The sequence below is a fragment of the Vicia villosa genome, linkage group LG6, assembly GCF_029867415.1.
Source record: "Vicia villosa cultivar HV-30 ecotype Madison, WI linkage group LG6, Vvil1.0, whole genome shotgun sequence".
NCBI lineage: Eukaryota > Viridiplantae > Streptophyta > Magnoliopsida > Fabales > Fabaceae > Vicia > Vicia villosa.
In genome coordinates this window covers 152,133,415-152,277,593 of record NC_081185.1, presented here as the reverse complement: position 1 = coordinate 152,277,593, position 144,179 = coordinate 152,133,415, and the positions used below count along the sequence as shown (strand labels likewise).

The following is a 144,179-nucleotide window of genomic DNA, read 5'->3' as shown; positions in this document are numbered from 1 at the left end:
GTCATTAACATAACTCATGCATTCATATCATTTGTATTAATCAGAGACTAGCAAGGGATAGCTTTTATAGCAGAGAATCTCTTACCAAATGTGTGAATCTGAGGTGTAATCATGTGGCTCTTTGTTCATTGAAGCCCCCCTGGGTTGGGGCCCTCTCATTCTCAACTCAAGGCATTGTTTGAAAAGTGCAAGCTTGATGTTCATCTGATTATCCTGAATTAGGTTTCTTGACCAAAGTCAACGCAGTTGACTTTTTGGTCAAATACATTGATCAAGAGTCGATTTTATGGAGAGAAGTGGCACGATGCTTGTGTGGAAGTGTTCAGTTGATTTCTATGGGTCAGAAGCGGATTAATCGGGAATTTCATTAAAATCGGAGGAAAATCAGAACAGTTGACTTTTGGGTCAAAATCGGGTCAATCACTCAAATACCGACTTTTGGTGAAAAATCGGTCAAGAAAAGTCAAGGAATAGATAAAATCGGGAGTTTGACAAAAATTACCAAAAATAGAAAATACCAAAAATGATAAGTTCTAACACTTAGAAAAAATATTGAGTTTTTGGCATGGTTGATCAGCTCACTTCACAACCATTTTACATGTACTTCTGGGCCTCGATTCAAAAAAGTTACAACATAAAAAATGTTCACCTCATGGAATACTACAAGTTTGCAGTTGGGGTCATCTTCAAAAAATGCTTGAATCAAAAGTTGTTGAGGTTTGAAGTTGAACATTATCATTGAGACACAAGTCAAGATGCTAAGAAGATTCCTGGGCAGCGTGACACAATTCGTCGAACACGTGGTGTGTTGAATTTGAGCTTGATTATAGAGAAATATAGATGGCCACAAGAGGCAAACTTGGTATCATTCTCTTCCCCTCCATGTTCTCTATACAATTAACCAAGAATCAAATAAATTGAGTGGATATTGAATGATCTATGAAACTCCAAAGTCTCATCTTCATAAAGTCAAAGTTACGCGTCTGGCTGGGCATAGAATTCAGGTCACGTGAGGCATTCAATCAAACACATGGCGTGCCACTTTCAAAGCCAATTTCAGAGACGTGTTAGCATTCTATTGACTCTAATTTGGTATCAAAATAATCTCATCCATTCCTTCTACCCTAAGGTCAAAGAATTATACCATTTGGTTACTTAATCGTCGAGATATGAAGCGTTGAAGTGAGCTATTGGTAATTTGTAATGTGACCGGCTAAGGTTGAACTGTGCACGCGCGTCCAAGGCATTTGTTCCCACCAGGTTTCATACAATCTTTCTTACACCTCCATCCATCATTTCAAGGTATCTCCAACGTCAATGTTGTTGTATTCCATGTCCTCTTCACATTGATCTTTAGACTGAGGTAAATGGTTGACCATGTCTAAAGCTACAAGCACATAAAGTGAGCATGTTGAACATATTGGCTTAGCAAGAGATACTAAACCTGTAGCTGGCATTTGCGCGGAATAGCAGCCATGTGTTGCAATTTTTACCATAAGCACCAAGCCACAGGAAGCATCACGTGAGTTGTTGATAAACCTAACAAAAAGGCTGCATGCATGAAAACTTGATAGAAGCTTACTACAAACAAGAAACTATTCACTACATCAAAGCCACACCATATTCTCATACACTCTCACTCCATTATAAATATCAAGCCCTTCACGATTCACACGGACACACATTTCTCTCATTTTTCAAAACTCACAACTCTCATCACTCTCTTCACTCTCTCCCTCCTCTCACCTTCTCTCTCTCTCTCGATTCTCTCCCTCTCTTCATTACAGAAACAGAAAGTTTGTTACGCTTCTAACAAACTTCAAACCACCATAACTACCACCTCCAACCTCCATAACTAACTCTTCAACCACCACTCTCCTCCGCTTCTCCTTCTCCATAACCGAACCTCTATCTTCAACACAAAGCTCCCAACCTTCATTGGCCTTCATCATCCATCACCTCACCTCTTGCGATTGCAGCATCATCATCATCAACCGCTCCTTCCGCTGACTCAGCATCTTCTTCATCACTGGCTATCTCGAAGATTTGTGGATCTACACCTTAGCTGCAAGATTCGTTATCTTCAAACCACACGAGTTTGTCTCTCTGCCGTCAATACACATTGAAGATTCACAACAAGTGTAAGCATCATCATTAGGAGCTCAGATCCACGAGGTTCCCCACTGCTTTTGCTCCAAGAATCTGAACAAGTAAGTATTTCGAACTCCCTGAGCATATTAATACTACTATGTGAGATGGATGATTGTTGCCTTGCATAGCTTTGGATTCTTGAGTGTTGATTTCGATTTGCTTCGAATATGTTGTTATCTGAATGTTAAACTGTTTGTTTGAGTTCTACAAGTGATTATGAACACGTTAGCATGCTTAGAGTGAGTTTTGATGAAGGTTCTTTACGTTAGGGTTTTAGGTTTGATCACGGTTTGGATGTTAGAGAAAGAGTTAATAAAATCTAAAGCCAGATTCGTGCTCAGCACGAAAATCCGAAGGGAGTAGTGTGTCGTTCCCTTATCTCTGGGCGAATCGCAGTATAGTTCCGGCGGGGTTGATCGGAGAAGATGACCGGAGGTGGCTCTCCGGCATCTATTTTGTTGTTCACGTTTTCAACCCTCTTCGCTTACGTGGCACGCCCTAATTGGATTCTGGTCCCCATTTAATTGCAGTTTTGTCCATATTCATATGATTGGGTGATGAAGTGTAACGTGGTGATTGGCTTAGACATTGTTTTTGTCATATAGTGACTTAAGTGATAGTGTGCCTGATTGATTTTTTTTCACATGCTTAAAATCACGTTACATTTCTTTTCCCACATACTGAATAATGTAAGTGAAATAATAAAATAAAATGGAATAAAAATGAGGTGGATTAGAGTGTTGAAGGTGATGGACCGAAACCACTTCGTTTTGGGCCTGAGAGTAAATTCTTGGAATTACACTCCGCATTTGCTAATGCACCACACTCCAACGAATTTGGGCCTACGCGCCCATGCTTTCTCCACCCCCTGTTTCTGGCCCAGAATGCATTTAACCTGGTTTTAGCTCATTTGGAAATTACTTCAGCACCCCTGGTAGTTTAGAATTTTTCTTTTAAATTTTGTTTTCTTTTAACCTTTTAATTCACTATTCCAATTTTTAACTCTAATAAAAACCTATAAAAATTTGTTTTAGATATTTTAGGGTGTGTAAATAATTGTCACGATTTTTGTTATATTTTTTAGTTGTTTTAGTATTTTTTTTTTAACAAACCTTTCTCTTTGCAATATGGTTTGAATTTTCTTTTGTTTTAATACTTCCTTGTAAATAATCTTGTTAGTAGATTTAGGAATTAATTTTAGTCCCGATTTTTTATAGACTTAATTGATGTATGTGTGATTGTGAATACCATTTACTTGTTATAGTTCTCAAACTTTATTTGTCATATATTGATTTCCTTTACCTATTTCATGTATAGTTTTTTGTTGTTAATGAATTGCATAGTTTTTCATTTTAAATCCCTTGTATAGACAACTTAGACTAGATTTAGAAATAGTTCCCTTCTTTCATTCTTTTCCCCTTCGACTTTTAAAATACGTAATAAATATCGATGAAGATCATACCGTCACTATATTTCATAGTAGGAAAGAAATGATTGGGGTGTAGGCCCCGATGTATGTTCTTTCCTACTTAGCAGAGAAGAAATGATTGAAGTGTGAAGCTTCGATGTATTTCTTAACCGTTGTTTAGAGAAACGATCGTGGTGTAGGCCTCGATGTGCATTCTCTAAATATTCACAAAAAACTCTTTTTGTATCTCCTTTACTTAACGGAGAAGAAATGATTGAGGTGTGAAACCTCGATGTATTTCTTAACCGTTATTTAGAGAAACGATTGTGGCGTAGGCCTCGATGTGCGTTCTCTAAATATGCAAAACAAAACTCCTTTTGGTATGATCTGAGTCACAAACAAATTCCCTTAAAAAACACCAACCAAAAACACATAAAACACTAATAAATGGTCAAGATTTAAAACAAAGTAAGGAAGTGGTGCGAAGCCTTGTAGTAGGTTCTCGTCATCATGGAATTACCCTAAAAGACACAAACCAATCTCTTTTTCTTTTCTTAAGGGCAAGTTATCTCCGCTCCATTGCATCCTAGGCGATCCCTTATGCAAGAGCGTGAGCGTTAACGCCGCCCAACTAAAAAACACAAAAACAAACAGAAAATCTTTAGCCGAGCTACGGTAACTCTGATTCCTGAAAAGGATACGTAGGCAGCGGGGTAGGGCCCGTGCGAGTACAATTCTTTATTTTCCCTACATTCTGCATTCATTTCGCATTTAGACATAGACATAGTTAGACACCCTTTAGATAGAAATAAACATAGGTGGATACCATCGAGTACGATGGGCGCGAGGGGTGCTAATACCTTCCCCTTGCGTAACCGACTCCCGTACCTTGATTCTCTGGTCGCAAGACCCTGTTCCTTCCTTTGTTAGGTTTCCTGGTATTCCTTTCCCTTATGGGATAAATATATTGGTGGCGACTCTATTCATTTTTCGCGAGCGTGTGACAGCTGGCGACTCTGCTGGGGATGTTGCTAGACCTGTTGCTGGTCCATCCTTAGTGAGTCGATCCTAGCCTGCGTTTGTTTGTTTATTTACTGGGTGTTTATTTGTTTTTATGTCTATACCTTGTATATATGTTTGCATGTTTACTTTTCTGCCTGCATATCATGTTTATTTCTGTTTGCACATCATGCATATGGATTATATTCTGTGTTCCTTGGGGTCTTCTGTTCTGTTTTGCAGGTTGGGTGGGATTGTTCTATGAGGTAAAAGGCCCAATACCCAGGCCATGAGTGATACCTTAGGAACTAGGAATAGAGTGGCCATGACGGACAGAAGACGTATGTCTGATTGATCCGATCATGTATCCACGGGCAGAGCTTGGTTGAAAGAGGCAATATCGTATGATTACGCCTACTTTCAATCCTCTGTTGGCTTTTTTTGACCTACCTTGACCTAGACTACACCCGTGAGTGGGGAGGGATATACATGACAGGTACCGTTGGTGACCGTTCTGTTCTGCTGATGACTTGTGTTCTCATGGTTTCATTGTGCCTATGCCGGACCTTTGATCCTGCAACGTCCGATCTTATCCAGAGGCAACACACACTTCTCCTATGTGGGGAAACTTCCATTGCATCATTTACATCATGGCATATTTACCTTCCAAAAAAAGAGAAAAGAAAAGAAAGAAAAGATGTAGTAAAAAAAAAAAGAAAAAAAGAAAAGAAGAAGAGTAGTATTATTTCTCATATGCATGCCATTTTTCAGGGTATCCGAGGTTATTACGTTTCATCCAGGATGGCTAACAACGTGACCGCTACCAGAGAAGCTACAAGGCGTACTCACACTTACAGTTTCCATCGCGAAGGTTTGGTTCAGTTGGGGCAATTGGGTGGATTGATCACTGGTCATAATAAAACTGTGTTCACTGAGAATTATGGAAACATCTTGACTCTTTTGGACTCACACGTCGACGAATGGGGTTTATCTACTCTTCTCCAGTTCTATGATCCTGACTTGCGTTGTTTCACCTTCTCAGGCTATCAGTTGGCTCCCACTCTCGAGGAGTACTCTCACTTTCTCAATATCAAGATTCAACACAAGGTTCCTTTCGTGTGTGCCCCAGAGAAACCAGATTTGAACAACATTGCCAACGCTCTTTATTTGAGCATAGAAGACGTTCTTGGGAATTGGAAGAAGAATGGTAACACCCATGGTTTCTATATGAGTTTCTTGGTTGAGAAGGCTCAAGAGTTGGCTAACAAAAAGATGTGGGAGGCTTTCAACGCCCTTCTGGCCGCTTTGATCTATGGGATCGTGATGTTCCCTAACATTCACAAGTTCGTTGATCTGGCCGCTATATGTCTTTTTGTGGATAAGAATCCGGTCCCTACTTTGCTAGCCGATACGTACTATTCTGTTCACTCTCGATATGGGAAAGGAGGAGCCATAAGGAATTGTTTGCCGTTGTTATACACCTGGTTTAAGTCCCACCTACCTACAAGTGGTCCTTTCGTTACTTCTACTCAGAAATGGCATCAAAGGATCATGGGGCTTACTGGAAATGACATTGTCTGGTGTCCTACTGGGATGGACGTAGAGGAGGTTATAACTAGTTGTGGTGCTTTTGACAATGTTCCCCTCATAGGAACAAAAGGTGTTATCAATTATAATCCTAAGCTAGCGCTGCGTCAATTGGGTTTTGCACTTGAAAACAAGCCTTTGGACAAAGAGATATTTGAATCCGTTTGCTTTGAGAAGGGAACCGATCTAAAAGGTTTAGAAAAAGTGGTGAGTGCCTGGAATGACATCCATACGAGTGATCAGATTTCTCTAGGTGAAAAGAATGCTGTTGCCAAACAAGCCTACACGGATTGGGTTGAGGATAGAGTTAAAGATCGTCTGTTGCCTTTCCCGAAGGTTAATCCATTGTACAAGCAACCACCTAAGGTTCCAATTGCCATTATGCCTGCTGAGAATTGCATCCCGGTAGATATGGAATGCACCCAATTGCACGAAAAGAAGTCGGATGCGCAACCGAAACATTGTCTTGTGGACCAGAAAAGAGTTGAGTTGACGCACGAAGCCAAAATGCTGAAGGGAGGATCTTCCAGAGTTCAAAAGAGGGCTAGAACGGAAAAAGGTGAAAGAGATACTACTGTTATTGTCGAGGATCACCAGAAGATCCTAAAAAGGGCCATGAAAGAAGCAGAAGAGAAACTCAAGCAAGAGTACCGAGAAGACTTGAAAGCTTATAAGCTCAAGATAGAAAGGGATGCTAGAGTTGAAGTGAAGAATCTGAAAAAGAAACTGGAAGAAGAGACCACTCGAAGAATGGCAGTTGAGACTCAACTGAAAGGAAGTCACCTCCGTAATACTCGACTAACAGAAGAAAATGCCAAGCTCAGAGATCGAATGATGGAGGACATATCTGAGAAGGATTATCTCCCAGAATGCAAAGGATGTGACGAACTCAGGGAGTGCTGCAAGAAGCTGGATGGGCATTTGTTTCGCAAAGATGAGGTGATCCAAAGCCTTCTTAAAGGAAGAGATCGAGAAGCAACCAAGAAGCTGTTTGATGAAACTAAGAAGTGGAGCGATGAGCACTTCAGACAAGGAGGACCTCTGTTTTATATTCAGATGGATTGATGTTTGAGTCTGTATGTTTCGACCACCACCAGACTTGTTGGATGGGGTCTTTTATTTCCATTGTTGAACTATCTTGTTGATGTATGGCTTGCCCAAGTTTAAATTTCTTGTTATGAATAAAAAGAACTAGTTTCTCTTGACACTTATCTTTTGTCACATTGTTAGCTATTCTGGATCAATATTAAATCTTGGATACTCTGAAAATGGCACATCACGTCATACGCACACATGCACTCATACATTCACATTATCACATTGCATTTTTCAGGTTATTGTACAAGAAACTAATTGGGGTCCCTTTCAGCAGCAAATTTCTTTTCCGACGACGAAGCTGACTTTCTTACATCCTTACCGTACCCGGAGCAACGAGAGAATCATGGAACAATTTGAACAGAATCAAGCTGCCCTCCGTAGGGATATGGATGTTATGGGGGAAAGAATGGCCCAACTTATGGAGACTCTCCATGCCGTTGTTCAAGGACAGGATGAACTCAGAAAGAGTGTCGCTAGTTTGGTCAAAGATACTCCTACCAATTCTGCTGACGGAGGGGTGAAAACTAAAGAGACTCCTATTAATGAGACACTTAAAGTGGTGGACGACCACCATGAGGTTATTGATCTTGAACATGATCTCACTGCTGAGTTGACCGAGACTGCTAAGATGTACCAAGCTCTTGAAGAACGCCTTAAGGCCGTTGAGGTTGCTAAAACTTCGAGTTTTAACACTGCTGCTATGTGCTTGGTACCTGGGATTGTTATTCCCCCGAAGTTCAAGGTGCCAGATTTTGATAAGTACAAGGGAGTTACCTGCCCAGAGACTCACATTCGTTCCTACTGCCGTAAGATGGCCGCTCACGCTGAGAACGAACCTCTGCTTATGCACTTCTTCCAGGATAGTCTCACTGGAGCCCCGTTGGAGTGGTATATGAAACTCGAGAGGTCTAATGTCAGTACTTGGGGAGAACTTGTTGATGCCTTCCTGAAACAATACCACTACAATACTGCTATGGCTCCTAGCCGTGCCCAACTGCAGAATATGTCACAGAAATCTGAAGAGTCCTTTAAAGAATACGCCCAGAGATGGCGTGAACTTGCTGCTCGAGTCCAACCTCCTTTATTGGACCGAGAGTTGATTGATCTGTTTATGGGGACTCTGAAAGGGCCGTATCTTCAGCACATGGTTAGTAATACTTCTCCTTCTTTTTCGGATGTGGTCATCATTGGTGAGAGGGTTGAGAACTGTGTCAAAGCTGGTACCATTCAAGGTGTTACTAATCCTAGCAACTCAAGTGGTAATGGTAAGAAGCCGTATTCTGGGTTTGTGAAGAAGAAGGAAGGTGAGACTAGCACCGCTTCTGTTGACCAAGGCCGAGCTCCTGCATATTCTGCTGTTCCACCTCCTTATTATCCGATGCCTTATGCTGTTCCTGGTCCATATGTCCCTCAAGCATACGCTGCCGCTCTTCCACAACCATGGATGGCACCCCAACAGCCTTTCGTACCACAACAACAAGCTGCTGCTCCTCAGAATCGTCAACAGAACCCTAGGCCTCAAGGTCAAAGGGGCCCGCAAAGAACAAGATTCCAAGATAGGCGTATCGATCCGGTTCCGATGTCATATGCTCAGCTTCTCCCTCAGTTGCTTGCTGGTCAATTGGTACAACTCCGTGAACTTGGACCTCCACCTAGTCCTCTCCCTCCCGGTTATGATGTTAATGCTCGATGTGAATTTCATTCAGGGGCTCCAGGCCATACTATTGAAAAGTGTAGAGCATTCAAATTGAAGGTCCAAGACCTCCTTGACGACAAGCTTATCTCGTTCGCTCCTACTGGTCCTAATGTGCAGAATAATCCTATGCCTCCTCATGCTGGTACGACCAATGCTATTGAGTTATGTGATGATCAGATCCTGGTGAATGATGTTAACGAGGTCAGGATGCCGCTAGCAGTTGTCAGAGAGTATCTTATGCAACAAAAGGTTTTGTGTGAACTACATGACTACTGTTTGCAATGTTCTTCTAATCCTGAGGAGTGCACTAGGTTGAGAGAAGAAATCCAGGAATTAATGGATGAAGGTGTTCTTAGAGTGGAAAGGGTCGTTCCTGTCAAAGATGTGGCTACTTTAGAGATCCCTTACTACCCTGCTGAGATATCAAAGACTCAGGACACTTCTTTGGTCATTCATGCTCCGAGTACTCCTTTGGTCATTCAGGCTCCGAGGACTACGTTGGTTATTCAGGTTCCAAATGTTCCTTCGACTCCTTCAACCTCGTCTCTTGTTCCCTCTCCTGTGAATGATTCTAAGGCTGTTCCTTGGAATTATAATGCCGTGTACATTCGAGGGAAGAAGTTTGACTGTCCTCCAGTGGGTACTTCGAGTATCACAAATATTACTGGCACTAGTGGCATTACCCGTAGTGGTCGGATCTTTGCTGCCCCTCCTCCGCCTCCTAAAGAGACCAACAAAGAGGCTAGTACACAAGCAAAAGGAAAGCAAGTTGCTGTTGATCCTCCTGTAACACGTAATGCCCAAGATGCCGAGCAACTCTTGAAAATCATTAAGAAAAGTGATTACAAAGTGATTGACCAACTTGATCAGACCCAAGCCAAGATCTCCATCTTGTCTCTCTTGGTACATTCGGAAGCTCATCGTGATGCTCTGATGAAAGTTCTGGCTTCCGCTCACGTGACTCAAGACATTACCGTGCCTCAGTTTGAAGGGGTTGTGACCAACATTGCTGCTGGTAATTGTTTGGGTTTTTCTGATGATGAACTTCCACCTGAGGGTAGAGCACACAACAAAGCATTGCATATCTCCGTCAAGTGTCTGGACGCTGTATTGTCTCGAGTTCTGATTGATACAGGTTCTTCTCTTAATGTGATGCCCAAGGCCACTTTGTTTAAGCTGAGTATGGATGGGATTATGATGAGACCATGCACTATGAGTGTTAGAGCATTTGATGGTTCTAGAAGGTCCGTAGAAGGAGAAATTGATCTGCCTGTCTTGATTGGTCCTCACATGTTCTACATTGCCTTCTACGTTATGGATATAAACCCTTCATACACTTGCCTCTTGGGTCGTCCTTGGATTCATGCTGCTGGAGCTGTGACATCTACTCTCCACCAGTGTTTGAAATTTGTTGTGAATGACAAGATTGTTGTGATCACTGGTGAAGAGGATTTGATAGTCAATAATCTGGCATCATACCGTTATGTTGAAGTGGAGGGAGAGATACAAGAGACACCTTTTCAAGCCTTAGAGATTGTGTCAGTTGACAAGCTCCCTGTGGTCGAGAATAAGAAGGAACTCGGAGCGCCCCTCTCGTCTTTAAATGATGCTAAGGCTTTCTTAGAAGCTGGTACTCCCCATAGTGCCTGGGGCAAGCTGATTGATGTTCATGAGAAGCGAGACAAGTATGGCCTTGGGTATCAGCCATCTTCCTCTACTCAGCTCAGCATAACTCCTGGAAAGAAGGTGATTCCCCCCATTTCTCAAGTGTTCGTCAGTGCAAGCACCAGTTCTGGAAGTCAGGTTCTCGCCGTGGATGATGATGATGAAGAAGATCTCTCCAGATTCATTTGCAATGCTGCGCCTGGACAGGAACTCAACAATTGGACTATCTTGGACATCCCCAAAGTCACTTTTATGGAGATGTAATTTTCTTGTTTCAATAAGTCATATGCTTCGCCCTAAGCATTTTTGACCTCTTGTATAAAGAAGGGCCCCCCATGTGTTTCAATTTGTTTAATATTGAATGAAAATCATATCTTCGCATGCAATTACTGTTCCATTTCTTTCATTTTTGTTTTTTTACTTTAAAAACTTTTTCAAAAATGGCAAAGCTTTTTCCTTTTTTCCTTTTTATGTGTGGCATTCTAAGGCATAAATCATCCATCGTGCAGATCCGGCTCGAATTCCATCAAAAATGATAATGTTACAGTTCCACGTCTTAATATCCTTGAGAATCCAATTGACCAAGCTGATGAGGATAATGGGGAAGATTGTGAAGTCCCTGAAGAATTGGCAAGACTTTTGAGACAAGAGGAGAAATCTATTCAGCCGCATCAAGAAGCCATAGAAATCATCAACCTCGGTTCAGAAGAAGCAAAGAGAGAAGTCAAGATAGGGGCCGCTTTACAAAATGATGTAAAGAGAAGGTTGATTGAGCTGCTTCGTGAGTATGTTGACATCTTCGCCTGGTCATACGAAGACATGCCTGGTTTAGACACAGATATAGTTATGCACAGGTTACCGCTCAAACCAGAATGTCCGTCGGTAAAGCAGAAACCACGAAGAACTCGACCTGATATGGCTTTGAAAATCAAGGAAGAGGTTGAAAAACAGTTGAAGGCTGGTTTCTTATCTGTGTGTGAGTATCCTCCTTGGATTGCAAACATAGTACCTGTTCCTAAGAAGGACGGAAAGGTACGCATGTGTGTTGACTACCGAGATTTGAATAAGGCAAGTCCGAAGGATGATTTCCCTCTGCCTCATATTGATGTGCTAGTCGACAACACTGCTCAGTATTCGGTGTTCTCCTTCATGGATGGTTTTTCTGGCTATAATCAAATAAAAATGGCTCCTGAAGATATGACCAAGACTACCTTTACTACTCCGTGGGGTACGTACTGTTACAAGGTGATGCCTTTTGGTCTTAAGAATGCTGGTGCAACATATCAACGAGCGATGGTGACTCTCTTCCATGACATGATCCATAAAGAGATTGAGGTGTACGTCGACGATATGATTGCAAAATCCCAAACTGAGGAGGAACACTTGGTATATCTTGAGAAACTGTTTGCTCGGTTGCGTAAATTCAAGTTGAGGCTTAATCCAAACAAGTGCACTTTTGGAGTGCGATCTGGTAAATTACTTGGTTTCATCGTGAGCCAACGAGGGATTGAGGTCGACCCTGATAAAGTGAGAGCAATACAGAATATGCCAGCACCAAAGAATGAAAAAGAAGTTCGAGGGTTCCTTGGGAGATTGAATTACATAGCCAGGTTCATTTCTCACCTCACTGATACTTGTGAACCTATCTTCAAACTGCTGCGCAAAAATCAAGATATCCGTTGGGATGATCGTTGTCAGGAAGCCTTCGAAAAGATTAAGCAGTATCTCCAAGAGCCACCAATTCTCATGCCCCCCGTTCCTGGGAGGCCGCTTCTTATGTACTTAACTGTGCTTGAAGGATCTATGGGGTGTGTGCTGGGCCAACATGACGAGTCTGGTCGAAAAGAGTGCGCCATTTATTACCTGAGCAAAAAGTTTACCGATTGTGAATCCCGCTACTCACTACTCGAGAAAACTTGCTGTGCTTTGGTATGGGCTGCTCGCCGACTGAGACAGTATATGCTGACCCACACCACTCTATTGATCTCCAAAATGGACCCGATAAAGTACATCTTTGAAAAACCGGCCCTTACAGGAAGACTAGCCCGATGGCAAATGCTTTTATCAGAATACGATATCCAGTATGTCACACAGAAGGCCATCAAAGGAAGTGTCCTTGCAGATCATCTTGCTCATCAGCCATTAGAAGAGTATCAGTCAATGAAGTTTGACTTTCCTGATGAAGATATCATGAAGCTAGATGATAATGAAGGACCCGAACCAGGAGAGCGTTGGACTCTCACGTTCGATGGTGCATCAAATGCTATGGGCCATGGTATTGGGGCAGTTTTGACTTCTCCTCGTCAAACTCACATCCCTTTCACAGCTAGAATATGCTTTGATTGCACGAACAATGTCGCAGAATACGAAGCTTGCATAATGGGTCTCGAAGCAGCCATTGATATGAGGATCAAGATCCTTGAGGTATATGGGGATTCTGCTTTGGTTATACATCAAGTGAGAGGTGATTGGGAGACACGACATCCCAATTTAGTTCCTTACAAGGACTATATTTTGGAGTTGTTGCCCGCTTTTGAGGAAATCACTTTCAATCACATCCCCCGAGAGGAGAATCAATTGGCAGATGCTTTGGCTACTTTGACGGCTATGTTCAGGGTTAGCTCCCCTAAAGAAGTGCCAGACATAACGATCCTCCGTTACAAAGAGCCTGCCCATGTGTTCCCTGCTCATTGTCTCACCACTGAAGATGTGTATGATGAAAAGCCATGGTATTACGACATCAAGAGGTATGTTGAGAAGCAAGAGTATCCCGAAGATGCTACGATTGGTGATAAGCGAACGCTTCGAAGGTTAGCATCCAAATTCTTCTTGTCAGGAGACGTCCTGTACAAAAGAAACTATGATTGAGTTTTGCTCAGATGCGTGGATAGACACGAAGCAGAATTGATCATGCGGGAAATTCATGAAGGATCTTTTGGAACTCATTCCAGTGGACATTCTATGGCCAAAAAGATCTTGCGAGCAGGATATTATTGGATGACGATTGAAAGTGATTGTTATGTGTATGTGAAGAAATGTCACAAATGCCAAGTGTATGCTGACAGAATTCATGTTCCTCCGACTCCTTTGAATGTCCTAACATCGCCTTGGCCCTTTGCTATGTGGGGCATAGACATGATTGGACGGATAGAGCCACAAGCTTCAAATGGACACAGATTTATTCTTGTTGCTATCGACTACTTCACCAAATGGGTTGAAGCTGCTTCTTACAAGAACGTAACCAAGCAAGTCGTTACTCGCTTCATCAAGAAAGAGATCATATGCCGATACGGGGTTCCAAACAAGATCATCACTGACAATGGGTCTAATCTTAATAACAAGATGATGGCAGAGTTGTGTGAAGAGTTCAAGATTGAACACCACAATTCATCACCCTATCGGCCAAAGATGAACGGCGCAGTCGAAGCCGCTAACAAGAATATAAAGAAGATTGTCCAGAAGATGGTTAGAACGTATAAAGATTGGCATGAGATGTTGCCATTTGCTTTGCATGGCTATAGAACTTCGGTTCGTACTTCAACTGGGGCAACTCCCTTCTCTCTTGTCTACGGTATGGAGGCCGTACTACCTGTCGAAGTGGAAATCCCTTCGTTGAGAGTCTTGATGGACGCCAAACTCGATGAAACTGAATGGGTTCAAACGAGGCTTGATCATCTCAATCTAATTGAGGAGAAACGCTTATCTGCTATCTGCCATGGCCAGTTGTATCAAAAGAGGATCAAGAAAGCGTATGACAAGAAAATTCGGCCTCGAGAATTCCACACAGGTGACCTAGTCGTAAGGAAGATCTTGCCAATTCACACCGATCCAAGGGGCAAATGGACTCCCAACTATGAGGGACCATACATTGTGAAGAAAGCATTTTCAGGTGGGGCTTTAATCTTGACAAAGATGGATGGGGAAGACGTTCCGCTTCCAGTCAATTCAGACTCAGTCAAAAAATACTACGCATAAAAGACCCGCTAGGTCGACGTACCTAGGCAAAAATAAGGGCATCCCGGCAAACCAAAAGGGTTTGGGCAAAAATTAGGGATAGAACAAAAAGAATAACCCGCTAAGTTGAAAACCCGAAAGGGCGACTTAGGCAAAAAGGGGCATCCCGCTGGATTGAAAACCCGAAAGGGCGATCCAGGCAAAAGTTAGGGATCAAAAGCGAGAGGCTGCAGTCTGAATATCTTTCACAAAGACCCCTATACGCCCTTGGCAGAACGGACAGATCAATCCAACCATTACCCTTCTGAAGCAAAGCATTGAGAGGATCGAGGATAGGGGAATTGTAGCAATATCAGTTTTAATGGAAACTCGAGCATTTCTCTTTGCCATTTTGCTTTTTGCATTTTATTTTCCTTTCGCGACTACCTCATTTAGGAGTTGCTTCCTTGTACAGAAGCCTATTCATAGGCGTTCCATCAATAAAATGATCTTTTGATAAGAAGTGTTCTTTCCTGCTTTTCATTTTTTCGCATGCAAGGTGTGATTTAATTCGTTATCAAACATTGCATTGAAAACATGGGGAATAATAATCACAAAATCAAAACGAAACATGATGTTACATAAACATAAAAGTGCTCTAAGGGGCACCATTTGCATCCAAACGTTGTTTTCTGTGCAGGTTGCAGGTTCTAGCCACCATCTTGGCTTATGATGTGTCACATAAGTCATCATCATCCCGCGTGAAAGTTCAAGCGTATAATTCATCAGTACTGGTAAGCACAAGACACCGGAAGAAATCCATGTCTCTCCCCTACACGGCAGACAAATAAGTGTCCATCAGAACCCACGTTTCCCCAAGCAGTATAGGATGTAAGGAAGGTCGAGCAAAGTCACTTCCTCCCCAACAGAGTTATGTTCTAATCCTCCATACAGTTGCCAATCATCTTTGGCACTATGAGGTTTTTCAGCGCCCACCCACAATGGCGTCTCAAGATCACAAGCAACAGACCCCAATGATCCTACTCTTCTGTCCCACCAAGGGCCTTTATTTGGCACTCTCTGCATATAGAATCCATTGCATATAGCATTGCATCCTCGAAAGCGTAGCATATCCATTACAATGGATCATTACGCCATGCATCAAAATTCAAACATGCACACAAAGCATAAGCCAGATAATACAAATCATCACTCAATCAAGACAATAATACTTCCCCACGTAAAAAGTTGTCCTTACAAATCCCGATTGATATCTGCTACTACATTTCAAATCTCTTCCAACCGCGGTGCCGATGCGAGGTATCTTCAATCTCTGATGAATGTCTGACACAATGTCTTCTTTCGTCCCTCGATGTCGAGCCGATGTTGAGTCATAGATCGCCACGAGATCTTATTCCTTTCCAAAGTGTGGAAAATCGCACGAGATTTTCTTTCGATGTTGAGTCATAAGATCGCCACGAGATCTTATTCCTTTCCAAAGTGTGGAAAATCGCACGAGATTTTCTTTCGATGTTGAGTCATAAGATCGCCACGAGATCTTATCCCCTTTTCTTCTGTCGATGAGTTGATCGCCACGAGATCTTCTTTCGATGTTGAGTCATAAGATCGCCACGAGATCTTATTCCTTTCCAAAGTGTGGAAAATCGCACGAGATTTTCTTTCGATGTTGAGTCATAAGATCGCCACGAGATCTTATTCCTTTCCAAAGTGTGGAAAATCGCACGAGATTTTCTTTCGATGTTGAGTCATAAGATCGTCACGAGATCTTATCCCCTTTTCTCCTGTTGACGAGTTGATCGCCACGAGATCTTCTTTCGATGTTGAGTCATAAGATCGCCACGAGATCTTATTCCCTTTTCTTCTGTTGATGAGTTGACCGCCACGAGATCTTCTTTCGATGTTGAGTCATAGATCGCCACGAGATCTTATTCCTTTCAGTCCTGACGTTGAGTCGTAAATCGCACGAGGTCTTTTTCTTTCGATCATTGTTTCATACAACCATTCTCTTTGAAAACCCTGTGTCGGCACCGTTACCACGTTACAAGCTATCACCATTCAACCATTACTCACCGTAAACTTTTCCACCAGAAAAAGAAAAACATTCCTCTTTCCCCAGCAGATATCAAACAAAAAATATAATAAAGATAACACTGACACCATCTTTTCTTCAGGACAAATTTCAGGTCTTGGTATTTAATCTTCTTCTACCTCGAATGTTCGAAAGGCTAACGCCAATCTCACCTTCAGGTGTAAGATGATTAAATAGGGGCAGCTGTCATACCCCAAATTTGTCCTACCCTTGATTTCCAACTGGCTTAGACTTCTCATCTCATGTACATATCTCCCATTAAGTCATTAACATAACTCATGCATTCATATCATTTGTATTAATCAGAGACTAGCAAGGGATAGCTTTTATAGCAGAGAATCTCTTACCAAATGTGTGGATCTGAGGTGTAATCATGTGGCTCTTTGTTCATTGAAGCCCCCCTGGGTTGGGGCCCTCTCATTCTCAACTCAAGGCATTGTTTGAAAAGTGCAAGCTTGATGTTCATCTGATTATCCTGAATTAGGTTTCTTGACCAAAGTCAACGCAGTTGACTTTTTGGTCAAATACATTGATCAAGAGTCGATTTTATGGAGAGAAGTGGCACGATGCTTGTGTGGAAGTGTTCAGTTGATTTCTATGGGTCAGAAGCGGATTAATCGGGAATTTCATTAAAATCGGAGGAAAATCAGAACAGTTGACTTTTGGGTCAAAATCGGGTCAATCACTCAAATACCGACTTTTGGTGAAAAATCGGTCAAGAAAAGTCAAGGAATAGATAAAATCGGGAGTTTGACAAAAATTACCAAAAATAGAAAATACCAAAAATGATAAGTTCTAACACTTAGAAAAAATATTGAGTTTTTGGCATGGTTGATCAGCTCACTTCACAACCATTTTACATGTACTTCTGGGCCTCGATTCAAAAAAGTTACAACATAAAAAATGTTCACCTCATGGAATACTACAAGTTTGCAGTTGGGGTCATCTTCAAAAAATGCTTGAATCAAAAGTTGTTGAGGTTTGAAGTTGAACATTATCATTGAGACACAAGTCAAGATGCTAAGAAGATTCCTGGGCAGCGTGACACAATTCGTCGAACACGTGGTGTGTTGAATTTGAGCTTGATTATAGAGAAATATAGATGGCCACAAGAGGCAAACTTGGTATCATTCTCTTCCCCTCCATGTTCTCTATACAATTAACCAAGAATCAAATAAATTGAGTGGATATTGAATGATCTATGAAACTCCAAAGTCTCATCTTCATAAAGTCAAAGTTACGCGTCTGGCTGGGCATAGAATTCAGGTCACGTGAGGCATTCAATCAAACACATGGCGTGCCACTTTCAAAGCCAATTTCAGAGACGTGTTAGCATTCTATTGACTCTAATTTGGTATCAAAATAATCTCATCCATTCCTTCTACCCTAAGGTCAAAGAATTATACCATTTGGTTACTTAATCGTCGAGATATGAAGCGTTGAAGTGAGCTATTGGTAATTTGTAATGTGACCGGCTAAGGTTGAACTGTGCACGCGCGTCCAAGGCATTTGTTCCCATCAGGTTTCATACAATCTTTCTTACACCTCCATCCATCATTTCAAGGTATCTCCAACGTCAATGTTGTTGTATTCCATGTCCTCTTCACATTGATCTTTAGACTGAGGTAAATGGTTGACCATGTCTAAAGCTACAAGCACATAAAGTGAGCATGTTGAACATATTGGCTTAGCAAGAGATACTAAACCTGTAGCTGGCATTTGCGCGGAATAGCAGCCATGTGTTGCAATTTTTACCATAAGCACCAAGCCACAGGAAGCATCACGTGAGTTGTTGATAAACCTAACAAAAAGGCTGCATGCATGAAAACTTGATAGAAGCTTACTACAAACAAGAAACTATTCACTACATCAAAGCCACACCATATTCTCATACACTCTCACTCCATTATAAATATCAAGCCCTTCACGATTCACACGGACACACATTTCTCTCATTTTTCAAAACTCACAACTCTCATCACTCTCTTCACTCTCTCCCTCCTCTCACCTTCTTCTCTCTCTCGATTCTCTCCCTCTCTTCATTACAGAAACAGAAAGTTTGTTACGCTTCTAACAAACTTCAAACCACCATAACTACCACCTCCAACCTCCATAACTAACTCTTCAACCACCACTCTCCTCCGCTTCTCCTTCTCCATAACCGAACCTCTATCTTCAACACAAAGCTCCCAACCTTCATTGGCCTTCATCATCCATCACCTCACCTCTTGCGATTGCAGCATCATCATCATCAACCGCTCCTTCCGCTGACTCAGCATCTTCTTCATCACTGGCTATCTCGAAGATTTGTGGATCTACACCTTAGCTGCAAGATTCGTTATCTTCAAACCACACGAGTTTGTCTCTCTGCCGTCAATACACATTGAAGATTCACAACAAGTGTAAGCATCATCATTAGGAGCTCAGATCCACGAGGTTCCCCACTGCTTTTGCTCCAAGAATCTGAACAAGTAAGTATTTCGAACTCCCTGAGCATATTAATACTACTATGTGAGATGGATGATTGTTGCCTTGCATAGCTTTGGATTCTTGAGTGTTGATTTCGATTTGCTTCGAATATGTTGTTATCTGAATGTTAAACTGTTTGTTTGAGTTCTACAAGTGATTATGAACACGTTAGCATGCTTAGAGTGAGTTTTGATGAAGGTTCTTTACGTTAGGGTTTTAGGTTTGATCACGGTTTGGATGTTAGAGAAAGAGTTAATAAAATCTAAAGCCAGATTCGTGCTCAGCACGAAAATCCGAAGGGAGTAGTGTGTCGTTCCCTTATCTCTGGGCGAATCGCATTATAGTTCCGGCGGGGTTGATCGGAGAAGATGACCGGAGGTGGCTCTCCGGCATCTATTTTGTTGTTCACGTTTTCAACCCTCTTCGCTTACGTGGCACGCCCTAATTGGATTCTGGTCCCCATTTAATTGCAGTTTTGTCCATATTCATATGATTGGGTGATGAAGTGTAACGTGGTGATTGGCTTAGACATTGTTTTTGTCATATAGTGACTTAAGTGATAGTGTGCCTGATTGATTTTTTTTCACATGCTTAAAATCACGTTACATTTCTTTTCCCACATACTGAATAATGTAAGTGAAATAATAAAATAAAATGGAATAAAAATGAGGTGGATTAGAGTGTTGAAGGTGATGGACCGAAACCACTTCGTTTTGGGCCTGAGAGTAAATTCTTGGAATTACACTCCGCATTTGCTAATGCACCACACTCCAACGAATTTGGGCCTACGCGCCCATGCTTTCTCCACCCCCTGTTTCTGGCCCAGAATGCATTTAACCTGGTTTTAGCTCATTTGGAAATTACTTCAGCACCCCTGGTAGTTTAGAATTTTTCTTTTAAATTTTGTTTTCTTTTAACCTTTTAATTCACTATTCCAATTTTTAACTCTAATAAAAACCTATAAAAATTTGTTTTAGATATTTTAGGGTGTGTAAATAATTGTCACGATTTTTGTTATATTTTTTAGTTGTTTTAGTATTTTTTTTTTAACAAACCTTTCTCTTTGCAATATGGTTTGAATTTTCTTTTGTTTTAATACTTCCTTGTAAATAATCTTGTTAGTAGATTTAGGAATTAATTTTAGTCCCGATTTTTTATAGACTTAATTGATGTATGTGTGATTGTGAATACCATTTACTTGTTATAGTTCTCAAACTTTATTTGTCATATATTGATTTCCTTTACCTATTTCATGTATAGTTTTTTGTTGTTAATGAATTGCATAGTTTTTCATTTTAAATCCCTTGTATAGACAACTTAGACTAGATTTAGAAATAGTTCCCTTCTTTCATTCTTTTCCCTTTCGACTTTTAAAATACGTAATAAATATCGATGAAGATCATACCGTCACTATATTTCATAGTAGGAAAGAAATGATTGGGGTGTAGGCCCCGATGTATGTTCTTTCCTACTTAGCGGAGAAGAAATGATTGAAGTGTGAAGCTTCGATGTATTTCTTAACCGTTGTTTAGAGAAACGATCGTGGTGTAGGCCTCGATGTGCATTCTCTAAATATTCACAAAAAACTCTTTTTGTATCTCCTTTACTTAACGGAGAAGAAATGATTGAGGTGTGAAACCTCGATGTATTTCTTAACCGTTATTTAGAGAAACGATTGTGGCGTAGGCCTCGATGTGCGTTCTCTAAATATGCAAAACAAAACTCCTTTTGGTATGATCTGAGTCACAAACAAATTCCCTTAAAAAACACCAACCAAAAACACATAAAACACTAATAAATGGTCAAGATTTAAAACAAAGTAAGGAAGTGGTGCGAAGCCTTGTAGTAGGTTCTCGTCATCATGGAATTACCCTAAAAGACACAAACCAATCTCTTTTTCTTTTCTTAAGGGCAAGTTATCTCCGCTCCATTGCATCCTAGGCGATCCCTTATGCAAGAGCGTGAGCGTTAACGCCGCCCAACTAAAAAACACAAAAACAAACAGAAAATCTTTAGCCGAGCTACGGTAACTCTGATTCCTGAAAAGGATACGTAGGCAGCGGGGTAGGGCCCGTGCGAGTACAATTCTTTATTTTCCCTACATTCTGCATTCATTTCGCATTTAGACATAGACATAGTTAGACACCCTTTAGATAGAAATAAACATAGGTGGATACCATCGCGTACGATGGGCGCGAGGGGTGCTAATACCTTCCCCTTGCGTAACCGACTCCCGTACCTTGATTCTCTGGTCGCAAGACCCTGTTCCTTCCTTTGTTAGGTTTCCTGGTATTCCTTTCCCTTATGGGATAAATATATTGGTGGCGACTCTATTCATTTTTCGCGAGCGTGCGACAGTGTTTTATAAAATTATTGAATTGCTAGTTCATAAATATAAAATTCTGAAAACAAACCATGCTACTTCTTTTTGTCATGCATTAATCTTGCATTCGTTGTTTCTAATACTAGAAAATAAAAAATGTCAAAAACAAATAGCATAATGTTGATTAAGGATCTTCAATAAATATTTAAATTTTTTCAATAATTATTTTAGTTAAGAATCTTCTCAGTTAACTCAAACTAGTTTTTAAGTAGAGTAATAATGAAAATTTTATGACAAGTTAACTTATAGTGTAATGTTAAGGAAGCTCCTTCCTTTATAAAGTGGTTCTAGCTTCTTTCCCTTATGGCTTATAAAGTGGAACCATCCTTAAATGGTCCTATGGTAATTTGAAATAATACTCTTTCCTCTCATATAAAGGGTTATACTTGCAATACCTGGTTCTTAAGACAATGATCAAATATGTTAATTTTAATAATGAAACTTATTAGAATATTCTTATTAATTATAGTTAATAGAATAATTAAATAAATTGAAATTTAATAAATAAAAATATAATAGGAGAAAATAATAATAAATATTACATTATATTGTAAAAGAATAATTATTTTGAGACAAACAAAAAATTGTAAAGGAGACATTTTTTTATGAAATGTATCACAAAAAGTTGGATCACATTTAAGGAGTCTAACGGTAACTTGTGATGCTTACTTACAATTTAGTTTCAACTTACTTTTTCCTCTGTCCCATCCCAACCATTTTTCTTACGGATGAGCCATAAAAACTTTCTTTTAAAGTTATTTGGGTTTCTTTGACACAAAGACACTGTTATTTTAAGACAAAAATAAATACAAAGAGAGAGGATCAATATGGATTTTAACCATCTAAAAGCTAATAAAAAGGATAATAGAAGACACCAAGTTTGTTTTTATTGAATCATTCATAGCAGATTCAAATACTTCATTCCACGTAATGGTTAAACCAAATGGAAGTCAATTTTTGTTGATTCTTTTTTTTAAAAAAATAAATATGAGAAATAAAAAAAAACAGCTTGACACTATTTGGACCAAGCCCTTTGAGATTTATTTCAAGAGGAATGATAGGGTTACACTAAAGTGTACACCGACGTCGTATTTTCATACGGTTGAAACCATGTTTGATTTATTTTTTTATTTTTTATGCTTTGAGACTTGTGCCATAGACCAAAAAAAAAATTTAAAAACTACGGTGTATCATATATAGTGTATGATTTTAGTGTATAGATAGTATACCTCTTATTTCAAATATCAATGAAATAGATGGCAATGATGCATTTTAAAAGAGAACTAGTCGGAGACCCGTGCTGTCGCACGGGTGCATTTTTTTGGTGGGGTAGTATAATATCAACGATACGAAAAATGCTCAGTAAGGAAGTTTACCCTAAATGCAATAGAAAAAGCTTAGAAAAATACACATATTAAAAAAGTCATTGTTTCATAAGAAATTTATTAATTACTATTTAGTAAAATAGGTTTATTTTTTAAAGTATGGTCCACCAATAAAAAAGATAATGGGCCCAAATAGAAAAAGATGGTAATTGACATGGCCCAAATCAAGATAGGTCTATTTTCAATTATAAAAGGGGTATTGTAGATGCTGCAAACGATGATTCCGTTAGAAGTTTCTTCATGATAGCAGTTGCAAATAGCTATTTGTTAGCCATTCCCTTAGAAGTTGTTTGACGATCTTTCAATGGAAGCCTTTGTGGAGCCACCTTCAGATGATTCGTCCGAGTTCAGGTAAGTTATTCAGATTATTAGGAATTGAAAATTGTTTTTTGACCTAATGTTCAATGACTCATAGCTTCGATAAATTGAACTATATGTGGGGAAGAATTTCACTGTTCTGAAAATCATCACAGACGCTATGAAGTTTAGAATGTTATGCCATTTAGAAATTTTCTAAGTTGCTCACGATATGGTGCAATTGATGAATTGTGAGAAAGTGATATACTGCAACTGACAGATTGCTGAAGGAATTGTATTTACAAAATTCATACGATTATAAATGTTTTGCGTCTCTCATTTATTTTCGTGTGCAGTGATAAGGTTGATATGTGTATGAATTAGTTAATTGCCGATTGTTATTTCCCTTGTATGATCAGCATAAATGCCCATGCGGATGTGTTGAAATTGTTTCCTCATAGTAATCCATGATGTGTAAAATTTGAAAAGGTTGTCATTGATTATCGTAACTGTTGTGTAGTTCTGGAAGCATGGATTCAAATTTGAGTTTTTCCGACGGAGACGATACAATTTCGTGGACAAAAACAATTGCATCAGGTCGAAATGCTCGGCGTAATGTACTTGTAAGAGTTACTTTGCACAATAATGAGTAACAAAACAACTTCCCGGATACTTAATGATGATGTGACGAATTTACTTTTTGTTCAGGTGTTTCCGCGGGAAGTTTGCAGGTTCTTAACTGCCTTTCCCACGCAAATAGATATTTTCGATGCAGATATGGGGATTGTGTACCAAGCAGAGCTACGATGCAGGCCGAGAAATACAGAGGAGAATGCGTACATAGGGGTTGGATGGTATGAGTATGCCAGACAGAGAAGGCTGAAGAGAGGAGACAAGTTGTCCTTGAGGATAAACAGGGAGGCACACACATTGGTCGTTTGGCTGTTGAACCGTTGAGGGAGGGAGTGTAATCGCTTTTGATGGGATTTATGTTGTACTGGTTGTCCATTTAATGGATTTTAAACTTGGGTGATTCCACTTAGTTTTCCCAAGTTAATTATCATATGTTTCTCGATGTATTTATATCTCGTTCCTTGTTAGAGGATATTTAGTGCAATGTTTTAAAAAACAACTTTATGATCAGTTGTATTGTTAGAATTGTTTATATTCCGTTTCTAATTTGTTTATAACAGAATGCTTAAAATTGTTTATAACTTATGATGGTGAACCTGGGTGTGGCTAAGATGAAATTGCTTATGGTTAGTTACTTCAAATTTTCCAAATTATTGCAGTAACTTGTGTGCCATTGTTATCCAAAATGTATTACAACTTTATTTAATTAGAACTATATTTAAATATAGGGATCAATAAAAAAACTCGCCAGTATCCTTGTGCGCCCTTAATAGCAATTTAGAAAGCTATTCAAATACAGCACCCAGTTGCCAAGTAGGTATCAAAAACTTTCCTTGGGATGTGAATTAAATGTGTTCAAAAACCACTGCTAGGAAAATACATGTTTGTTGTAACAGGAACAAAACACAAGTTAGGAAAATAATAATGCAGTAACTTGTGTGCCATTGTTATCCAAAATGTTGTAATGCTTTATTTAATTAGAACTATATTTAAATATAGTAATCAAAAAAAATACTCGCCAGGTATCCTTGTGTGCCATGAATAGCAATTTAGAAACCTATTCTAATACAGCACCCAGTTGGCAAGTAGGTATCAAAAACTTGCCTTGGCGTGTGAATTAAATGTGTTCAAAAATCACTGCTAGGAAAATACATGTTTGTTGTAACAGGAACAAAATACATGTTAGGAAAATAACAACCTTGTCAGTAAATAAAATGTTGTTTAAATATGATTTAACAAATCTTTGTTGACATTGAATAAACCAATATTTGTTAAAGCAACCAACTTCAAAACCAGCACCATAAGCTTCAATTGTTTTCCTGCAATGAGAATTGGTATCCCGAATCATAACTTTGCAATAAAAGGAATTCTTGTATGAGCTTGAATTATAAAGTAAATTGCAAGTATAATTTCACATTGGGGAAGCAGAGAGGATACCTAATTAATGTTCTGGAATACTTCCTTGAACACAACATTGGTGGTAATAGTCAAAGCTTCTTTATCTTTGTCATGAATAAGAATCCTAAGACCCTTTTTTGATTTAACTCTAGAGATAGCCACTTACAATTGACCATGGCTAAATACTTCTTTAGGTAAATATAACCCAACATGGTCAAGAGATTGTCCTTGAGACTTATTTATTGTCATTGCAAATGAGACAATAATTGGAAATTGTCTCCTTACCAATTTAAATGGCCATGGTGATTGGGAAGGAGACAAAGAAATTCTTGGAATATAAATGACGTTACCAACATTTTTACCTGAAATGATTTTAGCTTCAATGACATGGTTGGCAAGCCTAGTCACTGTCAGTTGTGTGAGTTGCCTAAAATATCTTTTATTTTTGTAGACATATTTCTAGAAATGTATTTTTTTTTTATATTTGCGCCAAACTATTCCTCTCCCATATTCTTCAGTTTTCACAAACTCCTCAAACTCTCCAAACCTCCAAACCTCAAATATCAAACTTCACAAAACTTATTTTTTTCTCTTGAGTTCGGCCGATAACGTCAACATCAACTATCATCATATTTCAACAACTTTCAAACTCAATTTAATCGGGTAAGTATTCGAATTTTTGAGTTATTTCAGAATTTTTGTAATAGAGTTTGAATTCAATCTTTTGGTATAGAAATGATTGGGTAATTTTATAAATATAGTTTAGAGACAATGTAAGTAGTGTTTGATGTGTAAAACCGACGATCAAACCACCAAAATGGGGTTTTTACTTGACATACTTATCGAATATCGCATGTGTCCATGAGTACAACTGGGGAATGGCTACACTGGTGTACACCTACCACAGACTTGAAGAGGGATGCCTGTGGAAGGCAAGGACTGTGGTTGACAGCTCTACCATCCTAGTGGTAACAATCTTATATCCTTCTATATTTTCTCAAAGTTTATTATATATTTGTGATAGTATGTTTGATCACCGTATTTTTTTCAGGGTTGGATACTACAACACTTCTCTGACATTATTGGTTGGGGAGAGGTGTCGGGTTACACTGAGGCCAGACCGCGTGCTAGAGCCTTCGCCCCTTCAGAGGGAACCATGTGTCAGATCCTTACAGGCGCTGTCTTGACCGCATAGCTGTTGAGGATGTCCGATACGACTCTTACGCTGATCACTGTGAGACAGTTCCATTTGATGAGATCGCGCTATATTCTAGATGGTTGGCTTCCAGCTCGACCATCATTGTTCGTTATCTTCCGGAGTGCATCATGCGGAAGTTCGGCTACCAGTAGACGATACCTCGCCACCCTTCTGACTCTGTTCCTATCGCCATGACCTGTCGGCAACTAGATACAATCTTTGCATATTGGGAGCACCACATGGTTCCTGCTGAGGCTCGGGCGACCACATGAGAGAGGGATTGGAGCTGTGTTGACGGGTACATCACTTGGTACTAACAGAGTGTCACACTCATACATGATTCCCACTACAACTGGATCACCACCCAGAGCAGTCCATGAGGAGATTTTGTAGAATCATCTGGCTCAGATGGACCATACTAACGATGTTCTTCCTTAGTGTCGTGAGATAGCTGACATGGAGCAGGTAAGCATTGCCGATGGTTTATTCCCTGAAGGGTCTGCTAGCATGCGTCTAGTGGAGGTTATCATTAGCAGTGTATTAAAAACCGGACCGATAATTAAACCGGTGAGGGTACTGGGTCATTGGTTGAACCACTGGGTTAGTGTTCGAACCACATGACTAAATCAGATTAAACCGGATAACTCGATTGAATAAAGTCGTATGTATTGCACTACTATATATTTATTAAATCTGTCGAATCAGATGACTCAGTCTCTAAAAAATATCAAAACACCTACAAAATTTCAAAATATCACAATTTCACATGTTTATTCTTTACATTTAAATTCTAAATATAATCATCAATCACAACAAAATAATACAAAATATAAATGTAAATAAATTTTAAACTAGCTCTAATTCCAAACAGAGGAAAAGTTGTTCCAAATAAGGTTGGAATAAAGTCTAATATATTTTTATTTTAAAAAAAATATGAAAACGGCGTCGTTTTGTGCGAAAAGAGCATGCATTTGAACCGCCGGTTTTTTAAAACCGCCAGTTCACCGGTTTTTTTCTGGTTTTGGCCGGTTCTCACCGGTTCAATGGCATACATGGTCCTGCAATCAGACCAGACCGGTGATCCCTTTGGTTCCCGGTCCGGTCCGACCGACCGGTTCAACCGATTGGACTGTTAACCGGAGATGAATCCGGTTGGGTCAACCTTTCAAAATCGGTAGTGGGTCAAAATCAGAGTAAAACCATAAAAACCGGATTGAATCGTCCAAAAGTCAAAATCGGTAGTCTGATTAAAAAAATGCATCAAATTGACCATTTTTTTGAAAAAATTTAATGTGTAAATTTCATAAGTTAACATACATTCTCCAATCACAAAAAATAATTTTGTGTTTTTATCACAAACATACAAATTTTTAAGTTTTGTCACTCTTTTATAGTTTTTCTTTCAACCACACTCCATCATAAGTTTGTCGTAGTTCTACTCGAATTTGCTTTTTATTATTTAATTAAGTGGATTGTATTGTTTATATTTTGTATTTTATCTTTTAATTATGGTATTCTTTATTTTAATTATTATGTTCTATTAATTTATTTTTGATTTGAATTAGTTTAACTTATTTTATTGTAATTTTATAATTTGTTCAAATTATTCTTAAATGAAGTTTACAATAAAGTGTACAATTATGTTGTGTTATTATATGTACAATTGATATTGTTGTATTAAATTTATAATTAATTTTTAAAATATTTATTTTTGTTAAGTTGTGAATATATGATTATGTGATATATATATATATATATATATATATATATATATATATATATATATATATATATATATATATATATATATATATATATATATATATATATATATATATATTAAAAATTAGTTTTATATTATTAAGTTATTTGGCAAACGGTTCAACTATAGGTTTAACCGATTAAACCTTAAACCAAAAGCTTTACTGATTCGATATCCGGTCCGATTTTTAACAAACACTTGGCAAGCACTACAAATCAAACGGGAACCAAAGCTTTTGAATTTATCCATCCATAATCTTCTTCCAGAAGAGCGCAATCTTGTCCAACAAAATTCAACAGTTTTCTTGTTCTAATGCAGGCCCGGCCCTGTGCCTGTGCAACATGAGCCACAACACAGAGCCTCACATTGCTAGGGGCCTCTAAATATTTATACATGTTGAATAAAATATACTGCATGATATGTGCAAATGGTATTTATGTTTAGTGCAAATGGTCTCCCCCTTTACTAAGCGTGTAAGCCACTTATTTTTATTAACTTAATGTAGTATTATCTTATTACGTTTTTTTGTATTAATTTAGCACGTAAATGTATCACCTTCTAATAAAATTTATATGTATTTTTTTAAAGAAATATTTAATGTTTTGTAGTAAAAAAAAGGTGAACACTCCGTTACTCTAGAATTTAGTTACGTACTGGTACTCTCAACCAATCAAATACTATGATTCATTGATATGTCAAATTTTTATTTTATTTTACTTTAAATTAAATTAAAATTTTAATATAATTTACACTAAAGGTACCAGTATCCAACTTAACTTCATTAATACTAAATAATTTATCTTAAAAAATATATATTAGTAGATCAAAAATTTAAAATTTACCATGTAAAGTGTAATCAATTGGTTTCATACTTGTATGACTTAGTAACAATTCTAAAAAATAGAGAAAATTTACTGATAGATAAAGTACAAAAGTTATAGTTACATTTGTCAAAATATTTTTAAATAATTTTTTAAATTTTTATGTTATTAATAATTTAAATAATTTTTTATACTTTAATTTATTATGGACCCTATTGTTAAAATAGAACATGGCCACTAAACAATTTGGGCCGGCCCGGTTCTAATGTATAGCATATTCACATTCAGGTAGCAATAAGAAAAAGTAACAACTCACCTTCATATTCATGATGCTTATTGCTGAAATTGCACATGATTCTAAATCTTTCACTGTTTGGCGTCTTCTACAGAACAAGCTGGCTACGGATGATCAATTGTCGCGTAGGAGTTTCGCCTTCACTTCTAGGTGCAGTCTCTGTTCAAAAGCTGAGGAAAACGCTCTGCATCTTTTTTTTCGATTGCGAGTATGCGGCCATTTTGTGGGGCTGGCTGGCAGCGGCCCTGAATATGAACGTTAGTTTTTCCAACTGGGAGGACATTTAGAATGGAGCTAAGAAGCAATGGAATTCCCAATGTAAGATTGTTTATAAAGTTGCTGTTATTTTTTTGCTCAATTCTATTTGGTTTGCGCGTAATTCTGTTAGATTCAAAGAGACTCGGATTGCTCCAACTTCCTCTATTGCGGCTATAGTCTCGGCTTGTGGTGTGGCTGGTAACAATTTCAGGTCTCCGGCATACACTAATATGCTGGATTTTGTGATTCTGAAAAATTTTCGAGTTACTATACAGCCTCCTTTTGCTCAAAAGATTGTGGAAGTCATCTGGAAGCCCCCTCCGTGGGGTTGGATTAAATTTAGCTGTGATGGTGCTTCCCTTGGCAACCCGGGTCCTTCGGCATGTGGAGGCATAGCTAGAGATCATGAGGGTAGGTTTCTCGGCGCCTTTGCCAGCTTCCTGGGTATTACCAACTCTCTCATTGTCGAACTCTCAAGTGCTATGTTAGTGATCGAGTTCGCCCATGAGAAGGGTTGGAGGCACATTTGGTTAGAATCTGATTCTTTAGCGGTAATTCGTGCTTTTTCCACGCATATCTTGGTTCCTTGGCAAATCCGTACAAGATGGATGAACTGTATTAATATCATTGGTAGTATTTCTTTTGTGGCCTCTCACATTTTCAGAGAAGGTAATAGCTGTGCGGATTCACTGGCAAATATAGGGCTAACGGTTACTGATTACACTAACTATAATAGTATTCCTAATTTTTTGAGGGCAGATTTTGTAAAGAATAGGCTAGGTTTGCCTTTCTTTAGGTTCGTTGTTTCTTGAGAGGGTTTTGGTTTGGTCCCCCTCTCTTTGTTCTGTTTTTTTTTGTTATATGATAATCTTATTAAAAAAAAATAGCTCTAAAAAATATAAAACATTTTATTTTAATTTAGAGAGTGACCAGTGACCACTAATTATGGAAACTATGAAATTAAACGTCCCATTTGTATACGGTAATGGCAATTATTGAAATTAACGGCAGATGTAAGACTAGTTTCACAAAATGAGATCTATATAAGAACCCAAACCACCACATATTGAAACTCAACACAAACAAATAAAAAAAAAAAACAGAAACTCAAAACGATGTCGTTGGTAACCGAAGAAATCAAGTCGAAATCAGAGGTATTCCATGGCGACCAAATCTGTCAACAAATATGCAAAGACTTTCTTGTAGAATTTGCTCTCCCCAATGGCCTGTTACCATTGAAAGACATCACTGAAGTTGGTCGCCACAGAGAAACGGGTTTCGTTTGGGTGAAACAGAAGAAAAGCATAACACACAGATTTGAAAAGATTGGGAAAGTTACATCTTATGCTACTGAGGTTACTGCTCGTGTTGTAAAAGGTAGGATTAAGAAAATGACCGGTGTGAAAACCAAAGAGCTTTTCATTTGGATTACACTTAGTGATGTTTATATTGATGATCCGCCAACTGGTAAAATCACTTTCCAAACTCCTGCTGGACTTTCTAGAACCTTCCCAGTTTCTGCTTTTGAAGTTGATGAGAAACCAAGTGGTGTTAAACAGGTTTAGTTTTGGATCTCTCTATTGGTTCATGTAATGTGTTGCTGATAAATCATCCTCTATTGTTATTATTTTGAAATATCCACCGATTAGATGACATTATAGTGGAGAATTTGAATTCGAATCTAGTTCTTCTTAAGTTCGGTTCGGATGGTGCATGTTAAGTTGGCAACTTATCCACTAGCATATTTAATTTGTAATGTTTTAATGAATATTTGAATTTGTTGATATAATTATTTAATTAACAATCTTCTCATTAATTCAAACAATTTTTTAGTTGAGTAATGAATTTTATGACAAGTTAACTTAGAGTTTAAATGTTGAGGTATACTTAGGGGTGTTAACTGATTCGGATAAATTCAAACCAAATTAGAAATTGAATCAAATTATAATTTTTAAGTTTGACATTTTTTCAGCTCGGACAAGAATCAAACCGAATCAATGAAATCTAATAACAATTCGTTTGGACATCGAACTTTTAGTATTTTACTTGCAAACTCAATCCGAACCAATCATAATTAATTATCAATGAAAATTACAATCAATAGTTCAACTTTAAGAAGAAAAATGTAAAATGTCGTTGTGGACAAATTATGCTATTTTAATTTATTATTTGAAAATTGTTAGTGTATTGTGGTAACTGAGGATAGAACTATGAAACACATTCATTATCATCATAATTCAAGTAACTAATTGTATATTCAAAAGTCTTTATGTTAAATATTTGTCTTGTTAGATATTTTTGAATCTATTAATAAAAAATTGTTAGTCTAGTATTTACAATTTGACACTATTAATACTATATTTTTTTATATTATTATGAAAAAATAATTTCTATAAATAAGTTACTTTTTTCAAGTATATTTGTATTTTTTTTATCTATCTGATCAATCCAACTCAAATCAATCTGTTGTTTCTCGGTTCGGTTCGATTTGGGCTTTATTCCAAAAATTTGCATATCCAATCCAAACCAATTCAAATAATTTTAATCGGTTTGAATATCGAATTCTCTCAAAATCGAACCAAGCTGGCCCACGAACACCCCTTATACAGAGAGAGATTTCGTTGCCTTAAAATACTGTTTTATTTTTAGATTTTTTGAAATTTCATGAGTTTTTATTAGATTTTTGGAGATATTAATGAGTTTTTATCGGATTTTGGGGGGATTTTATTAACTTTTAATGAATTTTTTTAAAATTTTTCGAATTTGAAATATCGAAGTTTTTAAATACATTATCAGATTTTTCAAAACCCTATTATTGAATTTTTCAAAAATCTATGAGTGTTTACAAGATTTTTCAGAAAAACTACGGGTTTTTACAAGATTTTAAAAAAAACTACGAGTTTTTACGAGATTTTTCAAAAAATCTATGAATTTTTCAAATACATTATTGAATTTCTTAAAAATCTATGAATTTCTATTGGATTTTTTGAAAGATTTGGTATTTTATCGAATTTTTCAAAAAATTTAGTATTTTATTGTTTTCCGTAAAATGGTAGTGTTAATTTTAATTTTTTTCTGTAAAAAATGAACTGAATTTTTCAAAAAAATCGGAAAATTTTAAAATATCCCATATTATCAAATAATCTGGAATATTAAATTCATTTTTCTAAAAATCGATAAAGATACATACGAGACTTTTGAAAATACACTATTGATTTTTTTTATCCACACCAAAATTTTCAATTATACTATCAGATTTTTCATTCGCTCTTTTTTAGTTAAATTTTAACAAGCGTATTTTCGTTAGTATTTAAATATGTGGGTGTAAGATCAAATTAGAGAGATGTCAAAATATAATCTCGAGTATTAAAGGTACTTTTATCCGATTATAAGAATCGAAAAAGTTCAGAATAAGAAAAAATTCCAACTAATAACTTAAACAATACAACATAGAGCAGCCATACAAAATTTGTGAAAATTGCGGTTGGAATAAAGAATATTTTCTCTGATCTCATATATAAACAATTTTAAAAAAAAAAAATCACCCTTAAAGAAAAATGTCCAAATTATTTAAGTTTTATACTTTTTTTATTTTGGAAATCGTTAAAAACCAAGAAATGTGAAAATAAAAATTATATTTAAAATAATGATATTGAATCTAATAATTATAGATGAATTTTGTTTATATTTAAAACAAAAGAAAATTTTTGTTTGTTTATATTCGAGTCCGGAGAGAATATTTTTTATAAAAGACCATCTTCACACTGTTAATTTTATAGACCAGATCAAACTTAAAACTATACAATCATTGAACAAAATTTCGTTCCTGAGATTCCTCACACAAAGAATTGCCGACCATACTACTCCTTCCTTCACTTTAATTTTTTTCCTGTTCAAAATGGAACTGTCCTTAAATGGGTCCTATGGTAATTTGAAATGATAATAAAAGATAACTGAGGTTTAATGAAAGATCACAAAAAGTGGGTAGATCACATTTAAGGAGTCTAACTGTAGCTTGTGATGTTTGTTTACTTACAATTTAGTTTCAACTTACTTTTTGTCTGCCCCCATCCCAACCATTTTTCTTACGGATGAGCCATAAAAACTTTCTTTTTAAGTGATAAGATATTTAGATTTCTTTGACGCAAAGACATTGTTTTTTAAGGCAAAATTAAGTATAGAGAGAGAGCATATGGACTTTAACCCTCTAAAAAGCTAATAAAACCGATAATAGAATTTGTTGATTTATTGAGTCATAACCGACACTAAATGTAGAATTGGTTCTAAAGTAAGGAAACTGGCGAGGAGAATAGGGAAATCAATGGGCCGGGGATCCCCGCAGTTCATGCGGAAATCCATAAACATGATTTTATTTATTTATTATTTTAAATCAAATTAATAGTAAAAACTTCAAAAATTAACCACACAAAATTTAGAAATTATTCCTTTATGATAAATATATTGTTTTAACAATATTTAATCTATAATATTTAGTGTCAAGATCACCAAAATTTTAAATTAAAAAAATTGAAATAATCATTTAGATCTCACTCTTTTATAAATAATTCATATATATTTTAAATTTGTGTATAAGATTAATTATATGAAATAAAAAATAAACTTACACAATAATTTAAAATTATACATAAATTCAGGATATTATGCTATTTTAGGCGGGACGTGGACTCCACGGGGCGAGGAATATTTACGTCACCCCCGTCCCCGAAGTGTTTTCAGGGAGACTTTGTTCCCCATCACCGTCCACATGGAGAGAAATTCTCCGTCTTTGGCACCCCAAACGGGGAATCCCCACGGAAATTCCCGCTAACGAAGGCAAGTTAACATCCCTAGAGGAGAATTGATTCTGAGTTATAAAAATTTGTAAAATTGATCTAATTAAAATTGAATTAGATATAAAATAATTTATATTTGAATATATTTATATAAATTGATTTGAACAAATTTTAATATAAAAATTACATTTAAATTTAAAAGTTACAAATTAAAAATTAATTATAGAAGCAAAATCAATTATACTTTAAAAAATTAAACACCTTAAAATTATTTCAGAATCAATTCTACATCATTAAAATTATTTTTTACTATTTCAAAAATTAAATCAAACATACATAATATAATATAGACTTTATTCCGCTGAATGATTAGACCTAATAAAGTCAATTTTGTCTACAATTTTTTTTTTTAAATATGAGAAATTAAAAAAATACATCCATCGTGTCATAAATTACAACAAAACCATCTATTTCTAAATGTTATTTTAGAGTTAGTTTCCAACCACATAAATCTCCAACCTTTTTCAATGACAATTTCAATATCTCTCATTGCTCTAAGTGATTCGGCATGTAAAGCAAATTTGTTAACCAAATTTTCGGAAAAACAACCTTTTGAGGAACCATCACTTGATTTAGAAATGTTACCACATGAAACTGGACCATAGGACCTTGACGTGACACCATATGTGTTACATTTAGTCCAACATGTGAGAAGAGGTTTCAAAAACCCTTCTTTTATGGAATCCCGATAGGTGTTCATATGGTTGAAACCACTAGCGATTCCATTATTTATAATGACTCTAATTTTGAGAAAGATAGCTCATTGATTATTAGATTGATACAGATCCTAGCAAAATCTCTTAAGAATTTTTTTTCTTGAAAATTAATTTAAACTTGGATAATCGACTATGAATCGTTTTTCGGTTCATAGTCGATTATGAAATGTGTTTTGCCGAGTAATCAATTATGGCTATTGCATAATCGATTATGGTGCATGTAATAGAAAATGTTTCATTAAATTCTTTTGAATAATTGAATATGGGCATATATCATAATTGATTACGTATCATATGTGTAGGCAAGATGATTTCAAATAATTCTTTAAATAAATCTCCATCTTTCAATGGTGAAGAATATCCTTACTTGAAAGAGAAAAGTACATATTTATTGAAGGGATGTAATGACATTCTGTCACATTATATTTTTAGTAGTTAATTTCTCTATTTTTAAGTATTTTTAATTTTAATGCATTTCTTTTCATTTTGTAGGTTTTAATAAAGATTCTAAAAATTTATAAAAAATATTGTAGAAGTGACTTCAAATACAAGATGTGTGAGAGGTGAATTGTATGTGTTTGAAAAATAATGTCCAACTAAAAAATATTTAATAAAATTAGAGTTTAAAACAAATTTGTAAAACAAACAAGGAATAAGCAGCAAAATAAGGAAAATCAGAGTAGAAAGAAAGAAATATAGCGGAAGTAAATAAATAACTAAAAAGTAAAGAGATAAGGCAAGATAAAGATGCACTAGGGATTTTATAGAGGTTAGGCCTAACCACTTAGTCCACTCCTCTGCCCAAAAATTTATTCTTGAGAGTTTTTAGTAGGATGTTAGCTTTTTACAGGTTTTTCACACAAACCTCGTTGCAAATATACTGGAGTTTTACAATGGCCATCCTCCAAACTAAATAGGAGTTTAACCACAGATACCTCCCAACCAAACACGCGATTTTAACATTAGGACTATCTCGAATCAAACGAGAGCTTTTAACATCGAGTTAAGCTCACGAAATCAAACACATGATTTTAACAAGTTAATCTTGGGAGCCAAACAGATGTTTTACAATGTTCACCTCAACAACCAAACAAGAGCTTTTCAATTGGTTTAGCTCAACCAAAAACAACCTTCTCACAAGAGAAATATTAGTACAATGGGCCACACCAGAACTAATGAGAAAAAAAAATTCAAAATACACTTTCTAGTTTGCATGAAATGAGAAATGAGCCATTTATTTATAGTGCAAAGCGTGGCTCAAAAATAGAAACAATCCATGGAATTTTTAATGCTCATAAATAATTTTGCGTACCACATATTTGATTATGAAATTTAAATATAGAATGTTTTTAAATGGCATCAGAATCAGAGAGGGTTTTTTATCATTCAAAAGTGTGTGTATGATTTTCCCAAGTAATTCAATAGTTAATCTTATACCTCTACAGACATCGATCACTCAACACAGACAAGGCAAACTTTCACATTTCTTGTCTTTCATAACTCTGAAGATCCAAGATCTCCTTCTTGATACACCAAAGATTTTATCATCTGAGACTTGATTTCTTCTATCTTATGAGGCTTAATAAAGCTTCTTGGAAAATTCCATCATTAGAGAGATTGCTTGACTGAGATCATTAGGGATTCCATCAAACGCCACTTGACATTAGGTGTTGTCTTCTAGAGATAAGCTTTGACATCTTGATCTCCAAGTACCACAACTTGATTATTACATAAGATGAATACTTCATCTCATAATGTTGTCATCAAAACCAAATAGCTGAATACATTGTAGCATTCATTATACTTACAAGCACATAAATCCAGAAAAAATACCAAAACAACTTGAAATCATCCTAATTAGATAAATTTTATGGTATTTTACTGTGAAAGTTATGATGATAAATTAATGGGGGGACTAGCACACAAAGAACAGAAAGAAAACAAAGAGAAATTGCATAAAGCAACAAATAGCGACGCACCCATACATCATAGTGGCATTATTCAACTACAAATGGCCAAAGATACAGTTTAAAAATAACTATTATGTGATTGAAACATTCTTCCATAGAATTAACAAATTTCCAAAACAGAGCAATCAAACAAAAGTGGGGTGGTTCGGTCTAAGCGCATCGCAATTTGATGTTTTTAGAATTTTTTTCTATAAATTGTAAAATGAGTTTAGTCATTAGATTGTAATATTTAGAGAAAAAACATATTTGATACCCATGATCAAGAGAAATGATAACTACCATTAAGGAATTATCTATAGTCATTGTATATTTCAATTCTTGCTTTCTTACTTGTAATGGCCATGAATTCCTTAAAGATGAGTGTTTAGTTCTCTTAGATTAGGCTCCCCTTGGGTGATTTTTTTTCTTACAATATGAAACAATATATTTTTTCATAATTTTCGCTGTAATGAACCTCAATTTGATAGATTATATGATATTATTTAAGTTTAACGCTTTCTCTTATTTGTTGAATTGAGAATTGATTTAGATGAAAATTGAGACCTAATCAGAGATTTGCACATCCTATTATTATTATTATTATTATTATTATTATTATTATTATTATTATTATTATTATTATAGGTGTGTTATTATTGCTAGGAATAATCCATAAATAATATAGGCTATTAGTCTAATTTAACGTGTTATAAAACCTTCATGACTTAAAATTGTACTCCCCTAGATCTCCAAGGGGCCGCTTGAGACAAAGAGGGTTACTTTGCAATCAATTTTTTTATGTAATCATGTTTTATAAAATACTTTTCCTATTTGTTGTAGCTATATTCCCCTAGGATCTCGAGGGGGGGGGGGGGGGCTGCTTTAGACAAAATGGGTTTGTGATCAATTCAATGAGTAACAGTATTTTGTTAAGGTCATAATTTAAACAGATTCATTTTAGATTTAGTCACGAGTTTCTCACAAATGGTAGATGATACGAATGGGTAACTTAATTAATTTTGTTATCATATTCATTAACTATTACTCAAGCTCATTATTTTAATAATGAGTAAAAATCCAATCAATAACGCTTTGTGCACCCCCTCGTTAGGATTAAAACTTTAGCATTTTAATCGAAAGTAAAATCATCTTATCCTTGTACGAAGTTCACACAATCTTCGTGGATACGATAATTTACTCACCACATTAGAGTTTTTGTTGGTTCAACTATTGCATCTTAGAGAATGGCAACGACGATGACGAAGACAACAACAACGACAATAATGACAATGACAACAAAGACAACAACAACAACGACAATGATGACGACAACGACAACAATAACGATAATAACAACGACAATAATGATGCATATATTATTCCTACAAATTAATTATTCATACATATATATTGGATCAATTGCAAAAGAATATATTTTATAACTCAAATATAAAAATAAGAAAGATACATTATTCATTAATACTCTTTTGAAAAATTAATTAAATTTAAATGAAAATAATAATTATAAGAAAGCGCGTAGGGATCATTCTTATCTGATTATTGGGCTCTCTAATTAATATATACAAGTAAGTGGATCCAAAAATAATAATAGACTTTAAAATTCTGGAATTTCAAAATATATTTACATTTTATGAACAAGAATCCAACTGACACATTTATATACAAATGGTTAATCTTGAGGAAGAAGAGATATAATTAAATACATAATGTTGTCGTCGTCGTTGTCGTTCTCTAAGATGCAATATTTCTCTAATGGGGAGGGTATATTTAGAGACCTCTAGGGCCTAGGTGTTTTTTGGAGAGGGTCATCACCGACTCAATTAATAATGGACCGTTGAATCCTTATTTTCAAAGGAAATGTAGGTCAATTAAGGACCTGTTAATATATAAAATTAAAGTCTTTGTATTCCGATTGTCAACCAAATTATATGCATGAGATTGATGGATGTCGACGGAATTTGAGTTGGTGCGATAGATACTATGGTGCTTTCGAAGGCTTCAATTTCAACAATGGGCATATGTTACTCCCTCTGTTTCTTTTTAAGTGTTATTTTAGCAAAAAGCTCTTCAACCAAGATAGTAGATTGTTAGAGTTATTTTTCCTTTTATACCCTCATTTATTTTCTCTTTCTAAATAAATTCAATCATACATTATCTCTTTTTCCAATAACTAATTGAGAAAATAATTAATTTTATGAAAAATGTGAAGTGAAGTTATTGAGAAAGTAATGTATAATTGATAAATTATAACATTAAACTATAAAATGACACTTAAATAGAAACAAAAAATTTCTTCTAAAATGACACTTAAAAAGAAACAGAGGAAGTATAATATATTCAAGAAGGCATTTGGAAAGACATTCGAAGAAGTCATGCAAAGAGTCAAATATTGACATATTGCATTGATCAAGCAAACAACTCCTACAAAGAAGTTATCAGAAGTTATTATAAGTAGTTATCTAAAGGGACATGTGTCAATTTTAGACTAATGAAATTATTAAATAAGACACTTGTCAAAATATTAGATGTAAGAAGTTACTTCCTTTTTTCTATACATAGTTGTAATTACTATGTATTTAGGGGTTGGATCCTATTTTATGAATACCTTGTAACATCTACGCCGCGGGGGCAAACGAGTTCAGGGGTGGACAGAGATGGATTCCGACCATCCTTTACATTTTCAACCAATTTAAGATCGTTTTGTTTATTTTCCTTTTTCTCTTGCAATTCTACATTTCTTTTCATTTTCTTTATTTTTCTTTCTTTTGAATGCTCATTCGAGTGTTATTTCTTTTAAATTGTCATGAGACAACTTGTTTTATAAAAGTTATTGGAATCAATTCTAACATTAATAAGAACATGATTTTGTTCTTAAAGAATGCATGAAGTGATATCATAAATCACAAGACTTGAACGAATATCGTAAAAGGACTTTTATCCAGTCCTAAAGTGTTGATGAATAATGATTGTTTATATTACCAAAAATCGGTGTAAACAAGACCCTAACTTCTTTCTACCAAAAAAATGCTTTATCCCACGTTTCTCACAACTAAACATTAAGAAAGCTAAGGGAGACATTCCACCATTGCCTCTTTTTGGGCTGTCTAAAGGCCACACACTAGGCGGACCTTTCATGATTATAACATTACATTGGTGGAGTTATAATGTTTAACTAACTTTTAGTAAGAGAATAACTAACTTCATGGTCACAACATGTATAAATGTAAATCTTTGGTCATTTAAAATGGAATGAACACATATTATCAGAGAAAGAATATCTTATTCAATCTCTATGGCTCTGTTTGGTAAGCCATGTTTTTGAGCTTATAGCTTATGTCTTATGTCTTATAAACTCATATGATAATTTAGACCCGTTTGGTAACGGTCTTTTCATCACGAGCTTATAGCTTATTTTACTAGCTTATAGCTTATTTTCCAGACGCTATTTCAAATAGCATTTTAGCTTATGTCTTATAGCTTATCATTTTTTCTTCCTTTTTTATCCTTATTATTTTAATTAAAATCCATTTTTAACCCTTATAATTTATTTTAATTTAAAATAAAATAAATATATATTCAATATCTTTTATGTCATTTTACATTTATAAGTTAATTGAACCGCTAATTTTACCAAACACTTTAATTAGCTTATAAGCTATCAGTCTCAACCATCCGCTATAAGTTATAAGTCATCAGTCATCAGCCATCAGTCATAAGCTATAAGCTATCAGCTAGCTTATCAGTCAACCACTATTTTTACCAAACAGACCCTATATCTCTAAAATGTAAATCTTGAGCAATTTAAAATGGAATGAACACATATTATTTAAAGAAAGAATATCTTGCTCGATCTCTCTCTCATTGTTTTAAAAATCAGACCGAACTGTCCGTTCGAACTAGAAACTGGAGGGGTCACCGGTCTGGTCTAATTGTTGGACCGAATATGCTATTGAACCGGTGAGAACCGGTCAAAACTGGAAAAAAACCAGTGAACCAATGGTTTTAGAAAACCAGCGGTTCAAAGACATGCTTTTTTCCGTACAAAACAATGTTGTTTTCATGATTTTTATAATTAAAAATAATATATAATTATACTTTATTTGGAACAACTTTTCCCCTGTTTGCAATTAAACCTGATTTAAAATTTATTTAAATTTATTTTTTGTATTATTTTTTTTGCGAGTGATGATTATATTTAGAATTTGAATGTAAAGAATAAACATGTAAAATTATGATATTTTAAAATTTTGTAGGTGTTTTGATATTTTTTTAGAGACTGAGTCATCCAGTTCGATCGACTTAATAAATATATAGTATTGCAATAGAGACCGTTTATTCAATCGAGTTATTCAATTCAATCTGATTTAGTCATGCGATTCGACCAGTAACTCGATGGTTCAATCAATGAACCAGTGACCCAGTACCCTTACCGATTTGATGACCAGTCCAATTTTCAAAACATTGTTTTCTCTCTCATGCATTCTTGTTCATTCAATACTACGTAAAATGTTACGTAAAATGTTAGAGTTGTTAAAAAAAGATTTTAAATGAGAATTTGATACATATTTTACAATAAGATAGAATTTTAAAGATGTGTTAATGGTTTTTGTTATTTATTCTTATGGAAACATTAAAAAAAATAGTGACAAAATAAAAGTGACAGTTGTTTGAAATAAAGATTGTGAATGAATGAGATCATATAGAAAGCTTCTCAATAAAAAGACATTAAGAAAAACCAAATTGACAGTTCTTTATATATATATATATATATATATATATATATATATATATATATATATATATATATATATATATATATATATATATATATATATATATATATATATAGATAAACCAAATTGACAGTTCTTTATATATGTAGATAAACCAAATTGACATTATATATTAATTTTGATTAGTTAATATATAATGTTCAACGTTAAGAGAAAAAAAATTTGATTAAGAAAAAAATATCAAATTAAATTCTCAATAAAAGCTAAAGAATAAATAAATAAAATTTCTTCATTTGTACTATATACAACCCTCTTGTCAAGACACAATATTATGAAAATATAATTACAATTAATTTATCAATAGTATATTCCTTTTAAAATTATACTTCAATTATTAAAAAAAATAAATAGTTAGTTATTTGATTTTCTTATTCTAGTGTGAGACATTTTTGTGTAAAATTAGTTATACATTTTTGAAATTTGAAAAAGTGTATCATAAAGGTGGAAAACCGTTATACACATATAAAATTGAAAATTTATTTAATGCCTTTTATTTATTTTTTTATAAATTGAGCGCGCAACTGCAGAGACTAATCTCTCGAGCCGATATGACCATATAGGCAGTAAAGCTCTCCCTCATCCCTCGAGCCGGATAAGACCATATAGATACCTCTGATTAAGTTGGAAGAGATCCTTACCATCTTACCCAAGTGCTCTTAGATAATGCCTTCCATTTTTTTTTGATAAGTATACCTTTCAATTTACTTTAAAGGGATAGTACTTTAATACATATTGACTAAATAATTATTGACATTTTTTTATAATACATTAAACAATTTAATTATTATGTAATTTCACATATTTATCTTTTAGAATAAACATTTTAATATATATATATATATATATATATATATATATATATATATATATATATATATATATATATATATATATATATATATATATATATATATATATATATATGACAAAGTAACAAATAATATTTTATCAAATTTAAAAAATAATAAATAAAAATTATTAGTTTTTATAAAGTGACGAGTAAAAAATAGAGATTATTTTCATCTAAAAACTTTTTAACATATTCAATCATATCGTGTTAAGTAAATATTTGTAAATAAAATTTTAAAATCAAATTGAAATTGACATTATATATTAATTTTGATTAGTTAAATATATAAAAAAAAATTATACTACCAATATATAAAAGTAAAATATTCTAAAAAGAAGTTACTTACATATTATAAAAAGAAATAATAAATAAGTAAAATAAAATATATTGTTTTGGTTCTGTAAGAACTTATTAAACTTTATACTTTTCTTAATATAAAAAGATTTGATTGGGTGAGATGTATAAACAATTGCATTAAAAAAATAAACATTTATATTTTATAACTCTCTCATAATTCTATTTAAAAAAAAATATATTCTTTTATAAATGCAACCATACCAGAAAATAGGGGTGCTCAAAACCAAACCAACCCAATAGAAAACCGCAAACCAAACCAAACCAAACCGAAACCGCAAAAAACCGCATTTAGTTCGGATTAGTTTGGGTCATCTTTTAATAAAACCGCACGGTTCGGTTCGGTTTGCGGTTTGTATTTTGTAAACCGAACCAAACCGAATCAAACCGCATTATGTTACAACCTAACTTTTACTTAACTCACATCCAACCCAAACTTAAATGTATTATACCTTAGCCTTATGATTAAGAACAATTTTCTCGTCCTTACACATATGATTTTAGTCCCGATCTTCTCAAATCTCTAATAGTATTATCGCGCCTTCTTTGCCACATACATCTTCCCTCTTTTTCTATAATCTCTACTCTCTTATATTCTTTCTTTTTTACCTTCTTATTTTTATGCAAATGTTCCCTATTTCAGTTTCATTTTTATCGCACATCTTCTTCTCTAATCTCTCAACTCTTTTGTTTTTTCTTTTTCACCTTCACTAATCTCTCATCTCTTCTATTTTTTTGTTTCATTTCTAATAATTTTTATATTGTTTTATACTATTATTTTATGTTTATTATTTAACTTTTGTCTAATTTAATTTTTACATATTAAATAGAAAGTTGTTGTCAAAACATGACGAGTTTTGTTGTTATTTGATAGTGTATAAATGTCTAAATACAAAGTTATATTGTCATCTATATGTATATATTGTTCAATAAAATATTTGTAAAAAACCGAACCAACCGAACCGAACCAAACCGCATTAGTTTGGTTTGGTTTGGTTCGGATTTTTTTTAAAAGCCAACCGAACCAAACCAAACCGCACGATTTTTTCTCTTGCGGTTCGGATGATTTTTTTCGTCAAAACCGCCCAAACCGCACCGCGATCACCCCTACCAGAAAACACAAAGAAACATTTCAATAAATAAAATTAAATATCATTAATACTATTTTTGCAAAATAAATAAATCATTAATATTTTAGATATATTGTCTGTTTAATAAGACATTTTTAAAGTACTATATAAGAACCCAACACAAGCTAATGAAACCACACAACAGAAGAAAACAAAACAATGTCGTTGGTAACAGAAGAAATCAAGTCCAAGTCAGAGGTATACCATGGAGACGAACTAGGGCGAGTGAAATCCAAAGAGCTTCTTGCTGAAATCTGTCTCCCCAATGGTTTGTTACCATTGAAAGACATCATTGAAGTTGGTTACAACAGAGAAACAGGTTTTGTTTGGTTGAAACAGAAGAATAGCATAACACACAAGTTTGAAAAGATTGGGAAGCCTGTTATTTATGCTACTGAAGTTACTGCTTGTGTTGAGAAAGGTAAGATTAAGAAACTGACTGGTGTTAAAACCAAAGAGCTTATGATTTGGGTTACACTATGTGATATTTATGTTGATGATCCACCAACTGGGAAAATCACTTTCAAAACGCCTTCTGGACTTTCTAGAAGTTTTCCTGTTTCTGCTTTTGAAATTGAAGATACTGTCAAAGAGGTTTAGTTTAGTTTAGTTTCATCTGGTTGGGTTCATTGGTAGAAAATTTCAATTAATAAGTTACGTTACTTTTAATTTGGACACTTGCAAAGCATAGTAGCAGTGTTGTTGAAGTTGAGTAATAAATATCGTCTTTTGTTATCCTTCCAATAAAAAATGGAATGTAATAAAATTTAGGGTTAATATCTATTTTGTCTCCTGTCATTTGTCATGTAAGCGAAGTTTAAAAAACTCCCGTATAATAAAAATAGTTTTAATTTACCCCTGTCATATTAAAATGTCATGTGATTCTCCATGTAATTGCCCTTGTCAAATTACTGAATTTTGAAAAATCTTCCAACCAAAATTAGTATTTTTGAAAAATCCCGGTAATGTTATGATTAAATTTCTCAAGAGTCCCCCTATATTATAGGAGACAAAATAAATATTAACTCTAAAGTTTATTATCATAGTTATTTAAATTAATTATTGTTAATATTATCATATTTATAAAATGAGAGATGAGAGTAACAAATATATAACAATGAATTAATAAATTTTTTATTAAAATATTAATGTGGAAATAACCCTTTCCCTTCTTTAATCAGGTGTCATATCCCAAATTTTGACCCTAAGATCATACATCATTTGCATCTTAATCATCAATCAAGAGTTTCATCTTAAAGCTCTACATATCAAAGCCTATAAAGCAACATATGAATGGGATCAACCATATCTTACAGTATTGAAAGACACATCGGGTCAAGGAATATTATTCTCATCAAATCCTTCACTTCACATTTCTGCATATTCTGATCTTCTCACCAAAGCTTTGCAAAGGAATTTTTTTCATGATCTTATAGACAAGTTAGAAATCTGCATCATATATCTCCCAAGTTGAGGGGGAGTATAAAAGGATGTTAAAAAATGTAGCCCTAGATGAAACACACAAAACCTCATAGTATTATTATCATTTGCCAGTTACAAGTACAACTTTATTGTGAAAGAAAATAGATTTTGATATTGAGTCAAACAATTTTTTTGGCTAAACAAGCTCCTCCCTTTCCAATCTTTGGCATGTCAATCAATGATCTATCCAGAAGCTCTATGAGGGCAAGGTCGTGTTTTAAGTGATGTCAAAACTTGCAAATTCAAGTATGGACGTGCCTCAAACCAACAAGACAAATTAGGAAGCACTAATAATCTCAAAATTGGTATTTTTGGGTATTCAAGAGGTATAGGTCGACCTATACTAAACTCAGGTCAACTCACAAGCTCAAAAATTGATGTTTTTGGAGATTTGAAGTGTTCAGGTCGACCTACAGATCTTTCAGGTCGACGCATGGAAACTTTGGGAAGTCACGGGTTTGCACAGGTCGACCCTCAGGTCGACTCATCCTGAAATTCTTGTTGGGGCAGCATGCGTCGATGCATGGCCCTGTTTAGGTCGACGTAAGGATTTTTGAATAGACCTCGGGTTTGCTCAGGTCGACCCTTAGGTCGACGCATGAAGGGCTTAGGTCGACGCACACAATGCTTAGGTCGACGCATACCAAGTTTTTCTTTCTCTGCTGAAGCCACGGGTTTGCTCAAGTCGACCCTCTCAGTTGCTCAGGTCGACCTGTCACTAAGAAAAGCTGTTTTTTTACTGTTTTCTACTGCTTTGGCTCCACATGACATATAAATGATTCATTTTGGTTATTTCAAAAACAACAAGAAAAGTGAAAATAGACACAAAGCTCTCATCATCTTCAACCTTTCACTCATCGATTGATAATCACACATAACAATCTTTATCAATCAAGGTGAGGAACGTGCGTTGATAAGGTTCGACGGTAGATTCGGTTCTTGTTCGAGTTAAGAGTTAGTGGGTTTTTCTTGAATAAAATCTTAGGGTTTTATCCTCCAAGATCAAGTGTGATTTGGGGGTTTTTGACGGTTGATTCACTTCACAATTATTCAGTCGTGCTTAAGAGTTTGAGGGATCGGTGATTCGCTCAACAAGCTAGCAACAACCGGAGGGTAGGGAAGGAAGGATCGGGGTCGAGATTCATCAAGATCATCGACAATCACTTGTTTCTACTTGAATCAAGGGAGGAGAAGAGTTTAATTTCAATTTTACTGCATAATTGTAGTTGGTGATTGGTAACTTCTTCTCTTGTGAACAATTTGCATTCAATACAATTTATCCTAATTCTATTTGGAATTAGGGGCAGACGTACCCTACGCGAGGACGACAAGGGGAACAGCCTAAACAAACTCCGTGTTCTTTTTCGTTATCGCAATTCTCTTTCGTTTTTGTGTGTGGCAAAGTTTGTGTTTCGTGAAGAGTTGAAAGTTGGTGACATATTGCTCACCAAGTGTTTGGCAAAATACCAAACACAACATTTGCCACCATTTCTAACAAACAGTATATTGTGAGTAATGACTACTAGTGTGCAACTTCAATAATTGATAATTTCGTCAAACCGTAAAATTCTAATTCATCGATTGTTCATTGGTTTACGCATATCCGGCTTCTAATAACTAAGTTGCTCTAGACGATATTTTCTTTCTGAGGCAATAAAGTTTTTAAACACAAAAAAATTGTTAAAGTTTGAAAACGAGGATCTATTCACCCCCTCTAGATCCACCTTATCGTCTAATAAGCTCTTCCACCTCTTTTGACATGGTTTGTGTCCACTAGCAAGACAAGGAGCCTTGAACTCGGCGTTCAGCCATGCATGGATTATCTCAACACGTGTCTTAGGTGATGTGAAAATGCCAGAAAGAGCAAGAAAGTTTGCATTGTTGATGGATCGAGCATTAACAACTTCCCAAGGATGAAGACAAGTAGCAGCATACACGTTCGTTAATTTGTTCGCAAAAATGGAGACGCCAACACTTGTGCCACAAGCAACTAGGCCTATAATCTGTGGAGAAGTATATGAGGCGGACAAAGAGACAAGGCGTCCGACCTCGGCACCAGCAATATCGTAAGAAGAGAAGAGTCCAAGATCTTCGAACTCGATGTTGAGGGCACGAAGGTGAGGGAGGAGAGCGTCTTTGAGAGGAGTTCCGAAGATATCGGCTACGAGAATTTTGATATGTTTGGTGGAGAGTGCCATAGATAAATGATGATTTCTGCTTCTGATATTAGGACAAGAATGAAGAAGATGAAATAAAACGGTACAATTTATAAAATAAATAAAGACATCTAGATAACGAAACATCAATTCAAAATATATTTAAATATAAATTTAAATAAATAAATAAAATATTTCTTATATAACAAATAGTAAACTTTTGTGCATTTCTTATTTTATTACCTTTAATATTGAAGTAGATTTAATATTAATTAATACACACGATGTGGGACTTATTTAATACTAAGCCACTACCTTAGTCTTCCACACACAGCTTCTTTTTCTTCACAGCTTCTCCAGATCCATATTCAATTGATTTTATAGCTTTCAATTATAACTCTAACATAGACTATTTGTGTTGACAATCCTTTCCTATTAATAAAGTAACTAGTAATGAATGAAATTAATGTGCTCTTCATTATCTTGAATGAAATCATGACATAACATTTCAATAGACACGGTAGAAACAAAAATTAAAGAAAAATAATATCATATGGTGAAATTACTCAATCAAGGATCCATTAAATTGAATGAAATGAAATATAATGAGATAGCAAAGGTGATGGAAATCATCAAAAGTTCAAGCTTTTCAAAATATAGTGTAAAAAGCTAAAATTTCTCTCTTGAATGTTGAAGAAATTTACAAAGAAGGTGATGCAAAGTAACTGACATCTCTGTAATTTCATTTGTTTGAGTCTTAGATTCTAAAGCTTCTTAACTCAAAATCATAGTATTATTATAGTACTATATATGAAACACATGTACAATGTTAGTTTGTGTAATTGGTGACATTTAGATTTTACACAGTTATTAAGACGGAGCTGAAATCTTTCTCTTACAATTATGTTTCCACATTTGAGATTGCAAAATTGTGTTATACTTAGACACAAATTTGAGTTAAATACTCTAACAAATTCAACAGCAACAGAGGTAACAACCCAGTTACATTCTCATTCACTCTTCTTTATTTCTCTATCTGTGTTTTTTTGTATAAAGTTTAAAGACATGGGTAGATAGGTCTTTTTCATCTTTATTTTCAAGGTTGTTTCTCAAGACTTATAATGCTTCGGATGAGTCTTATTTTGCAGCAGTAACAACATGTTCTCATAGTTTTGATGGAATTAATGGCTCCCACATCTTGTGGGTTCTATTTAATTTGACTGTATATATAGCATTTACAAACAATAAGACTATGTACAATGGGGGTGTTGAATTTTTTTTTCAACTGTTGAATTGAATTACTTTGTGTTGAAAGAATTCAACATGTTGAATGAATGAGAGTGGGGGCCACGCCACATACAATATTTTGCAAAATCCTATTGGTTGTTGTGATTATTTGAATTTTCAGTGTGTTGTGAATGGTGGTAAAGTAGGGTGTTGAATTTTATTAAACAAAACTATTGTAGTGAGTAAAAGTTGAATGTGTGTTGAATTATTAGGTGGAAGAGAGAGAAGATGATGTGGAGTATAAAAAGTGAAAAAGTAGGGTGTTGAATTTGGAAACCATTGTAAATAGTCTAAGATAATAAAACTCTAACTTAGAGAGTTGGGCAATTAATTTGATTTTAAAATTAATTCTCAAATAAATTTCTAAAAATCACTTTTTAAGTGAGAGCATTTTCTCTCTCCTCCATCATTAAAATTCTTTCTGTTAATGAATCCAATGATTGATACATAATCTACATTATTCTGTGTCATTCTTTTTCATAATATATCACATTATACTTTTTATACATTTAATAAAATAATATAAATATAAATATAACATTATACCTTTTATAATTTTTGTAATTAAAAATATATCACATTATACTTTTTATAATATGAATATTTAATAAAAATATTCTACCAAAGATGCCCCATCTCATCCTAGGAGCATACAAGACTTCTTTCCAGTTGCATGTAACATTCTAAAGATGCCCCATCTAAGCTATCTTGAAAACCATGCATCATCAATTTGTCATCACGTACATGAGCCGCCATCTTCCTACAGAACATCTTCAAATGATTGTTGGGACAACTCAAACCCTTGTACTTCTTAAAGTTAGGGACTTTGAACTTTGGTGGAATTACCACATCAGGTACAAGGAACATCTCAAGGGCGCTCAGACCAATGGAGTTCTGTCCTTGCATGTTCTTCACTTGTTCAACTAGTTCTCTCCACCTTTTCAGGGCTTCAGATTCATGAGTAGCAACTTGGTTAAATACAAGAACGACTTCAATATGACGTTGTGCTTCATAATCATCTGGTAATTCTTCATCGTCGTGATGATTTGAAATGTTACTAGCTTGGGCATTATGCTTCCCTGGAACATTGTTTCCATCAGTGGTTGCAGGGATATGCACCACTTGGGATTGACAGGGAGTTCCCTCAATCCATGTTTTTAGGTCATGTTGTGTAAATTGGTTGCTCATGAATCTGATTGTGTGCCAAAATTGATATTTTTCTTTACATGAAGTTGATGTTTGGAAATGTCAGCATGTCATTTGATTCGTATGCTTTTGTGATGAACTGAATTTGCATTGAATGCTGTATAATTGTCCGTCGCTCTACACTGTCATTGATTTGCGCTTTGAATCACCCTATTCGGAATTGATATGATTTGTCCATCTGATGCAGGTTTGAAAAAAGAATGAAGATGAAGCCAAGGTCATGGAATCCGAATCATTTGCAACAATTTGAGCCCAAATTTCCTCATGAGGTAACCTTGCTCTCTTCTTGAATGTCCTGTCTTGAAATTAAGGGTCCAACATTTGTGTTATTTTGATATGATAATGCAGCATATTTCTTTGGTTATTATGGCATGTTTGAATTGAACCTCATTTTTTGTATAATGCATTGCAACAACATAGCCTTGGATTAAGTGTCTTTCTGACTTGCTTGTGAACCAATTTTGATCATGCATCTATTGATTGAACTGAAGTTGGATTGTTCTGTTATGGTTTGAATTGCCAAAATGAAAACACCAAGTGTTTGTTCTTTTGAAATTTTACCATGTTTAGACTTGCCTTGTAGATTTGAACTGGATGTCCATAATGCTTATGTTTTAGCAGACTTGGTGCATGACATAACTTTCAAAATGAAACCTTTACTTGGCATTTTTGGATATTTTACTTTGCTTGGCACCACTGTTTTCACAGGTTTGAATTCGTGAGATGCATATCAGGACCGCTTCAAATGGTGACTCCAACAGTGGATGAACATGCAGGATCATGAATGGGAACAGAATTTGAACCTTATGTGCCAAGAAGGAATTTTGAATCAATTTGGAATTGCTTGAACTTGCACCTTTTGATGGTTGGAGTTTAAGAACAAGTGGTAGTAACCGGTGATCGTCCGAACCGTCCTTCATCTAAACCTCAAGACTTGTGGTTTTGCACGAATTGCCATACAAACTGCTCGTAATTTCCGCACTTCTTATTTAAACTTGAGTTTTGTGGTTTAATATTGTAACTCTCTTATTTTTTGTATTATGCAAATTCAACTGTGCAAGACTTATTGTTTGTGTCAATTATTAAAGCATTGCTACTCAAACCGTGAACTTTCTTTCATACCTTTTCTTGGATGAAAACTAAGATCAAATGGATCTCAAGAATTCCAAATCAAATGAATAAACACGTGGTGCCATACTTAAGTTCAAACATGTCAAACAGGTTTCTTTTCTTAGTGAATTTTGTATACTATAACTTGAAGCTCATCATTACAGTCCAGAATTTGCACTGATTTTGAAGGTATAGCTTGGGAATTAAGATATCACTTGAATCTACCTTGTACAAATTAAGATCTTTCCTCTTACTTGTAACCAAACCTAAGGGGCTCCTTCAAACTTGAATCAAATCTCATTCCATAAGTTAAAACTTAAAGACCAAATTTGGTAGTGACTTGAATAAAAAAGCCAATCTTTGCAAATGACTTCTAACTCAGGAGATGATGCATTGTAAATTACAAAAATTTTGAAATTAGATAAAATGATGCAAATGTTATGAATTGGATTGGATGTATGCCATGGATGAACATTAGATGATATCCAAAAAGGAGGGTAAAATTTAGGATATGACAGAAAAAGCAATTAATTAAAAATATAAGTTTTAAAATTTTTGTAATTAAAAATACTATATTAAAAATATATCACATTATATTTTTTATAATATTAATATTTAATAAAAATATTGTATCAAAATACATATATCACCTTACACTTTCAATACTATAAATATAAAAATAAATATAATCAATTTAAATAGTATACTATAAATAAAAATATAGACATAGCATTATATTAATTCACATGCGAGAAGTGGGCCTTCCTTACGCGGGTGACCCCAAGACATGTCTCAAAGATTCAGGAGTGTGAGTCGTAATTTAATAGGGAAAATCCCCAAACTTCTTTCAGATGGAGAAGCGTGAGAGTGTTGGGAAGCAAACTTGTTTTACAATGATGAAAGAAGTATATGAAACATGTGTTAGTGAGATGGATTGTGTTAATTCTAACACAAGAATTGTGTTGAGAAATGGTTGCAACACCACATTTTTACTCGTTTCTTGGTGCGGTCATCCCTTGTGAACCTTATTCAGGATCATTATGCTATCAATTCCAAACCTCTGGATTCTGATTTCTTATATAAAGGTTCTTAGAATTTTCCTATTCATATAACTAACTTAATTCCTAATTTGTTTTTGATGGCTAATCAGGTTACTCTTCCTTTGGATAGCATAGTAGATAGCAGAGTTTGCATTCATTATGGCTCTGATGATTTAACTTTGAAAGATGCATATATCTTCAAGAAAGATATCACTTCTCCTCTTGTGCGGTCCAATCAAATTTGGAATACGAATATTCCCCCTTCTACGGCGTTTATTGTCTGAGGCTCTTCCATAATCGATTGCCTATAGATGATAACCTTTTGTTCCGTGGTTGTCACATACCTTCGATGTGCAATCTTTGTAACTATCAACAGGATTCATTAGAGCATATCTTCTTTTTTCCGTCCTTTTGCTTTGCATCTCTGGCACTGGCTTTTCAATATGATAAAGATTCATGTAGTGTCTAACATTTTAAGTACTATGGATATTTGTGACAACAATTGGAGCCCTCAGTGCAGAGTCATTATTCAAGCTTCCATTGTTCATATTATCAATTATATTTCGATTCCTAGCTCCTCCATTCATGAATTCACTATCATTAAGGATTTCAATGTCAAGTTGCATTCGCATAAGGCTCTGCAAATCATTGAAGTTATTTGGAAGCTCCATACACATGGTTGGTTAAAATGTAACATAGATGGCTCCTACTCCACTGACATGGCTTCGTGTGGCGGTTTGTTCAGAAACTCTTTGGGTGTTTTTGTTTTCGATTTTGCTTTAAAGCTTGCTTGTCCTTCCTCCATTCATGTTGTACTTCTGGGTTATTAAAGTCGTTAGTTATTCCCGTCATTTCGGATGAAATATTCTTTAAATTGAAACAGACTATTCTTTTGTTTTTTTGGCTACCCAGGAGCCTAAGCTCGTCCCTTGAATTATTAGGAACATTTGATTTAATTGTTTAGCTAAAATTAAGCATTTCAGATTTCATGTATCTCATATATACAAAGAAGAAAACTATTGTGCATATTTGTTAGCATTTTTTCCTATGAAATCTATTTCACCACTGTCTTAGAATAAACCTCCGGATGCCCTAATTTATTCATAATAAATTGGGGCTTCCTCATTATCGTTTTGTTTATTTATAGAAGGTTTTGGTCTAATCGCCTTCTTTTGTTTTTCTTTTTTTAATATATTATTTAAAAGAAATTTACTAATTATGAGTTAGTATATATATATATATATATATATATATATATATATATATATATATATATATATATATATATATATATATATATATATATATATATATATATATATATATATATATATATATATATATATATATATATATATATATGCGCGCAGTTTGTGTTATATAATTTTTTTTTTGTATTTATTGCTTTGCATTGAATTTTTTTTGTTAATATATTTTTTGAAGTTATACAAGAATCTTAGCTTCTATCTAAATTATTTTACTTGTTTTTTTGATACAATTTTTATTTTACTTCTTATTTTTTCGAATTATAATATGTTAGACATACATACTTACGTAATTAGTGACTTTATAAAGAAATTAAACCAAATCAATTCAGTTCCAATTTTATATGTTTTAGTGAGTGTACAATTTTATAATTTAAACTGGTGTTTGATCCATTTATAACAAAAAGAAGAAAAAAAATTGATGATTCATAATGTCCTAATATATTATCTTATGTTTTTTTAAATTAAAATATAGAATAAATAGAAATACAAGATTTTAAATATTAGGATTTTATTTATTCATTTGTATATTAGTGTTAGGGACACTCCAAATTTATGTTTTAAATATTAAAAATAAATAATTTTTTAAAAGTCATTAAAACTTCAAAATAAAATTTGAATTGTACAATTTAAACGTTAAAATGTGTCTTATTTTACAAGGAAAAACCTAGAGTTGTAATCGCATTGGTTTGTACTCATTGTTGGTCAAAAAAAGATCCGAATGGATGATATTTCTATTGGTTTAGTTTGGTTTAGTTTATTTTTTAACATTTAAAAAAAAAAAATCCGAAACGGCAATCTTGTTCTTCATACGTAAGGTATTATTCTTCTTCTTTATTCTCTCATTTTCGTGTATGTTGTTGTTATGTTTCAGATGATTTTCATATGATTTTCTTGTTGTTAGATAGTTTATGGTTTTTTTATTGTTGTATGTTGTTGTTGATAAATGTCTATTGACATGATTTTGATATTAATTACTTTGGTTTCTCAAATTATTTAGAGGCCCTATTCTAATATGGAAAATAGGCCTCTAATAAAAATGTAATTATTTTTAAAAAATCAACTTCTATTTAAATCGTAAATAATATATCAAATAGCTTCCTACTGGTGTAAAAATTTAATTTAAACATGTCTAGAAATTGTATCACCCTTTTTTACATCGAAATTTTTCTTGATTTTGATTGTAAAAACAATTGTTTGATTTATTTACAAAATTATCACTATCTTTTTTCATATTTTATATGTTTAAATTATAATTCATCATAGTTATTCTTTAATATTTTCCTTCTAATTTATATAAGTTAATATCTACATTGATGCTGGTTAATATTATCAAAATAATGGAATTGTTAAAATTAATTGAATATTTATTCTATGTTGTAATCATCACAAATATTAGATTATAGATAAAATGGAATCTCACATTGATCAAGACACTATACTTTAGTTTCATTTTTAAATAATGAGAACTCTTTAATTTAAGGTTCACACCCATATCTTTGAGAAGTTTCATATCTTTTGCTTGTGGAAATGGAAGAACGAAATATTTTATAAATATTGGTGTACATTTTCTTATTTATCAAATGCTAGCCATTGACGTCCTCTCTTATTGCCTAAGATAATAACCTATACATGATTTAGCAGAAATGATAACAAGTTGGTGAGTGTAGTCCAACGACTGGGTTATGGTTTCGGTAGCCTCATTGGAACCTTTATAATTGTATATAATATAAAGGTCACTCTTGTTCTTCATACATAAAGGTATTATTCTTTTTCTTTATTCTCCCATTTTCGTGTATGTTATTGTTATGTTTCACATGATTTTCATATGATTTTCTTGTTGTTAGATAGTTTATGGTTCTTTTATTGTTGTATGTTGTTATTGATAAATGTCTGTTGACATGATTTTGATATTAATTACTTTGGTTTCTCATATTTTGTTGTTGTCAGGGCCGTCTCAAATCATTTAGAGGTCCTGTTCTAATATGGAAAATAGGCCTCTAATAAAAATGCAATTATTTAAAAAAAAAAATCAACTTCTACTTAAATTGTATATAATATAACAAATAGCTTCCTCGTAAATAACATAAAGATAATTATCTAAATGAACGACTTCACTTTTAAAAATCGTTTTAATGTTCGATTAAGAAAGAACTGGTGTAAAAATTTAATTTAAACATGTCTAGAAATTGTATCACCCTTTTTTACATCGAATTTTTTCTTGATTTTGATTGTAAAAATAATTGTTTGATTTATTTACAAAATTATCATTATCTTTTTTCATATTTTATATGTTTAAATTATAATTTATCATAGTTGTTCTTTAATATTTTCCTCCTAATTTAAATAAGTTAATATCTACATTGATGCTGGTTAACATTATCAAAATAATGGAATTGTTAAAATGAATTGAATATTTGTTCTATGTTGTAATCATCACAAATATTAGATTATAGATAAAATGGAATCCCACATTGATCAAGACACTATATTTTAATTTCATTTTTAAATAATGAGAACTCTTTAATTTAAGGTTCATATCCATACCATTGAGAAGTTTCATATCTTTTGCTTGTGGAAATGGAAGAACGAGATATTTTATAAATATTGGTGTACATTTTCTTATTCATCAAATGCTAGCGATTGACGTCCTCTCTTAAGTGGAGGAATCCCAATATATGCAAAGTAAGTATTTCAATATAAAAAAAATGAGGCCCCTTAAAATCATGAGGCTCTGTGCTAAAGGTCAGTTTGCACTTGTCTTCAACCGGACATGGTTGTTGTTGACAAATATTTTTCCATATTCTCTCTTCTTCGTGTATGTTGTTGTTATGTTGATCTTATTGTTATACATGTTGATAAATTTTGTTGGATTACAATGTCATGCTAGTTTATAGTAACATGATGTTTTTTTCATGGTGTTTGTAGGATTAAAATTCACATAGTATGATTGTAGTTTACATGATGGTTTGTGGTTCACACAGTATGAAAAAAAATACAAGGATGAAGCTATTCATCCTCTTTGTATTATTTCATAGTAACACAAGTAAATCAACTTTAACTTTATTATGAGACAATCGGTTTTTCAATTAAAAGTATGTGTGTTATTGATAAATGTTGTTTATGTTGTTGTTGTTGATGTTGTTTTGTGTTTTTTATTAATAAATGGTTTTTTATGTGCAACTAGCAAGTGGTTATGGTTCATTACTTATCACTTAAAGCTTCGAGAAACGGTTAATTAGTTATGAAGTTATCGCAATCTATGTTAATTAATTGAAATTTTGGTCGATAAATATTGTTAGTGAGTTTGTTATATCATATGCGATTGTTTGTTTCACTAACCCTTCACTGAATTTGCACTCATTTAAATAGATTTTTAAGATAATAATTAAAAAAATTAAATTATTCTTGAAAACCAACTTAGACGATCTAATATTTCTTCTAATTGCATGCATCTTGTAAATCATAATTTTCCCTTTAGCGTTTAGAATTTCATTCAATGCCACAAACTCTTCAAAACAATATTGATAAATGGATGTCAGTATGCGTCTTTCATTCAAATCTTGATGTTTGAAAAATATACTAGAAAAGAAGAGGAAATCAAATCAAATCCTATAGGCTAAAGAGGAAATCATGATTTACAAGAGGCATGCAATTTGAAAAACAATGGATCGTTTAATTTGTTTTTCAAGAATAATTTAATTTAATTGATTATTATCTCAAAAATCTATTTGAATAGTTGTATATGGTTAATGAGGGGCAGGGAAAAACAAGCAATCCCATATTTTTTAATAAACTCTTACATATACCACAACTGTTAGAACTTATAACACTGGTAAAATATTTTTTTATGTGCTTTAATTTTGTTTGTAACTAGGTATCGAACCCATGACACTATATTTATGACAACGGTTATTTACGTCAACCGTTGTGATAGATAGTGTGCTACATAGTTTATCATAAGGGTCGCACGCTCGTGGTTGAAACAACAAACTTACAACCACATGCTACTTCACAACAGTATGTCACGCGTAATGGTATTCATTTTCCAACCGTTGTGAAATGGATTTTCCGTAGTAATGATTAGACCTTACATTTGATTATACAATCCTTAAGGTTTTCAAGTTATAAATTTTGTATGCCTTAGATATTTCAAAGTATCCTAAAGGGATACACCTTTGTGTTTTGTTATGAATATCTTCAAATAAATACTGGTGTTTGGAATGTGACATGTACATATAAACTGATGAAAATAAGAAATATTAGACATTCTTCCTTTTAACAACTCATAGAAAGTATTGTTTAAGATAGAAAAGATATAGATCTTATTCTAAATATAACATGTTTTATTCGCTGCTTCTGCCTAAAAATTATTTTTCATCCTTTGATACGTTAAACATCTAAAAGATATATATTTTTGTTTACTACATTTCCATTTTGTTGTAGAGTTATGTGACAGAAAAGACTATAGAGTATACCATTAATTTCACAAATTTTTTCAAATGGTTCATTTTCAAATTCTCCACCGTAATCACTTTTATTTTTCAAAATCTTTGTTTATCTTCCATTTTGAATTTGATTGCAAACGCATCCTTACTTCTCATGAATTTCACCCAAATCCTTCTGCTAAAAACGTTACTATAACTAATCTATATTTCTTACCAATGACTATTGTAGTACCAGGGTCAATCCTGGACCCAAGAAAGCAGGTCCACAAGTCAGAGTCTAAAAAAAATGGAGGCCTCATATTTGGGGGTATAGTTAAGAAGTTATTACCTAAGATAATAAATTATATATTATTTAGCAGAAATGATAACAAGTTGGGTTATGGTTTCGAGAGTCTCATTGGAACCTTTATAATTGTATTTTAATTTATTTTAACGATTATTTATATATTTTAATTAAATATTTATAAGGTTATCATACAATTAACTTATTTATTATCAAATATTTATGATGAAATCAAATTTATTATCATTTATTCTTTGATTTATTATTTTTCTGATTATAGAAATAAATTTATCCGCGTTGAAATTTTTTTATTGTTAGAAACACTTTATATTTTTGATCCGGTCTCTAAGATTCTTTTTCATTTTGGAAGCGAATGAAAAATCAATTTTTTGTTAAGAGTCTATTTTTTTGTTTGTCTAATATCTCTAAAAAATCGGGACCGGTCTTATGCAGTATAACAAATTCAAACAAGTCAATGCGAAGAAATTCTAGGATTCTATTCTAGTGGATGAAACAATATTTTGATTTAAAAGAAATTTTTTCCATCTTCCAATTTTGACAAGTTTCCCAAAGATATTTTAATTGGTATTTTAAATCAAGTAGGCCTCTTACAATTTTTAACTTATTATGTTTAGAGATTAACCTCCAACTATCACTTATTGTCTGTCCATCACTAAATAAAAACAATGCTCCAAAGGAACAATTGTATAATGTGAAAAATCAATATGTATTTACATTTATAGGTAAATTTACATATACAATGACACTATGAATCCTATCAAACTCAATATATACAATGACTTACATCCACACACTAAACTAATTAGAATGTACAAGAAAGAGTCTCACACTAAAATGTGTGACTTTGCAACATCACGAGAGCATTTTGTCCTACCACTCTTATTAAGTACACAAACACATGTTTCAAGAATATCAAGATCTTCATCCCAACATAACAATGATGCTACTTCAGGATGCTTCAAAAGCATCTTAGATGCAAGAAACCCGGCTAATGTCCATGTTTGATAAAGTCTAGCTTGTTTTCCAATAAATCTTCCCGTTTTCGTGTCATAGTATTCCGGCCAAGAATCAAACGGAAGCCTTTTCTCCGCCAATCCAACCGCCTTCTCCGCTAGATCAGTTCTTCCCATTTTGATGCATGCTAACGTAAACTAAATCAATCAAAATCATCACATCATTAAAAATATAATGTATTGATTATACTGACATTGCATATCAATTAAATTAACAATTACCTGCCACATCAGGGTAGGCCAAGACCCGCCATTGTGATATGACCAAGGACTGTAAAAGTTATAAACGATATTCGTTAAATTTTTATATATATGGTCTAACTTATCGTTACAAAACAGAAGTAACAAAAGGAGGAATTCATGCATACGTATTCTTAGGGTCGCTGCCGGTGATCAAGCGCCATTCTTCATGTTCCAAGGCAGGATAACATATCTTAAGAGGCATTTCACCAACAAGATCATCCCATTTTGATTCAACAAGATTCAAAATAGATTTGTTCTGTTTTGGTGTACCTAAAGACGAAACGATAGCCCAAAGATTTCCAAGCATGAAAAACCTAAAATCCATGTGAGCAGGTTGTAGATTTCCTATCAAATAACCACCTTCCTCAGGAACCCAATCCATTAACCACATTGGAATTTGGTCTGGATAAATGTTGAACTTGTTAGTTGCATCCAAAGAGTACTCTTCTGTTTTATACCTATATATTTCATTCACCTTTCTCATATCCAACCAGTAATATTCTCTAATGTGAAAAGACAATGCGCTTAGTCTATTGTTGATTTCGCCGATCAGATTACTATGTTCATCGTTTATGATAACCATTTCGCGAGCCGAGCGAAGAGCCGAGTAAAATAATGCTTGGATCTCAAGAGGGTGGCCATGAATGCCCATCCTTCTATCTATCATGCAAGATCCATCAGTTACTAACAGAGAAGGAAACATGTCAAATCCATCTGATAAACACAAGTTAAGGATCATTTGTAAGCCTGTTTGAACTTCTAACTTTTCTTGCAAGGTGTAATCACCAGTGAGTTTTCCATAAGCCCTAAGTAGAATGATCCACCACAATCCTATCAAGGAATCAAACATAGAAACAACATATTATTCAAATGACCCTTTTGTCACATATACATTACTCCCTGTATTCTATATAACCTACGAAGCACAGAGACAGACAGAGACAGACAAGGACACCTGACACAACATCAACATGTCACACCGGTAATAATTTTAAAAATGGAATAAATAGAACGTGACACGCCTTTTATCAGAGATGTTGGTGCTACAAAGATGATAACTCTAGCATTTACAACAATAAATTTGTCCCAAAAAGATTGTCCCTGACCTGAATCGACCGGAGCAACGCGACCAATGGCTGATTCTCCAAAATCGGGATCTAAAACTTCTCCTGTCTTTTCGTCATCGAATTCCATAGTTTTGACTTTAAAACTTGCAGGCATCAAACCCTGTCCTGGGCTATAGCAATCCACTGTTTTCTCCCAACTCTATTGCATTAGAATAGAGGAGGAAATTCAAGCAAAATATTCAACATCAATAAAAACACATGTTATGTTACATTATTTTCTGGCCTGACCAAAATTGCTTGGGAATCGAAGTTAAGGGTGGTTTATATACAATACTCATACACCTGAACCCAATGAGACGCGTTCTCTAAAGGAAAAAGCCGTGAGGGTTCTCACACGCAAAACGGACAATACCTCGTAGGCACAATGGCGCGATTTGAGGTTAACCAAAGAAGATTCTAAAGATATACATTATTATTATTATTATTACCTGAAGTTGCAAGGTGTGAAGGAGAAAGTTCTTGACAATCTCTTTTTCTCCTTTGAGCAAGAAAGCAAGAGCAGAAGGAACAAAATCTCTGATAAAAACCTGATCATAATTCAAAGGCGAGTCTTTATCCGCTTCATTATTAGCGGCAACGGTTCCAACAGGTGTATCACAATATGTAACAAGTGCTTTTTGCAACAATTTCCATGCCTCTTTCTCCACATCCGTTTCTTCCTCATCACAAATCTTCAAACCATCACAATTCTTCTTCTCCTTCAATTCTTCTTCATCTCCTTTACCCTTGGCCTCGACTGAGTTCGAGAATTCACGTGCCTTGAAGGACACTCCATCAATGCAAGAAACTCTTTCTGTCTTGGTTGCTCTTATTCTGATACATGTTCTTGAATGACATAAATTCCAAGAGGGTAACCGTAAAACTTGTTGAAAACCGTTCATTAGGCGTCCAAATTCAAATATGCAAGAAGGGTAGTGCGTGGTTTTGTGATTGAGATTGAGAACAAGAGGTTTATTAGACATTGCAAGAGAATGGTGGTGACATCTTGAGAGAAATGATGATTTCTTTCTACCAATTACGAGAAATCTAGAGGAAGGTTTCATGGTACAGTTACAAATAAGGTTGATAGCGGTCATCACAATATTATTATCCAAGAAAGAATGTGAGTGAGTGGTGGTTGATATCAACCAACGATGTTCAAGAAGAAATGGTGTTTCAAATTTTGGAATGAAAATAGAATGGTCAATAGTTATGTGGGTATTTCTCAATGCATAAGTATAGGAAGAGAAAACATTCTATTTCTCACCGCATAATCCCCTATGTTAAATTTTATTTATTTTTTTTTTTTATTATGTATGGTATGTCTAGAGTGAGGGTTCAATAAAGTCGTCGGTAATGCTAAAATTGTACCATTGGATATAATTTGTTATGCTTTAGAATCGTATAACGATGGGAAAGATTGAATTCACAATGAGTTATGGTAATTCAAGGCTTTTAATGCGGTGGAGTGAGGGATGACACATAAGATTAGTATCTCAACAGTTAAGTTAGTAAAAATGTAAAAGTGAAATTTTGAATGGGAATGATTCATAGTTGGATAGTGGCGCACATTTCTCTTTAAATAGAAAAAATAGTTGATATCTGGATGTGTGTGGCATGCATTCAAATATTGAATTGATTTTGGGAGATTGGCACCGTAACTTCGTGATAGATATTACGCGACGCGGATGGACAGTGGGGTTGCATACCCCTTATGCGATAACCACATATATCATTATCGATCTTTGCTTATTGGGCCTTGCGGTCAGTCAAAATTGATATATATGGAGGCTTTTTTAGTCATTTGAGTTTGTTTCAGACCTAAAATTAGCAGTTTAATATTTTCTACAATTTTTTGTTTTATTTCTATTTTGGATTAAAAGTACATCACGATTTTTTTTTAGGGATTAAAAGTGGATTAGAGTTTCTTTGCTTATGTACTTTAACACTTTTTATGTGAGTCAAAGATCATCTTTTGATACAATAAAATTCAGTATTTTCTTTATCTGGTGGATTTCAGAGTTTATTTGACAGGTTTTGCACATGGAGTCTGTTTTCTCCTGTTTCTTTTTGTAGTTTGAGCAGCCATGAGAGATCAACCATTGACCAGAGCAAACCTTGAGAAAATTACCGCGACTTTTACCATAACTCTAACTGATTTGACTTAATAGATGGGGAATTTAGTAATCCAGGCGAACAATGCCAACAATAATGAGAAGTGGCGAAAAGACATGGGAGGAGAACATGTTAAGATTTAGTAGGGTGGAAACAATCATCATATTATTATGGCTCAAAATTTGAGTTATAAAGAAGAAGAATCTTACGAGGAAGAGGTAGTTGATCATGGGAATCGACATAACCATGATTATTGAGAGAAGATTGATATTCCATTATTCTATGGAACGATAGGAGTGGATGAGTTTCTGGATTGACATATCGACGATGCCATGTTCTTCAATGTTATGAGCGTTCCTGAGAACTAGCAAGTTAAGATGGTGGCGATTAGGCTGAAGAGTATTGTTGTTGTCTGGGTTGATAAACTTTTTGATCAAAGGCACAGGCAAAGGGAGGGGCCAATCAGAACTTGGCGAAGAATGAAATAATTAATGTTGTAGCGGTTTTTACCGGAGGACTATGAACAAACTCTTTATAAGATGTATATTGAGTGTGTTCAGTGCAAGAGAATTGTGAGGTAGGGTAAAGCACCTATTCAGAGGTAGAATAATCTATATGTTAAACCCATTGGTGACACGTGTTATCATTGTAGATCAAACGTTTGTTCAACAAGGAGAGTCGTTGGTGTTTCGAAAGAAATGAAAGAGGAAGAGGAAATAGAAGGACATGCAGTTGAGAACGATGAATAAGAAGGAGTTGAGTTTACAGAGGAAGAATCTAATGAGAAGGTAAATTTGTGCTTTAGAGAATTTTACTAACATCCAAAGATCAGGGGTAGCGTAAGAATTTGTTTAAAACACGTTGTTTTATCAAAAACATGATGTGTAATTTGATTATGGAAAGTGGCAACGTGGAGAATCCGGTGTCGCGAAAATTGGTAGATTATTTGAAGTTGTCCATAGAACCCTATGAGAATCCATACACCCTGGGTTGTGTAAGCAAGGGATCCTAAGTTCGAGTAACACTAACCTGCAGAGTTCCCATCACCATCAAAAAATATTACAGAGAAAAGGTACTTTGTGATGTTCTTGATATCGATGTTTGTCATATTTTACTTGGTAGACCTTGACAATTTGATAATGATATCACTTATCAAGGACGAGATAATGCGATGATATTTACATGGGGTACACATAAAATTGATATGGCTCCTGTTTTGCACTTTGATAAGAATCTAGAAGGAAAGAAGTATAGTTTTTTAGTGATGACACAAAGTGAAAAGGAGCTTGATGAGGCTATTAAATAAACTGAATTTTTCTATTAATTGGTGAGTAAAGGATTGATGGGTGTTTTAAAGAAGGGAACAAAAATTCCAGAAGAAGTGATAGGGATCCTAGAGAATTCCAAGGAATTTACTGCATATGAGCTACCAAACGATTTGCCTCATATGCGAGTTAAACGCTAGAAAGTTAAATCTTTTAATATGGGAGACGATGTGATGGTGTTTGTGCGTGAGGAGAGGTTTCCAATTGATACTTACAATAAGATGAAGTCACACAGGTATGGCCCGTTCACAATGATCTGAAATATCAATGATAATGATTATGTGGTAGCTCTCTCGGATTTTATGAATATATCAATGATAATGACTGGTCTAGAAAGCTTTTTAAGTCATTCGAGTTTGTTTTAGGCCAAAAAACATCATTTTAATATTTCCCGCAATTTTCTATTTTCTTCATAGTTTTGGATTAAAAGTCCATTAGAGTTTCTTTTTTTATATTTTATTTATGTTTTGGATTAAAAGCCCATTATTGTTTCTTTGCTTATGTATTTAAACACTTTTGGCGTAAGTCAAAGATCATCTTTTGATATTATAAAATTCAATATTTTCTTTATCAGATGGATTCCAGAGTTCATCCGACAGGTTTTGCGCTACAACCTTGTGTTCTCATTCTAGGTTTTGCGCTACAACCTTGTGTTCTCATTCTAGGTTTTGCGCTATGTAACACCCTTCTAAACCCCGCGGAAATTAATAAAATAATTCAGAGTAAAACATGAAAACAAGGGTGCCACAATTCCAATTAAAACAAATTCATCATATTTTCATTGTCATGCTTTCACTAAGGAACAATTCACCATAATACATAAAATCTCATGTTTACACAGCGGAAAATTCATCATACGGATAAGCATAACATCATCTATGCAATATCCCACATAATCTAATACAATAACAACAACACGATAGAGTATCATCATAAACTCTAATCTAACGTTCCCCCAGTGTTACAATATCAGAGCATGACACCTGACGCTACACTAAACAAACTGACTCATGAGCTAATCCTCACCGAGCCAAAAGCCGCTACTCGTCAATCTGAAATCATCAAAGTAAGGGTGAGTCTCATCACAGTTAACAAATGTTATAGCATCTTAAATAACAACACATCATAGTTATATTATTCACCCAATTCATCATATTCAGATTATCAGGAACATCCATCATTCACACAAACGTCAACAAAACACATCTTTCGAACAGATAAGCATACTCAATATTATTTAAACAAAAACACACAACCAACACGCCATCAATATTTATAACACTGGAATACTTCCAATCATGTTATAAACGTATGCATATGTATGAACTGACACTATGCATGTGGTACCAAAATTCGTGAATCATATTCACAGGACTTCTCTCTTTGATACTGCCCTCTAGTCGCTCACACCCCACATGGGCACACGACTACTGCTTCATCGCTCACACCCCACATGGGCACACGATGACTTCCCGCTAATCTCCGCACAATGGGAATTAGCCTTCCAATGCAAATGATTTATGAATAATGCACACATGACACATACTTACATCTTCATACATCATCATCATTCCGATGCTTAACATCGCTTAACACCTCTTACCAATAAGGTCACAACAAGTATGTACATGTTTAAGCATCATTCAATCATTCACATACATACACCACATCATCACAATAACATACACATCATAGTAATGTTAATTGCCACCGTAACCAACATATTAATATTAACAGCATATTAATATTCACAATCATCAATCATCACCATCATCATACATCGTTACATCTATCATCATTACACACCATGTAATAATTTGATAAATCAACTCAACAACATAATCACAAAACATGTATTCATTTACGACATGTTATAAACCAACATCACCCAATGAATATCATAATCTCATCACCAATACAAAACATGTATCAATAATCATATATAAATAAGCACATATTTGCTACAATCATCATCATCATCAAGAATAGCAACATATATTTATTATCATTCTAAAATCAATCAAATCATCATCACTTAGATCGTTAAATAAGGTTCAGTTAGCCCAAAACGGCGCATCAAATGAACCAACGGTTAGAAAGTTATGCCTCTTTAAACTTTCATAAAATATCACAAAACATCACAGCACGCGGCGCCATCACACATTCGCGGCGCGGAACGAATCGGAACAACGCCTTCGCGGCGCGGTCACCTGTTCGCGGCGCGTACTGAACTCTACCTTCAGGTTCGCGGCGCCTCCTCTATGTACGCGGCGCGAACCGCGATTCTAAAAACCCCAATCTGCAGAAAAACAGCATTCCATATATCCCCAAACACCCCAACACATACCGGTGCGAACATGGAGAATTAGAATGCACAAACAACACAAAAACCACTTCGTAATACATCAATTACACATCAATTGAGATCACAACACCATAGATATCATGGATTCAAACATAGGGATCAAACATCATACAATCCTATCCCAATCCCTAAATCTATCATACGACCCAATTGACTCAACAACATCCCTAATCAACATCATTATCCAAGAACACAATAATAGATGATAACCGGAGAGTCCCCCCTTACCTTAGCCAAGAGTGCTCAATCTTTGGTCTCTCCATCTTCAGCTCTCCTTCGGTTCTTCGTGTTCCCCAGAACCTCTGTTCTTTCACGTTCTTTCTTCTTTCTTTTCCCCAAATTCCAAAATGTTTTATGAAAATAACATTTTAATTAGTAAAGGGCTTTACCAACATAGCACCCCCCTCTTTACTAACACCACACTTGGCCCAATAGCCCATCTCATAATTCTTTCCAAATAATTCCACCAAAATACCGAATAATTCCAAATAGTAATTTAATTTCCAATTAATTTAAATTTAGAAAATATGGGGTGTTACAACTCTCCCCCACTAAAAGAGTTTTCGTCCTCGAAAACATACCTCAAGTAACCAGCTCGTATAAGAGTCCTTCACCTGACTCTCCAGCTCCCAATTAACAGTACCATCAGTCCATCCTCAAAATCCATCTGACATAACCAACAGGAAGCATGTTTCACACATTCAAATCCCAGTTCTTATGTCACCTTTGACTATCCAAAGTATACCACCCGCTATATCTCCAAAAAGATTAGCACAACAGAACATAGGTACAACCTATACAATACGCTCAACAAACGAGTAATACAATTACACAATTTATAGTATGATCACACTGATCAACACTGCAGTAATGCATTCCATCTACCAAACATACCAACCTTAGACACACCTTTCCATCTAAGTGATAATGTAATACTTACATTTTTCATCAACCACTTCCTTCAAGAACTCAATACTCGTATTCTTATACCATTGAATTCCAATTATCTGACTCCTCTTAAGTCACACCAGTAATTATCCAACACGTTACATTCCGCTTTTTCCGCACTACTCTGACTACTCATCACAATCATCTATACCAAATAGATTTCTGAGTTTCACCCGATTCCGATTCTCTTTACTCATTCGTTTCAAGAGCCATTCTTCATCATTCATGGTACCAATTTACCACTCAATAATACTTACTCGCACTTAAAACCAAATTCCTGATTTACTTCATCTATTAAACATTCCAACCATCGGAATGAGTGCACACACAAGTAATTATAATCACGCTCGTCATCCTCGATGCACCATTTCTTACAAAACAACTCGATTTGAGTTTCGCTCTTTTCTAAGAATTAAATCAATTTCTCCCTTCATAGAGTATAATTCCTCATTATATCTGGAATCTACAATAACCCCTTGACAACAACACAAAAATATCACAACGTCACATAGCATCAACTCTTCGTTTTAATCCCGCCGAATACGTACTCGTTAAGTACGCACAACCATAATAACATATTCATCATCTCGGCAGTTATTCAAAGGAGTTATAATTCTCCGACACGACATCCTTACATCCACTGAATTCTAAATCCAACATATAGCTCAATACATATTCTCTATGTAGGCTTCCGACATATTAATTCCTTACTTTCCGCGAGTAGTACTCATAACACTACTCCTCATCACAATTTTGCTGCGCGACTCCGATTACCCATCTTAAGTCATCATCCACCATGTCGCACTCTTTCATATTCACTTCTTCATAAGTTCACACAACATAGTGAGTGATTATTCTCACGGCTCGGTATCCATCACATCTTAAACCATTAAGGTAACAAAACAAGCTTATCTCTTCTATATGATTTCATCTACTACCAACAAGAGATTTAGGGTGATCAAGTCCTAAATTTGTCAATATTAGTTGAAAATCATATTTAAGCATAAACCGTCGTTACTACATAATAGTGTTCCTTTCCGAGTTTGCACCCAAACTCATTAACATCGTCATAGTCCAATAATTCACTACGGTGTCCTGCTAGAATATCCTTCTGAAGCTCAAAACATCAGTTACACAAATCCAATCACTCAACCTCATCACATCGTTTTCGTCGATTCTGAATTCACCGCCTTTACTTTGGTAATTCAAAGTCAACCTATCGATCAACTCAACATCAGCTTTCTGACCTTCTCTAATCTCGTCACGAATACCACTAGTAATCTTCTAGCATACCCAATCAAACACTACTAGGAGTGCCTTCACATACTAACTCAAGTCTCTAAATTGTCCAATTAAATCCAACTCATTCGTCATTAGCACCGACATTTTAAGGACTTCTTACGCAACACAATAGCACAACATTCATAACTCGTGGTTTTAATCCAAATTCTATTACATCCTTCACGTCCAATTATCATCCCACTCGGAATCTCAACAAAGTCTTCCTCACGTCAACAAATGTTAGAAATTCCCTACAATTCTTCTTTTATACTTATCGTTATTTTGCCATCACAAATACGATTCCAAGGGTTCTAAAGTTTATCCCATCTTTACCACTAATTTACTCATTCACTAAAATCCATCGGTATTCAAATCGTCTTTGTGACCGAACATCTCCTCGACTTATTCATCAGCAACATGTCTTACTCAACTCCGTTCGAATGATCACGGTAGTAGGCATTCCTATTCAACAAATTCCACGCTTCCTTAACTGAATTCAGAATATCTTCTCATAGGATCACCTCTACTGTATTTATAACTCTCCCATAATGTAGAATATAATCTCTCCTCTTCATAGGTTCAAACGGCACGTTAATCCGACACTCGGAACTCAAGATATGAATTTTCCAATCGTTGTCCGAAAATCCAACACTGACATCATGCCCCGACACTCTCTATACGGTATTCTCAAATCTCTTCAATTGGCATATTCAATTCTTAAAATTACTCCTCAACAAACCTTCTAATTATTCCTTCGATCCATTCAACACTGACACTGACATTCCGTGCAGTACCAATAAACAAGTCTAGTTACAAGAACAAGAGTAACCGTAACTCCACCTCTTTCCAACGTCATCCTGTCACAATTAAATATGTTACAGCTGCTGCAACTATTTTTATAACAAAGTTCATCTCGTTAGCTTTCCGACGCTTCAAACGGAACTCAAATCGGATGTCCAGAACTCCAGTTATGAATTTTCGAAGTTCTGCAGCTATTCAGCGATTTTCCTGCGTTTTGCTTACGAAAATCTCTCTCCAAAACTCATTCTCTTCAACTCTATCACATTCCAAACAGCCCCTTATCGTATCTCTTCACTTCCAAACATTATTATAACTTGGGCAACACTTCCCATCGCCGAAGCGCAATTTCTAGAACATTACGACATCAATCCTCTTCGCAAACTTGCAGCTGAACCTCTTCTGAGTCGTAAGGCTACTCCACTGACAACTTCGCAGCGCACCAGCAGAGCTGACACATTGCAACTTTCCAATTTCCTTCTCTTACAATAACTGTCAATTACCTCTAATCATCTTCCTTCAAGATGTTCCAACTCAATTCCCAGTGAAGTCTTAATTCCAAGTCACCTTCAACTCGGGAAACAACAGACTCCGACAACGCTCGCACTGTTTCCAACAACAGCTTACTGAATCAATCTTCTTCAACTGAAACATAACCGAGAAGCGAAGCTTCTCCCCCACTTGTTTCGATCCAACACCTGCAGCAAACAACCAAGTACCGACAGTGATTCACTCACATGTCGCATACCAAGGATTAAAAAATGCCGACAGTATTCAACCGTCGTGCAACTCAACTGACTCAACAATTGGCCGGACGGACCGACCTGCTCTGATACCACTATTGTAACACCCTTCTAAACCCCGCGGAAATTAATAAAATAATTCAGAGTAAAACATGAAAACAAGGGTGCCACAATTCCAATTAAAACAAATTCATCATATTTTCATTGTCATGCTTTCACTAAGGAACAATTCACCATAATACATAAAATCTCATGTTTACACAGCGGAAAATTCATCATACGGATAAGCATAACATCATCTATGCAATATCCCACATAATCTAATACAATAACAACAACACGATAGAGTATCATCATAAACTCTAATCTAACGTTCCCCCAGTGTTACAATATCAGAGCATGACACCTGACGCTACACTAAACAAACTGACTCATGAGCTAATCCTCACCGAGCCAAAAGCCGCTACTCGTCAATCTGAAATCATCAAAGTAAGGGTGAGTCTCATCACAGTTAACAAATGTTATAGCATCTTAAATAACAACACATCATAGTTATATTATTCACCCAATTCATCATATTCAGATTATCAGGAACATCCATCATTCACACAAACGTCAACAAAACACATCTTTCGAACAGATAAGCATCAAAAAATATTACAGAGAAAAGGTACTTTGTGATGTTCTTGATATCGATGTTTGTCATATTTTACTTGGTAGACCTTGACAATTTGATAATGATATCACTTATCAAGGACGAGATAATGCGATGATATTTACATGGGGTACACATAAAATTGATATGGCTCCTGTTTTGCACTTTGATAAGAATCTAGAAGGAAAGAAGTATAGTTTTTTAGTGATGACACAAAGTGAAAAGGAGCTTGATGAGGCTATTAAATAAACTGAATTTTTCTATTAATTGGTGAGTAAAGGATTGATGGGTGTTTTAAAGAAGGGAACAAAAATTCCAGAAGAAGTGATAGGGATCCTAGAGAATTCCAAGGAATTTACTGCATATGAGCTACCAAACGATTTGCCTCATATGCGAGTTAAACGCTAGAAAGTTAAATCTTTTAATATGGGAGACGATGTGATGGTGTTTGTGCGTGAGGAGAGGTTTCCAATTGATACTTACAATAAGATGAAGTCACACAGGTATGGCCCGTTCACAATGATCTGAAATATCAATGATAATGATTATGTGGTAGCTCTCTCGGATTTTATGAATATATCAATGATAATGACTGGTCTAGAAAGCTTTTTAAGTCATTCGAGTTTGTTTTAGGCCAAAAAACATCATTTTAATATTTCCCGCAATTTTCTATTTTCTTCATAGTTTTGGATTAAAAGTCCATTAGAGTTTCTTTTTTTATATTTTATTTATGTTTTGGATTAAAAGCCCATTATTGTTTCTTTGCTTATGTATTTAAACACTTTTGGCGTAAGTCAAAGATCATCTTTTGATATTATAAAATTCAATATTTTCTTTATCAGATGGATTCCAGAGTTCATCCGACAGGTTTTGCGCTACAACCTTGTGTTCTCATTCTAGGTTTTGCGCTACAACCTTGTGTTCTCATTCTAGGTTTTGCGCTATGTAACACCCTTCTAAACCCCGCGGAAATTAATAAAATAATTCAGAGTAAAACATGAAAACAAGGGTGCCACAATTCCAATTAAAACAAATTCATCATATTTTCATTGTCATGCTTTCACTAAGGAACAATTCACCATAATACATAAAATCTCATGTTTACACAGCGGAAAATTCATCATACGGATAAGCATAACATCATCTATGCAATATCCCACATAATCTAATACAATAACAACAACACGATAGAGTATCATCATAAACTCTAATCTAACGTTCCCCCAGTGTTACAATATCAGAGCATGACACCTGACGCTACACTAAACAAACTGACTCATGAGCTAATCCTCACCGAGCCAAAAGCCGCTACTCGTCAATCTGAAATCATCAAAGTAAGGGTGAGTCTCATCACAGTTAACAAATGTTATAGCATCTTAAATAACAACACATCATAGTTATATTATTCACCCAATTCATCATATTCAGATTATCAGGAACATCCATCATTCACACAAACGTCAACAAAACACATCTTTCGAACAGATAAGCATACTCAATATTATTTAAACAAAAACACACAACCAACACGCCATCAATATTTATAACACTGGAATACTTCCAATCATGTTATAAACGTATGCATATGTATGAACTGACACTATGCATGTGGTACCAAAATTCGTGAATCATATTCACAGGACTTCTCTCTTTGATACTGCCCTCTAGTCGCTCACACCCCACATGGGCACACGACTACTGCTTCATCGCTCACACCCCACATGGGCACACGATGACTTCCCGCTAATCTCCGCACAATGGGAATTAGCCTTCCAATGCAAATGATTTATGAATAATGCACACATGACACATACTTACATCTTCATACATCATCATCATTCCGATGCTTAACATCGCTTAACACCTCTTACCAATAAGGTCACAACAAGTATGTACATGTTTAAGCATCATTCAATCATTCACATACATACACCACATCATCACAATAACATACACATCATAGTAATGTTAATTGCCACCGTAACCAACATATTAATATTAACAGCATATTAATATTCACAATCATCAATCATCACCATCATCATACATCGTTACATCTATCATCATTACACACCATGTAATAATTTGATAAATCAACTCAACAACATAATCACAAAACATGTATTCATTTACGACATGTTATAAACCAACATCACCCAATGAATATCATAATCTCATCACCAATACAAAACATGTATCAATAATCATATATAAATAAGCACATATTTGCTACAATCATCATCATCATCAAGAATAGCAACATATATTTATTATCATTCTAAAATCAATCAAATCATCATCACTTAGATCGTTAAATAAGGTTCAGTTAGCCCAAAACGGCGCATCAAATGAACCAACGGTTAGAAAGTTATGCCTCTTTAAACTTTCATAAAATATCACAAAACATCACAGCACGCGGCGCCATCACACATTCGCGGCGCGGAACGAATCGGAACAACGCCTTCGCGGCGCGGTCACCTGTTCGCGGCGCGTACTGAACTCTACCTTCAGGTTCGCGGCGCCTCCTCTATGTACGCGGCGCGAACCGCGATTCTAAAAACCCCAATCTGCAGAAAAACAGCATTCCATATATCCCCAAACACCCCAACACATACCGGTGCGAACATGGAGAATTAGAATGCACAAACAACACAAAAACCACTTCGTAATACATCAATTACACATCAATTGAGATCACAACACCATAGATATCATGGATTCAAACATAGGGATCAAACATCATACAATCCTATCCCAATCCCTAAATCTATCATACGACCCAATTGACTCAACAACATCCCTAATCAACATCATTATCCAAGAACACAATAATAGATGATAACCGGAGAGTCCCCCCTTACCTTAGCCAAGAGTGCTCAATCTTTGGTCTCTCCATCTTCAGCTCTCCTTCGGTTCTTCGTGTTCCCCAGAACCTCTGTTCTTTCACGTTCTTTCTTCTTTCTTTTCCCCAAATTCCAAAATGTTTTATGAAAATAACATTTTAATTAGTAAAGGGCTTTACCAACATAGCACCCCCCTCTTTACTAACACCACACTTGGCCCAATAGCCCATCTCATAATTCTTTCCAAATAATTCCACCAAAATACCGAATAATTCCAAATAGTAATTTAATTTCCAATTAATTTAAATTTAGAAAATATGGGGTGTTACACGCTACAAAGTCTAGCATACTTCCCACATACCTGTTGTATTATCGTTTTATCCACCTTCATTGTCTTCCCAATGTGGTTGCCTATGAACCCTAGGACTTGGATCATAATATTCAATAGGAAGCCCAACAATTCTGACCCATACCACCACGTGACCAATAATGTCCATTTCAGGGTGGAAGTTAGGGCACCAGTCCTTAACGGTAAGGTAATGATCATAGATGAACCATGGCCCTTCCGCTAGTGTTGCGTTCTTGTCCTCCTCGTTCGTGAATGCCACCAAGTAATAATCGTTACTAAGGTCAATTATCGTGATGACTCCTTTCCTCATCCACGTTTGTTTCTATCTAGACTTTAGGGCTTTGTAGCCATTTCTCCTTCCGAGTAACTTAACGATTACTCCTTTTCTCCATGGCCTTTGAATCCGACTCTCTTCTGTTTTTGAGAGAAAGAAACTGGGGCAGTCATATTTCCCCATCTTTCCTTCCTCTACTGTCATTCCAAGGTTATCTGTTTCCAGCAATTCTGATTCTAGAATCGCGTTTTGAGTTTCATCAGCATTTTGCCCCACCACCATTGCTTTATATGATTTTGTCTCTTTACCTCCTCCAATCTTTTCCACACGGATGTCATTGCTCACGAGATTGTCCGGTTCCTTATCTCCACTTTTGACTCTTTTCGTTCCTCTTTCCTGCAGATCGTCATCCTCCACAGGTTCCACTTGTTGTTCAATCGCAAACCCTAGGAGAGGGTTTGAAAAACTCATTGCCGCCTTTCCCAAAAAATAATTTTCTTTAATTAAGTGTTTTGTGTTATATTCCTTCCATTGTGGACTGTTCTATTTCTTTGGTGTGAAGTGTTATTTTTCCATCTCTCTTAATTAATATTGTAATAATATTAACAAAATAAAAAAATTAAAATGAATGTCTAAATAAAAAGAGATATTTGATAAAAGTAATAACAAAATATTAAAAAAGAGGTAGTTGGGAATATAATTGGAAGAGTGGGATAAATAGATATATATTTATCTCTATGGTATATAAGTATAAAAAAATTCTCAAATTTAAAATATTTAAGAAATATAGTTGACATTAAAAAAAAGAAATTTTTATGATTATTTTTCTTAAATAAAATTTGTTTAATCCTAATATAATAGAGAAGGAAATTGAGTCGATTAAAGAAGGGGTAAAAAGGTAATTTAAAAGAAACAAAAATAGATTGAGATGGAACAAATCAATCACACTGTGGCGTGCGGTTGGTTCTCCTCCTGTTGTTCTTGTTCCTTCCATTCTATCCATTTGCCTTTACTCTGCAAATCACAATGGCCAACACAATCACAACGACAAGTTTTCTCACACCGTTTCACTTTCATTCCCCTCGCTGTTCCATTCCCACACCCAATTCGGTAAACTTCAATTACAAATCTTTCTCTTCTTATATCCTTGATTTTTCTCTATGCTAATATATAATCAGGCTAAAGCTTTTACAGTTCCGAGGAGAAAAGCAATATCCTTAATCTTCTCAACTTACATTCTCTCCGACATTGGTACATCATTAGCCCAACAGCCACAACAACAACCCCGTAGGTTCCGAGAATATGTCGACACATTTGATGGCTATTCGTTTAACTACCCATCTAATTGGATTCAAGTTCGAGGTGCTGGTGCTGATATTTTCTTCAGGGATCCTTATATTCTTGATGAGAATATTTCGGTTGAAGTTTCTTCACCTTCGTCTTCGAAATTCAAGACTGTGGAAGACTTGGGTCCACCAGAAGAAGCTGGGAAGAAAGTTCTTGGTCAGTATCTTACTGAGTTTATGTCAACTAGAATTGGTGTTAAACGGGAGTCTAGTATTCTTAACACTTCTTCTAGAGTTGCTGATGATGGTAAATTGTACTATCAAGTTGAGGTCGGTTAATGTTTATGGTTAATCATGTTTGAATTTGTAGTTAATAATTCTGTTTAGTGTGTGATTAATGAGGTTGGTTAATTGTTGTTTGTTTTGGTAGGCGAATATAAAGTCGTATGCTAGTAACAATGAGCTTGCTGTTATGCCACAAGACAGGGTGGTGCGTTTGGAATGGGATAGGAGGTACTTGTCTGTTCTAGGAGTTGAGAATAATCAACTGTATGAGTTGAGGTTACAGGTACCTGAAAATGTGTTTTTGGAGGAAGAGAACGAGCTTCGTCGAGTTATGGAGTCGTTTCGAGCGAATAAGGTTCTTCGTTAGAACTAGAATGTTGAGGAATCAAAATGTTGTATGATGTTGTATGTGTTTTTTATGAGGTGGTTGAGGTAGTTACTTTTCTGTTGTTTCAATTAGTGTTGATGATGATGTTGGTAACTGAAGTCAGATTGAGTAACTCTATACAAATAGAAGAAAGTGTGGATTGAGGTGGTAATGAGAAACATTCATTCATTTTATTCTTGATCTGTTTTGTTATAGGAACTTTTAATCAGGCTAAGTCTTTGAACGCAAATCAGACCAATTGTTATTATAACAGAATATGTATGACAGAACTGTTATTGTGAGTATAGCAAAAAATTTATAGCAAATTTATTTTAATTGTGAATATAGCATAGCATAAACAACAATAAGACTACTAATACAAAAATACAGGAATTGGTTCTTTTGCATTGATGTTAATGACAAAACAAAGACAGTAGTAACAAGAAGAACAAAAGCTAATGGCCAAACTGAAACACCTCGGCCAAAAACAGATCATTCTTAAATATTATAGAAACTTAACTTGCAGAACCTTGTAATTACACTGCTTAAAATTACATAATCTTTGTTCTAATAACAGAGGAGTCGGAAAAATGGAGAAGATATTGGGTCAGCACGACAAAGATTGGGTCAACACATCGGGTAGGCATGACTAAGAAACGAGTAAATATGTTTTCTAGGGAAATTTCACATTTTTCCTTTGAGTTTCCCAGATTTGTTTCAAAGAATGCTCTGCGATTTTTAAAACAACAACCTCGCGCAACAACCAAATCATCTTCAATTTTAAAATGTAAAAGAAATTCTCAAATATTTTCCCAACATCGGGTTGCCAATGAACGGCAACCATGATTTGTTTTGGACGGGAGTGAATATTGGCTTTCAGGAGAAGAGAACCCATGTGATTCATTATTTTAAACAACAATGCTTATTTTCAGTTTTAAATCTTAGATGTTTATATTTTAAATTGAGACATGTCATTCATCTATTAAGAGAAATGAAAAACTGGACAGATATGGTACTAGAGCAGATCCTCATAGAGTAATAGATGCGATGCACAGGCAATGGTGTTAAATGTCAAAATTTTAACTGCAATCAAAGCCTAAAAATCACTATTTCTCACTAATGCCAATATTCAATGAATTCAAAATACAGAAGAATTATGGCTCTCAGGAAACCATGATAATTCAGGTAACCGGGACATGGCTCAATCACTACTAAAGTAATTTGAAACCACAATAAAACATATCAACTTACATTACAAATTGAACCAGCCATGTACATGCAAATTTCATGTTCAGAATCAAGACAACTTTCAGATAACTTAATAGTCATGCAAAACTATGACCTGACTTCAAATTCACCTGCTCGGGTAAGAGCTCGAAAGCCTTTGTAGAAACGGTAGGGTACAGTTTTCAGATCCAGTTTGTCTATTTGCAGACCAGAGAGGGCAACACCCATAATCCTAAAATCCACTTGAAATGTAGGAAAGACGTGAAGGCGTTCCATACCAGTCTCGAGCACTAGTGTTCCAGACATTGAAGGGGCTTTATCCTTTGGGATCCGACCAATGGACCAAGTGCATGTCTGATAGAACAAGATGTAAGAAAGCTTCAAATTACATTGTGAAAACAGAATACAGAATTTCATCTGACTCTTTAGACTTACTGGTTTCAACAACAGAAAAAAAATATGCAGAGATATTGCTGCTTAATAGTACCTTGTTAGAAAGAATGTTTACTGTTCCATGAGTTGAAGTCAGATCGGCAGATAAGATGCAAGGAGGAAGCTGAAACTGAACGCTAACAGAGTCAACTGTCTTTCCAGGATCGTTTCTCATGCCAACCATTACACTAAGACGACATGTCCCACCATCTGAAGTCAACTGTGGCTTTACATATATTGGGGTGCTCTTCAATTTCCTAACTCTGAAAAAAAAGTGCAATGCCCGAAATTTTAAGAAAACTGAATTTGGGAAATACCGTGAAACAGATTCAATTTTCAACGCACGAATATATGTTTTTCCAATTTGACTTCTCAAATAATGGTTTTAAATTCTAATTCAGACACCAAATATAGCAGGACATGGTACCTGTAATTCATTAGCTTAAATTGTCCATCAGGAGGCACAAATGAAAGAATTTGATTGGATTCCCAAGGCCGAAATCTAATACAGGGATGGAACCTCACATCATCAAGGAGTGAAGGATTCACAAATGAAAGAGTTAAATCAGGTAGACCTGTGATGTGGGAGTTTACTTGAACCTCGCCATTGATCTCACATTTCACCAGAACACCATCCCTGAATATACCAATTTTTTTAGCGAGCATAACAAAGAAATGGTGCATAAGATACAAACTACTAAGGAGGAGTCAAGACAATCCTTCATAAGAGTTCATCCATATAAAATTCCACAAATTCAAACTTGAAAGTTTAGTAAAATCTTGTTCAGCTTGCCAGCAAAAGGCTTGAGAGAGGGGAAACAGAGAAGAAAAGAAAACCATAAGATCGCACAGTTTCTTCATCTCTTTTCTTTGTTAAAAATAAAGTTGTGTTAACTAAAAAACACTAAGAAAAGTCAATGCCGATATTAGTTGTACCCCGTGAATGACTTAATCTGGCTACATCTTTGCCTAATAAGCTTTACTGGAATTTAGTGTGTATAAGACTTAAAAACTTCACGGGAATACATGTGTATTTACTTAGTCACTACCGTATTTCAAGGAATATGTGTTTGCAAGTTAATGAGTGACATAAGAAAAATCAGTCCAGTGAAATAAGATTTAGTGCCAGCCCAGTTTATGGATGAAGGGAATATACGCCAGTAGGTTATAAAGTAACCTATCAGAGAAAAAGTTTCCAATCTTAACAAGTCACGATAATACATCCTATCGATAATATGTCAAACTTAAAAAGTTTTCAACCTTCACAATATCAAGATAAGAAAAGGCATATTTGAGAATATAAACCTGTTTATTGTTGCATCCATTTGTTCAACAAGATCTACATAAACTTCATTATTGGCATACTTAGGATCAGCCGTTCTCCAAGGAACACAAGATGCTGTACTCCCAGGAAGTGTGTCACTCACATTGGAGCTGTTCCCAGTCACAACACTCAAAACTTTGCTAACAATATTTGGCGGAGCTATCATCTCTTGCAGGATATTAGGTTCTGTAGTTAGTGGGAACCCATTGTCTATCATTTCATCCAGCAGCTACAATAACAAAAACAAACTGATTAATTTCACATCTAAACAAAACAGAAAATCAAATGGGTTAGAAAAAGCCCGAGAACACTCTAGCAGCATATCCAGAGCAAAATTACAAGAGAAAAGAGTCAATAGTAGAAGAAAACTACGTATCGTAGATTTCCATATAGAAGGTGGGTTTCATGTCTGATAAGTATCAGTGTCACAATACCGACACACGTGGTTACCTACAATCACATCTACAACAACAACAAAGTCTTATGCCACTAAGTGGGGTCAACTACATGGATCAACTTTCTTCATAATATTCTATCCAAAACCATGCTACTACCCAAATCGTTAATCTCGAGATCTATATGAATAATTTCTCTTATAGTTTTTCAAACTCTTCCCCTCCCTCTAGTAGTTTGACTTCTCTCCATCTGATCTACTTTTCTTACCACATAATCTACAGGTCTTCTCTCCACACGCCCAAACCACCCATGTCTATTTTCCACCGTCTTTTCTACTATAAGTGCTACCTGAACACTCTCTAATATTGTCATTTCTAATCTTATCCTATTTAACCTTACCACACATCCAACACAACATCCACATCTATGCTACACTAACTTTATTCTTGTCTTGATTCTTAACCGTCCAACATTTTTGTTCCATACAACACTGCAGGTCTTATTTCTGTTTGATAAAATTTTCCCTTCAACTTTAGCGGTACCTTTGAGTCACATAAAACCCCTAAAGTCCTCCTCCATTTCAGACACCCAGCTTGAATACGATAGTTTACAACCTCTTCTATTTCTACATCGTCTTATATTACAATCACATCTATTTTTTTAAATTACTATCATTATCATGTCTGGTGTTTGTGTTTGTCTCAGTGATTTATCAGAATAAATAGCACCGAATAACATATGATTTCATGATCCATTGAAGTTTTTATAACATAGAAAAGAAAGTAGTACCTCATAGACAATAACAAAGTTATCTTTAATCGAATCTTCATTCAATCCCCCAAGATAATCATTGATCACATCAGCAACCCTACAAAGGAACTAAAAATCAGAAGGTTAAAAAAAAACACAACATCATTCATTCCCTACAAATCTCAAATCACACATAAAACACGAAATCACCTCAATAGCCATTAAAGGCGGCATTTCAACTTGAGTACAAGCCAAAAAAGTGATCCCTTCACGAAAAACTTGAAAAAGATAATGCGTAGGAGAAGCAACCACAGGTTGTTGCTGTAAACACATGAGATAACAATCAAACCATTGCAATGACGACAGAACAAGAGATAAAAATATAGAAGATTGAAGAGATTATTGCTATTACTTTGAAGGAATCGGGTTGAGAAATGGCGTGATCCCAGAACCAGTTACAAATGGAGCGATCAACACGGTGACCGGTGAGTTGTTTCTCGAGAATTACCTCTCTGAAGAATCAAGATCGAGAAGCTTTGATTAAATTGAAAAGAGATATTGGGAATTGAATCGCGGAAACGAAGATATGAAAAAGAAGGGTTTACTTTACCCGGAATCGGAGAGAAGGAAAATGCACTGCAACATTTCTGGAAATTGAGGGAGTTAAGTTTTCACTCGATTGGAGTTATTTGAATTTCTATCACTTCATTTCAATTTCTTTCGGACACCATTGCGAATCAACACACAGAGTAAAAACTATAACTGAAACTATTTTTTTTTCACGCTGGTAGCTTGCTGATGAGATAGAAAATGAGCGCAAAGTAAAAACGACGGATTATTGTGTCGTTAAATATCACAACTTAAAAAAGATAATAAAATTGTCAAGACTTCTTTTTATAAATTTTTTATTAATGTAAAGTTTATCATTTTTATTTTTCATGTCAATTTAATTATTTTTTCATGTCTTTTCTATATTGAATGATATTTTTGGGTTAGGACAGGTGATTTTGATATTTAATAATTCTGAATTCAACTAATTTTAGAAATTTTTTTATTTTAATCCTTATGAGTTTTTATGCAAATATTTTTGTTTTCTGAGTTGTATCTTCAAAAGTATTTTCTTTTACTTAATGTTGATTTATTCTATAAATGTATCTATATAATATTCTCTTATCTGAATTATTTTAAATGTTTTTCCTACGTTTACGAATTTAAACTATTTTCATATAGTTCTGAAAAATTTTAAATTTGAAGAAAAAAACTTCTTAACATGTATCTCCAAAAGCGGGGAACATAAATGAAATTTTACTGGGTGTTTAAGAATATAAAGTGTAAATTGAAATATTGTTATATTTTAAATCAATGTCCTCCATTTCTTCTTATGTTATTGGAATTTAATTTAATTTAAAATATTAAACCTTCTAATTTTAGGCTACATGACAATTTTGTAAATTTATAGTTTATAATTTATAAGTTGTTCATATGTTAATAAAAAAATTATTTCATAATTATCTTTTTATCACGAGTTAAAAAATTATAGTTTATTTTACTAATTTAAAATTTATTTTTTAGATGTTATTTTAAATAGTATTTTTGTTTATGGTTTATCATTTTTATTTCTTTGTTACCTCTGTTATTTTAATCAAAATTTATTTTTACTCTCTATAATTTATTTTAATGTAAAATAAAATAATAATATATTAAATATCTTTTATGTCATCAACAATCAATCATAACTATCATCTATCTATTTGTCGGTGGACCATTAATTTTACAAAATCAAACCTAAATGTTACTATCTAGTCTTTATCATAAAAAAAATTTTACTTTTTAAATTTATCCAATAACTATTAGTCTATATATCATAAACTATCATCTATCTATTTGTCGGTGGACCATTAATTTTACAAAATCAAACCTAAATGTTACTATCTAGTCTTTATTATAAAAAAATTTACTTTTTAAATTTATCCAATAACTATTAGTCTATATATAATCTAAATATATTGTTCATTTCATGAATTAAAAAATAATATCTTCGGGGTGCCTATTTTTGAAGGAATCGGTTCATTTAGATGGGTGATGCAAAAACTTATTTATTAGATGGGTGATGCAAAAACTTTATCTTGTAAAAAATAAATGAAATTTTTTATTAAAAAAAAGTACATTAAAAAAGGGATGGAAATGAAAGGCTGTGGATTGAAGGAAAATGAGGTGGAGGTAAGTCGTTGTGTTATCACAACACAACATAATAATAAGAGCAAATGAAACACACACTTCAAACTTCACACTAACACAAGTATGGCTAGATTGGTGGCATTCCAACAGAATCAACTATCTTTCCCTCCTTTAGCTTCCTCTTTTTCTGATTTCAATGGAACAAGACTTCAAACTCACATTCAGGTTCTTCACTTCACTCTTTTCAATAGCATTCTATTATTTAATATCTTGCTTCATCATCATGCTAACTCATTTCATTTACAGTTGAAAAGAAAAACACGGCAGCCAAAAGCATCTTTTTATGTCTCAGCATCAAGCACAAAGAAAATCCTCATCATGGGAGGTACTAGATTCATTGGTGTGTTTTTGTCTAGACAACTTGTCAAAGAAGGTCACCAGGTATATATATTGATTAATTAACCATTTCATCATTTCACATTAACCTCTTAGGATCGACGCCTCTGAAATAATGTATGTGTCATGTCCGGTGTCTGTGTCTGTGTTGTGTCTGTGAATTTGGTAGGTAACTTTATTTACAAGAGGAAAAGCACCTATCACTCAACAATTGCCAGGTGAATCAGACACTGATTTTGCTGATTTTTCTTCAAAGGTATACACTAATTGTAACCGTAAAATTTTTCATTATTGTTCATACATGAGGCATTCATTATTAATGTTATGTGATTTCATAGATCTTGCATTTGAAAGGAGACAGGAAGGACTATGATTTTGTAAAATCTAGTCTCTCAGCAGAAGGATTTGATGTTGTTTATGACATAAATGGTATTTAGATTGTGGTTTTTCATGATATATATTCTCTCTTCAAGTTCATATCATGAATTTTTCGACGTATGTTTCAGGACGAGAGGCGGAAGAAGTTGAGCCAATACTTGATGCTCTCCCTAATCTTGAACAGTAAGCTGTAACAATAGTTTTTTGTTGTATTCTATAAGTCTATTTCAACTATAATCGTTAACAAGTTGTTTAGTTAATCATAACCGTTAAATTTTTTTAACTAGTATTAATCATGTTACCTTAAATGTCAGGTTCATTTACTGTTCTTCTGCTGGTGTCTATCTGAAATCTGATTTATTACCTCACGCCGAGGTCAGTGTAATATTCGATATTATATTTTGTTTTGGTTAGTTACATTCATTTTTTATTAACTCTGTAGTTGTTGTCGATAGATTGATGCAGTTGACCCTAAGAGCAGGCACAAGGGAAAGCTTGAAACAGAGAGTTTGTTGCAATCAAAGGATGTTAATTGGACTTCTATAAGGCCAGTTTACATTTATGGCCCTTTGAACTACAACCCTGTTGAAGAGTGGTTCTTCCACCGATTGAAAGCCGGTCGCCCGATTCCTATTCCCGGCTCAGGAATACAGATAACACAACTTGGTCATGTTAAGGTACAAATGAACTTTTCAATATTACTTTTCGCCAATGAACCATACATTGTATAAGATCTGTCGAGTCATCTGCTATCGGACTACTGTGGTCAAAATTCAGTTTTTTTGTCAGAAGGAACTTTAAATTTTAACAAATGATCTACTATAAATGAAATTAATAAGATAGTATGTAAGTTCATCGCTTTATATGATTTTGTTTTGGCTAAAATAATGTGTATTGTGACAGGATTTGGCGACAGCTTTTTTGAAGGTTCTTGGAAATGATAAAGCCAGCAAGCAGATATTCAACATCTCAGGAGACAAATATGTCACATTTGATGGACTAGCAAGAGCATGTGCTAAGGTAAACAATTATCACTGCATATTATGTTACATGTATGGTCACAAGCATAGAATAGTGGAAATTTCCTTGATAATGTCTTGTCATTTTTCAGGCCGGTGGGTTCCCTGAACCCGAGCTCATTCACTACAATCCTAAAGACTTTGATTTCGGGAAAAAGAAGTCATTTCCCTTTCGCGACCAGGTAAAACAACGGCAAAAATCAGTATTTGGCCTAATGATATATTGAATTTGAAACATAGGTGGTATTATGAAACTATGATGAACAACATTGATATGTTTTATTAAATTTTATTGTGCAGCATTTCTTTGCATCAGTGGAGAAAGCAAAGAGTGTGCTTGGGTTGGAACCTGAATATGGGCTTGTAGAAGGTCTTACAGATTCGTATAACCTCGATTTCGGTAGAGGAACTTTCCGCAAAGAGGCTGATTTTTCAACCGATGATATAATTCTTGGCAAGAGTCTTGTTAATGTATGATGATATTATTACAAATTACCCTTATAATTTATGCATGTATTTCACATTATATATAATTCTTGCTATAATATCATCTGTGTTACAGTTCTGAAATGTGTTAGACTCTTTAATTTCTTAACTGTTATTAAATTATTACGATTTAGTGGATAATTATTAGAATTATTATAATATTAATCGTCTTTGATATTATTTAAGTTTAAATACTTTTATATAATATTAGTATTTTTTTTAATAAACAATTTGTATCTAACGGATATAATATTAGTAACTAAATGTTACTATAATCTTTACAAATACAAATAAAAAGAAATGTTAAATATATTTTGGTATCTCTAGATATATCAATGTTTAGTTTTAGTCATTGATGAATTTCTTTCAATTTTTTTTATTTAAATTTCGTGCTATCAATTTTAGTTTCTTATGACCTTAAAATATTGTTAACACAATAACTTGATTATTTAATTTGTAACTTCATATTTTTATTTTAAATTTTAAGTTGATGTAATTAAGAAAAAATAAAGATTAAATTGGTAAATATTAAATTAATTATATTTTAAAATTTTATTATTCAAATGTCATAAAAAAAATTCAATTACAACATGCAACAAGATTTGTTTTGATCATATACCTGTTCATGAGTTGATCAAAGTAATAATATTGAAAATTTTCAGGATCAAGGAGAATGGGACGAGGGAGGCCGAAAAAACCGGTTCCACTGCCGCCGGATTCTGACCTGGCGGTAACACCTGTAAGCAAGCATCCTACCAATAACACTGATAAGCACCAAGTTAGCTCGAGCTCAAGCCCTGTGAAAATTGTGATTGAGAAAACCCCCATTCCTTCTGCAAACCCTAAAATAGAGGAAATCCTAAAGAATACCGAAGGTAGAAAGTTGTGGATAGATGTTCTAAATGACAGCCGTAACCCTGCTAAGGGTAGATCCATGAAATTTGTTGCCCCTAAGATTGTTAATGGTGCTATTGAAGTTGAGATTGCAATGGAAGACATAGTATAAGAAGTCAATTTCTGGGCTTCATCCCTAATCCTTTATGTTATAGGTGGGGATTTGAGTATGAATGCACTGAAGAACTTTATGACCAAGACTTGGAATTTTGTTCAAAAGTCGGACATGTATTATAACGAAGAGGGGTATTTTATACTCAGAGTCAAATCATTCAGTGACAAAGATGATGTTTTGATGAAGAGGCCCTATAAGATAAGGAATATGCATGTTCTAATTAGAGAATGGAATCCTGAGTTCAAGTTGAAGGATGATTTCTTGAGAACTCTTCCCATCTGGATTAAGCTGCCACAAATTCCCTTATACCTCTGGGGTGAAATGAGTTTGAATAAGATTGGAAGTGTCGTGGGGAATCCTTTAGTGACTGATGAATGCACTGCCAATAAACTACGTGTCTCCTATGCTTGAATTCTTGTGGAAATGGATATTACTAAAGAGCTCCCTACATAAATCACTATACGGGATAAAAACGGTAACAAGATGCATCAACCTATTGAGTATGAGTGGAAACCACTATATTGTAATAGATGTCATAAGCCAGGCCATAATTGTGATCAACCCAAGCCCAAGACCAAGCAATGGAAACCAAAAGCAAAGAATGAGGAGCCCTCCAAAGATGTTACAGAAGTGGTTGAAGATGTTACAACTAAGACTACTGACAAAGAGAAAACTGTGATTGAACCTATTATGATAAAGGATAATATTGAGCCTACTGAGGAACAGACTTGGGCTACAGTCAATAAGAGTGACAAGGATCGAGGTAAGGGACCTATGGGTGATACAACTTTAGATAATCTGTCATGTGAGAATGGGTTTGATGCTTTGCAAATTTTGAATGATTTGCAACTGTTGAAAGACTCTGGGCAATGTTAGTTGCTTGGAACTTAAGGGGGCTCAATAAATCTTCTAAGCTCAGGGAGATAAGCTCACGTCTCCTGGATTTTAAGGCAAATATTAATATAATGATTGAAATTAGGGTCAAGCTGGCACTATCAGGAATAAACTTTAGCTGGAAAGTAATTTCATTCATAACTACACCTATCATCCTAATGGTAGGATCTGGGTTCAATGGAATCCTAACAATGTTGACTTAAAAGTAGTGTCTTCCACTAGTCAAATGATACATTTGGGAGTTTATAATAAACAGGGAGAGTTTATGTACTGGCTCACTGCAATTTATGGCCTGAATAAATTAGAGCAAAGGAAAGTGTTATGGAGAGACTTGGATAGGCTAAACACTCAAGGGCCTTGGTGTCTGGCGGGTGACTTTAATAATGTCCTTTGCTCTCAAGACAGGATAGGTGGCAAACCTAGCAGACTTTATAACAGCGTTTATAGCAGCACACATCTAGGACAAATCAGACACTTTATTTCCTCTTTATAACAGCGTACAAGAAAACCTAGCAGACGTTTCCCCGACTTTGGGTATACTTTCATCAGATGGCTCTCTTGCCTCTAATTACCCTGAGTTCTAGTATGTTGAGTTATTTCATAGGCTTTTGCTACCCTTCGATTAAAAACAATGTTGCACCTGGGATATACCAGCATCTCGGAATTCCTCATGTGGCATCTCCATAAGTACTCTCGCAGACTTTCATTGGCCTTAGGGTAACCAAAACTCATCTATTCTTTCTCCATCTTGAGACATCTTTCCACCTCTTCCATTTCTGGCAAAGGTTGGTTCAAATCCACCATGTTGACTCTTAGACTAGGACCTTCAGCAATCCTTATCTTTTCAAATTTGACTCTAAGGCCTTTAGAAGCCTCAGTTATTCCTCCCACAAGGCTATCAATAGCCTCTGATTCAGCATCAACAGGAGTGTCAAAGGGAACTATGTTAGTTAGGCCTTCAGTAGCATGCTTTCTAACCATGACGAAGCCTTCGACTTCTTTGATCTCATCTTCTCCACATTCAACCATGTCTACCATGTTAATCTCCACAGGTTCAACATAATTGGTACATGCAACATGGAGGGGATCAGCGTCGACCTTCATATGACTCTTGACTTTCTCAAAAAACTTCAAACGTCCTTCTTTGATAGCATTTTGAATAAGATCCCTAAAAAGAAAGCATTGTGAAGTTTTATGGCCCAGAAAGTTATGATATTTGCAAAAACCTCTTTTCTTCTGTTGTTCTAACGGGGGAACTTTAGTATTAGGAGGCACTATCATTTGACCATCTTTTACAAGTAAATCGAAAATATCATCACATTTGGTAACATCAAAAGTGTAAGTTTTCTTAGGGAATTTCTCATTCTTTTCTGTTTCGATAAGATTTCTGTCATTTGATGGTGTAAGCATTTTACAAGAGTATGGGGGTGCTTCTTTTAATTCAGCCAATTCTACTTTGAATTCCTCAAAGGCATATAAATCATTGAAGATCTCTGGTTCTTCTTCTTCAGCTTCGACATAAGCTACCCTTTCTTTCTTATAATTCTTATTTGCTTTGGCCTTTTATGCTTTTAATCGTTCGACCTGGAGAACTCTATCTGCTAATTGGGCCATATCTCTTAGATATAGAGTATCTAATTTCTTTCGAATAGAGTAATCCAGTCCACCAACGGCCATTTCGACTAGTTCATGCTCAGGCACTATTGTAAAACATCTAGACTTCAACAGGCAGAACCTATTCAAATAGTCATATATAGGTTTAGTAAACTTCCTTTTAGTTTTCCCCATGGAGAATTGTTCATGGATCAGTCTCTCTAAACGATGCCATGAATCTATAGAATTTGGTGGTAATGTGGTGAACCATGTGAAAGTATTTTTTGTTAGCGAACTAGAAAAATATTTTATCCTTAGATTTTCACAATTTTCCAAATCCCCTGCCTCAGTCAAATACCTGGCTACATGTTCAACAGTTGATTCGTTAGTATCCCCTAAAAAATTTGTGAATTTGGGAACTTTACAACCCCTTGGTGTCATACCCCAAATTTTGCCCCTCTTCATATGTATTAGCATATTGTAACGGTTTCATTTAATCATGACCTCATTGTTTGATACATCGCACTAGTCCATTTGCATCTTCATTAATTTAAAATCTTTTTGCTTTTTCCTTTTGTTCACAAACATAAAGAAACTAAATGGGTACCATCGAGTACGATGGATGTGAGGGGTGGTAATACCTTCCCTTTGCATAACCGACTCCCGAACCCAAATCTGGTTGCAAAAACCATCTTATCCAATTTTCTTTCCTCGTGGGTTTTATCGATATTTTCCCTTTCCTCTTGGAATAAATAAAATTCGGTGGCGACTCTGTTTTGTACCTTCGAGCGTTCCTTGCGCGCTCGACGGTGCGATTTTTTGGTCGGCCGCGACACTTGGTAATTTAGTCTGTAGAATAAAATTTGCCAATGGAGATGTGTAGTTTGGCCCTCGAAGCCCTGTGTTCAGGCCATTCTGGGCCATGATTCTTTCAATCATGGTGGTTAAGTTATTTTTAGCCAGCATGTTATCCTTCCTAACTCTATGGATCACTTCGTCTGCATTTTGATCTTTGTTAACCATTACCATCCTCCTAGGTTGCTCCTCAGGGGTCTTAGGTCGAATCTCTTGTTGTTCTACCCTTGCCCCCATGTCCCTTTCGACAACCTCTTGTCTGGGTGGTCGAACCTGCTTAATATTTAGTTCTTTTTCCTAAATTGCTACCTGGTTTTGCCTACGCCGAACAGGTGCTTGTGGGGCCCCAAAGAAATCTGTTATGCATGCTATTTGCGCTGATATTTGCTGGTAGGATTGAGTATTCTCGTGGTTTGTCCTATTAACATTTTGGATCAAAGGGGATAAAATGGTATTCATTTCGCGGGCAAGCACTCCGACCATGTTATGGTTACTAGCGCCCATTTGTTGCCTAAATGGTGCCTGATTATTAGTGGTAAGTATAGTTAATTAGTTCGACGGCTTAAATGCACCTTTGGTCCCTGTAAGTTAGCGAGTTTTTGATTTTCGTCCCTGTAAGTTTTTTTTGTTGGTATGAGTCCCTATATCTTACTTTTTGCTTGCGGTTTAGTCCCTAAAGCAAAAATCCGCAGGAAAATCTTCAGGTTTTCCTGCGGATTTTGATTTTAGGGACTAAAACAAACGCGAAAGTGAAATATAGGGACTCAGACCTAGAAAAAAAACTTACAGGGACGAAAATCAAAAACTCGCTAACTTATAGGGACTTAGGGTGCATTTAAGCCTAGTTCGACAAACCTTAGTTTTGGGTACTTCGACCCACATGGTTCATGCCAGAACAAGAAATTTGTAATGGCAAAAAGGTTGTCACGGCAGGCTGTGTATATGTAGATGTACTATTGTGTAATACTAACATAAAGGAAGTTGGCATTCTGTATTGGGGTTGCTCCCTCCAAGGCCTAAAGTTTTCAAACCCTGGTGGCCTAGGGGTCGTAGGTTGTGTTTGATTTCTAATATATGTCAATACATGTCCAGTTTGTGCATTCGAAGGAATCTCTGTTGCACTTACAGAGATAGACATGGTTGTCAAATTGCTTGTGGGTATGGACCCAGGTATAGAAATATCCGTGGCCATAGATCCTGTTGATGTGGGCATGGCCTGTGAACCAGGGATTGTAGTTGACACATTCGTGGAATTCGCAAAAATTATGCATGATCCTTGTGGAGGATTTTGTCCCCCTCCATCATTGGTAGTATCAACCATCTTTCTGGTATATTTTCTTTTGGGTATTGGTTGACTATTGTTGGCTATCTTATCACTGCTAAGGTTCATACAATAATGGCAAATATAGATTCACAAAAGAAACAACAAAAGACCCAAATTTGAAGAAACAAAAAATAAACTATGTGTGATTAAACACTTCGACACTGTCCCACTGGGCGTGCCAAATTGTTTACCAGTGATTTCTGACAAACAACCACTAGTCTTCCAAACTCTATGTTTTGATAACTTACAGGATCGACTGGATTGCTCCTAGAACATGTGTCTTATTGTTTTTACAATTTGACTCATAGTTAAGCATCATTTTGATTTGTGAATAATAACAAGATTTTTCTATGGCTATGATTATCCAAAGATATTAGAGTTCGAATAGGAATTCTAAATAGAATTCAAGGCTTGGATTTAAATATTTGTAGGAACATAAAGGGCAGCAATAAAAAGGTTTGACAGGAATATAAAGATTTAACTGGAAACGAAAAAGAACATGTAATTAATTAAAGTAACTTGTATTGATAAATGTAAAATAGCTTCAAATGAAATTGATGGTGTTCTTACACATACATTATCAGCAAACTCTTTCTCTCGCTCTGGTACTTTGAATATTTAAGTGATTTTTGTATAAAATGTGAACACACTGAATCCTAAGATCTAAGACTCTTATTTATACTAATTCGACCTTAACGGCCTTTCTACAAAATTACGCCACGTTCAACGTTTTCAAAAATGCGTAGATTTTGATGCTTTGATGCTTCCACGCGTCCTTTTGGCAAAGACGGATTAGTTTGAATTTCAAATTTTTCTCGCTCGAAGCTTTGAAATTATCCAACGTGATTGTCGAAGCATTCTTCCACATATTTTGAAATATTTCTTATTCTTTTGACTCTGGACTCCACTTCGAGGCATCAAACTATTTTATAGGAATAAACTCAAAAACGGGCTTATGAAGCCATATTTCATACCATTCTTTGAAACATAATTTTCTTAAATCAAATTTAACTAAATATCGAAATCTCCAGCTAACACCTTCCTGTTGTGCTTGTGACTTCACATTAACTACACAACTTTAACTATACTTTTAAACACACCTTCGGACACAACACAATTGTTAATAAAAAACACAACTCATTAGAAAGTTTTGAAATACAAACAACAAATTCATGAGCTTTAGGTAACACTTTCTTTTTCATTTTAAAAAAAAAACCTCTATATGTTGGACGAGAGTTAGACTTTGATGCCATTTGTTGGACATAGGACTCTCCACACAAGAGAAGGATGGTGAATTGTAGGAGTTTGAAAAACGAAAATTTAAAACTAAATTATTCTCAATTTCAAGTTTTAAAAATACTTTTAAGGAAATGTGTAGCCAATGAAATGTGATAAGCTGCATAGGCGAAGCTAAGCTCCGGCGAGACTGGGCCATTGCCCAGGCTCTGTTTCTAAATAATTATATAACATAGCTATTGCATTTTAACATATGGCAGGGTACTAATTTATAGTTCTACTACTAATCTTATTTAATTTTATTAATTTTAAAAATCACTAGTACTTAGGACACTTTATGAATAGGATAGAACACCTATTCAAAAATCAAAACCACCTCTCACTATTAATTCAATAATAATTATAAATTTTAAAATATACACTTTAATCTTATATTATTTCTTATACATAAGTAATTATGAGAAATTTTGAAATTTAACTATAATTCATCTATAATTATTTGAATATAAATAATTTAATTAGGCATTTTTATGCAATTATGACAATTTACAATAATTAATTTATTATATTATCAATTTATTAGTGAAAAATAGGGCACTAATTTGGAGAATTTTATATAATAAAAAAATTAAAAAATAATTAAATAGGATAAGTATTGCAAAACTCACTATCAATTTTATTTTAATTTAAAAAATCTATATTTATTGAAATTTGTGCATAGGACACGTATTTAAAACCATCTTCTACTACTAATTTAAAAAATAATTAGATGTTTGTTTGTGCGATACACGGATGAATTTTAAAAAATTATTTTTGATAATTATTAATAAGTATTATAATTTAAATAAATAATTTAAAATATATATAATGCTGACTTTTTTGATGATGACCGTGGAACAATAAGGGGTCAACTTGAAACTTAATGTTCTTTAGGTAAAAGAAATGTTTCACAGGCAACATCAGTTGGTTATGAAGATGGTTTAGACTGAGAAACATTTGGTATTTCCATTAGTTTACAAATTTATTGAGTTAGCTTTGATATTGCCGGCGTCGACAACATCCGTTGAAACACCTTTTTCATCAATGAATATTATTAAGTTTAATTTGCGCAATAAGATTAACGATGTGTGGTTCAATGACTTGATAATGTGTTACACCGAGCAGAAGATATTCAAGTCACTTGATGATATTGATATTATTCAAACATTTACTAAAAAGAAGTCTCGAAAAGAACATTTGTCTCGTGATTTTATATAACACGCTATTATAAGGTTATGTTACATCTCTTTTATTTTAAACTATATTTTGGTTGACAAGATGAAAAGTCTATTTTATTTTGTCCAGGCTCTATAACTTTTCTGGCTTCGCCGCCACTGATAAGCTGTATACCATATAGCTACCATAAGAGTACATCTGTTAAAAATATAATAACAATAATATGATTTTGTTTTTTGATAGCCCTTGGAAGTCACAAGGCCAAAACCCTCTCGCCATCTCAAACTTGGAAACCGAGTTCCTCTCTTGAGATGTTTTTGTAAACTTGGTTGATTGTTTTTTTTTATAGCTATATTTACTCATTGCATAACCACTTTTTAACTTTCCCTGTGTTTATGACATTAGAAACATATCTACTTATAAAAAAAAAATTGAAAAGGTTTTTATTTCCATTTTCTTCCAAACTATTAACTATCTTACCGAGCTCACTTATATTTTGTAGGTTGAGTTAACAGACACAAGATATAGAGTCTCTTCAATCAAAACTTGCTGATTGTGAGAGCTTAAAAACTCAGTGAGTTATCTGTAACTATTTTCCCCGGTAAACCCTCGCTCTAATTTCGTTCATTTTTTATCCTCTATTTTCTTTAGAGATGAAATTGTGTGACATTTCTGATTATATTATTTTTAAAGTGTAGTCACTGCAAGTGCGTGAGCTAAAATTCAGCGTGTCTCTTCACTTAACTTTGCTTATTTTAATTTTGGAAAAATCCTCTATATATGTTAATTTTGTACTGAAGGTAGGGTTTGTGTCTGATGATTTGGGTTCCACTGTTCTTGTTGTTGTTGTGTCCGGTAGCTTCTGTTTTTCTCAAAGGCTTGCTGATAAGCCCGTTGACAGGGGGAAGTTTGCGTGATTTTTGGTCTAGCATTGCCTGGTCTGCATTTTTTTAGCATGAATGTTGTTGATATGTAGCTTTTTTGTGGTTTTCGTGTGTCAGGCAATATGTTTTTAGGGTGTATATGCTTCCTTTGACAGTCCGAGTTATGGCTCAGTTTTTGCGGTAAAGGGGCTGTTCTCTGCTCTTTATTTTTATTGTTTTGTGGTCCTTTTGTTCTGCTAGTGTACTGGTGGAGTGTACGCGTTTCTCAATTAACTTGTGCTCAAATTTAGTGTCTGTATATTAATTTTGCTGATTAAATAAAATTTAGAAAATAAATTGGATGATAAGAGTGATAGAAATATTGATTTTGGCGGTAGGTTGTGAATACAGGTCTGATTAGGCGTTGGATGAAGCCTCCTAGCCGTGCGAATTTTCTGTTTCTGTCATAGCTTATTTGACACTTGTTTTTTGTGGTTTTAATCTTCCTGGATGGATTGCAGACTTGTTGGTTTAGTCCCCTTTGTGTTTTATTTGTTAGTTGCTTGAGGCAAATAGTCCTTAAGGCCAATATTCATATCAATCTTTCAAACATTGCATTGCATTTAATTTTGTCTGGTGCTGATTGTCTTATGGATCGGATGAAAGAATTGCACCCCTTCTTTTTTTACCAATTTTCCAGATTGGATTTCTGAGTTGGTTGTGTTGTAGAAGTTTTCATTCTGGCTATAAAACAAAGCAGGTAGTGTTAGCATAACTAAAAATTGCCAACATTGGAGTTTCAAACATGATTAATATTCAATCCAACATTAACAACCGTTATACTATTTGAAATATAATTAATTGCAGAGATAGACATAAACATAAAACAAGGTAGGGAATGATAAAATAAACGATTAGGTGTTAACTGTATTGTTTATAAATAAAGTATTATATATTGTAAAATACAATTACAATAACAAGAGGCCCATTAGCTCAGTTGGTTAGAGCGTCGTGCTAATAACGCGAAGGTCGCAGGTTCGAGACCTGCATGGGCCAATTATTTTTTAATAATCATTTATTTTATACACGATTTTATCGAATTTTTATTAATCATTTTTTTTATACACGATTTTATGGATCTTTTGATTTAATTGCTATATTTTCTTTTTAAAAATATATTTATTATAGCAACGGTGTCCAGAAACGAGGGTCCGCCTATAGGTTAGTAATTGTCCTTAAGTCCTTGCTATCAACCTTGAAGTGATGAGTGTTAATGACATTTGTGGTGGCATTAAGTATGAGTACTTGGTGTGAGGAACATGCACATTTAATGCTCTTTATGCGAACAAATCCTTATTGCACCGATGTACCTCACACATGTAGGGTAGGGAGGTGACGCGCCTAGGAGCTCAAGTGCAGTTATTATCTTAAGAATTCATTTGAGCCATTGGATGCGGTATTTATTATTCTGATGAGTTATGATAGTTTAACTTGGTGCTCTTTGTGCCTATAATTCGAGAACTAGGAATTCAATTTCTCTTTTCGACTTCGTTTTCATTTCGTGAGTGCAATTTGAGAGAACTTCGTTAGTTAGTCACTTTCTTGTTGCTAAGACTTCTGGAATTCAAATTGCTTCACTTGAACTATATTGGATTTTCACTCGAGTTCTTCGACCTTAAAGCTCAAGGTATTCGTTTTTTCTTCATTTGTTAGTTTTTGAGTTTTCAATCATATTTGATAAAGGAACTCCAAAGCTCTAGTATTGGAGTTGCAGTAGCCATTTTTTTGTCTTTGAACTGTAAAGCAGACATGGTGAATAAGGTGTCACTGTGAACTCTAGAATTGCCTCTTAATGCTAGGGACTTTTCATGTGTTGATGATGAAGTCCTAGGAACCCGATCTTTCTACGCCTACGAAGATATAAACGAAATTTCCTTTCAGAATGCGAGACCATCTTCAGATTGGCAGGTGACAGTTCCCGAAAGCGACAAACGTATTTGTAGTGGATTCAATATGTGTGGACTACCATTGTACGGATTTTTGTTCTCTCGGACAGAGATCACTCTTCCCATCAATGAATTTGAAGTTCAAGTTCTTAATCATCTAAAAATCGCCACAAAGGCATTGGTTAATTTATCCATCATTGTCATCCTTATGTATTATTTGACTACCTCCTTGTTATCAAATTCAGTAATCATGGGATAATCTATGTTGGTCTCATGAGAAACAAATATAGAATTCAACGTCTTGATACTTTTACACCTTTGAGGGTTTAACTTTAACATTTCCCATAACTTTCGTTTTCGCCATGTTATTGTAGTTGGAGATTTGGCTGAAGCAGATATTCACACAATCATGGTAGCTTTCCTTATTGATGACTTTCATTTTATCAAACAAGGTTGAAATAAGCCTTAACTAAGGTATATTTCTATGCTTTCCTTAAGTCAACAACTAAATACTATTCAAACACAAGATGAGTGAGACTTGCTTTAATTTCCTTTACTAGGAACCACATATTACTTCTCAAGTTCTCATAACCTTGGCTGATTCTGATCCTTTCTTGTGTACACTTGATAAGGTGGCTATTTTTATGCCTTGGTGATTTTCACACAAACTCCTAACACATTAGAATTCACTTCAAGGTCTAAAATGATAGCGAATATCGATAATTCCTTTACCAAATAAGTGTAGATTGGTTCCCTTTGAGACTTTAAGTATTTGTGCCAACCCATTTGAACAAAAAATCGCATGAAATCAAATCCATTTTCTGCTAATTTGACAAATTCAATTTGAAGTTCTCCCAAAAATTTAAGGTGTTCTTCCAAGTTCAGAGACATAGTGGGAGTCATCTTTGAAATCATTAATGAAGTTGGAGGTTTAAGGTAAACATCTTTGGAATCTAAATGTGGGAAATAAGTGAGGTAGTTTGACAAGTAAGAATATGTGGGGTTTTGTTAAACCCTTTGAGCTAACGTTTGAACCAGTAAACAAAATAAATAAGCAACAATCACTAACACATATGGTAAAACAATTTGAAATTCCACACACATTGTTCCTTAGATCCATAAATCCAAGAAGTTGAAATGCCAAATGAATATGAGAGTCATTCTTATAGATGGTACTGAACCATTATAACTCTATTTAAACTCTTGGAGGTTATGTTATAAATTTTTGATTCAATTCTCAATTCAAAAGATAATAAGCCCTTTGTTAAATTGTGGGAAGAATCTAAAAATGAGGAGATTATCAAGAAACTCAATGAATTGATTCATCTTTTGAAGATAAAGTAATAAATTTAGGATTATTAGAAGCAACTTCACCAAGAGAATCTTTTGAAGAAGTAGAATCAACCCCATTAGTTTCCTTCAAACGAACAATTTCGATAGATGAACGATCATCCGATCATCATCTGATGGATTTGATGAAGAAGTTACATCCAGAAGAAATATTGTAGAAGTTTCATCCACTAGAATATTTGAAGAAGCTTGAAAAAGAAGAATCTTTGAAAAGAGGCATGATAAAGAAACACCAAGAAGAAACTTCGAGGAACAAACGTCTGAATCTTCTTAAGAATCAACTTCAAGAAGACTTTTTAGAGATCCCTCATATCAGGTCTCTTATGAAGAAAAGGTAGAAATGAACGATGAATTAATGGAGGAATCATTAAAAAATTCATGGAGAGATACATGCAAATATGTTTTTAACAATATACCCGACAATACTTCCTAGGACTCGTATGAAGAATCACCAAACGAAGAAGAATATATGTGTCTTAAAACCACCTAGGATAAAAGATATCATTTTGAAACAACTTCTTTAACTCGCCAGCTAATATTTAAATTAAGTACTAAGATTGTTAAAAAAAAGTGAGCCAATATCATTGATCTTAATGATTATATTGAATTTTTAGAAAATAACATTAAGATTCTTGGTGAAGAAACTTCTAGCATTATAGGTGAGTCCTTAAAATTAGATAATTGTCAATTTTGTGAATCATTAAAAAATGAAGTAACCATCTTGTATAAAATCTTAGAGAAATTCATTAAGGATAAAGATAAGCTTAATTCAATTCTTTATCATCAAAGAGTTTCATTTAATGAAAATGGCTTAGATTGTAAACCTAATAGACTGTTTACTATTATCTGCCATGATAAAAAGAAATCCAATCATCTGATTTTTAAATGCAAATTTTGCAACAAGCTTTGTCATCTTGAACCTTTTATCTATGCTAAATTACAAGGATCTAAAAGGAATACCCCCAAACCTCTTAAAGTTACTAACGCACCAGGACCAAAAAGAATTTGGGTAAAAAAGGTGAAAAGTCAATCAGTTTTGCAAGAATGCCTTGCACCTTTGAAGGTGCCTATTGAAAATAAAACTGTGCAAGCATGTTAAACTATGAGTATACAAGAGAAGTATGATGTTCCGTGATGATCCTGATAATGATAAATTTGATGGAGTTGAAGGTGTTTATTCAACGGTGGTTGATGATCCATGATAATGATTGATCAACTTGTTAGCGTTATGGTGGTGCTCAACAATCGTGTTGGATGAAGTTGTTAGCATTGATGATGGTCCTCAAAAATCAATTTTGTTATCAAGTTGTTCATTGGCATTGATGTTAGTGCTCAACAATTGTGACGATCCTAGGTACGGAGTCTGAGGATCTTTGAAAACTATGTCGCTCCTAAGGATGTTTTTACCCAACTCTCATATCAAGTGATCCATAAAGGGGAAAAAGTTGTCTGAATAATCGATTAGACCTAGAGTATAATCGATTAGAAAACATTTGAAATTCAAATTTTAATTTTTCTCGTTATATAATCATAAGTGTTTAGTGATCACAAAAGTTTGAAGTACTTGTTTCATAAGACGTCTTATAATGTTTAGAATATTTGTAATATTTTTTTAAGTAACTTGTAATGCATCTTTTATCATTAATATATTCTATATTTCTAATTGTTTATTTAATATTTAATTTTATATAAATAAACAAAACTTAAACATTTTAAAAAAAATACAACAAATGGGCATTGGCGCCACCCTACATGGCAATCCATTTTGGGTTGCACATTGGCGCCATAGAGGTGGCGCAATTGTATAATTTTTTATTCATAGGTGTCATAGGGGTGACTCCTATGTGTAGGACACCCCTCAAACCTAGTCTCCTAGGTAACTTTTTCCAAAATATAATTTTTTTTAATGTTGGTTATTTGATTTTTTTTCTTCACATTTTATTGGTTCTTTCTTTGTTTTTGTTGTTCTCTTTATTTTTCGATTGAGTATCTTAAGAATCTTTTTTTTTTTTCCTTAAAATCACGTCCCTTAAAATTATTTTATTTGAGAGACGTGTCTAGCAATAAACCCCGACTATCTCTTACAAATTAGATTCCAACCTTCCTAAGAGTAGACTCCTTCACTTAAATTGTGAACAAATCTAATTAATCTGTTTCATAAAACAATCTTATGTACTTCATTCATACATAGAACATGGCCCAAAATTTTGCCAAGCCTATTTATATAATAAAACAAAATTACTCACATGCACAAATCTATGATATATATAGCCGTATCTCTCAAAATTGTAACTATAGAATAAATAGTTTAATACATCAATAAGGACAAAGATAGACGGTAACGATAACATGTATCCTTTGTTAGTAATTTGATGTGATTGTGTAACAAATTACCCCCATGTATATGATTGTGGGGAGGTTCATCACTATTTGTATTTATCTCTTTGTTAGTGTCCTTTGCAGTTGTACTTTTAATTTTAAGTAACTTGATATGGTGGTAAAACAAATTCAAGATATATATAGTTGTTGGAAGGTGCATTGCTATTTCTAAACACCACTAAAAATATTTCTCAATATAGTGGGGAGTACAATTTACAAGGAGCGGTGTTTGATATAATACTTATGCATTTATTTTATAGATATTTAAATACATATAAATTTATATTTTTAATAGAAAAATAAGAAACCTGATAAAAAAACAAAAACCAAAAAAAATAAAAAAACAGAAACAAACACATGCACATGCATCTACAACTGAGAAACTTTATGGTACTGTAAACTTAAGTATATTGTTATCACATTTTAACTAAAGACAAATTCTAATGGTCCCCTAAACAAGTAAATTTCGTTTTTATGTAGATTATTCATTTTATTTGAATATATAAATCATATATATATATATATATATATATATATATATATATATATATATATATATATATAAATATATTAACGAGTGTTTCAAGGACATTTGTTAAGAATTTAAAAAAGTAAACAATATTTATATTTAATGTTTTAGAAATGAAAATAACGGATTTTTTTAAAGAATAACAAAGTTTGAATTTATTGAAATAACATGTATCCATGTATTGGATATTAAAATAAATTATTTATTTAAATTTTTTTCTTTATATAAAATGCTTAAAAAGTATCTCTGGGGCACTCCGTAGCATGACTCATATATAAATTATATATTTTTGCCTCTTATTCTAGATATTTGTAGTAGGGAGGATCCAATGACCGCGGGTAGAGTAGCGGTTATGATTGAGATTATGTGGAAGAATAGGAATAATTTGATTTGGAATAATGAAAGTGAAATGTTCTCTAAATTTGGTTTGAATGCTTTTTGTAGTTGGAATGATTGGTTCTTGGCGCAAAAAATCGGGGTCTAGGTGGATAATACTCCGATTAGTCTTATGTGGGAGCCTCCGGTGGAAGGAAGAGTAAAATGTAATGTTGATGCGGGATTCAACTCGTCAAAGGGTACTACCAACAGGGGCTGGTGTATGAGAGACTATATGGGGAATTTTATTTATGCTGGTGCCGCTTGGGACTTTTGTCATTATCCTATTCTTGAAGCAGAAGTTTGGGCTCTCAAGGAGGCTATCCAGAGTGCCATAGATATGCAGTTGGAGAATGTAACCTTCGAAAGTGATTCCCAAAGAACAGTTCAGGCTATTCTCTCTAATTCCAAGGGTTGTTCAGAATTTAGTTTTATTATCTCTTCTATTTATGATTTGTTGCTTAATTTTCCCAACTTCGAGGTGAAGTTTGTCAAACGCCAAGCGAATATGGTTGCTCACTCCATAGCAAAGGCGGCCGATTCTTGGTCTAGGCGTAGTCTTTTTGATATGATTCCTCCTTGTATTGTGTCATACCCTAATTTTTGACCCCCCTGAGATGACATATCTTCAGGATTTTCATCAAGTCAAAGTAAGTACCCAGGGCAGTCTGGCATTCAATCGAGGGTGTTCAAAGACAAGAAAACTCAGGCAAAGGATCAATCAATAGAGGGATTAGCCTCTAATACAATCATAAGACTCAAAAGCCTCATTATTTCACCTATGATTGATTAGACACCCAGTCATCTAAGTACAGAATTACTCAGATCAACAGACTAGGGTTTGGAGCCTATCAAGGACTAAAATCAGGGATCACCTTTGGGAAACCCTAAAAAGCCCCAGGGAACCATTCAAAGACATCAATCATCTTCAAATAACTCATATGACAAGATCCACTGGACATTACACCTCAATTCAAAGTCTACAGTCATCATTGTCCTCTGGTCGACAATTAGGGTTTTTGACCTAATTCACCAAGATAGTTGACTTTTAATCAGGGCATGGATCCAAAACTCAAGACATGATTCAAGAATCTCTACTACCTCAATATAATCCATTTACATCATTCATTTGAGGAGAAGATCTTGATTCTACACAACAGTCCAAAATCTCACCTTACCAGGAAAAAGTCAATTGTATGGGATCACCATTGACTTTTGAGATTTTTGGTCAAACCATGACTTTTAAGGATCAATATCATCAATATTTGGATAATGAAGTCATTTGACCAAAGAAATTCATCAAGGAGCAAAAAGTCGGGAATTAGGGTTTTTTAAGGCATGGTGAGAACTCAAAATTTCACCTACACAACTCAAAAAACTTCCAACATGAAAGTTGTAGATCTTGCAAAATAAAACAACATCTTACAAAGGAACTTTTTTCAAAAGATCAATCATTTAAGAGTTTTGGAAATTTTGGAGTTTTAGGTCATAAACACTTAGAAATTTTTCTAAGTGTTTTAACCTAGTTTTCTTCCAACTTTGGCCTCATTTTTCACAAATTTGCCAAAGGATTCTGAAGAAACTCCAAACTAATGATTTGAAGTAGATGTTTAGGGCTTTCCAAATTGTGTTCAACCTTCTCCAAATTCAATTTGAGCTAGGAGTTATGCTTGTTCAAAGTTGGCCTCATGAAGTAAAATTATAGGTCATGTACAATTTGAAACTTTGCAATTTTGTGCATTTTGCTTCACTAAGTGATGCTACACGACCTCTAATGCATCTGAAACCATACCATACATCAATTTCCATCATTGCATAAGGATTAGAGAAGATTCCCAAAAACAAAGGCATGTGATTATGTAATGATTGCATTTTTGAATTTATGACAAATTGGTGATTCATCAAAGGAATCTTCTCCCAACCAATTGGAGCTCATTTCTGCAGCCATTTGGTCCCCTAAGATCAAGCAAAATCGATGGCTAGGGAGTGGTATCAAAGAGCTCATCATTGCACTTGGAATATTCTTTGAATTCCTTCATGGCTAAGAAACTAAACTCACTACACTAAGCAAGCTTACTATGATCAATTGCTCTGAACCAATTGCCTATAAATAGAGGCCTCTTTCTCATTCAGAAACCACACCAAAGCAACAAAATTCTTGCTTTCTCTCTTCTTTCTTCATACTTAAGGTTTTCAAAGGTTCTTTGGCAAGAAGACTCGGATTCTTCAAACCAAAGCTCTTCCTTTGGAATTAAGTATTCAAACACATTAGGGAAGTCATTTAGAGGTGATCCAGACCTCTGAAACACTTCTGCAAGTGAAGAATCATCATCTTCACCTCTCACTTGGAGCTGTTGCAGTTGGAGGTCCATAGAGTAATTCAGGAGGTTTCAAGCCAAGCCAATCATCCAGGCACACTCCTCAGGTCATAGTGAAGCTAACCAGATGGCTGCAGCTCGTCTGTAACTCCAAATTCAACAACCTCCATGTCTACTTGAAGCTCAAATCGAGGGAGGTCCATAGAGCAATTCAGGAGGATTCAAGCTCTAACAAGCATTCAGTTAGCATCATTGAGTCTCAAGGAAGCTATTGAGATCATTCATTCAAGTCCAGGTGTTCTCCATCACCCTCACGACCTCCATTTTCAGAGGTAAGTTTCTGAACTTCACCTCTTTAATTTAAGCACTCTTTGAGTTAAAGCTCGATTCTATCTTGTTTAGCATCATCAGAGGATTGAAAACCCTCTATCATCTTGCATTTATTCATCTTGTTTGTCATTTAATTTCAAATTTAGGGTTCATGTGTTCTTAGAGTTTTCTGAGAAATTAGGTAGCTATAGTTCATATAAATAAATGTTAGTTACATATCTGGATTCGTGAGGAAATTTAGAACAAGATTGATGTTTACATCATGTCATTTAGTTGAGAAACCAGAGAGTTAGGATTTTGAAAATCCTTGAGCTCGAGGAAGAAGATGACTATGGCCATGGCGCAAAAATTTAAATCTGGGGCCAAAGTTTATTTTATTTTGAATGGTAGGCATTCCCTAAACGACTAAACAAACTTGCCCTAGTGGCCTCCCATACGCTCTTAGTGTCCTCATGCCTCAAGTCTGGGGTTCGAATCCCCCTCGCCCCAGACTTTTTGATTCTTTTATTTTTCAATGATTTACCACTTGTTTTGAAACATAACCAAATGAGTGCAAGTTACTATCACCATGCGCGCGTTGGCCCAGTGGTGTTGGTTTTGGGTGTGTGATCTAAAGGGCGTGAGTTCAAGCCTTGGTGAAGACATTTCTATTTTTTACCACTTTTCACACTTATTTTCTTCATAACTTCACATGAATATTTAACCTATCAAATTAAATCATTTTCACTTCATTTTTCACACACTTGTCATTTAATATATCTATTTTGTGAATAATAAAAAAAATCATAAAAATATTATTTATTTCATATATTTTTATTAGGTTTAAAATAGTATGTTTTAAGTGTTTTTTTTTCTTAAATACTTTAAATATATATTCACTTTGTTTTAACCTAATCACTTTGTAAATAAAGTTTATGATAAAACCCTAATTGTTAGGTCTTAATTAGGCATAAATCTTTATTTTTACCTTAATTAAGTTGACTTTTTGTCAATTTTCAAAACTGTTTTCAATCTCTGAATAAATCAAATGATTAGGGTTTTCAAACAACAAAACCTTGTATCATTCCAAATCATTTTCAAATTGCTTTTACACCAGTACTGTAAAGTACTGGGCCTCTAATAGAGTGTAAGTCCCAAACACCTTCTCTTCTTAGCTTGTTTTCAAAACTGTATTTTCAAAATCTTCTTTCTGTTTTCAAAACATTCTTCTGGTATTTGAAGGGCATTATTCCCGGTGAAACTCTTCAGATACCTATGTGACCTTTGTCCATCTTCACTTCTTCTGTTTTCAAAAACCATTAACTGTTTATCATAAATATTCAACTATTATCAACAAAACAACAAAAATACTGTTGAGGCTCTGTACATACTTCTCCAAAGGCCTCCACTCCATCCAGGTTAGGCTTTACAAGCTTTCAATTTACAGTCTTTATTTAAATTATTGTCAAATATAAACTGTGCATATATATTAGTTTAGAACTACGTTTGAGTATAAACCTTAGGACAGTTAAACTATCTATATATATTATAGGAATATGACCTAGGATTGAGAATGTCTTCCCGGTGAAGGCTCTTTCCTAATTAGAGATATGTAGTTCAAACCACCAAGATGAATTATTCCCGGTGAAACATCTTGGCAAAAACCTTAGAATCCAAATAATAGGACACATCCACCCAAAGAGGAATTATTCCCGGTGAAACCTCTTACCCATTTGCTTAGAGCCAAAATAAGTTCAAAACTACATAGCTTTCTCTTGTGCTATAACAAGGACCCACAGGCCTCTTAAAAGCATTTCTAGCCTCCTCTTGGGCTTTGTACAAGGACCCACAGGCTTCTTAAAAGCATTTCCAGCTTCCTCTTGAGCTTGTATACAAGGACCCATCAGGTTTCTTATAAACATAGGAACAGGTCTTTAGTCACCTTTTAGCCTACCCTGGTGAGTTTCTTCCAATTTAAACCAGACTTTAAACAAGCTAAGTTTGTCTCAATTTTACATTGAGTACACCTTTTGGAATGAGAGACATGGACAGTCTCTGTCACCCTTATCTTCATCAATCTTCTTTAGCAGAGTCTAGGATCCATATTTGCTTATCCTCAGTAAGAGTCAGCCTTCATCTTGGGCTTTAAACAAGAAGTCTCCACTAGACAATCTTTCTGCCAATCCTTTCATCCTTTAATAATTAATGGAGTGCTACCCAAATCAATCATTTCAATAAAATCCCCTGGAAAGGGTTAGCCTCCAAATCAATCCATCATTTCAATAAAATTCCCTGGAAAGGGTTAGCTTCCAAATCAATCCATCATTTCAATAAAATTCCCTGGAAAGGGTTAGCTTCCAAAATCATTCCTTCACTTTAATAAAATTCCCTGGAAAGGGTTAGCTTCCACACATTCCTTCATGTTAATAAAATTCCCTGGAAAGGGTTAGCCTCCAAAGTCAATTAATAAAAATGTCAAAAACCAAAGTTTCATTTCTCTTAGGAGATAATTTCCCCAAAAGAGTCAAAACCCCTGGAAAGGGTCAGCCTCCAAAAAACATGATAAAACCAGTCTTTTAATAGACAAACTCCTCCAGCTGAGTCAAAATCCCTGGAAAGGGTTAGCTTCCAAAGAAAAACAGTCTTTCAATAAATAAAATCTCCTCAGTAGAGTCAAAACCAACAAAAATAGTTAGCCTCAACCTTGGGCTTCATACAAGGCACCAAACAATAAAACTCCCCTGTCAAGAGTCAGCCTCAACCTTGGGCATTGTACAAGGCAGATAATAGAGTCTCCCCAGTGAGTTCTTCATCACTCAGTAGCCACAACCTTGGGCTTTGTACAAGGCAGATAAACCATATTTTCATGTGTCAAAGATTCCTAACATCTAGGATCTTTTCCCATAGAGTCATCCATACTCCATTCATTTAAAAGAGTCCGCCACAACCTTGGGCTTTGTACAAGGCAGAAAATAATGTTTTCCTTAGCTAGAGTCAGCCACAACCTTGGGCTTTGTACAAGGCACACAAAATAGAGTCATTCATTCAATTATCCTCAGCAGTTAGCCACAACCTTGGGCTTTGTACAAGGCACACAAATAGAGTCTCCCTAAGTAGAGTCAGCCTCAATTCTGGGCTTTGTACAGAACACCAAATAAAAATCCATCAAATAAACACTCTCTAACTAGAGTCAGCCTCAATTCTGGGCTTTGTACAGAACACAAAAAATACCCTGTAATTAATCCCCAGTGGAGTCATCTCCCAGAGTCAATAATACTAATAAATCAATCAAAAAGCCTCAAGCTTGGGCCTCATACAAGCCAGCTAAAAATCAAATCTTTTATACAGTAGACAGACATAGCTTATCTCTATAGAGAGATATTTTTACTACTCTACCACATTCAAACAAACAAACATTTCAACTACAATTTCAATCAAAGTCTCCCATTTAGGACTCTGAAAGACATGCTTTGGCACATCCCCAGACTTGTACACTTTCCCTAATTTGGACGAGCATCTTTCTTTCATTTAAGAGGCATCTGACTGGCATACTTGCACACACAAGTAAGGTCCCCCTCTTGAATGAAATGAATCCAGTTATTTTGTCACTCCTTTAAATGTTTGTGGTAGAATAGTACAAATACCTCTCTATAAAGATGATTTCATGTCTCTTTACTGTAAACAGAGATTTAATTCAAGCTTCAACCTTGAGCTTCAAGCAAGGCCCCAAAAACAATTAATTTCCCTAGTTAGTTCCCCGAACTACATTAAGCTCTGACTTCCACTAGGGATATGTAGGCATGAGGTTCACAAGGAATCTCAGCGAGCTAATAAAATACCAAAAATAGTCAGTCTGATTGTCTGTTTGTCTTTTCAAATCAATTCAATTCCTTCTCCTAACACAAAGGAGAAACTTTCCCAATCATTAGCAGCAAACACAATCACAGTGACACAGAGAAGGTTCCTGTAGAGTACTACAGATATGTAGGGTGTTTAAACACTTCCCTATGTATAACCGACCCCCCGGACTCCAGAATTTCTAGTCTAGGTGAAATCCCCACACTTAGCAAACTCCTAGGGTTTAGTTGAGATCTTTTTTTCCCTTTCCTACTCGTAGGACAAATAAGAAAGTTCGTGTGATATCGTAGGAAGAACTGAAATAAAATTCATCCCACCACGGGCGCATTCTCCTTCCAAATTTCGCGTGAAGGGTCTAGCGTGCTGTCCTCCCAAGTGAAACGGGGAGGTAAAGAAAACGACACCACATATTGAACACATTTTGATTAATGAAATGAGTTAATTGTCTTGTTGTCAAAAAAAAAAATCATATATTTTTGTTGTTGAGAAGCTTTATCTCTTAAATTAACTTTTAACTTTTGAGATGAGATAAATAAGTTAGTTATATTATTGTGTGTCCACCTTTTAAAATCTTTATAAGCATTTAAAATACCTATATTAAACAATTATATTAAATGAAGAATTCTTATCTACCCATTCATAAATAAAAATTAGGTAATTCTACTCAATTGAAATGTGATATAAAAATAGGTCCACTTGTGCATTTAATTTGCAATGTCATTAAAGAGATAATAACTTCAATTAATTATAAATATGCCCTCTTATTTGTATTAATTTATAAGAAAATTTCTGTTTCAAGATGCTTTGTAATGTGTGCTATCTCTTAAAGACATCTATTCAAATTTAGCTGTAGAAGAGGCTAGAATAGGGATTATTTTGAATAAATGTTAAGAATTATTTTGATTATGCAATGTATTATAGCAACACGGACTATATAGTTTGTTTTGATATAATTGGAAATTTTATATTATGTTTTGATTGAGTATATTAAAATATTTTTTTTAGAGTGAAGACCCATTTTGGTCCCTCACAAATATTACACGAGTTAAATTAGTCCTTCACAATAAAATAGACTCAATTTAATCCCTTATAATATTTAACTGTATCATATAAGTCTTTCTGTTAATATTTTTTTCAAACCGATTTTTTTCTAATTTTAAACCGTGACTGGATTGCCACGTTGGATTTTATTTTATTTTCATTTTTAAAATTTTTATTTTTAATTTCATTTTTAAACAATTATAAATTAATAATATAAAAAAGGCAAAATGGTTTCTTATAAGGAGTTGAACTCAGACCCATGTGGTTAATCTTAAACAATTCTAAAGTTAAAATAAAAAATACAAAATTTGTATCAATATGGTCTCGAACCTAAGTCTCTTCAGATTAAATGACAGTCAATTTAATAAAATAGAAATTGATTTGTCTATTTGTAAATGATAGTCACTTTACTAACAATAGAAATTGATTTGTCTAGTTGTTATTGATAGTCACTTTACTAACCGTAGAAATTGATTTGTCTAGTTGTAAATGATAATCACTTTATTAACAATAGAAATTGATTTATCTAGTTGTAAATGATAGTCACTTTACTAACAATAGAAATTGATTTGTCTTGTTGTAAATAATAGTCACTTTACTAACAATAGAAATTGATTTTTCTAGTTGTAAATGATAGTCACTTTATTAACGATAGAAATTGATTTGTCTAGTTGTAAATGATAGTCACTTTATTAACGATAGAAATTGATTTGTCTAGTTGTAATGTGAAAATCATTTAACTTGAAGGGACTTGGATTTGAGACCTCATAGATAAAAATTTATGTATAAAATTTGTTAATATTAGTAGAAATCATGAAAATTACTTATTTAAAAATTACTTTATAAGAAATAATTTTAGTTTTTTTTATATTATTCATTGATAACTGTTTAAAAATGAAATTAAAAATTAATTTAGTATTTAAAAAATAAAAAATAAAAAAAATCCAACGTGTTAGTCCAGTCACGGTTTAAAAGTATGAAAATAACCGGTTTAGAAGTAGGAAAAAACTGATTTGAGAAAAATATTAGCAGAAGGACTAATATGATCCGGTTAAATTTTGTAAGGGATTAAGTTGGGTCAATTTTTTTGGGAGGGACTAATTTGACTCGCGTAATATTTGTGAGGGACCAAAATGAGTCTTCACTCATTTTTTTATTAAGTTATAAATTTTGTTTTTATTATTTAGTGATCTTGATAAGTTTAATTTATTTTAAATTAGTCATAACAATTTTGTAATTTATTAGTATTAATTTTGTTTAGAACATTTTTTTCCTTACAGCCGGGAGAATTAGTGTGATTTTAACAACTAAAAAATATGTTTTTTTTTACAAAACAAATAAAAAATAAAATTTCTTAACCCACCTCCTAACCTTTTTTGCCACCTTTGGCGAATTTACGAAAATACTCCTTGTTTCGGAAGTTCATTTCCGAAAACGTACTTTTATTGGAAAAAAATGTGTTTTCGGAAATGAATCTCCGAAAAGGTGAATATTTTAATGAAAAATATTGATTTCGGAGATGCATCTCCGAAATAAGGTTAATTTTCAGAAAATTGGTGAATTCGGAAGTTCATCTCCGAATTCACCCCCCTTGGAGGAATTCGGAAATGAACTTCCGAAATAAGGTATGGACAGAAGAAAAATAACAAACAAGAACGATTCGCTTTATTTAATCGGACGAAGATTACATCGATCACATTACATAAGATTAAAGTTACATATTGTTAAACACGGGTAGGTGAGGATGAGTCAACATTTTGATAACGTCGGCCCCCGATCTTTGAAGTTTCGCGTCCAATTCGATCGGACCCTTCGAAGAAAATCGGTCGAACGTTGTCCACATAACCGCTAAATCTTCGTCGTTCTTTATCTCAAAAGGTGTGAATTCAATGTCTCCATCGTCGTTAAGCGATGACGAGCGGTACTCGAGTTTGACAACCTTTCGATTTTCGGGATATTGCAATAGCGTGTGGAGCGACGTTATCAACTCCGCAAACAACGTATCGCGCGAGAAGCAAAATTGGAACGACATCGGGTAGCCGGTGGTGAAGTAGACGAATGCTAGGTGGGGGTAGGTTTGTGTCATTTTGTGTTTCTAGGTGTGAAGAGGATGAAGAAGAGTGTGTTATATTTATAGACTTATTGGAGTAATAATGGCCCAACAAACCTTATCTTGCATTCAGTGGATGTTTCAGAAATGAACTTCCGAAAATTGGAGGCAGGCTAGTATATTTCAGAAGTTCATTTCCGAATTATGCAGAAATAAACATAAATTTTGCATTTTGTTGATTGCTTAGTGTTTTGTGTATAAATTGCAAAAGGAATTCATAATAGACATAAATTAGACAATGATGACATAAAACATACTTATATTATATATGTATTGAATCGGTCCGATTTTACATGATAAACAACAATACATACAAAAATGGTCATTACAAACAAAAAACGATCCGGAACAAACTAAAATTCCCGTCGGACTAAAGTGTGATTATTTTCCCCTTTACCGAGCAAACCTGCAACTGCCCGATATCCACAATTGCCATCGCCTCCAACATCAACGATGTTATCGATATATTTGTGCATAAAAAGTGGCATCTCATCAATATAGACAATCGGTGATTTTTTGATCGGCGGTGTGCGAGGTGGCTTCGAAATACGGGCTCCTTTGTTACCACTACACTTGGACTTCGGTGTCGGTGAATCCGAGAATGATGCATCAACATGTTCAAAGTAGGAACGAGATCGTTTTGTTGATGTGTCTTCTTGTGTAACTTTGGACTTTTTCGGTGCACCTTTCGTTTTAACCGGTTGAGATGGCGGTTTCAAATCGGTGGTCTCCGGAAATGCAATTTTTCGCAATTGTTCTTTTATGTGCATTTTCGTGGTGTCATCCACTTTAACAAACTTCTCCATTATCACTTCCAACTCGTCGGAGATGGTGATTTTGGAGACATTTTCTTTCGGCGGGTCAAAATCATCAAAACGAAGTTTCTTCCAATGGTCGGCTACCTCATCCATGCGTATTGGTGAATTCAACTTCTTCTTTTTTTGAAAGTATACAAGCACATGGAAGGCCGTATGTATTTCTAATGGTACACCCACATAAAGAACTATTCGGCCCCGTGGTCTCCGACCGCTTCGCTTCATGAAACAAAAAATTCAAACCCGTTCGGGATATGTTGTAAATCAATTGGGAGAATAAAATTTGGCCCTTATACTGGTGTTCCATAACCGTCTTGCTCCGAACGAACGATGTTTGAATTTCATTGTGTTGATTTTCAAGCATTTGGTTCACGATGTCTCATCCCCGACACAAATCTCCCTTGCTATCACCCAACCACCTCTTAAAGACCGCATGTACGGATTCAACTCGGTTAGTCGTGGTGCAACCAAGATGTCTAACTCGATTTATCCAAGCACACACAACTTTTTCTCTTGCTTTGTCAAGAATGGTGGATTCGACGTAATGACAAAAAGTCTTAATGGAACCACACAAAGACCTAAAGTGTACCAATTTCTCGGTATACACCTCTTCGGAGTATGCATCTAAAATTTCCCTCCATGCCTCCATTATCCTCTCAACCACAACACCGGCTTTGATAACTTTACCGTTTTCATCCGGCCGATCTTTTGTCCCAACGGCGGGTTTCAACTTACTTCTCACGTTGCAAGTTATGTGATACCGACAAAGTAACGTGGTCGATGTCGGGAAGACGGTATCAACCGCATTCATCAAAGCATTGTCCCGGTCGGTCACAATGACTTTTGGCATAACATTTTGATCAACCAACAAAGACTTGCATATTCCTAAAGCCTGTGTAAAGTTTTCTTCTTTTTCACACTCCAAAAAAGTAAACCCGGTCGAATAAGTCTTGTCCGTCGAGGTGACACCGACGATCTCTTGAAGAGGAAGCCTATACTTGTTTGTCTTGTACGTCGAATCCATGACAAGAACGGTTGGAAATATGTTGAACAATTTGATACTTTCGGGATGAGTCCAAAAAATATCACGCACCGTAACTTTGTCCTCGGACGTTCGGAAGCTTGACACATATTTGTTATTGCCTAATAGTTTCAAAAGTTGTTGCATTTCCGACCGAGGGCCCATTTTCAAAACTTTGAGATTGTGTCGTTCATTGTAAACTTGCTTGATATTTGAAACGTTACGCTTCAAATCGGCAAGTATGTTGCGAGGCGCCACTTTGACTATCGTTACATCCGAAATTACATTCTTCTCTTCGCGGGACAAACGACACGCCATTGGATGCCCGTGTAACTTGGAATCCAAGGCATGATTATAAATTCCACAAATCACGGTTAAACGCCACTAATCATCAACCCTCCGAGTCGCCCGCAACTTAAACGGACACCCGAACTTTCTCGATCCCGTGTCATCGTGTTTTAGCACCCGGTCTGATTGTGCATAACTCCCACCCCGTTCGCAATTCAAAACAACGAAAGCTTTCCGCCTACTATTTCCATTGTCGGACTTTAAAATTACAATTCCAAATCCAACATTACTAGCTTCGTTTCGAATTCAATCAATCAAATGCTCGTGACTACCGAAGCTCCGATCATTGGTAAATTGTTGCCGAACATCAACCGCATTGATCTTAGTTCGATCGTCGATAACCGAATTGTTTTTAACGTTGACAACTTCCGGAACTACTGCGTCATCGTCTTACACAATGTTGTCCGGATGCACCATACCTAACATATGCAAAAATTAGCAAAATTGGCCAAAACTGTATTTTTTAACTGCCAGGGCATATTTCGGAAGTTCATTTCTGAAATTTGTTAGGTAATATATTTCGGAAATGAACTTCCGAACCATCGCAGATTTCAGCATAAATTTCATCAATAAATGTAGTGAAATAGGGGATAAAATGAGAGATGTTTACCTCAAATTGTAGCTTTCTATGCTCCCTTTAACGTGATCAACGGTTTGAAACTTGATTTTGAGACGAAAAATGGATGGAGATTGATTGAGTTTTGGAGAGGGTTTGGAGAAGTTTTGGAGAAAACATGATGAAATAGTGAAGGAGGGAAAATTGTATATGCAGGAATATTTTCGGAAATGAACTTTCGAAATATTCACGGTTTTGAATTATTTTTGACTTCGGAAATGCATCTCCGAAAACACCACTTTTTTGGTGTTTTCGGAGATTCATTTCCGAAAAGTATAAAAATTAAAAAAAAATTAACTTCGGAGATGTATCTCCGAAGCAGGGGTAATTTTGGGATTTCGCTGGGGGTGACCCCATAGAGAGATGGGTAAAGAAATTTTCATGAAAAATATGTTAAATTTAGTTTGAAACATTTTTTTTTCTTTACAGCAGAAAGAATTGGTGTGATTTTAACAAAAAAAAAATTAAATTAAGTGTACAACTTCTTTTTAAGAATGATTTTTTTTAAACTAATATGTTTTTTCAAGAAATAAATTTTTATTTTTAGAAAATTATTAATTAAAGAAAAATTCGGCCAAAAATATTTTTCATTTTTCGACTCTACTTTGACCACCATTTTTGACATTTTTTCTTACTTTTATCACCATCAATATTGTTAAAATCGGACTGAACCGATTGGTCAAACTGACAAACGGAAAGGTTATCGGTATGATCTGATTGCTGAATCAGATAAACTATTGAACCAGTATGAACCGGCTAGAACTGGCGAACCAATAATTTTGAAAAATCGATGGGTTAAATGCCTATTTTTGTTTTTACAAAACGACGTCATTTTAATAATTAAAAAAATAAAAAATATAAATATAAATAATCTTTGTTTAAATTTTATTTGGAACAACTTTTCTTGGAGAAATTAAATTTATCAAACACTACAATTAGTTTGTTATTCAATTTATGTCATAATTGGATTTTGTCAAAAATATATCTGGATTTGTATTTTTCTACTTTTTTTTGTGTGTGATGACTATGCTTAGAATTTGAATTTAAATAATGATCTTACCGGTTGATCAGAATCAGAAATGGACATAGACTTCTTGCACAATGTCGGTGATGGAGAGGAAGGGGTGTAACTGCCTCTAATGATGAAGTAAGTAGGAGCACATGCATGTTTGAATGTTTTTAGGATTTGAAATTGTATTATGTAGCCCTCTCAAAAAAGAGGATTTTTATATTGCCCCCAACACTTAGCTATTGGTTTATATTTTGGACTGGATCGTGGATCTAGGCCCAACACGCGTGATTGTAATGATTATAGGAGTATGTTTACGAATCTTGGGCAGATGCGTACTTCTGGGCGACAGAGGTGCTCAACGAGCAGGAGGCCAATTGTCCCCGACCGAGGGGCAGGGCGAATGTCTTGCTGCTGGCACAAATGGAGATCTGGTCGGCGACAACGATGGTCTGTTGTCCTCGGGCCAGATGAAGATGTGTCCTCGACAAAGGGACGGGAGAAATGGGTCTTCATTTACCCTCAACTGGTTGGGCCAAGGGAGTTGGATCATTCTAGGTGCAGATGTGGATTGGACCATGCCTAGCCATTTGAACAAATAATAAATTTGTGAAATTAAGATATTTTTAAATTTTGTAGGTGTTATGATATTTTTTAGAGACTATATTATCCGAAGTGACAGGTTTAATAAATATATAGTTTTTTTATATAAACAAATCTATTCAACTGAGTTATTCAGTTTAATCCGATTTTGTCATGTGGTTCAACCAGTGACTCAGTGATTCGACTAATAAATCAGTGCTAAGTCTTCAAACAAATATCTCACTCAACCTGAATCTTGCACTCCTCCTGAATTTGAGCCTAGTTCATCATGTTGTTGGGCTACAACATGCCTTTGACCCATTTATTGGTATATGTAGTACCAATCACTCCTTATTAGTCTTCCTTCAACTATGTAGTCACATACCTGCATAACCTCTGGATCTCTCTCTTTTAGATGTGAATTCGGTTTTTGCCTAGAAGTTACTAGGAGCCGCTCATTGTCATGCCTTTTGCACTGACGACCACTTCCGCCCTTGTCGGCCTTAGGTGTTACATGCCTACCAGCTAGAGGTGGCAAAAGGGGTCGTGGCCCGCTGGGCCGGCCCTCCACCCGCCAAAAAATGGCGGGTTGGGTTGAGATTTTTGGCCCTCCGCTCGCCAAAGCTCGCCCCGCAAAAACCCGCCACCCGCCAAAGCCCGCCGCCCGCCAAAACCCGCCTCTCCTCCAAAACTCACTCTTTTTTAGTTAATTCTAATAATTTTAATTCTTGATGGTTTATTTTATACATTTATTTATAAATATATGTAATATTTTTTTAAGTAAATTTGTTAAAAAGTTGCTTTTATAAAAAAAATATTTTAAAAATAAGTGAAAAGTTTAATTAAAAGGTAAAAAAGGTCTATTAATCTATTAAAAAAATATAAATAAAAATAGGCGGGTAAGCCCGCCGCCCGCCAACCCGCCGTATTGGTGGGGCGGGCATGACTCTTATGCCCATTTTACTTGGCGGGCATGTCCTCCCCGCTCGTTTTTTGGCGGGCATAAGGCGGGCGGCGGGCGGAGCGGGCGGCCCGTTTTGCCACCCTTACTAACAGCTTTCATTTAGTTCGTCCTCGAATGACATCGTACTAGAAGATGTATGCTCCGATAACATTTGTAACGCCCCATACTGATTTTAGGATTATCAACTGACCACACAAATCAACACAGGTCTTTTCAGCATGATTTATCCTCACTCACTCACTCACTTTTTGAAATTTTTTTTTAAACATCTTTATAAAAATAAATAAATTTGTATTCAATGATATTTTTATATGTGTAAATTAACCATGTATTTATTTAAGGGTTAATAGGCATTTACAGCCCTGTAATGTTAGCGAATTTTGATTTTCCCCCCTCCGTTGCCAAAGACAGGTTTTGGCAACGATTTTTTTGAAAAAACCGTTGCCAAAACCTGCTTTTAAGAATGAAGGGGGGAAAAGCAAAATTCGCTAACATTACAGGGGTGTAAATGCCTATTAACCCTTTATTTAATTAAATTATTATATGATATCACTTTTTTAAATTTATTATAAAAATATTTTTATAAATATTTATTTGACGTGTTGATGTATGGTAAAAAATAATACACCAATAATATATAAATCAAAGTTGTTATAAAAAGGTTTTAAAAAATGCAACTTTTTTTTATTAAAACAAAATTGCAAGTTTAAATAAGTATTGCCGTGAATAAAGTTATATTATGAAAACTGTAGAAACATAATACTAGGAATAAAAACTTGTTTTCTATGTTTGTATTCCAATGCTGCGTTGGAATTTTTGTTAGAAGTGCAAATGATTATAGAACCATGAGTGTAGTAAGAAGTAACCAATGAATTTGATGGGTGAATTTGTATTTATTGAAAATATTCTGTCAAAATAAAATATTATAATTTTTTTAAAGACTTACCAAGTAGCATAATTTTAAACCAGTATATTTATGACAAATCAGTTGGATAACTTTACCTAATTTTTTGAGTTGGACAATAAAAATAGGGCCGAGCAATATTTGTGGCATAGGGAAAAAAGGTGGTGTAAAAAAGTTATTAAACTGAAATGCCTCAAGTAGAGTTTTAAAAATAACTTCAAAGTTGATAGTTTGATACATAATAAGTTATGAATCACTTTCAAATGTGACAGAAAGTACCCAACAGTAACCATAGGATTTCAAATTTGACCATCATGTATATTACATTAATTTTCCTCACAGAAAAAAACAAACAAGTAAACCGAAACCCAAATTAATAACCCAATCTTCAATTTTCTCCTCATCATCATCATACATGCATAATATCACATGACCCATCCTTGTCCATAAATATATTAACTAATTAAGTAACACCATCACATCACATCACATGTGACCATTACCATTACCATTACTATGACCATGACCATTACCATTGGATAATGGCATTACGTAAGACTGCATCTCCATATCATCTCTCTTAACACCTTCATCTTGATCACTAGCCTCTTCCAGTTTGTTGGTATCAGCTTCCTGGCTCTTACCCCATAGCACACCATAAAGCCCGAAAACAATCAGCAATGACCCAAGTGCAGTGCCAAGGTATAACTGTTCACTGAGAAAAGCCCAGCTAATAATCGCGGTAAGAATAAGCTGCAGTGGAGTGAATACGGACACATAAAGCGGCCCTTTTCTCTCTATCGTCCATGATATCAAACAATATGTCAGTGCGGTGCAAATTACTCCCTGAAAATAAATTAACCTCACCGTCATAACTAATGAAAAAATATATTTAATTTATGAAAATAAAATGAAAAAAAAGCGTTATTTCACGATAGCAAAATCTGATTAAAATTTAACTAAAACACAGTTAAATATGTACCGTGTAAACAGAAGAGACAATTCTCATAGCATTACGGAGTGACCAAGACGAAGCACTATGATCAAAACACAAAGCTATGAACACACACTGGATGCTGGCCAAGAAACACATGTAGGTTGTGCTTGTATATGGCACTGGAAAATTCTTGCTCATATCCGCCTGAAATTAGCAACAAAAGTATCTTTAAGTATGAATCACTGACACAGACACAGACACAAACGCAGATACGATAACATAATATTTAACGAGAATGCGCTTACTTGAATTATGAACCATAAGGACCAAATGAGAGCACTAAGAATCAAGAGAACAGGGCCTAGAAGCGAGCTTCCCGAAGAACCAGAGCTATCACCACCACTTTGAAGCTTCTCGGCATAGCTCCAGTGGATACTTGATTGGCCAATTCCAATCACTTGACCATGGTAGAATGATAACAAGATTGCTCCTCCCACACACAACATTGTTCCTACCACCTTTGCTATACCTCTTTTCGTCCTTATGCCCAAATTCTCTTGCCTAACATCAATAACCATAAAAAAAAAAATCTTATTTTTCTAATTAATTATTAGAATACTAATTTAATTGAATTAATTATTACCTGAAGAGGACTGCAAGGACAAATGTGAAAGCTGGCAGCAAATTTGTTAGAGCACAAGCAATTGTGGCCGTTGAATATTTTAGTCCCACAAAATATAGAACCTGATTTCCTGTGACCCTGCATTAAAATATTTTAATTAGTCACATAATAATATTCACAAAATAAATAAAAGAAAGAAAAATAAATTGAAGGTTGTACCCTGTTACTGAAGATAGAAATATTTGTATCATTATACGCTTTGTCATCCTTGGAACTATATCACTGCGGAAGAGACAAAACAAAAGTACTTGAATAAAATTTAAATATAAAATACAAAAATATTAATGTTTATTTTCAGTATTGAGACAAAAAAAATCACAAAAGATAATGCATGCTATTAATGAACAAGCAGACAATTTCCACCGAAAATGTTTCTGTTAGAAGTTAGACAAAAAAAAATAATGAAAATATTGGCATTTTGCATAATTAAAATTCTACTATATATTTTGCATATTAGTAATACTCTATAAAATTTCAGAAAAAAAAGTGTAACCGTCTATTATATCACTTGTCTGGAAAAGTATATAGTTTCTGTCACGTTACGTAAAAACAATCAAATCCCACAACGCGTCAAACATGCATGTCATCAGTGTTCTGTTTTTAGAATGTCTATGCAAAACTTCAATGTTGTTTGTTTGTGTATTGAATCTTGTTGTTGAAGGTTGTGAAGAATTAATAACCTTTCTTGAAGTTCATCAGAGAGCATGCATCTTTGCTGAAAGAGCTCTCACAAATTTTTTCAAGGCTAAAAATATTTTGTTGAAAAAACATTTTTGTATTGTTGAATGAAAATCCATTAATTTACTCAAAATGGCTAAAAAGGACAATATTGAGGTCATTGTCAAAATCAAAGTACATCCAAACTCTACTTGATTTTGAATCTGAATATCATAGATGCATGCATGCATCATCATTATGCATATGAAATAGAACTAGAATATAAAGAAGAAAACAACATCACTATACTAAAAACATGTCTTAAATTTCTGTCAATATTTCAACATTTTTTAATAATGTATGTATGATTATAAAAATCAATATTATATTCATTTTTTAAGCATGCATGCAAGTATATGAATTACCGTTCAAGCCAATAAGCAAATGGAGCTATGGCCACAGTTCCAAAAATTTGCCTATAAGCCACAAGGACTAGTGGGTTCATTCCTCCAACAATTGCAAGCTTGGACGTAACGTTCATCCCAGAATATGCTAGTTGATTAATAAGCATAAAAATGCATGGAATAAAACTAGCAAAACCCATTTTTCTCACTGAAATTTTCTGTCTCTCACTCTCTTTTTGATTTGAACTTTCTCTTTGGTGAGAGTGTTAGAACAGAAAACTTATAGAAAAAGAAGAATAGAGAGTTGTGAAATGAAATGGTAGAGGAAGAGTGTGTATTTATAAGAGGAAAAAGTTAGGTAACAAGTTTTAGAAATTAAGTTGAGGTATTACAAACTGCGTGATAAATAGAGCCTAGAAAACGTTTGCAACAATTGTTCCTAATTTTTTTTTAAGGAAATCAAGTGGTTACAAATCGATTTCTTGCTATACATATTTTTTTGGGTTTATGTACAAGGTTGGAAGCTTTCACTTCATTTAGAGTCTTCAAGCAACTACTAATATATTACTATAGGTATACTTCCAAATCCATTCCTTGTTTTACTCATGCCATTTTTAATCAAATTATTTTTAAATGCTTTATGAAATCTTTTTGTTAATAACTTTAAAAAAGGTTCTTTTTATTAATTTCTTTTAATAAAATATTATAACGTGAAACTCACTCCATCTTATCATAATATATTTGCTTTAAAAAAAACTCCATCTCAATATATTATTTATTTCCACATTAATATTAGGTGTGTTAATATTAAAATAATATTGTTGTAAATTTTAATATTTATTAGATCACAACAAATATATTATTTTTTTAGTCCTTTAAAATATACTCTCTTTTTTTTATATCCATTGTTTTATTTTGATTTCTGCTGAATTAATTGATATAGAAAATAGTCATTGTAATATTTATTTTAGTTTTTTCATCTCATTTATATTAATGGGATTAAAATAAAATATTCTAAATATTATGGAAACTTATATCAATATTATAAAATTTTGCATGAACTAAAAAATAGCAATAAACACATTAATTTACACATTCATTTTTTTTAAAATTTCATCTCAAAATTAATGTCATTTTAAAATTTTATTGTAATATTATTAAATATTATTTTTAATTGTACCACTTGTGTAATCATTTATTATCTTTTCTACATAAGGAAGATTAGGACAAAGAGGCTATTAGCAGTAGTATGTCTGAAGGGAAAGAAAAACAACGGCGTCTCTGATGGTAGGAAAGAGGTGGTAATAAATTTTCTTTCAAATGGTAGCCAATGAGTGAAAACGGTGTAAAAGTGAAAGAAGTTTATAGCTGTAAATTTATGGGAGTAGTAACAAATACAATAAATAAAGGGGGGCCCATTTAATCACATTTTCCATAGTATTATTATTCACTTGCTTTCCAACCCCACCACACCCTACCAAGATCTTTAATTCAACGTTAACAACTGTTTGCAACAAACAACCTTTGCATGTTGTTTAGTGTTTCTCGTACATACACTAGTACTAACCTCTTTTGCTATTCAAAATTTAGGAGAGAAGTTTCATGTTCTCAAGGAATGCCAAATTAATTACGGCATTAAATTTTTTTGTCTTGGGAAAGGGATTGTGATGCCAGTGAAGGTAAAAAATTGTGCAGTTAGGAGTTAATACTAGATAGGTATCTTCTATGTATGACCATACATACACTCCTTCTAGGGTTTGTTTTATCTTACTCACCTTCTTTTTCTTCACTTCCCCTCACGAGATGTTTGCTTCTAATTTTGAATGAACGTTTTAATTGAGCTACACGAATAAATACTAATATAGACATTGCTTCAAAATTAGTTTTACGTCTATTTTTTAAACTCATCTATATCTATACCTATATTAATTTAATCATCATTTTTTATATCTATTCGCTACATCACATTTGTCATCATATATATACACTGTGCCAACTATATATGATAAGAGTTTAACATTATAGTGGCCAATACGCAATTAATGGAATATTTGTATGGGGAAGAAATGTGATAATTTAGATTTGAATTCAAGATTTTACATAATGTAATCAAATTACTAAAAAATGCTAACAAAGACAAATATATAATAATACTTTTTAAATAAATAAAGAAAGAACCGTATATATGTAAAACAAAAGTTTAAAAAAATAAAAATATAGAGCATCAGCAGTGCGTAATACATCATAAGACTAAACGAACCATAAAAAAAAAGAAAAAAAGTGAAAGTCCGTTAAAAAAACCAATTAGAACAACAATAGAATTTATTCATACATGACAGACCTCCAGAAAGAAAGAGCTGAAAGAAGGTAAGCACGTCCACCTGTCCAAAACGATAGGAAGGCAACTGGCCAACAGGACACTCATAATAACCATGCCATATGGAGATCCCGTTCTTAGTCTAACATAGTACCGAATGTTATATCGAGATCATGTCTAAAGATTGTTGCTTACCAAAACCTTAACCCTTAAACAACTCGAACATGCCTAAGATCGATCGAGGAAGGGAGTCCAACCACAAAAAATATTTACCAAATAGTTGAGGCTTCACATAAGACAAAAAGATATTCAACCAACTCCACCTCCCCAACGCACACAACACACCATGCATTACTTAAACTAAAAACAATTTCCCGCCTCAAAAGATTATGCCTAGTCAACAATCTACTATGAAGCAGTTGTAAAGAGAACACAACAATTTTGGAAGGCGCGTAACTCTTTCAAAATTCTGATATGACCCCGCAAAATCCTCTTTCACCTACTCTTCCTAAATTCAATCGAGGTCAAAAGGTTATCATAAAATGACATCAATGAAAACCCCTTGATGGATTATGTTTTCAAACCCACGAGTTCTCTGGCCAAACCTAACCACTCCCGTAATAAGGTCGAGTAAGCCTTGAAAAAGTTCTTTCTCCCCAACAAAGAAATGTCACCTCCATTTAAAGTTTCAAACTCGGACATCTCTCACCCAAGAACTTGAAAAAGTTCTTTCTCCCCAACAAAGAAATGTCACCTCCATTTAAAGTTTCAAACTCGGACATCTCTCACCCAAGAACTTGAAAAAGTTCTTTCTCCCCAACAAAGAAATGTCACCTCCATTTAAAGTTTCAAACTAGGACATCTCTCACCCAAGAACCCATCACCTGAGACTTTTTCTACGATAATTAAGAAAAGTCTCTCAAAATTCACACACATTGGGGCTGATCAAATACAGACGTCATGATTAAACCTAGTCTTCTGACCATTCTCAACCAACTTCTTCCAAAACAAAAGTGACGTCTTCAGAAGAGACAGAAAGAATACGAAAAATAGAAGTCAATATTAAGTTTAACAAGTCCATTATACCACATAGATATATAATACTACTAATAAATATTATTAGGGTATAGCCAAATGCATACTAGTTAATTATAATAAAAATTATGCTTAAAATTATTGAAGAAAGTTTAAAATAATTGATTGAAACATAAAATATTTATTAGTTAAACATTTATTAAATTTAAAATAATATTAAAATTAACTGTTGATTAAAGAAAATTATAGATAAAAAGTTTAAATAAAAGAAGTAAAAGTTCTACAAAAATTTAATTTATTTATTATATTATTTTGTATGCATGTAGACATTTTATTTTAAATAAACAAAAAATCTAATCAATATAATTTTACTTTTTAAAAAATATATAAATAAAAAGTTGTAAATTTGATATTGATTAATAAGTATGACATTAATTTATTATAAATGTTTAATTTTTCAATAAAAAATAAAATAAAAAAATTTACTTAGTATAATATATTCAAATAGATTAACGAGTTAAGACATTAAAAAATTTATTTTTTAAATTAAAAGCTATATTTTGATGCATGCATGTTACTTAAATAGGTTCAAAAGATTTGTTTCATAATAAACTAGTATAACATGTTACATGACTGTTTTTCGTTAAATATTCAAAGGAATAGCTCCCTGAACTGATGCAGGCTAGTCAATCTAGCCCTATAGGTTGGTTGGAAAATTCTCAATTCTTTTGTCCTTTGTAATATATACACATACATACAAATGGGAATGCTGATACAAATAGAGCAATGCTGATTAGACTTTCAAAATAGGAAGGTATCTCTTGCATATATCCAGGATCTTAATTTTCACGTAATGCTTAAATCCCTTCTGCTTAGGATGGAATTAAGTGCCGGCTATAGAAATACACTTAAACAGCCAAGTAATATGAAATTAAGGAAAGCAACACTTACTAGGAATGAATTCATGAATTCTCTCCTATCATGTTTTCTCATGTGAACACTCCAAACCCTTCAATTTTATTTTTAATATTTAAATTACTTTACTTTTTATTTTTCAATTACTTAGATTTGATTGGACCCTCCATTAAGATTCATTCCCGACACTTATTACATATAAGCATCAACAACAAGGTATGAGTTGGGTGTCCGAAATAATATTTGTTTTTTAAATTAATTGGATAATCAATATATTTGATTTAGATTGAAGAAAGTATATTTTGGGATGATGATCAAAATTGTGAGAAAGCGGTGGCGGAAGTATGTGGTTCGATGTTAGAAAGAAGTGCCGTACCTATAAAGATTTTAACAATCAAATTAGTGATACTTTTACGAGAGTATAAAAGGTTTCACATAATGAAAATTCTATCTTTCATTTAGACGTGACCCTTTTTATATAAGTGACATGAAGGGGAAAGCTTCAACCAAGTTGAAGAAAAGCTTAGCGACCATTTTGGGTTGTACAAGATGATCACCCATAAGTGGAGATGTTAATAGCTGGCCTAAAAGTGTATTGCTCAATAGGTGCATATGTCTTAAGGTCGAGACTAAAATTTTATCAAAGAAACACCTTAAAGTTTATAAAAAAAAAAATTAAAAAAAATGGTGAACTATAAGTTGACACAAAAAGTAGATTTGAAAGTTGTAAGAAAATAAATTTATGAAGCCTAAGAGAAGAGGGCGTAGAGGTAGTCGTACCAAGCCTATTGGGGATAGGAGACTGCCATAAGTCATCTGAAGGAATGTTGGGTGAGTACTATTGGGGATGGTGAACTGTTATTGTTTATTGGGTCTCATTCATAATTATATATCTCTGAATCAAGTTTGAATCAATACGTATTTTTAAGCATGCATAAAATCAATTTTTATATTTGAGATTTGATCATGATGATTTAAGTCAATTGCATGAGTCAGTGGAATAAGAACCATGTGAGTTATTGATTCAATTTAGGAGGAAAGAAAATTCTTAAAGTATTTTGAAAACCATGAAAATTTGAGATTTAGTGTGCATGATTTAAATCAAGTACGTATCCTGACTCGAATTAAAGTGAACAGAGGGAAAACACACTTTTTCAACTTCTTTGACTCAAATCACTTTTAACTTGATTAGAATCAGGAAGCTTTGTGATTCTAATCACAAGTTCTACCTAATTCGAATAAGATAGATCTCAGTCACCTCTACTTTAATCGATTCGAATTAGACTTTACGCCTGATTCAAAACCGTCAAGTTTTCACATTTCTTAGTTTGACTCTGTTCAAATTGATATGAATCGGACTTTGCACTTGATTCGAATGACGAGCCTTCTGACTCGAATCAGGACTTGTACTTAATTTGAATTAGACAAGAAATGGGTCAAAATATTTCTGTTTTCTTATTCCACTTCACTTGCTCATATGACTCAAATCATGAGATGTTATTGACTCAAATCTAACTAACTTTTTCCATCCATTTTTATGATTAATCACAAGCACATATAAATTCATTTTGTCATCTCATTTCCAATTACAACTTTGAAACGAATTTCATAATCTACATTGAAATCAACACCCTCTTTTTTGAAAACACAAAAACTCTTGCAAACAAAAATCCTTTCATCTTCAACCTCTAGTTTGATTTCATATATTGATTATGGAGATTTGTTATTGTTGAGAGAGACGTTATCTTGAAACTAATCGTTCTTGAAGGTTTGGTAAATATTTTCAAGAAGCTTGCAATATTGAGGTTGTTATCATTGGTGCTGAAAAATTCTAGTGAAAAGAAGGAGGTTCTTCTCTCCAAGTGACCTTGGCAATGATTATGTGAAAGTCTACAGACAAGGTGAAGTTCTTCTCAAATCTTAAGATAGTTCATCGTTCAAGAAACCGGTGGGATCAAGGGGTCATTGGCACACACAAAGATTGTGAGCGGATTGGTGAATCTGGAAGATTTAAGAAGTGTGAATTGAGTAAATATTATGCAATAGAGTTTAAAATTACGTTGTATACAAGTTAAGATCCAAATAGAAGATTTATTTTTCTGAGCATTGTTGTGAATTAGTGATTATATGAACTCTAGCAATATTTGTCAAAATAAAAAATGAACAAAACATGTTCCAATAGGAAACCATTGAGTGGAGTGGGAAAAGAGAGGATGAGCGATGAACCACTATATATATTATTGTGTCGCGGCAGAAAAATTGAGATTAAAATATTGATTAACTTAACTCGCAAAAGCAAGAGTCGCCACCAAACTTTATTGATTCTAAAAGAGGAAAGGGAAAATATCAATAAAACCTAACAAAAAGAAGAAATCTAGGAATGGGGGTTGGTTTTGCAAGGGGGAGGTATTAGCACCCCTCACATCCATGGTACTCTATAGGAAATTTTTGAAAATCGATGTTCTTAAGCTAAAGGTTTTGTTTGCAAAAGATTTAGGAGATGGGAAAAAAGTTGTTTTATTTTTGTATGCTCGGCAAGACGTCGAATCTTATACCTACATACCCCTTCTATGCAATAGGTTGAAGAAAAGAAAAACACAAGAAAGGAGGTTTGAATTGGGGTTTTCGAAAATAAATCAATATGACACGTTTAGTTATCCTGGTTTGTTTGAACTCAAACTACTCCAGTCCACCCTATCAAGGTGATTTTGCCTCTCTCCAACGAGGTCTTAATTCATTAATCAAAACTTTGATTACAACACACGAAGACAACCGTCAACGTCTTCTCGGGATCAAACCACAACCCGTTATCTCAAGGAAAAACAATTCTTACAACAAGAATTTTTGTGTTTACAATAATGCTTATAATAAGTTGTATCACAACTGTGATTTATACACAAAGTTATAACAAAATATAGAATAAGAGATATAAATTATATGAAAAAAATTTGAGCGCTTTTAGAATTTGCGTGTATGAGAGTTCTCTATGATCCATCTTCATAATCTCTTTTTTATATATGAATTGAGAGATTCGTTGGAGACATATTCTCTTGTTTTGGAAGGTTGATAATATACGATTTAATACTCTTTCCAAAAATATAGATGTTGTCCATAGCCATAATGTTCCAGCCATTACTTGCTTGATCATGTATTAATGGTCTTTGATGAATTATGGATCTTCTGAACTTCAGCGTAACATATATCTAAGAAGGAGTAGTCCCATAACTTCTCTTGGTACTTTAGTAGTGGCTCTTTATCAGAGTATGATTTGCAGCTTTGTTCATTGGTGCTTCTGAAGCGTTTTAGTATCAGAACTTCTTGTTCTTGTAAACTTCCTTCAATGTTAGCATCATGTAGCAACCTGCCTAAAAATTTCAGCTTTCGAGTCGCCACCTATTCTGAAGGGCGAATAGGAAACCCTTACGCAGTTAAGAGATTTAGGGTAAGCTATTATAATCAGGCTGAGGGAAGGTGTTAGGCACCCTCAGCCCTTTCCTAAAGGCTAATGTTCAAAGATTAGGGTTGCATGGCAGGATTTGTAAAGAAATGTGGCAAACAAAATTATAATGACATGATTCAGATTTTGAAGAGGGGGAGACTCGCCTTGTTGCCAAGTGCCTACGTACCTCCTTAGGGAGGATCAGAGTCTACGTAGTTCGGGAAGGGTTGTACGCCATTTAGAGTTTGAATTTGATTTGATATGGTTTTTTTTTGAGGCTTTTTGGTTAGCCTATCGCAGTTTGTTTTGTCTTTGTAATTTGAATGGATTTTAGAGTTATTAGGGTTTGGGCGTACAACCCTGATTTGGCACAATTAACCGCAATGATCAATAGGTTTGATCACCATAGCTAAGAGATTAAGGATTTGCACTGTTACCAATTCAAATCGATTAATTCGATTATCACTAATAACAACTTATTGTATTTTATTATTTATTAATTGGCGTTTTATATTGTTACCTCTCGTAATCGATTAGCACGACTACAAATAATAACAAATTAAATTAAATAATGAGGCGAGATTAATCATCACAATCAATAAGATGATTGCAACCATTTAATCGAATCTGGTTTGATTTTTTTTATTTTTATTTAACAATATTTTAATTAAAATTATTGTTAACCATAGCGATCAATCGATTTAATCGGCACGAATAACAAATAAAAAATTTTAATATAATTATCATGTATTTATTTTATCAAAAAAAATAATTATAACATAATTAATATATATTAAAATAAGTATTTTAATTAAAATAAACAAAATAATTAAAGTTTTATTTAAATTATTAAGGTTTTAATTCTGTGTGGTTAGATTGAGGGCTTATGGTATGGGTATTGATCCCAGGGCGTTGGATCTAAGAGATGGTCGGATTAAGGGTCCAGATCTGAGGGTACATGGTGAAGGTTTGAGCTGCGCGCGCATGGGATCAGGTGGGAGATTATTTCATCAAAAATAACGTGGGAGGGGAGGCTCGAACCTGCGACCTCACCCTCACCAGCGTGTAAGCTAACCACTAGACCAACTCCAGCCACTCGTTCATTACGCGCGCCTAAGACAACATATGGTGAATCACTAAACGCATCTGGAAACGCGCGCGACTTTTGAAATAAACCAACCAGGGAATGCCAACACATCATCTTCTTCACAGAATTCACAAAAAAACCTGCAAACTTAGCTACGAAATCGCTACGGTTTTCTCTGTAGCAACCAAAACCACAAAAATAGCGAATAGCCCATATGAACATATAAACATGGCGCGACCTTATCACTTCACTCGTCTCAACCATACGAATCAGGCTATATCATTAATTGACCTTAATTTAACTCCCATAAAAAAACCCCAAATTAAACCCTAAAAACTCAAACCGGTCATTAATGGTGGAACATGATTAGGGCACGCAAACTCAACAAGAACAATCCAGAAACGATTAATACATTGAGACAAACAAGAATATGCCAATAGATTTCAATGAGGATGCATATATTGTTCAAATCGAGAGGGTTTTTAGAACGGCTTACCTTGATGAATAGGAGAATGTTCTGGGGGTGTTGAAGTCGTGTGAGTATCCAAACACGTTCAGAATCCCTTGATGAATCTTTTGCAATGCCTGAATCTCCTTGAAAGCCTCTAATTCTCTGAAATCGAATTTGAGTTCTTGGAGATTTTTTTTGTTCTTGCAGCTCTGCTCCCTCTTGATCCACCAACCCTTATGCCTCAGCCTCTATACTTATAGTGAATCAGATTAGGTTTAGAAAAGAGTCTCAAAAGCCTTTAAATCCAATCTTTCTTCTTTGAGAATTTTGATTTGTTTCTTGAATAAAAAGTTTCCAATTTGGTCCAAATATTGTATCACTCCTTTCCATTTGATTTAGCACGAAAATAACAATATATTTTGCCATTAATACTGATTGAAATTGGCCTTTATGAATATTTTATCATAATATTTGATTTTTATACTTAATTAAATCATAAAAAATGAAATAAAAAATATATTAAATCAATTAATATGATAAATTTCGTGCCCTTTTGTTTTGGACAAGCTAATGGCTTGTGGATCAAGTTTATACCACAAAAACATAGGCCCATTTGCAAAATTCCTTAATTTGAACCCTCCTTTTTTACATTTGGTCCCTCAAAATCACCTAACTTTGATCAAGCATATCTCACTCAATTTTTAAGCTATGAGGGAGATCTAATACTTTTTAGAAACCTCAAGAGGTCCTCTATAAGCCACTTTGGAACATATTTTTCATTTGAAGCTTTTATCTTGATCATATTCTCTTTGGGAAAAAACTGTTTCTGAAGGATGCCTGAAAATGACCTGTAATCTTTTGCTTTGTATCTCTTAAATGAAGCATTTCTAGCCCTGGCTTGTGAGACACAAAGTTGTAGAGAATCCAATTTCCTTCAAAATAGGCTTTGAGTGGGGAATTTTTGATGTTCCATGTGAAAGTTATGCCCAGTCAAAGTTGGGTTGACTTTCTCCTAAGAAACCCTAATTTGAACCTTTTTGTATTTGTTCATCTCTGAGTTTCTATTAATGGAATCATGATCAATTCTTGATCAAATGATGGTTATACATCCCCATACTTGTTGTGTGACCAATGGTTAGAAGTTTGGATCATGCCTTGACTTTGGATTTGAATCAGTTGATTGTAGATCTTGAGATTGTTTGAGCAGGTGACCTTTGGAGTAGTGCCTTGACTTTTGCCATGGATTTAGATTAGATCACTATAAACCATACATCCTTGATTAGGAGCCTTATCTCATTGATCCCTCTTAGGGGAACCTCAAACCCTGGCCTTAGGAGGCTCTTGACTAGGGGTGTTGCTTGAATGGATCCCTAGTCTTTGAATCTTTATAAGTGAAGTAGATGGGGCAAATTTTGGGGTATGACAGCTGCCCCTGTTCAATATTCTTGAACCTGAAGAGGCGGACAGGCTTACTTTCCCGTCGCGACCTGAAGATGGAAGATTATTGAACACTGAGAATGCCCCGAAATTTGCTGATATTGCGGAATGTGGAGTAGATGCGTTGCTGGCCACGGGATTACCGTGGTATGGCATGTTTGGGATTGGAATTGGAGCTTGAAAATGAAATGAGTCGTGGTGCCATATCACTGTCGTGATAAGACGTAACGCGAGGGTTACGATTTGGATTGAAGTTGAAGGTGCCATTATCACTGCCAAGGGACTAACATGATAAGACGTAACGCGAGGGTTACGATTTAGATTGAAGTTGAAGGTGCCATTATCACTGCCAAGGGACTAACATGATAAGACGTAACGCGAGGGTTACGATTTAATTTGGAAATTGCCGTTATCACTGCCGTGATAAGACGTAACGCGAGGGTTACGATTTGGTTTGAAATTGCCGTTATCACTGCCGTGATAAGACGTAACGCGAGGGTTACGATTTGGTTTGAAATTGCCGTTATCACTGCCGTGATAAGACGTAACGCGAGGGTTACGATTTGGTTTGAAATTGCCGTTATCACTGCCGTGATAAGACGTAACGCGAGGGTTACGATTTGGTTTGAAATTGCCGTTATCACTGTCGTGATAAGACGTAACGCGAGGGTTACGATTTGGTTTGAAATTGCCGTTATCACTGCCGTGATAAGACGTAACGCGAGGGTTACGATTTGGTTTGAAATTGAAATTGAGAATAGATTTTGAAATTGGATTCAAGAGAAACCAAGCTTCATCTGCAAAATGATGCTCTGCGAATGTATATGCTTATGATTTGTTGTAAATGTATGCATGCTTATGCCGATGGTACATATGTAAGTGTACATGCGTATGAATATGTATGATGAATTCGATGCATTATCTTCTGTCACCCATTGGATTTGTTTAGCTTTTCGAGCAGCTTTGTGGGTCTTAACTCAGATCGTCTGAAGTTAGTCTACTGGGATATTGCAGTGCTTTCAGGACCAGACGTATATCAACTACCGGAGATGCCGTGGTTTCATCCCCTTTATTTGGTCTTGTTAGTTTGTAAGTTTCTTGTTTTAAGCTCAAAGTTTAAAGTTTATGAGACATAAATTATTCTTTGCACTTGGTACTGAAATGATGAAAAGATAAGTATGAAAGGGAAAAGACTTTTATTGATTGTTGCCTTGAATTGGCGAAGGTACAAAAGGTATGAAAGAAAGAAAATGACAAATAGAAATGATATTAATACTGCTATTGCTCTTTTGCTATCGAGGTCCCCAGTAATCCTTTGACTTCGGAAGTTGATGATTGCTCGATTTCCTATCCTTTACGAATTGTCTTGGGCTCGTAGCCTGAAGCCTTGCCCCTGCTAGGCATAGTACCTCTTGACTGCATCTGAATTGATTGGATGCGGTAGCTCATCCCCATCCATTGTAGTGAGGACTAATGCCCCTCCTGAGAACACTGTTTTTACGATGTATGGACCTTCGTAGTTAGGTGTCCATTTTCCTCGGGCGTCGAGTCGAGGTAACAGTATCTTCTTGAGGACAATGTCACCTTCTTTGTAGGTTCGAGGTCGGACCTTCTTATCGAACGCTTTTTTTATCCTCTTCTGATAGAGTTGTCCATGACACAAAGCTGTCAGTCGCTTTTCTTCAATGAGATTAAGCTGATCAAAACGAGTTTTTACCCATTCCGATTCTTCTAACTTTGTGTCAGCTATGACTCTTAGTGACGGGATCTCCACCTCGATTGGGAGGACAGCTTCCATACCGTAGACTAGGGAGAAGGGGGTTGCCCCTGTAGATGTACGCACCGAGGTTCTGTAACCGTGTAGGGCGAAGGGAAGCATTTCGTGCCAATCCTTGTATGTTTTCACCATCTTTTGTATTATTTTTTTGATATTTTTGTTTGCAGCTTCGACAGCGCCGTTCATTTTAGGCCTGTATGGTGAAGAATTGTGGTGTTCAATCTTGAACTCCTCGCACAGCTCCCTCATCATGTTATTGTTCAGATTCGACCCATTATCGGTGATAATCCTGCTTGGAACCCCATATCGACATATGATATTATGCTTGATGAACCGAGTGACTACTTGTCTCGTCACGTTGGTGTAAGAGGCAGCTTCTACCCATTTGGTGAAGTAGTCTATGGCAACCAGTATAAATCGGTGTCCATTCAAAGCTTTAGGTTCTATCATCCCTATCATGTCGATTCCCCACATTGCAAATGGCCATGGTGAACTCAGAACGTTCAACGGGTTTGGCGGTACGTGCACCTTGTCAGCGTAGATCTGGCACTTGTGACAGGTCCTTGCATATTGGAAACAATCGGCCTCCATTGTTAGCCAGTAGTACCCTGCTCGCAGTATCTTTCTAGCCATTGAGTGTCCGTTTGTGTGGGTCCCAAAGGTCCCTTCATGTACCTCCCTGATAATCTCCTTGGCCTCGTTTTTATCTACACATCTCAGCAACACTGAATCATAGTTCCTTTTGTATAGGATGCTTCCGCTTAAGAAGAACTTGGATGCAAGTCTCCTCAGTGTCTTTTTATCAATTGTTGAGGCATTCTCCGGGTATTCTTGTTTTTCCAGGTACTTTTTAATGTCGTGGTACCATGGTTTGTTGTCAGACTACTCCTCAATCGTGAGACAATAGGCAGGTTCGTCGAAGTGTCTAACAGTTATTCGTGGTTCATGGTTTGGCCAGGTCACCTTGAACATAGAGGAGAGCGTTGCTAGTGCGTCGGCTATTTGATTTTCTTCCCTCGGGATATGAGTAAAGGTGATAGTATCAAATTCAGCCGTCAACTCTAGTATAAGGTCTCGGTATGGGATTAGTTTTGCATCTCGAGTGTCCCACTCTTTGTTGACTTGATGGATTACCAATGCTGAGTCTCCGTATACATCAAGGAGTTTGATCCTTAGGTCGATTGCAGCTTCTAACCCCAATATACATGCTTCGTATTCTGCAATGTTGTTGGTGCAGTCGAAACATAGTCTTGCAGTGAAGGGTAAGTGCCGGTCATCGGGAGATGTCAATACCGCCCCTATGCCATGTCCTAGTGCATTTGAGGCACCGTCGAACATGAGTTTCCATACCAAACCCGGTTCCGGTCCTTCGTCGGGTCCCGGTATTTCGTAATCTCTTACTAGCATGATGTCTTCGTCAGGGAAGTCGAACTTCATAGACTGGTATTCTTCGAGGGGTTGGTGAGCAAGATGTTCTGCCAATACACTCCCTTTTATTGCTTTTTGAGTTACATATTGTATGTCGTATTCGGACAACAACATTTGCCACCTTGCAATTCTACCCGTGAGCGCCTGCTTTTCGAACACGTATTTTAAAGGATCCATTCTCGATATTAGCCACGTGGAATGATTCAGCATATATTGCCTTAGACGTTTGGAGGCCCATGTTAGGGCACAACATGTCTTTTCCAATGCTAAATACCGAGATTCGCAATCCGTGAATTTCTTACTGAGGTAGTAGATAGCATGTTCTTTCCTGCCTGTTTCATCCTGCTGTCCCAGTACACACCCCATAGACCTTTCGAGTACTGTGAGGTACATGATTAGTGGCCTTCCGGGTACAGGGGGTAAGAGTATAGGTGGTTCTTGCAAGTAGTTCTTTATGGTTTCGAAGGCTACTTGACAATCATCATTCCACTTGATGGGTTAATCCTTCCTGAGTAGCTTGAATATAGGCTCGCATGTAGCCGTTGGATGCGAAATGAATCTTGAGATGTAATTCAATCGACCCAGGAAACCTCGTACCTCTTTTTCTGTTTTTGGAACGGGCATTGCCTGTATGGCTTTTACTTTATCAGGATCAACCTCTATACCTCGCTGGCTTACAATGAATCCCAACAGCTTTCCCGATCTTACACCAAACGTACACTTGTTCGGGTTTAACCTTAGCTTGTACTTCTTTAGACGTTCAAATAGCTTATGTAGATTTGTGATGTGCTCTTCTTCTGTGCCGGATTTGGCGATCATGTCGTCTACATATACTTCGACCTCTTTGTGGATCATATCATGAAACAACGTGACCATGGCCCTTTGATATGTTGCCCCTGCGTTTCTCAACCCGAAAGGCATTACCTTGTAACAGAAAGTGCCCCAAGATGTCATGAAGGTTGTTTTCTCCATATCTTCGGGCGCCATCTTGATCTGATTATACCCGGAGAACCCATCCATGAAAGAGAACACTGAAGCTTGTGCCGTATTATCCACCAAGACATCTATATGTGGTAGTGGGAAATCATCTTTTGGACTTGCTTTATTTAGATCCCTGTAGTCTACACACATGCGCACCTTCCCGTCTTTCTTAGGAACTGGCACTATGTTTGCAATCCATGGTGGGTAGTCAACTACAGCAAGAAACCCGGCATCGAATTGTTTGAGCACCTCTTCCCTAATCTTACTATCCATATCTGGTCGAACCCTTCTGCGCTTTTGCCTGACCGGCGCACATCCTTCTTTGAGAGGTAACCTGTGTACCACGATGTCTGTATCCAACCCCGGCATGTCACGGTATGACCAAGCAAAAATCTCCGCATACTCGTGGAGGAGCTTGGTTAGCATTGCTTTTACGTCCTTACCTAGTGTTGCCCCAATCTTAATGTTCTTGGGTTCTTCATCCGTTCCCAAGTTTATGATTTCAATGGCCTTTTGTGGGGGGAGCATGCTCTTGGATTCCTTATCCACTAACCTTGACAACTCTTCCGGAAGTTCATCGTCTTCCTCATCCCCTTCTTCAGCCTGATTAGCGAGAGCCTCGAGTTTGTATAGAGTCTCAGCAGTATTATTATCGGTGGTGTCAGAAGGTGATCTGCACATGTTTTATGTTTTTGTTTTCTTTTAGTATGCAGATGTGAACGTGCTTTGTTTGTGCAAGAAATTTATTTGTCATTTTCAGAAATGGAAAAGGAATAAATGCGAAAAAGAAAAAGGCAATGTTTTCAATACCAAAATGCAAAGACAATTTTATTAATAAACTTCGAACTTGAAAGTAAATGGGGCCCTTACAAACTAACTCTATGCTTCGGGCGAGGCATGAGTGTTATTGTCTTTCTTTATTAAAAAGGGAAATAAAACACACAATAGGAAATTACTTTGAAATGAAAACTATCTCCGGTATCTCCAGGCTTGTCCAATTCTGAAGCTGTTCTCCTGGCCTAATCATCCGGATAAAATTGGACGTTCCCTCCATGCTAGATATCATGGATACATGCTCGTATCCACCTGTAGCAAAAGTCTGTGCGATCGGAGGGAATCGTTGCTCTTCCTTTGCAGCCTTCTTTGTTGGTTGGTATCCTAACCCCAGACGATCTTTCTTCTCTTGTACTTCTGGAATTTTTCCCCAGCCTTCCATCTTTGTGTCTTGCAGGTCTCTCCAGGATGTCACCGCCCTTCGTGTTTTCTCAATTGGTAGTGTGACAGCAGTGGCAATCTCTAGTGCTTGGAACGAAGTCTCTAATGCCTTTTCCCCAGCCTCAATGTATCGGTATGAGTCTAGATTGCTGACAAATATGTCCTCCTCCCCACTGACGGTTACTATAGAGTTTCCATCCACAAATTTCACCTTTTGATGCAGAGTAGAGGTAACTGCCCCAGCAGCATGGATCCAAGGGCGTCCTAATAAACATGTGTAGGCAGGCTCAATCTCCATCACTTGGAAATTGATGCAGAAAGTGTGAGGGCCTATTACCACAGGGAGGTCCACCTCTCCAAACACCGGGCTTTGCGACCCATCGAAGGCTTTGACCACCAGACGGCTTGGTCTTATTACCAGTCCTTCCAAATCTATCTTGTCTAAGGTGGCCTTTGGCATCACATTTAATGACGATCCTGTGTCGATCAGCACTCTAGACAGATGAGCTTTCCCACATTGTATGGAGATATGCAGGGCTTTGTTATGCTCTTTCCCTTGTGAGGGCAACTCGTGTTCACTGAAGCTTAAGCATGCCCCAGCAGTAAGATTAGCCACCATTCCATCAAATTGATTTACAGTGATGTCTTTGGTTACATGGGCAGCACTCAAGATCTTCATCAGGGTGTCTCGATGTTTTTCTGAATGGATTAACAGCGAGAGGAGTGATATCCTGGATGGAGTTTGGTGCAACTGATCCACTACCTTATAATCACTTTTCTTGATTAATGCCAAGAATTCTTCGGCATCTTTGTTAGTGATCTCCTTGTCTATGGGTGTGCTTCTTTCAGTAGGGACCACAGTAGCTTGATCATTTGCTTGTGCTGAATTCTCTTTTGATTTAGCAGTATTGAATATGCGACCGCTACGAGTCATACCCCCAGGCCCGACGATGTTTGTCACATCGGTACTAGCATTAGACTCATATTCCCATGGAACTGCCTTCATCTTGTCCACAGGATATGGATCCCTGACTGGGATAATCCTAGTGTGTACTTGTGCGGGTATCAGCAGTGTGGCTTTGGCGCAAGGGATGATCAACGTCTTCCTTGCCCCTTGTCTTGGTATCATTAACGGTTCATTCCTGTCCAGCATGGCCACATACTCTTCCTCAGGATATTCTTTAAACTGAACTACCCCTTGATTCACGAGTCTTTGCAAGGTTGTCTTAAAGGCTTCGTTATGTTCGAGGACGAACCCCTTTGCAAGTAGATACCTCTTAAGGGCATCTATGGGGGAGCTCCGTTGTTGAACAAACTCTTGCTCGGTGACTACCTCTATTGCATTGACTGTGCCATCATGACGGGGCATAGGGTTTGTCTTCACATTAGGTTTGTCAAAAGCAATTGCTCCTGACTCTATCAGGTCCTGAACCTTGTGCCTAAAGGCCCAACATTTTTCCAATGTATGCCCCGGAGAATTGGCGTGAAATTCACACCTCTCATTAGCTTTGAAATTGGGCATAGTCTTTCCGGGAATCGGAGGTGGCATAGGCCTGAGTTCCACTAACTGCTCGTTTAATAGATGCTTCAGTATCTCGCTTTTAGAAGTGGGCAAAGGGTCGAACTTCCTCGGAGGGCCTTGGAATCTTGGTTGAGGTGAGTATGTCATAGGAGGTCTAAACTCTTGATGCACTACTGCGTTAGTCTCCCCTTCCTTCTTTTTAGCGAAGGTTGAGGTGGGCCTCTTTGAGTGATAAGAGTTAGATGATACTCCTTGTATTTTCCCGCTCTTAATTCCGTCTTCTATCCTTTCACCAATAACCACTAAATCTGAAAACCCTGAGGACACACTCCCTACCATTTTATCGTAGTACGGCCCTTGTAATGTAGCCATAAACATTTTTACGAGTTCTTTTTCCAACAGGGGAGGTTGGACTCGGGAGGCCATTTCCCTCCATCTCTGTGCATACTCCTTAAACGATTCCTCTTTCTTTTGTGACAAATTTTGGAGTTGCATCCGATCGGGTGCCATGTCCAAATTGTATTTATATTGTTTTAGGAACGTATTAGCAAGGTCGGTCCAGCTTCGGATGTGAGACTTCTCTAATTGCATGTACCAGTCAACCGATGCTCCACTCAAGCTATCTTGGAAAAAATGCATCATCAGCTTTTGATCATGAGCATAAGCAGCCATTTTTCGCACATACATGCGCAAGTGACTCCTCGGACAAGAGAGTCCCTTGTACTTCTCAAAGTCGGGTATCTTGAATTTATGAGGAATAGTCAAATCCGGCACCAAGCTCATTTCATAGGTATCCACATCGAAGGCATCATATCCTTCCATTGCTTTCATCCTTTCTTCCAGCGCCTTGATTTGTCCACTCTCCTTGGAATTCTCCCCAGAATCAGCAGGGGTCAGCTTTGGTTGAGGGACTTGATCTGTGTCATTAGTGTCCCCATACTGTAGGTCCAAGTAGTCCTCATCCCTAAGCAGATTGTTGATTGGAATGCGAACTGTGCGAGACGTCCCTTCTTTCTGAGTAGTAGGGATAAATCCTTCTTGGGAAGCCTCTCCCTCTTCATGGGTCGTGGTGACCCTTTTAGATGCGTGAGCATTAGTTTTGTGAGGGTCATAGCCTCGAACATATCCTAACAATGGGTTGCCATCTTTAGGTATCTCTTCATACTGATCATGAACTTCTTTAGCTTTGTCTTGCTTATCTTTGAGGTCTTTCATGAAGCTCAGCACTTGGGCCATTCCTCCCTGGAGGTCTTCAACAGTACCTTTCAGCTGGGTCATTTCCTCGCGAAGGGCGGCTTGGTTCTGCTCTAGCTGTTCCATTGCTTTCTTCTTCTGAGCTCTGGTCTGGATGAGTGATCGAGTTGCAATGGTGTGACTGGAGATGAAGATAGTTTTTTTTATGTTTTTGAAAAATAAATATGATATGCATGCTATGAATGATATGGTTATGCAATGTTTGTGTCTTATCCACACTATTATAATACACATATATATTTATATATTATTTTTTATTCCTCTCTTTTTTATATATACATGTACATTTTTCTTTTTTTTTTTTGCACATATGTATTATGTATATATTTTTTGCATATGTATTTATTTTTCTTTTTTTCTTTTCTTTTGTACATGTATATACACATATGTTTTTTTTTTAAGAGGTAAACAAAGTTGGCGAATATTTATAGAAACGATGAGTAACGAAAAAGAAACACACTTTATTGAAAATAAAATACTAAAAACAAACTCCATTGTCGGTTAACAAAGATAGAAATTGAAATAACAAATTGAAAATACTTGGAATGCAAAAAGGAAAATAATCTAAAACTAAGAACGCCTTTGGATGTCTTCTTTGAACTTATCCACCATATCTCTACAAAGCTCTATGAATTCCTTGACTTCTTTGGGAAGGATAACAAGAGAGGTCTCCGCCTTTGCCAAACTCCTTGGGATGTCTAGGATTAGATCGTTGCACAAGTAAACTAGCTTGTCATAATTATCGCGGCATTTCTCGTATTCTTCAAGCATCTTAGGAACCATGCTCACGTGCTCATAAGCAGTAGAAACAATTGTGTATTGTCTCTCCCAATAGTCCCTTTCATCCCTTGCAGCATCACATAACTCTTTTTGCCTTAGTAGTAATTGCCTAAGCACGGCCAAAGCTTGAAGTGCTCTATGACGCTCATCAGTGCGCTGTAAAAGTGCTTCTTCCGCGGTTAGCCTCCTTGTGCGTTCTTCTTGTCCAGCATTGCGGGCCTCTTGAAGATCAAACTTTAAATCCCTTATTTCCACTTCTTGGTCCTTAGTTCTATCCGTTAATTCAAAGACCACAGCTTCTAGATTTTTTTCGGATTCCGCTTTGTCATGGGAAGCCTTTTCATAACGTCTTCTCCATTTTGCAATCTCTACATCCGCTTGTGCCAACCTTTCATTATGCGATTCTAGATTAAAATTAGCACTTAGAACTCCTTCGGTTGCACGCTTTCTTTTACTTCTTTGCCTATCATTTTCTTCTTTCATCGCTTGGAGTTCTTGATTTTTCTCTTTAAGGTCAAAGCGTAGTTGGCTCCTTTCATTAGTAAGTTGATGCAAATCAAGTTCTAATTTCTCTTTCTCCTTTCGGGACGCCTCTAGGGCAGCCCTGATTCCTTCTATCTCTTCGATGGATAAAGGAACAGGATCAGGAGAATCAGGCTTGTAGGCGGGATCCACGACAAAAGGAAGCAACACTTTCTTAACTCTTTCTTGAACCCATGCGGTATAAGCTGCTTTTGCAATTACATTCTTTGGCCCAAAGTCTCTCCTTTGAACATTGCTCCAAGCTTGAATTACCTTTTTCCATGTTCTTGGTTCACCTTTCCCGTTGTCATGCAAAATTAATTCTTTTATACGTTGCTCGGAAGGTTCTTTATCCATGGAATGACCCAATTGACGTAGTGCTAAAGCAGGATTATAATTAATACAACCAAGAGTTCCTATCAATGGCACATTGTTGAATTCTCCGCATTTGTAAATGATCTTATCTGAATTTAATTTTCTTGCATACCATAGAATAGAGTCCGCTTTAAGAGCCCTTAATTTTTGAGACCAGTCGTTCCTAGTTAATTCTTTGATAAAGCAGCTAGCTTTGTAGAGATGGGAAGTCAACCAAGAATAGAGCAAATGAACGCAACAAACTAGCACTCCTCTCTTTCTTTCATACCTCATATGAATAGCATAGTAAATGTTAGCGAGGATAGTCGGAGTTGGATCTTTGTCAAAAAGCCTAAAAGAAGTGAAAGCATGAATAGCGGTAGGATCAACATAGTCAATATTCTTTGGCAATAAAACAACACCAAAAACTAAGAGAGCTAACACATGTCCACAAATGTCCCATTGTTTCCTTTGAGCAAACATTAATGCTTGATTTTCTAAATAAGATCTTTTGAACCCATGTACTTCTCCCTCAGTTTTATAATGAACTTTTAGTTCTGCAGCGGACATTCCCAAAGCCTTTTCTAGATCTGAAAAGTCAACTTCCTTACCCACACCAGTATAGAATTCCTTTTTTATCCTCGAAAAACCCAACATAGCATCCATTTCTTCTATGGTAGGTGCTAACTAAAAATCCTGGAAAGTAAAACATCTCAAAGGCGGATCATAGAATTGTACCAAGGCGGTGATAGCTTCTTCTTGCACTTTTACCCTTAGCAAATCCAAGATGTTACCATAGCGAATCTCAAACCTATCCAAAGCACCTGATGGTAATTTTTCTTTGATGATCTTCAATTTCTTAATGTCTGGAGTAGAAACAGTAAAGTGCACGATTGTCTTCTTCGTACTCATCCTTCCTACACATTCACCAACAAAATACATTTTACCAAATATATATACATATATATGTGTATTATTGTTTTTATTTGTGGATAAGACATGATGAAAAATGCAAATGATTAGATGATGCATGCAAACACATAACAACAAAAAAAAAATACAAACATAAAAAATAATTAAGCAAAAAAACATGGTATTTCAAAGAACCCAGGTTCATAGGTTCGACGTAGGGGGCTCTTGGGAGCCAACCTTTATACGGGGGTTCTAAAAGGTCTCATGGGGTCGTTCGTAGCCTCCGAGACTTTTTCGTCTCTTCGGATTTTGGAACAACTCACTTTATCCATGAGGTTCGAATTTTTGGGTAGGTTCCCGGAGAGATCAGCTAAGTGTCCAGTCCAGCCCTCCACAAAGTCTAGCTTCGTTTCGGACCTTTCCAAACACCTAACCCACTCCGAGTGGAGTTATCAGTGAGATTCGTAAGGCGATTCACGTCCCCTTTTGGTCTCAAAGTTAACTCCCACGCTTAAGGTTTAACCGACATAAAAATAGAGCAAATATATAATAATAAAAGCAGACATTTCTAGGCAGATAAAAAACAACAAAACAAATAAATAAATAATACATTTATTAAAAGATGAACCTCCCCCAAACCCTAATTGTGGCAAATTGCCATCCCTACAGTGCGCCACAAACCAAATCACAAACCAAATCACAAACCTAACCCTAAACCCTCTCAAGCCTTAAGGAGCATAATAATTCACTAAAAGTGTTCTCCCCAGCAGAGTCGCCAGCTGTAGCAACCTGCCTAAAAATTTCAGCTTTCAAGTCGCCACCTATTCTGAAGGGCGAATAGGAAACCCTTACGCAGTTAAGAGATTTAGGGTAAGCTATTATAATCAGGCTGAGGGAAGGTGTTAGGCACCCTCAGCCCTTTCCTAAAGGCTAATGTTCAAAGATTAGGGTTGCATGGCAGGATTTGTAAAGAAATGTGGCAAACAAAATTATAATGACATGATTGAGATTTTGAAGAGGGGGAGACTCGCCTTGTTGCCAAGTGCCTACGTACCTCCTTAGGGAGGATCAGAGTCTACGTAGTTCGGGAAGGGTTGTACGCCATTTAGAGTTTGAATTTGATTTGATATGGTTTTTTTTGGAGGCTTTTTGGTTAGCCTATCGCAGTTTATTTTGTCTTTGTAATTTGAATGGATTTTAGAGTTATTAGGGTTTGGGCGTACAACCCTGATTTGGCACAATTAACCGCAATGATCAATAGGTTTGATCACCATAGCTAAGAGATTAAGGATTTGCACTGTTACCAATTCAAATCGATTAATTCGATTATCACTAATAACAACTTATTGTATTTTATTATTTATTAATTGGCGTTTTATATTGTTACCTCTCGTAATCGATTAGCACGACTACAAATAATAACAAATTAAATTAAATAATGAGGCGAGATTAATCATCACAATCAATAAGATGATTGCAACCATTTAATCGAATCTGGTTTGATTTTTTTATTTTTATTTAACAATATTTTAATTAAAATTATTGTTAACCATAGCGATCAATCGATTTAATCGGCACGAATAACAAATAAAAAATTTTAATATAATTATCATGTATTTATTTTATCAAAAAAAATAATTATAACATAATTAATATATATTAAAATAAGTATTTTAATTAAAATAAACAAAATAATTAAAGTTTTATTTAAATTATTAAGGTTTTAATTCTGTGTGGTTAGATTGAGGGCTTATGGTATGGGTATTGATCCCAGGGCGTTGGATCTAAGAGATGGTCGGATTAAGGGTCCAGATCTGAGGGTACATGGTGAAGGTTTGAGCTGCGCGCGCATGGGATCAGGTGGGAGATTATTTCATCAAAAATAACGTGGGAGGGGAGGCTCGAACCTGCGACCTCACCCTCACCAGCGTGTAAGCTAACCACTAGACCAACTCCAGCCACTCGTTCATTACGCGCGCCTAAGACAACATATGGTGAATCACTAAACGCATCTGGAAACGCGCGCGACTTTTGAAATAAACCAACCAGGGAATGCCAACACATCATCTTCTTCACAGAATTCACAAAAAAACCTGCAAACTTAGCTACGAAATCGCTACGGTTTTCTCTGTAGCAACCAAAACCACAAAAATAGCGAATAGCCCATATGAACATATAAACATGGCGCGACCTTATCACTTCACTCGTCTCAACCATACGAATCAGGCTATATCATTAATTGACCTTAATTTAACTCCCATAAAAAAACCCCAAATTAAACCCTAAAAACTCAAACCGGTCATTAATGGTGGAACATGATTAGGGCACGCAAACTCAACAAGAACAATCCAGAAACGATTAATACATTGAGACAAACAAGAATATGCCAATAGATTTCAATGAGGATGCATATATTGTTCAAATCGAGAGGGTTTTTAGAACGGCTTACCTTGATGAATAGGAGAATGTTCTGGGGGTGTTGAAGTCGTGTGAGTATCCAAACACGTTCAGAATCCCTTGATGAATCTTTTGCAATGCCTGAATCTCCTTGAAAGCCTCTAATTCTCTGAAATCGAATTTGAGTTCTTGGAGATTTTTTTTGTTCTTGCAGCTCTGCTCCCTCTTGATCCACCAACCCTTATGCCTCAGCCTCTATACTTATAGTGAATCAGATTAGGTTTAGAAAAGAGTCTCAAAAGCCTTTAAATCCAATCTTTCTTCTTTGAGAATTTTGATTTGTTTCTTGAATAAAAAGTTTCCAATTTGGTCCAAATATTGTATCACTCCTTTCCATTTGATTTAGCACGAAAATAACAATATATTTTGCCATTAATACTGATTGAAATTGGCCTTTATGAATATTTTATCATAATATTTGATTTTTATACTTAATTAAATCATAAAAAATGAAATAAAAAATATATTAAATCAATTAATATGATAAATTTCGTGCCCTTTTGTTTTGGACAAGCTAATGGCTTGTGGATCAAGTTTATACCACAAAAACATAGGCCCATTTGCAAAATTCCTTAATTTGAACCCTCCTTTTTTACATTTGGTCCCTCAAAATCACCTAACTTTGATCAAGCATATCTCACTCAATTTTTAAGCTATGAGGGAGATCTAATACTTTTTAGAAACCTCAAGAGGTCCTCTATAAGCCACTTTGGAACATATTTTTCATTTGAAGCTTTTATCTTGATCATATTCTCTTTGGGAAAAAACTGTTTCTGAAGGATGCCTGAAAATGACCTGTAATCTTTTGCTTTGTATCTCTTAAATGAAGCATTTCTAGCCCTGGCTTGTGAGACACAAAGTTGTAGAGAATCCAATTTCCTTCAAAATAGGCTTTGAGTGGGGAATTTTTGATGTTCCATGTGAAAGTTATGCCCAGTCAAAGTTGGGTTGACTTTCTCCTAAGAAACCCTAATTTGAACCTTTTTGTATTTGTTCATCTCTGAGTTTCTATTAATGGAATCATGATCAATTCTTGATCAAATGATGGTTGTACATCCCCA

The 144,179-nt window shown here is 35.0% G+C and overlaps 10 protein-coding genes and 1 non-coding gene across 11 annotated transcripts in view; 7 read left to right on the top strand and 4 right to left on the bottom strand.

Moving 5' to 3' along the window:
• LOC131610534 (uncharacterized) overlaps positions 1-7,475 on the top strand; it is a 7,571-nt gene extending 96 nt beyond the window's left edge. Inside the window, exons 1-2 of the mRNA XM_058882500.1 lie at positions 1-2,210; positions 5,330-7,475. The exon at positions 1-2,210 is cut by the window's left edge and continues 96 nt beyond it. Of these exons, the coding sequence (XP_058738483.1) occupies positions 5,360-7,210 (1,851 nt within the window). The 5' untranslated portion in view covers positions 1-2,210; positions 5,330-5,359 and the 3' untranslated portion in view covers positions 7,211-7,475. The remainder of the gene's footprint in view (positions 2,211-5,329) is intronic.
• A 15,564-nt stretch (positions 7,476-23,039) lies between these two features.
• Positions 23,040-24,290, top strand: LOC131612804 (uncharacterized). Its single transcript, XM_058884551.1, has 3 exons — positions 23,040-23,235; positions 23,702-23,804; positions 23,890-24,290. The coding sequence occupies exons 1-3, from the start codon at positions 23,189-23,191 to the stop codon at positions 24,136-24,138; spliced, it is 399 nt and encodes a 132-aa protein (XP_058740534.1). The 5' UTR covers positions 23,040-23,188; the 3' UTR covers positions 24,139-24,290.
• A 6,343-nt stretch (positions 24,291-30,633) lies between these two features.
• On the top strand, positions 30,634-31,323 carry LOC131612803 (uncharacterized). The gene has a single exon (XM_058884550.1). The coding sequence runs from the start codon at positions 30,662-30,664 to the stop codon at positions 31,109-31,111; it is 450 nt and encodes a 149-aa protein (XP_058740533.1). The 5' UTR covers positions 30,634-30,661; the 3' UTR covers positions 31,112-31,323.
• Positions 31,324-44,357: 13,034 nt separating this feature from the next.
• LOC131612802 (uncharacterized) lies at positions 44,358-45,005 on the top strand. Its single transcript, XM_058884549.1, has one exon. The coding sequence runs from the start codon at positions 44,372-44,374 to the stop codon at positions 44,810-44,812; it is 441 nt and encodes a 146-aa protein (XP_058740532.1). The 5' UTR covers positions 44,358-44,371; the 3' UTR covers positions 44,813-45,005.
• Positions 45,006-45,813: 808 nt separating this feature from the next.
• Positions 45,814-47,892, bottom strand: LOC131615009 (DNA damage-repair/toleration protein DRT102-like). Its single transcript, XM_058886531.1, has 2 exons — positions 47,436-47,892; positions 45,814-45,890 (listed from the first exon to the last, which is right to left on the bottom strand). Exons 1-2 carry the CDS (start codon positions 47,890-47,892, stop codon positions 45,814-45,816), a joined length of 534 nt encoding a protein of 177 aa, XP_058742514.1.
• An 11,405-nt stretch (positions 47,893-59,297) lies between these two features.
• Positions 59,298-62,039, bottom strand: LOC131612801 (alkaline/neutral invertase A, mitochondrial-like). Its single transcript, XM_058884548.1, has 5 exons — positions 61,322-62,039; positions 60,873-61,032; positions 59,892-60,597; positions 59,746-59,794; positions 59,298-59,661 (listed from the first exon to the last, which is right to left on the bottom strand). The coding sequence occupies exons 1-5, from the start codon at positions 61,967-61,969 to the stop codon at positions 59,335-59,337; spliced, it is 1,890 nt and encodes a 629-aa protein (XP_058740531.1). The 5' UTR covers positions 61,970-62,039; the 3' UTR covers positions 59,298-59,334.
• A 13,467-nt stretch (positions 62,040-75,506) lies between these two features.
• On the top strand, positions 75,507-76,700 carry LOC131610533 (psbP domain-containing protein 1, chloroplastic-like). Its single transcript, XM_058882499.1, has 3 exons — positions 75,507-75,678; positions 75,747-76,184; positions 76,285-76,700. Exons 1-3 carry the CDS (start codon positions 75,595-75,597, stop codon positions 76,504-76,506), a joined length of 744 nt encoding a protein of 247 aa, XP_058738482.1. The 5' UTR covers positions 75,507-75,594; the 3' UTR covers positions 76,507-76,700.
• Positions 76,701-77,565: 865 nt separating this feature from the next.
• On the bottom strand, positions 77,566-81,445 carry LOC131610532 (AP-3 complex subunit mu-like). Its single transcript, XM_058882498.1, has 8 exons — positions 81,246-81,445; positions 81,048-81,147; positions 80,846-80,956; positions 80,675-80,764; positions 79,471-79,718; positions 78,593-78,802; positions 78,221-78,428; positions 77,566-78,087 (listed from the first exon to the last, which is right to left on the bottom strand). Exons 1-8 carry the CDS (start codon positions 81,278-81,280, stop codon positions 77,842-77,844), a joined length of 1,248 nt encoding a protein of 415 aa, XP_058738481.1. The 5' UTR covers positions 81,281-81,445; the 3' UTR covers positions 77,566-77,841.
• Positions 81,446-82,865: 1,420 nt separating this feature from the next.
• On the top strand, positions 82,866-85,176 carry LOC131612800 (chloroplast stem-loop binding protein of 41 kDa b, chloroplastic). Its single transcript, XM_058884547.1, has 10 exons — positions 82,866-83,038; positions 83,120-83,254; positions 83,379-83,465; positions 83,548-83,638; positions 83,716-83,770; positions 83,902-83,962; positions 84,043-84,264; positions 84,491-84,607; positions 84,699-84,788; positions 84,907-85,176. Exons 1-10 carry the CDS (start codon positions 82,937-82,939, stop codon positions 85,081-85,083), a joined length of 1,137 nt encoding a protein of 378 aa, XP_058740530.1. The 5' UTR covers positions 82,866-82,936; the 3' UTR covers positions 85,084-85,176.
• A 9,887-nt stretch (positions 85,177-95,063) lies between these two features.
• TRNAI-AAU (transfer RNA isoleucine (anticodon AAU)) lies at positions 95,064-95,137 on the top strand. Its single transcript has one exon. It is a non-coding gene; the product is annotated as a tRNA-Ile (tRNA).
• Positions 95,138-116,753: 21,616 nt separating this feature from the next.
• Positions 116,754-119,549, bottom strand: LOC131612799 (WAT1-related protein At1g09380-like). The gene is made up of 6 exons (XM_058884546.1): positions 119,257-119,549; positions 118,334-118,396; positions 118,136-118,252; positions 117,798-118,053; positions 117,538-117,696; positions 116,754-117,401 (listed from the first exon to the last, which is right to left on the bottom strand). The coding sequence occupies exons 1-6, from the start codon at positions 119,433-119,435 to the stop codon at positions 117,042-117,044; spliced, it is 1,134 nt and encodes a 377-aa protein (XP_058740529.1). The 5' UTR covers positions 119,436-119,549; the 3' UTR covers positions 116,754-117,041.
• Positions 119,550-144,179: the final 24,630 nt, after the last annotated feature.

Excerpts from the sequence above, each read along its gene's own strand:
- LOC131615009 (XM_058886531.1), bottom strand. The coding sequence starts at position 47,892 with ATGGCACTCTCCACCAAACATATCAAAATTCTCGTAGCCGATATCTTC. Across the intron at positions 45,891-47,435 it reads ATGTCAAAAGAGGTGGAAGA|AGCTTCTGGATAGATCATTG; the intron begins GCTTATTAGACG and ends TTGCCCTCATAG.
- LOC131610532 (XM_058882498.1), bottom strand. The coding sequence starts at position 81,280 with ATGTTGCAGTGCATTTTCCTTCTCTCCGATTCCGG. Across the intron at positions 80,765-80,845 it reads CGCCTTTAATGGCTATTGAG|TTCCTTTGTAGGGTTGCTGA; the intron begins GTGATTTCGTGT and ends TCTGATTTTTAG. Across the intron at positions 79,719-80,674 it reads ACTTTGTTATTGTCTATGAG|CTGCTGGATGAAATGATAGA; the intron begins GTACTACTTTCT and ends TTGTTATTGTAG.
- LOC131612799 (XM_058884546.1), bottom strand. The coding sequence starts at position 119,435 with ATGGGTTTTGCTAGTTTTATTCCATGCATTTTTATGCTTATTAATCAA. Across the intron at positions 118,397-119,256 it reads TTTGCTTATTGGCTTGAACG|TGATATAGTTCCAAGGATGA; the intron begins GTAATTCATATA and ends TCTCTTCCGCAG. Across the intron at positions 118,253-118,333 it reads TTTCTATCTTCAGTAACAGG|GGTCACAGGAAATCAGGTTC; the intron begins GTACAACCTTCA and ends ATTTTAATGCAG.
- LOC131612801 (XM_058884548.1), bottom strand. The coding sequence starts at position 61,969 with ATGACCGCTATCAACCTTATTTGTAACTGTACCATGAAACCTTCCTCT. Across the intron at positions 61,033-61,321 it reads TTCACACCTTGCAACTTCAG|AGTTGGGAGAAAACAGTGGA; the intron begins GTAATAATAATA and ends CTAATGCAATAG. Across the intron at positions 59,795-59,891 it reads GGCAGCGACCCTAAGAATAC|TCCTTGGTCATATCACAATG; the intron begins GTATGCATGAAT and ends TAACTTTTACAG.
- LOC131610533 (XM_058882499.1), top strand. The coding sequence starts at position 75,595 with ATGGCCAACACAATCACAACGACAAGTTTTCTCACACCGTTTCACTTT. Across the intron at positions 75,679-75,746 it reads CCATTCCCACACCCAATTCG|GCTAAAGCTTTTACAGTTCC; the intron begins GTAAACTTCAAT and ends ATATATAATCAG. Across the intron at positions 76,185-76,284 it reads AATTGTACTATCAAGTTGAG|GCGAATATAAAGTCGTATGC; the intron begins GTCGGTTAATGT and ends TTGTTTTGGTAG.
- LOC131612800 (XM_058884547.1), top strand. The coding sequence starts at position 82,937 with ATGGCTAGATTGGTGGCATTCCAACAGAATCAACTATCTTTCCCTCCT. Across the intron at positions 83,039-83,119 it reads GACTTCAAACTCACATTCAG|TTGAAAAGAAAAACACGGCA; the intron begins GTTCTTCACTTC and ends TTTCATTTACAG. Across the intron at positions 83,466-83,547 it reads TTGCTGATTTTTCTTCAAAG|ATCTTGCATTTGAAAGGAGA; the intron begins GTATACACTAAT and ends GTGATTTCATAG.
- LOC131612804 (XM_058884551.1), top strand. The coding sequence starts at position 23,189 with ATGGAAGCCTTTGTGGAGCCACCTTCAGATGATTCGTCCGAGTTCAG. Across the intron at positions 23,236-23,701 it reads GATGATTCGTCCGAGTTCAG|TTCTGGAAGCATGGATTCAA; the intron begins GTAAGTTATTCA and ends ACTGTTGTGTAG. Across the intron at positions 23,805-23,889 it reads ATGCTCGGCGTAATGTACTT|GTGTTTCCGCGGGAAGTTTG; the intron begins GTAAGAGTTACT and ends CTTTTTGTTCAG.
- LOC131612802 (XM_058884549.1), top strand. The coding sequence starts at position 44,372 with ATGTCGTTGGTAACAGAAGAAATCAAGTCCAAGTCAGAGGTATACCAT.
- LOC131612803 (XM_058884550.1), top strand. The coding sequence starts at position 30,662 with ATGTCGTTGGTAACCGAAGAAATCAAGTCGAAATCAGAGGTATTCCAT.